This window comes from Chionomys nivalis, chromosome 8, assembly GCF_950005125.1.
Source record: "Chionomys nivalis chromosome 8, mChiNiv1.1, whole genome shotgun sequence".
NCBI lineage: Eukaryota > Metazoa > Chordata > Mammalia > Rodentia > Cricetidae > Chionomys > Chionomys nivalis.
The window spans coordinates 75,084,523-75,228,701 of NC_080093.1; the positions used below are offsets into that span (position 1 = coordinate 75,084,523).

General features: G+C 42.9%; 2 protein-coding genes across 2 annotated transcripts; both read left to right on the forward strand.

The window, feature by feature from the left end:
- The first annotated feature begins 20,171 nt into the window (after positions 1-20,171).
- Positions 20,172-85,076, forward strand: Usp31 (ubiquitin specific peptidase 31). Its single transcript, XM_057777338.1, has 16 exons — positions 20,172-20,946; positions 47,162-47,299; positions 48,206-48,294; positions 48,390-48,482; positions 49,216-49,351; positions 51,863-52,007; positions 54,611-54,788; positions 58,153-58,264; positions 58,724-58,818; positions 60,877-60,954; positions 61,737-61,866; positions 66,185-66,304; positions 68,727-68,952; positions 73,848-74,006; positions 75,295-75,447; positions 77,272-85,076. Exons 1-16 carry the CDS (start codon positions 20,329-20,331, stop codon positions 78,843-78,845), a joined length of 4,044 nt encoding a protein of 1,347 aa, XP_057633321.1. The 5' UTR covers positions 20,172-20,328; the 3' UTR covers positions 78,846-85,076.
- On the forward strand, positions 51,421-51,624 carry LOC130879165 (40S ribosomal protein S27-like). The gene has a single exon (XM_057777340.1). It carries the CDS (start codon positions 51,421-51,423, stop codon positions 51,622-51,624), a length of 204 nt encoding a protein of 67 aa, XP_057633323.1.
- Positions 85,077-144,179: the final 59,103 nt, after the last annotated feature.

The window sequence follows — 144,179 nt, forward strand, 5'->3', positions numbered from 1 at the left end:
GCTGGAAATCAAACCTAGGTCCTCTGCAAGAGTGGTGCATCTGAGCCACCTCTCCAGCTTGGAAGTTTTAAATGTACACTGTTTTAAAATTATTGAGTTGTTTTTTAATGACATTACATGACCTGTTCTCATATTATAGCATTGACATGTTTTTCATCTCTCCATATGTGGCAAGCAGGAACCTTTCCTGGTAACTATACCCTTAAGCTCATCAAGTGATTTTTCTCACTCAGTCTATTGTCCCTAGATATTCACCAACATAAATTATTCTTAGTATACATTTTTTTCTGTGTTAATATACTCAGTGTAGTTCACAGAATGAAAGGGACAGTTAAAGCAATAGAGGTGTAAAATGGTATATAGATCATAGTAACAGTAGATTTGTATACCTATCTTGTAAGTATGTGTTAAAAATTCATGTATTAAGGAGTATACATGTTCAAAAAGAGGTTATTGCTCAATATAGGTTTACAAGTGATTTTTACCCATCTTCATTATTTTGTTTTGTTAAAGTGGATAGCTGTTAGCTAGGCAGAGTGGGTCACAGCTACACAGCATTTAGAAGGCTGAGAGAAGCGAATCGCCATGATTCTAAGGCCACCCTAAACTACACAACAAGTTCCAGGATACAAACACAATAAAGAAATAAATTAACTTAAAAAACTAAAGGATGCAATGAAAAGGTATCCTAGTTACTTTTTAATTTCTATGATAAGACACTATGACCAAGAGAACTTATAGAAAAAAAAAAGAGCTTATTGGGACTACAGTTTCAGAGCTGAGTCCGTGACCATCATAGTGGGGAGCAGGAAGCAGGCAGGAAAGCATGGTGCTGGAGCAGTAGCCAAGAACTCACATCTTGAGACAACAACCATCCCGAAATAGCTAACTGGGAATGACACAGGCTTTTGAAACCTCAAAACCCACTCCAGTAACACACCTCCACCAAAAACGCCACACCTCCTAATCCTTCCCAAACAGTTCTACCAACTGGGGACCAAGCATTCTGATATATGAGTCTATGCATTTTTATTTATTTATTAGGTGTGTGTGTGTGTGTGTGTGTGTGTATGTGAATGCAGACAGGCAGGTATATGCTGATTACAGTGCACATGTGAATGTCAGAGAACAGCTTTCAGAAATAGGTTTTCTCCAGAGCTGGAGAGATGGCTCAGCGGTTAAGAGTAGTGACTGCTTTCTTCCAGAGGATCCAGGTTCAATTCCCAGCACCCACATGGCAGCTCACAGCTGTCTGTAACTCAAGTTCCAGTGGATCTGACTCTCTCACAAAGATATGCAGGTCAAAACCAATGCAAATAAAAAATTAAAAATTAAAAAAGAAAAGAAATAGGTTCTCTCTTTTCACCATGTGGATTCTGGTCTTCAGGTTTGGCAGCAAGTGCCTTTCCTTGCTGAGCCATCTCTCTGACTCAGTTTCCCCACTGTTTCCTTCTGCAGTCACAAACATCAACCATCTCATTGAGCTCCTCCATTCCCCTGGCTTTTCTGATCAGATGAGTCACCTGCCCTAAGATCCTAAGATCCACTAGGAACTTCCTCCTTTTGCAATAGTTATAGAGGCTCAGGGTCAGTACAGGAGTTCAGAGGTTTTTTTGTTTGTTTGTTTGTTTGTTTTTCAAGAAATAGCTGGAAGATCTAAAGTTCCCAGAGAATCAAAAGCAGCTTAAAGATATCTAAGGCAGATTAGAAGACACAGACATAGGCACAAGCCTTTATCCTACCCTGTTGGATAAAGAAGCTTGCTCCCAGTCTGGGATCCTCCTTGCTCTAGGACAAATGACCTTTGGTTCTTGAGGATATCATCTTGTGCCCCTGGGATGAGAGCAAGTTTATCTCTTCCAGCTCACTCTTTGATGAAGTCTCTCTTGGAAACTGATTACTGGGGAGTCAGGGCCAGGGTCTTTAATTTTTAAAGTGTTTTATTTATTTATTTATTTAATTTATTTAATGTATATGGATGTTTCTCCTGCATGTATATCTGGACACCACGTACATCAAATGTAAACCTGGTACTTATTGAGACTGGATGAAAAGAACAACAGATCTGTTGTAAGCCTCCACCTGGTTCTGGGACTTGAACCCAGGTCCTCTGGAAGAGCAGCAAGTTCTCTTAATCACTGAGGTGTCTCTCCTGCCCCTTATTTATTTAGTGTGTGGTATACATGCTATGGTATATATGTGGAGGTCAGATGACAATTTTCAGAACTGAATACTTCTTCTGTCATGTGGTCCCCAGGAATCAAACTCAGGTCATCAGGCAGAAGGTGCCTTTTCCTGCTGAGCCATTCCCCAGGCCCGGACTGGGGTCCTTATATTCTCTTGAGTGTGTGAAGCTGCTTCTCTGGCAGGAAGCTGGTTTTAGGCGATCAGCACCGTGGACAGCGACCACTGCCCCGTCTAGATTATCATCAGAACAGGAGGTCTCGAAAGGGTTGCTGGTTACCACAAAACACGATTCAGAATCTGAAGATGGATTCAGTGAGGAGGACGAAGGAGCTAAGGTGACACGCTCCAGCCAGCCTAACAAGTCACTACGGATAAAGCCAGCTACAGTTAAGCTGCCTTTGAAACTAGAAATGGCCATGTTATTTAATGACTTATATAGAGAGTTGCCATACATTGAATTAGCCAATACTGAATTATATCTCCCGGGTGAAGTGTAGAACTTTGTTTCTGAGAGTGCCTGGTGCAACATTCTATAACTAATCCATACATGACCACATACAGTAGATTTGCTTACCTTGAACTCAAGACTAACTAGAGCATAACTCATGCCCGAATAAAGTTTATTTATTTTCTTGTAAAGCAACCTCATTATCTCCTAGATGCACTTCAGTACAGTTTTTCCATGGGGGTAGGCACTGCAAGCTGCAAGTGGTCGTGTACACACATGTGAACATGCCCCCATGGGGAGGTGGACAGAAATCGGAAAACAGTGGCATTAATGAGACTATAAAAAGGAGGATTTGCTTATAGTATGGGAGCTGATGACAAGAATGTCCCCCTATTTGACCTTGATCAGGAAGCTGTATGATATGTGCTATATATATAGCACTCAGATATGTGCTAGTCTGTCCATCTCCCTACAGGTACCTCAGTACTGAGCTTAGAGTTACAAATACATTTCAGAGATTGAAAGAATTTGCAAATACGGGCATTGTAGGGGATAATTAGTATTGATTGTATGATCTGATTTTATTTCAAAACAAGTATTTTGTGTTCATGTGTGTGCTAGTTGTGTACACACCAGCATGATGGTCATATGTGGTGTACATGCATACATGTGGGGGGCACACCACAAAGGGTGTATGTGTGTGTGTTAGAGGACTACTTTGTGGAGTCAATTCTTTCCTTCTATCTTTATGCGGTTCTGGGGACTACAGATCTCAGGCTTGTGCAGCAGAAATTTTTAACCACTAAACAATATTGCTGGCTTCTAGTTAAAAAAAATTGAAATGCACTTGAACTCTTAAAATGTACCCCCAAAATCTACTTTCTTACATTATGTATTTATATTTTATGTATGTGTGTGCTTGTGTGGGTATTTATGCATTTCATGCATGCAGTACCTATAGAAGCCAGAAGAGGGCGTCAGAGCCTCAGGAACTGGAGTTTGTGTGTGTGTGTGTGTGTGTGTGTGTGTGCATATGTGAATGTGGGTACACATGAATATGAATGCACATGCATCTGGAGGCCAGAGATCAGTTTCAGATGTCTTCCTCAGTCACACCTACCTTTGTTTTTGAGATAAAGTCTCTTATTAAGTGGATCTTTGAGCCTCAGGATACATCTCTCTTCCCACCCTCAGTACTGTGGTTACAGATGCCTTGCTATTTTTAACAGTTGTGTACCATTTCCAACACTTCTTTCTTTATAAAAAAAAAATCGAGATGAGTGTGGTGGCACACACCTTTAATACCAGCAATCAGGAGGCAGAGGCAGGCATGTCTCAAAGCTCAACCTGGTTTATAGAGCTAGTTCCAGGACAGTCAGAGCTACTCAGAGAAATCCTGTCTTGAAAATCAAAACACCATAAACAAACAATCAAAACCCAAACCAAACAAACAAAAAGCCACCACCCCAAAACAAAAACAACAAAACAAAACCAGACATTACAAACACACACAGACACACACACACTAAACCTTTTTTTCGGTGATTGTGTCTTCTAGAAACGTTAGAGAAGCCATCTTGAAGTCCCACCAACATGACCACCTAAACATGAACTCAACAACCGCATCATCCATGGACATATGAAGGTGGAAGGGGAAGCCGTGTAGTAAAATATAGAATAATAGAAATGGGTTAATTTAAGATATAAGAGCTAGTTAATAATAAGCCTGAGCTAATAGGCCAAACAGTTTATAATTAATATTAAGCCTCAGAGTGGTTATTCGGGAACTGGCAGGTAGGAGAGCACCCTTCAGTTACGCTCCTGTTTTCTTTGACTCTGGCATTCTTAGCATATGGTCATCATCCTCAGGATGGTATGATGGCTGTTGTACCAGGCCTGAAAAAGGGAAGGAAGAGGAGGAAGAGGAGAAGGAGAAAGGAGAGAAAGAGGAGGAAGAGAACAGGAGGAGAAGAAGGAGAGAAAAGAGGGTAGAGGAAAAGGTAGCATAGTGCATGTACCAAGATCAGAAAAAGAAAGCTCTTAGGTGAGCCTAGTGGCACCTGCCTTCAATCCCAGAATTCAGAGGCAGAGGCAGGTGGATCTCTGTGAGTCTGAGGTCAGCCTGGTCTACATAGAGTTTCAAGGCAACCAGGGCTAAATAAACAAACTCTATTTTAAGGAAAAAAGCTCTCCCAGAACCCCAGAAATTTTTGTGTACTTGTGCTCCCTGTCAGTCCCTAGAACTGGGTCTGGCTATTCCTATAATATGTGGAGAATGTGAAAAAAGGTACATTCTGGGTACAGTGCTCTCTCAAATACAACCAATACTCTACGGGAAACCATGAAGAGAAAGCAGTCATCAGTGAGGCCTGGGCCGCAGGAGGCAGGTGTGGAGAGTGATGTATCTTTTCACAGTGTTATTTAAGGCGGCATCTGACGTAAGTGACCATTTTAACATTCTACCACACCGGTCTGTGCAATGCGCAATAATATTTTTGTCTCTTGTTCAGCTCCTCTCACTTAGTTTTCTGTCGGTGCATTCAATCCTTTCCAATCTATTCAACAGCACTGAAATTTTCTTCTACTTTCTTTCTCGTGTAATTAGAGAAGAGACATTGTTTCTCCCTTTCCCTACTTGAACCATCTTTCTTAGAGTCTTCTGTAATCTTACACAGTCTAAACTGGTGATTCCTTAAACATTCTATGATTTTCTTTGGCCATTCTGTGCTGGAATTTCCATATTCTGGCTCCCTTGTCAGGCTTTAAGACTGAATCTTACAGTCCAGTCAACTATGTCTTCCAATAGATATTTGACCAAGTCAAGTAAACACCGTGTGTGTGTGTTGTACACATGTGTGTGCACATATGTGTATGCTTTTGTGGGGTATCAGAGATAGGTATCACACACCTTCCTTTACACACCATTTTCCGGAACAATATCTCATTGAATCTAGAGCTCACAGTTTTGGTGAGACTGGCTCAGCAGTAAGATCTCAGGACTCACCTGTCCCTGCTCCCCAAAACTTGAATTTCAGATATGTGCAGTAACACCTCATTTTTATGCAGGCCCTGAGGACCCAAGTCCAAGTGCTTACACAAACACTTTTTCCATTTGATCGTCTGGGCAGCCCAGGAACTGCGAGTGACTTTTTTCACTCTTATGCTTAGTTACTAACTTGGAAATCAAATTCTAGCTTGGAAATGGTGTTCTGTATTATTTTGAGGGTGTTGTTTCATTGTGTTTAACCTCTTGTGTTGTTTTGGATGAAATTCTGATTTTTCACTTGATATGTGAGTTATTGGCCTTTTTTTTTTCAATTGTGGTTTTGTTTTTCAAGAAAGAGTTTCTCTGTGTAGTCCTAGTTCTGGCTGTCCTGGAACTCACTCTGTAGACCAGGCTGGCCTCAGACTCATAGAGATCCACCTGCCTCTGCCTCCCAAGTGCTGGAATTAAAGGCGTGCGCCATCACTGCCTGCTGGCTAGCTCTTTTTTATTATAGTCATTTGTGTGTGTGTGTGTCATGTATGTATGAGTGCAAGTAATTTTGCCTCTATTAAAATGTTCTTCGATGCACTCTTGTGTCAGAAGCACTTGCCTAACACTCATGATGCCCTGGGTTGAGCCCCAGTACTGAAAAAAACATAATGTGCCTAAGGAGCTGTTTTGCTAGACCTACCCTTGACCCTGCCAGGACTGTAAAACATACAGACTCCAGGACCTTTGGTGGTTATTTGCACATTCATTGTTACTTTGATGTTCCTGTGGCTGAGCAAGACCCCGCTGCCCCCACTTAAGCTCTTCCTCCCTGAATTCTAGGATGCTGTCTGGTTCTTTTAAACAATTCTCTCAATTCTCTCTCCTCCCCCATCTCTTTCTCCCTCCCCCTCCCTCTTTCACCTTCCTCTCCCCTTTTCCCCCTCCTGGAAATAGTATTCTTTATTTTGAGGGTGTTAGGAATATTTCCTAAAAAATGAGCTCTCTGCTGATGCAAATAATCCCAATAAGACCAAATTAAAAGATATCCAGGTTTAATTGAATGTCTGTGTTCCCGGGTGGCCCGAGGAGGGGAACAGAAAGCCACTGGCATGACCACTGAAGAGGAAGAGGGAAGACCATGTGTTTATTTTCTGGGGTGCAGTTTAAATAGCCTGTGGGAGTGGTCTTGACCTTTTCTGGGGAAGGGGCCAAGGTTTGGCGGCACAGCGGGGGGAGCTGGGATTACAGACGGTGTGATTTCATTGTGTTTAGTCTATTTTGTTTTTTGAATGACTGATAAAATTCTGATTTTTCACTTTGTATGTGAGTCTTTGGCCTCTTTTTTTATTGTAGTGTGTGTGTGCGTGTGTGTGTTCATGTGTGTCCACACCCATGTGTGTATATACCAGTGTGGATGTCCCTGTGTATATGAGCACACAGAGGACGGAGGGCAACTTTGGTGTCATAAATGCCACCCATCTCCTTTGAGACATAGTTATCACTGCTCTGAATCTCAAGAATTAGTCACGGCTGGCTGGCCAGTGCACTCCAGGGACCCACTTGTCTCTACCTCCCTAGCACTGGGACTACATGAGCGTGGTCACCACCCAGCATTTTCTCATGGGTTCTGGATGAGAAACTCATACCTGTGAGGCACGCTCTTCACCAACTAAACCATCTCTCTTGCCTGCTTTCTGCCTCTAATGGACTCTTGTAGAATCTCTCCATCACTGGGCTCTTCTCTTCTCAGCCTTCCATGATGGCTTCATGTCTTCTGTGTACTCTCTCCCTCTCCTTTTGGTAAATGTTGGTGTCGAGGAAAAGAAAGGTTCTATGTCTTTATTGTGTTGCTAGAACATTCTCTATCCTCCAATCTCACTTCTGAATCAGGCAACTCCCCCTGGCTCTTGCTTCATCCCTGAGTGGTGACCGACAGTCCCTTCTGTGTTTCCGCCGGCATTTCAGTGTTCTGTACTTCTTACCAACTTGCTGCATCCGACACCTCAGTCAGCTCCTGCTCCTTGTCTCAGGCTATTTTCTGCTTTGCCCAACTCCCAGCATCCACTCTGATTAGCTGTCTCTTCTGGAAGATGCCAGACTCATTCCCAGCTCGGGCCTCCTCTTGCTTCTGTCTGTAGTGGTCATTCAGATGCCCACAGCAGTTTCCGGTTGGAGTGCGCCGCTCACAGAGATCTTTCCAATGCTTGGTGTTACTATTTATTTTTAGTCTTTGAAAAAATGTACTGGTTTTGCTTAAGACTTATTTATTCGGGCTGGAGAGATGGCTCAGAGGTTAAGAGCACTGACAGCTCTTCCAGAGGTCCTGAGTTCAGTTCCCAGCAACCACATGGTGGCTCACAACCATCTGTAATGAGATCTGGTGCTTTCTTCTGGTCTGCAGCATATATGTAGGGAAAATGCTGTATACATAATTAATAAATAAATCTTTAAAAAAGACTTATTTATTCATTTATGTGTGTGTATGTGTGCGCCCGCGCACGTGCAGGTGCAGGTGCATATGCCTGTGTGCAGGCACAGAAACCAAGAAAGGATATCAGGTATCTTCCTCAATCACTTTCTCACCTATCCTCCCATGTCAGTCTTCCCATGAATGTGGAGCTGAGGTTTTCTGGGCTATACTGGAAGCCAGCAACCCCTAGCGATCCTTTTGTCTCCACTTCCCTCTTGGAGCTGGTGTTACAGAGGTGCTCAGGGTATCTGGCTTGTAATGTGAGCGCTGGAATTTGTACTCCAGTCCTCAGGACCATACAGCAAGCAGTCTCAACTGATGAACCATCTCTCCAGCCCTTGATTTTGTTTTTCCTCAAAGCACTTAGCAGCACCTAAAATAAAAATACATATTTATTTATTTGTTTATTTCTGCTGTTCATCACCAAGATGCGGAATACTTTGTCTTTTCACGGCTACACAGTGGAATCTTGAGCAGGTACCTAGGGAGGCACCCCAGTGATTGTTGAATGTGTACACTTGAACAACTCTTACAGTGATCTTATTTTTGCAGAAAAAAAAAAGCAGAGGTTTTATGTTTTCTCTTCGTATGGAGTTTCAGTGTCTCTCAGGCAGATGGAATTCTGTTGGATCTTTGGAAGACTCTAGAAGGACCAGGTGTGTGTCCTGTTATTCCCAGCTCCTGAGTTGGTCCCAGGAGTGTCAGGAGGAATTTGTCCTCTATGACTTCTTCCCACATCCCCCCTCCGGTGTGGTCTCAGAGACCTGGGCGTCCTCAGACCCAACACGTCACCGACCTTCGCAAGTGTAAAGATGGCATGCAGTTCTCAAGAAATGAGGGCTCCAGGAGCCACCCTCATCATTTGCCTTATTCTGTTAGATAATGTTATTTCAAAATCCACACTTCTTTAAAAAAGTTAAATGTTATCTTTATGCTTTGTTTTACTTACTTTTTGTGTTGTTGTTTAACAGGGCCTCATATAGCCATAACTGAACTCAAATCTGCTGTATAGCAAAGGCCGCCCTAGAATTCCTGATCCCCCTGCTCCTAAGTACTGGGATCACAAGTATGTGCCTCTCTGCCTGGCAGCTAAATGTATCTTTTTTCTAGGCTTGTGTTCTGCCACTAAGTTACATCCTTGGCCCTCTTTTACTTTCAGTTTCGAGTCAAAGTATCAATAAGATGCCCAGGCTGGCGTCAAGTCCGTCTGTAACAGAGTCTGGCCTTGAGTTTGTGATCCTCCTACCTCAACCTCCTGAGGAGTTGAGATTATGGGAAGGCAACACAAGGCCAATTCAAGTGCATCATAATGGATGTATTTTTAAATGTTGGAATCATTTTAGATTTGAAGAATTGTAAGAAAGAATACAGCAAGTTCTTGTCTTATCTTTTCAGCTTCCCCTAATATTAATCTCACATAACTACATGTCCTTATGGGCTTTAGCTGTCGAGCTGACATGGCATAGAAATCATTTGAGAAGACAGCCTCAAATGAGGAATCCTCTAGATCAAAGTGGCATTTGGGCATGTCTGTGGGGAATTGTCTTGTTTGTCCCCATGATGGGCACCATTTTCCTGGGAAGATGGCCCTGGACTCTATAAGAAAGCTAGCTGAACATGAGCCCATGAACTAGGCAGGAAGAAGGGTTCCTGCTTGAGTTCTGGTCCAGACTTTTCTCAGTGATGGAATGAAAAAAGCTCTTTCCTCCATATATTAGTCAGGGTTCTCTAGAGAAATAGACCTTATAGGAAGAGCCTATGCATATATGGAAAGGGGATTTATTAGAATAGTTTACAGGCTGTGGTCCAGATACTCTAACAATGGCTGTCTACCAGTGGAAGGTCCAAGGATCCAGTGGTTGTTCAGTCTACGAGGCTGGATGTCTCATCTGGTCATCAGTGTACACCAGAATCCTGAAGAAGTAGGCTCTAGTGCCAGTGAAGGAATACACTTGCTACTGAGGGCAGGAACAGCAGGCAAAGAGAGAAAGCTTCCTTCATCCATGGCCTTTATAGGCTGCCGGCAGAAGGGATGGCTCATATTAAAGGTGATTCTTCCCACTTTAAAGATCTGGATTAGAAGTGGATCTTCCCATTTCAAATGATTTAATCTAGAAAAAAAAAACCCTCCAGGTGGCCCAGCCTTTTGAATTTTAGTTAATTCCAAACGTAGTCAAGTGGACAACCAAGAATAGCCCCCCCCCCCCCCCGGCAAGTTGCTTTTGGTCGGAGTGTTTCACTGCAGCATCAAGAATGTGACTGGAATTCCGTTGTACCATGAAACACTTGTTAAACTAGTGAAGACGTTCACATCAGTATAACGTTTATTATACTTTATTTTGTGTTGCTACAACAGAACGCATGACGCTGGGCAATGACTGTGCACAGAGAAAAGAGGTTTATTTAGTCCACGGTTCTGGTGCCTTGGCAGTTCTAGCAGTGCAGTGGCAGGTGGCAGACTGTGTCACAACACAGCAGGAAAGCAAGAAGGGACGCATGCTATGCGTGGAACCTGCTCTTAAAGAGACAGTCCTGTCATACAAGATGCAACCCATTCTCTCTAGAGAGGCAGGAATGCATTAAGCCCAGATAACCTCCAAGGACCTTCCACTAGGCTTCTCCTCTTAAAAGTTCTACCACCTCAACACTGTCATACTGGAAACTAAATTTCCCCACACAGGAACCTTTAAGGCAGTGGTTCTCAATCTGTGGGTTGTGACCCTTTGGGGGTCCAATGACCCTTTCACAGGGGTTGCTTAAGACCATCTGGAATCACAGATATTTACGTTATGACTCATGACAGTAGTAAAATTACAGTTATAAAGTAACAATTAAAATAATTTTATGGTTGGGAGTCACCACAACATGAGGAACTGTATTAAAGGGCTGCAGCATGAGGAAGGTTGAAAGCCACTGCTTTAGGGGATAATTCAGATGCAAATCGTCACAATGCAAATAGTCAAAGTCTAGATTTTATTTATATTTTATTCTGGAAAATAGGGTACATCGAGTTCTTCTGTTTCCTGGTCTTCTCTACCTTGTGATGGTTTTTTAGGCTTTCTTTAATTTTCCTAACCTCAGAAGGCATTTTAAAGAGAGTCCCCAGATGTAGATTTTCCTCATATTGACCCTAGCTCATGGTCTGGGGAAGAAAACAGCAATGAGGTGAAATACCATCTCTAATATGTCCTGAAGGGTACCCTTGATAGCACAGTCCCTTTGGCTATCCATGTGAATCTTGCTCTCTTTACTCAGGCAGGGTCTGCCAGGGCTCTATTATCAAACTATTCCGTCTCCCTTTGGCAATGAGTCATAAACTCTAATTCACATCTCAGGAATAACTTATTTTAAAAGGAAACTTCATTAGACTGCAGCAAATAGCAAACTGATCTTGCTATAAATAGAGGACGAAGGTAAAGATGGATACAGGAACACAAAAGAATGCAACTAAAATCTCTTACAGCACTTTCCCGGGTTGCACAAAGTCCTGGGTTCTACCTTTGGCATAGCAAAACGATGACAAAGGGTTGGAGAGATGGCTCAGTAGTTAAGGACGCTCACTGTGGGCTGGTGAGAAGACTCAGGTTCCATGTCCAGTGTCCACGTGGTGGCTCACAAGTGTCCATAAACTCCATTTCCAGGGGATCCAATGCCCTCCACTGACCTCCAAGGGATGTGGTTCACAGACATATAGTCAGGCAAAATAAAATGAAAACCACCATCACTGCCACCACCACTACCAACTATATAGATGCCTGTCCATATTATCTAACCCTAAATCTCAAGTTACTCTCAAACTTAAGAGGCTAAAACAACAGGATCACCTCTATATTCATGAGCCTGCAGTGTAAGAAGTCCTTGGCTAGGACTGTGGCTTTCAGCCCTACTCAACATGTAATGACAGAGCTGAAGGGCCCCCTTCCTGGACTGACTGCCCACGTGGCTGGAGGGGTCAGTGTGGGTTGGCAGCTGGTGCTCAGCCAGAATGTTAGGTTTGGCTCCTTTCCATGTGAGTCTCTCAGTGTAGTCTAGGCTCCCTTACCGTATGGTTACCAGGTCCCAAGGGTGAACTCGCCGAGACCAAGCCATATGGAACATATGCAGATGTCTTTGTGCTCTGGCTTCAGAAGTTACACACTATCTCTTCCATGAACTTATTACTTGGGGCAGCCATAAAAGCTCACCTAGTGTCAAAAAGGAGGGGCTATGGGCTCCAGCTCTTGACAGAGGAGTGTCAAGGGTTCTTGGCGGGCATGTTTATCGGGAAACACAGAGTTTCCCAATACTGTAGCCTGCAGAAGATTCTGAACTTGAGGCTCACTCCGTTTATGTTAAACAAAAAAAGCACAGAAAGGTGTTTGTGAGTGTTGAGAAAGTCTACAAAATCTACAAGCACTGATGAAAGATTTTCTTATCCAAAGGAAATGAAGGGCAAGGGGTGTGGTGCTTGCTCATCTTAGCACTTGGGAGGAAGAGGCAGGAGAAACTGTCAGTAGATTAGCCTGGGTCACACAGTGAGGCACTGCTACTCCATCGCCAAATTAATTAAAAAAAAAGGGATATTCCCATCTCCCCAGCTTAATTCTGGTCTGTGGAACCACCTTAAATTAAATTCCCTTGACACAACAAGCTTTTTGACTGTCCTGCATCATTACACAGTGATGCTGTCCTCCTGTAGACCAGGCCAGTCTCGAACTCACAGAGATCGGCCTGCCTCTGCCTCCCGAGTGCTGAGATTAGAAGCGTGCGCCACCACCGCCCAGCTGATGCTCTCCTCTTGGGGTTCCCTTCATCCCTCCCGTGCTCACCAAGCAGTTTCAGTCTTGTACTCCCAGCTCTGCTCTCCGATGCAAGAACAACATCTTGCTCAGGCTCCACTTCACTCTCTCGCATCGCCACCTTTCTGGGTTGTTTGGCTCCCAGGTTCCTCCTCTACATTGACTCCCAAAGCACATCAGCCACATGTTATTCACAACTGCGAGCTTTTGCCCATTTGGCTTCTGCTTCTCACATTCCATCTGCACACTACCTTTCCAGGCTGACAGACTCCTATACATCCTTCAAAACTCTTCCTACATTGAAATAATATTAAAATTGAACACTACTTTATGGATGAGTGTGGGTTATCTTCCTCATCTTAGTCTGGCTCAGCTGCTATAGACAACGTGAAACAACACACATTTGTTCCTGAGAATCCTGGATTCTGGGAATTCCAAGGTCAGAGCGCTGGTAGACTCTGTACCTGCTAAGGGCCGGTTCTTAGGTTCACAGAGGTTATCTTCCCATGGCAGAAGGAGTGAAGGGTCTCTCCTGGAAATCTCCCATGATCCAATCTTCTCCCAAAGATCCCACCTCCTAATGCCATCACATTGGAAATTATGGTTTCAAATATGGGCTGGCATGATGTCCCAGGTAAAGATGCTCGTCACCAAGCCCGATGACCTGAGTTCAATTCCTCAGACCCACAAGGTACAAGGAAAGAACCTACTTCTACAAGTTGTCCTCTGACTTCCACATGTGTGTTGTGGCGTCATGATAACACCCATAAAGATGTAATAAAAACTACAGATCATGAATTTTGAAGGTGCAAACACATTCAGACCACAGCACCTCCCAAATGAATCATTACTCTCATGTATGCTTCAGGATTTCACTCTTTAATGACTGTGATTGTATCCAGATGCCGCAACATCCTGGTGTAATTTGTTAGCCAGTATGCCCATTTAAAAGGACTAAATTAAATCATCTTTGTCATAGACTTGTTTTCTATAATCAGACATTGAGCTGAGAATTCTTAATGCAAGTGATTAGCTAAGGAAGAGTTCTCAGAGGGTACTACTAAGAGGCCATATTAACTTTCCAGTGCTGTAGTAAATTACCTGAACTAATCAATATAAAAGATGAAAAGTTTATTTGGGCTTACGGTTTATAAGGTTTCAGTCCATGACTGTTGGCCCTTATAGCAAAACACATGAAGACAGAGGGTGCATGGTGTAGCAAAACTGCACTGTTCACCTTGTGGTAACTAGAAGAAGGGATGGGATGTGGAGACTCTGGAATCCTACAAATTCTTTCACTTGGCCCTGACTCTTAAAGGCTCAACCTTTTACCAATAGTGCCAAGTGGAGAGCCAACCCCCAACACATGGTTGGTCCTTCTGTGGAGGTCATTCCAGATCCAAGATCTAACAAGGAGGGAGCAGGAGAAGGTCAAGAAAGAAGTCAAGTGAAGTTGGGTGTGATATTTCGAATGAAAATGACCCCTATAGGCTCATAGAAGGGAGTTGCATTATTGGGAAGTGTGGCTTTGATGGAGTAGATATGGACTTGTTGGAGGAAGTTTGTCACTGGGGGTTGGCTTTGGGGTTTCAGAAGCTCAAGTCAGGCACCATGTCATTCTTTCTTACTGCTGCCTGATGTGGAACTCTCAGCTACCTCTCTAGCACTATGCCTGCCTGCATTCTGCCACACTTCCCACCATGATGATAATGGACTAAACTTCTAGACATTAACCCACCACCCTGTGGTCATGGTGTCTGTTCACAGCCATACAAACCGTAGCTAAGACAGACGGGATTAGAGCGAGGTCCTGGAAAGAGTCCTTCTATCCTAACCATGAAGAGAGCTCTGAAATATGTGCCATCCCTCTGAACTTGTCTCACCTGGAGGTAATGCAGATGACTTCACACCCCTGCACCCAACATTCATTGGCTGGGAATCCCCAGAAGACAAGTATATTTTGGCTCCCTGTGCGTGCCTTCCCTAGCTTGGCAGCAGCCAACAATCAGCACTCAGAAGAGATGGATATGTTTGGCTATCAGAAGGAAGCCAAGCAGGCAGGAGCTGGAGTCCAGAGATGAAGAAAAGTCAGAAGGCTCCCAGAGGATGACAGGAGCAAGAGCCATCTCAGCTGCAATGTGAGGCTTGGGACACGACTTGGAAAGAGAAGCCCATGAACTGAGGACAGCAGGGAGAACTCCAACGGAGGAAGGTGTTCAACTCTGTGCTGGGGACTTGGGTAAGAAGAGGTGGCACAACAACAACATCAATAATAATAATAATAATAATAATAATAATAATAATTCTTTGTAAGATTTCACTAATGAATTGAAAAATCTGGGACATTTTTCTAGAAAAAAAAATGAAAGGACTAAAATTAACCTAAAAGGAGAAGGAAAATTTAGATATAGAGGTATTAATGGCTGAAAATTTAGAAAGCATTTCAAAGAATTGTCAGGTTGATCAAATAAATTGTGCAAATTCTCAGAGTCTTTGAAGACACGTCATTTAAATGATTTAGAGGCAAAGAAAATAGGAATTCTTCACAGTTGGTTAAAAAGAAGTAGCAAATCTGAGTAAAACTTGCCAAGGACAGTAAACAGACAGACAGCCCTCCAAAAATACTCACAGACATGAAAAAAGCACCCCTCACTTATGTGTGTGCACGCACACACACACTTGTATATTTTACCAACCAATCTGTAGAGATATCTCCAGCCTACACTGGCTTTCTTATATGAACTTAAAATTATGATAAAAGATAAAGTAATGCGCCGGGCGGTGGTGGAGCACGCCTTTATTTTTTATTTTTATTATTATTATTATTATTATTTTTTTGGTGGCACACGCCTTTAATCCCAGCACTCGGGAGGCAGAGACAGGCGGATCTCTGTGAGTTCGAGGCCAGCCTGGTCTACAAGAGCTAGTTCCAGGACAGGAACCAAAAAGCTACAGAGAAACCCTGTCTCGAAAAATCCAAAAAAAAAAAAAAAAAAAAGATAAAGTAATGCATTTAATATTATCAATAAGGCACCCTACACGAGATGTAGTAGACGTTTGTCAGTTTTGCTTTTCCATCACTGAGTAGTCTTCCTTTGAGGGGAGCCTCACTGGAGGTGGGAGGCCATTTCTCATTCTAGTGATGGCTGCAGGGAGGCGACGCCCCCTTCTCTAAGTACCAGCTCTAGGGACCAGACCTAAGCGCTGCTGTCCAAACAGATGTCTTCCTTGGGCTATCGTGACGAGGCTGTGGCAGGAAGAGTCCAAAGACAATGACAGGTTATTCAAGGGCATTTATGGTGGCAGCAGAGTCCAGCAGTGTGACTTCACTCTAATGACAGTACTGGTCTTGGGGGAATCAACTTTATTGTCCAACAATGACATCTTAAGCAGCATTTTCTAGATCTGGGTCCTACCTGTGTTTTCTTCTTTGGATGTGCAAACCAATTCTCAAGCCTTTCTGACACTCTTCCAGTGAAATCCCAAGCCCACGTTAGCAAAAGCAACTTAAACTGTTCCTGTGTTAGTTACTTTTCCCATTGCTGGGACGAGGACCAGAGATTGTGGGATACAGTTTGTCATTGCAGGGAAAGCATGGTGCCTGGGCTGCGGCTCCAACTGTTGCATGGGGGATCTTGTGGCTTGGCTTCTTCTTGTTTGGGCAGATCAAAAGCGGAAAATTAGATTAGACATGAGACTGACCTGTAACTGCCATGGTGGGTCCCCAGAGCCCTACTTCACCAGCTAGGCTTCCTGTCCACAGGTTCTGTAACTTACCGAGGCAATGCCACCAGCTGGGGACCAAGTATTAGAAGACACACATGAGCCTGTGGGGGACATCGCATGCTATTGTAGCTGCTGTTTGTGCCCTCTGATGGGTAGATAAGATCTAAGAGGGAAGGAGTGCAAGCTCATTTTTGTAGGCACACAGATGGTGTTTGATGAAGTTCAAGACCATTTCTGATAATGACCCTTTCTGAGTAGGAATAAATGGATACCATTTTAATGCAATGAATAATACATATCTCAAGCCCAAGAACAGCCCGAGCTTAATGGTGAGGTACTGTGAGCATAGCCATTAATGACAGAAACAATGAACGCTTTTCTACTTTTTTTTATTGTTACAATCAGAATTCTGGAAAGACAATTAGACAAGAGGAAGATACAAATGGGATTTAAGAAAAGGCAAGATTATTATCTCATGCATTAGTATGAATTCCTGAAAAACTCAAGAGCCAACTGGAAATTATGAAAAAGAACTCAAGTTCATTGAAGGTGACTGTTTAAATGTTAACAAACAGCACAAAAATGTCCAGTGTATAATAGCAGCAAATAGGAACATATTCACATTGTGTGGAACCTATTAGAAGGCTAGTCTCTGGGAGAAAAACTCCTTTAACAACTTTCTAAAAATTTTTTACTAGTTGTTTTGGAAGTGCTGGGGCTGGCACTCAGGGCTGGGCTGAGGAGATGGCTCAGGAGGTGAAGCACTTGCTGTGCACATTTGAAGATCAGAATTAAGGTTCTCAGAGCCCACATAAATGCCAAGCGGGCATGCCAGCCTATTTCTAAATCTGATGCAAGGAAGGAGAGATGGGGGGGGGTGGTCTCAGGATCAAGTTGATCATTAGACTAGTCATGTCATGTAGAGGTACTACCTCAGTGAACAGTGTGGAGAGTGACCGAAGAGAATATTCAACACCAATCTCCACATGCATGAGCATGTGCAATTGCACACATGTATGGCCAAGTATAAGCAAAAATGAAGTACAGATTACTATTCCTGTGATCTTGGGGCAGGGGAAAGCTGTTTATCTAAGCATGATAAAAAATTATCTTTATAGAAGAGATGGACTCATTTGAATACATAAAATATCAAACTATTATATGTGGTATGGAAACACTACAAACATGGTTGTAAGGTAGCTAAATGATACAACATAGACAAAGAATGAAGCAATTCTAAGCAGGTCACATAGGTCTGTCATTCCAGTACTCAGGTAGTTGAGACAGGAGAATCACCATGAAGTCCTGGCTACCCTAAGCTATAATGTGAGATGCTGTCTCAAAAAACTGAAGTATCGGGGGCTGGAGAGATGGCTCAGCGGTTAAGAGCACTGACTGCTCTTCCAAAGGTCCTGAGTTCAACTCCCAGCAACCACATGGTGGCTCACAACCATCTGTAATGAGGTCTGGTGCCCTCTTCTGGCCTGCAGGCACACACACAGACAGAATATTGTATACATAATAAATAAATAAATATTTTAAAAAAATCCCTGAAGTATCAATAACGACAATTCATACGCAAATTGCTATTGTCAGCCAACACTTACCAAAGGAAAGAAAACCGCGAGTGCGTGTAGGTAATTCACAGCAATATAAATGTAAGAACTGCTAATTAAAAGGCACTGCCGTCATTTTCTTGATTACAGACAAAAGAAACTGACACCAGTCAGTTTCAGCAATAAAGGAATTTATAGGAAGCCTGTCAGGTTAGCTCACAGTGAAAACAGAGCTGGAGAAACAGGCTTGGGCAGAAACTCAGGGAGGCAGACGCCAGTAAGAACTTGTCACTAACGTAGCCAGCAGGACACTGGCTGCAGCAATGCCTGGCCTTATCCCTCACTGAGGCCACCCTGCTGAACACCTACCTGTGGGGTTTAGTGATCTGAAGCATTATCTCCAGCCAACCCTGTTTCTTTTTATACTTTCAGAGTCTAAGCCCAGAGATGCACATCTGGTTGGTCTTTATTAGGTCGCCTTCCTGGTTCTAACTAGTAGGGGAGTTGGGTGGGAAGAAGACAGTCTCCCCAAACCCTTCTCTCTTTTCACAGTGGAAGCTTGAGTTCTCTCCCCTAATTTTGTGTCCCTTCCAAACTGGAAGTCGGTTTGAGTGTTGAAGAGCTAAAAGCACAGCTTGTATCCAGCCTCATTTGTACAAATAAAAGCACATTAACCAAGGACGTCATTATAAGTTATCATACTTACTATTGGGTAGAAAACTAGAAGCCAGAAGTACTTACTTTGAAATGGGTGTAGGGTGGTCTTTCTGTTTTTAAAATGTCATGGGCTTTCTTTCCTAGTATCTCCGTTTTGCAGTAAGCAGGTTACAGGCTAATCTCTCAGCAAAGAGAACATACAAAGAGAAGGTCAGAAGCCAGTGGGTTTTGAGTAAAGGCAGCCTTAATGCACACTGTTCTCCCATGTACTATTTTTTTTTTCTTTTTCAAACTGAACCAACATTTAAAAATAGAATTCCCAGCTCCTCTCTAAAAATCAGATGATCTGGCAACACCGAGCCCTCATTCTCACACGTGAACAACTGACTGGAGGCGAGTGGCCGCCACCCCTTTAGAGGAATGCTAATTAGCAGCTTGTCCACAACCATTCTTGTATTCCCAAGTCACATGAAGCATGACCTGGTCGTCAGGATCTTTGGTCTCTGCAATAGTATAGTGGGTCTGTGGCCCTTGGTTTAGAGGCCAAGGTCAAGGCTTTGAATCAAACTTGGGTAGAAATATCAAAAGCACTGAACCGAAGATTACAGAAGGTATTCCATGATTGACGTATCGTGTAAAAGATAGAGGTTTTTATGAATGAGTGTCCGTCGAGAGTGTAAATTGTAGAAAGGCAAGCAGAAACCCAGTTAGTTTCATTCTTGTAGTATCCGGAACACACACTAAGTGTTCAGTAGCTATTAATGAATGAATGAATGAATGAATGAATGAATGAGTGAATAATGGGAGAGTTCGGTGGATTTAAAAGCTGTTTTGTTTTGTTTTTGTTTTTTTAATAAAACTTTTCAGTAAGGCAAGCCTGACAATACTGGTTTGCTGGAATCCCAATACACATCCTGGAAGAAAAGCCCACCAGAATGCGCCAGGCTCAGTGACCGCGTTCGGGTGGTACGCGGCATTCCCTCGGGAGCCAGGTGTGTTAACTTGCCTAGGACAAGACAAAGTTACGCTCATGAGCTCTTTCACTACCTGGTAAGGAGCAGTTTGATTTCCGTACTTTTCCCTAGATCTCTTCCATTTGATGAGCGAAGACAGAGACCCACCCCTAAAATTCACCACCCAGCGCCTGCCCAGCGTGCAGGACTATGCCCACACTAAACATGGCCAGTCTTGGGCTTCACGCCGCAGTACCACGCCCGGAGCCTAGAGTCTTAGGGTCGGACTGCAGGGACAGTACTATTCCCACAGTCAACATGGCGGCGGCGCAGCTTCAGCGTGGGGCGGGGCGCGAGTCGAGCGGGTCACGTGATCCGCCCCTTGGGCGGCCGCGCGCGCACGCGCGCCCCTCGGCCGCCGCTCTCTCGCTAGCTCTCACTGCTGCGCTCTGAGGTGGTGTGGGGCGCGAAGCCCCCCGGGCCGGGTGAGGCGCGGGCGGCGGGATGCGGCGGCGGCCGTGGCGGGGTCGCGGTCCGGGCGGACAGGCGCGGTGATGAGCTTCGGCAGCTCCCGCCATGTCCAAGGTAACGGCGCCCGGGCCCGGGCCGCCGGTGGCGGCGGGCGGGAAGGAGAAGCGCTCGTTCAGCAAGCGGCTGTTCCGGAGCGGCCGCGCCGGGGGCGGCGGCGGAGCTGGGGGCCCTGGACCGGCCGCGCCCTCGTCGCCGTCGTCGGCGCGCTCGGTGGGCAGCTTCATGAGCCGCGTTCTCAAGACGCTGTCCACGCTTTCGCACCTCAGCTCCGAGGGCGCCGCCCCGGACCGCGGCGGCCTCCGCAGCTGCTTCCCGCCCGGGCCGGCCTCCGCGCCTACGCCGCCGCCGTGCCCGCCGCCGCCCGCCTCGCCCGCTCCGCCCGCCTCTGCTTCCGAGCCGGTGCCCGGCGTGGCGGGGCTCCGCAACCACGGCAACACGTGCTTCATGAACGCCACGCTGCAGTGCCTCAGCAACACCGAGCTCTTCGCCGAGTACCTGGCCCTGGGCCAGTACCGGCTGGGCCGCCCGGAGCCGTCGCCTGAACCAGAGCAGCCGGCGGGTCGCGGCCCGCACGGTCAGGGCGAGGTCACCGAGCAGCTGGCGCACCTGGTGCGGGCGCTCTGGACTCTGGAGTACACCCCGCAGCACAGCCGAGACTTCAAGGTGAGCCCCGGGGGCCCTGGAGCTCGGGCGCTTCTCGGGCTCCTCCTCTTCGGGGCCGGGAGGATTTCTGCGCTGGATGCTCAGAGAGTTCTGGAAGATAACCCAGATGACAAAGGAACGCGTTCCTCTCACCATTCAGCCTGCCTTCTTCGAGCGCCCCAGAACACAGGCGCCAGCTCCATCATCCGCCTGGGGGATGGATGTTGCCAGGAGCAAGACCCTGCCTTCTTGGAAACTGCAGTTTTTGGAGCGGGTGTTGGTGGGAGAGCATCCAGCAGGGTTCGAATCCGGCTGCTTCTGTCCTAGCAAACCGAACCTGTTTGTGCTGCCCGTTTTCCTGGTACCTACCCTCAGCAAGTTGACAGGCTCCATTGGACACTATGAAATTACCCAGTTGGGGCACTTTTAGGGGGTTCAACCTGATACGTAAAGTGCTTCAGCTGTGCCTAGGACCCTACACATACAGTGTTTTGTTTCTTTTTATTCTTAAGTAAAATCAACCAGGTGTTAGCCAGCTAGTACTTTGAAGGAGGCAGAACCTGGTGACGTAACGGATGGGGGAGGTGGTCCTGGCCCTGGTTTGCAGCTGCTGGTGGAGCTGTCCGCATTGGAGAGAGGGTAGGCTTGGAGAGCAGAGTGTGCAAGGTCCGGATGGTGAGGGTCATTTGGGCGGTCTTAAGGAGTTGGGGGTCTTACTGCACGTTGAGCAAGGAGATGACTGGAGACTGTAGAGAGGACACTTCGAGGTGGGCCATGGGTAGGAGAGTTGCTAGAGTAGAACAAGGAAAAAAAATCAGTTTCTTTTCATTCCTTTTCTCATCTCTCGTGCTTGGGAGAACACCTTAGTTTGATATTTAGCCCCTTTTTTTTCCTTCCTATGTCTGGCACCCTCATGCTCTACCAGCCTTCCTTATTCCTTGAGACGGTCTTGCTACTTAGTCCCAAGGCTGACTTTCAGCTCTTCCCGACAGCCTCCTGTGTGCTGGGATCAACCTTTCCACCCCTCTCTTTTTAAGTAAGAAAACAAGTTTCAAGTTGAAAAACTTTGGCGAACAGCATTGTTTACTCAAAAAAAAAAATTTATATATATATATATACACACACACACACACATACTTTGTGTTTCTGAGCCACATTTGTGTGGCAGTCAGAGGACAGTTTGTGGAGTCAGTTTTCCCATCTAGGTGTGGGCTCTGGGACTTGAACTCAGGTTGTCATGTTTCCCTGCCCAGCCATCTTGTCAGCCCAACAGGAGCTAAATTTAATAAGGTTATGCTTTTATTGGATTTTTTTATTTGTGTTCTATTTATGGCAAGTGGTACTGGTTTCCTATTGGCGCTATCAAGTTTCTCTCTGAAATACATTTCTCTAAGTACTGATTGGATCGCAGGCCCTAATGATGGTGTAGCTGAGGAGCCACACTGCTGTTGCATGCCGTTCCTTTTAACCAGTTTTTGCTTAATGTTGCTGTTTGATCTTGAGATTTTGAATGAAAATATTAGTCTGAAATAGGGACTGGAAGAACAAAGATTCATGTAAGAAACTAGGAGAATGCTATTTTTATAGGACTCTTCTCCTTTGCTTAGAGTTACCCGTGAGCAGCCACAACAGTGGGGAGTTTTCAAGGCGGGATCCTAGTGTGAAGTTTGCAGTTTTTTGGTACATCAGCATCTTAGCATGTAAACATTGCAGTTGCTTTTCCATTAAGCTGTGAGCGAGCAGAAATGGGTTAGTAATTCTAGATGTGCAGAACCGATTGATAGGCATACTTTGGCAAAGTTGAGCATATTCTTCGAGGTTGTTCCCATTGCTTTTTATGAGGTTGTGCTCACTTTTACATCCATTAAGCTACCAACAGAAATGGGTCAATACTTCTAGAAGAATAGAGACTTTAGAGGCTTATTTGGCAAAGTTGAACACATTCTTGGAGTCCTCGTTTTTGAAACAGTGTAGACTTCTGAACCTTCAGTAGAGTTTGCTGTGTATCCATTAATTCACCTCCCTAATGAGAGTGCCAGGAAGTAGACATGTTGAACAGGCTGACACAGTAATCTGGTGGTTCTGTGGTGTTCCAGAGGCTTCACTGTTTATATTGCTAACCCAGTGCTAACCCAGGCCATCCTGTTTCCACTCTGTTGTCTTTAGTGTTGCTGGGATTTTAGTCTCGTGTTTGTCACCTCATGGTTGCCTGACAGCGACACCTGCTGTACCTGTGCTCTAGTAGGAAGTCAGGAAGTTATGAGAGAAATAACTGTTCTCTTAGGGGCCCCCATCAGGCTTCTGCTGACACGTCACTGACTACCTGTGTCAGCTGCCACTAATGCTAGAGGCAGGTGTTTGGGTTTCCTGCTTTAATCCAGAAGATGAGTCTCTTAGACAACTCACCCAAGTACCTCATTGACCATGGGTCAGAAACTTGCAGTGAGGGGTTGAATCCAGTGGGACTTAGGTTCACTGGGAGCTCATTGTACTTGAACTTGTACTCGACTAGACTCACATTTACAGCTCACTTGAGGATCTTGTAATAAAGCCAATTCCAATTTGTTGGAGTGGGGCCTCACAGTCTGCTTTTCTGACAAGCTTCCTAGTGCTGGGGCTGCCGCCTATCTAAAGGCTCTTTTTTGAGCAGATGAGGGGACATCACAGAAAAGGAGGCACACTTTCCTGGGCCAGGAAGTGATAAGGGCTAGTGTGAAACTGCAAATACTTTGAGGAAAGAGTGAGACATTAGTAGTTGGTTGCACCATGGCTAGCTGTAGTGGTGCAGGCCACCTTGGAGAAGCATGTTTAAAGAAATCATGAAGGGCTTTGTGGGCTGATTTGGACTTTAGCTTCTGAACATTGGGAACCAGAGCTGATACAGTAGGAGAGTGATAGGATTTCTGTCTCCTTCCCTGTCTCTTTACTCCGTCCTTTCTTTTGCCTCTTTCCTCTTTCCCCCTTTTTCTCTGTTGCTCTCTGTGGACGATTGGTTTCCCCCTTCCTTTTTTTATTGAATATTATTTTGAGTATAAGGAAAGTTGAAGATGGATGTCTGTTTGTGGCCAGCATCGATCATTTGTGTATTTTTCATATTTAAGTAGCTCACTGAATCTCAAGAGTCCTGCTCAGTTCTTGGCTCCAGGCAGCCATCACTTGACTGGAGCCAGCAGTGGTTAGAATCAGTTGGCCTTCTTGATTTTGCCTTAAGGTCTAGAAGGCAAGCATTCACTGTGGAGTTGTGATTTTTATCATGTTAAATCTTCCAGGTTAGTCATGTTTCTCTGTTAGTTTTCAGTTAGAGTTCCTCCTTCTCCCTCCTCCTAACCACATTGATTTGTGCTTAGGGCACTTGCCAGTCAAATGTGTTTGTTTTACTTTGCTTCTGGTTTGGACTATGGTTGTGAAAGTTGTGTTTTCATTTGCTAGAACGACAAATTGACTGGCCCAACTTTGATATACTTCAAGAAATTTCTCTAGATTCAGCCTGCATCTTTTTTTTGGGGGGGGGGTACACATAGCTTTTCATGCTCTTAGAATGTTGGTTTGCAGTCAGAGCATTGTTACCTTTTTCTGTGCCACATGCCTCTAATCCCCTGGGACATTTGTCTGTGTTTGGAGACATACTTGGTTGTTATACCACATGGGGCGAGGGTGCTGTTGGCATCTAGGGGGTAGATTTCGGGAATTCTGTACTGCAGTGTGACCCCACGATTTAGCCCAAGATGTCATTGGTGAGGTGGAGAAGCATTTTGTCTGTTTTCAGCCCAGATTTCCCTAACTTTCCAAGTCTCTAGCCTGTTTACCTTGCAGCTTGGTGTTTGTTTGTGCATGTGTGTGCATGAGTTTGCTCACAAGGGTAAAACTTAGACTCAAACCTTGTGTCAGCAACTTTATAAAACAGAGGAGTAAATAAATGGTTTTAAAATCTGAATACTCATTCTGGTGTTTTTAGGGGAAACCAACATATTGCTTTAATTTTACCAGGAGCATAACTGTTCAGGTTCTTATGAATTGCCTTTTGATTTCTAGTACTCAGTGCTCTTAGTAACAAGTGAAAAAGACAGATGGGCACTTTCAATCAAGATAGATAAGTTTTGTAGCCTCAAGTTTTCAAACCATGCTCTCAAAGGGCAGCTGCAGCAGAGTGATCTACTGATGGAAGTGCTCTGCAGCCTCCTTCCAAGTTTGTAGGAATCAAAACACGAGTCTTTGGCCTGGAGTGGCCTTATCAGCTCAGCCACTGGCATGACAGGTCTCAGCAGAGCACTTGAACAGGCCTGGTGGACATGCTGAGACAAGCAGCATTTTTTCCCTCTGAGACTGGTACAGAATTGCAGAGAAAATAAGGTCATCTGCTTCCAGCTTTGAATGTATGCCATTGCTCCTGAGGCTTAGGTACTTTGAGAGATCTTGCTTAAAAACAACCCTTTCCTACTCTTTAAATGCATGAGCTGGTGTGTGCCATGTCTTACCAGGTGCAGGAAGTGAGAAAGAAATTGTCTAGGAAGGCTACTTGGGGAATAAAATACACAGACAATTGTAGAACTCCATGTTTGCTGATGTTCTGGTTCTTTTTGCTATTGTAATACCACAGACTGGGTGATTTTTAAAGAATTTTATTAAAATTCTGGAGACTGGGAATCGCTGTTGAGAGACCCACACCTGGCAAAGGGCTTCTTCTGTCATCATATGGCAGGGGACTGAGAATTTGTGAGTTTTGGGGTGTTAAGGAAGGAAGGTAAGAATGGGAAGTAACTTGGTCTTTTTAATCATAGACCTACTCCTCTGATAATGATGTTTATCCATTCTTGAGGGCAGGGTCCTCATGCCCAATTGCTTCTTAAAGGTCTCAGTATTTGTAATGGGGATTGCATTTCAAAAACAGGAGCTTTGGGGGTCATGTTTAAAACATGGCATCCGACTTAAACCACACTATGTCTGCTCAATTATTGTGTTTAAAGGAGCTAGTAGCTGAGGTGAGAGGTTGGTAATAGAGGGTTTAATGTAGAGGTTATGGAACAAAGTTCTTGCCCTCAGAGGACTCAACTGTTTATAAAGAAGCGATTTTTGAATTCTAATAAAAGGTTCAGTAGCAGTTCAGAGGATTGTAAACTGCACTGTAAGCAGTTAACACTTCTACAAACTGAAGTTCCTAACACTGTACTAGCTAGGCTTTGGGTATGTAGTGTTTAAATACAGTGATACAGCAGTGGTAAAATAAGGCACAGGCAGCATAGTCCCTTCTCAGAACTTGTCAGAGCGAAGGTGGATATCAGCCAGTGAACACTGACAAATAAGAAATTTTAAATCCTAAGAACTAAGAGAAAGATAAGGTACATGAGTGAGAATAATGAATTTGGCCAGATGGGTTGGGAGCAAAATGGACACATTTAGAGTAAGAAATTTTAAATCCTAAGAACTAAGAGAAAGATAAGATACATGAGTGAGAATAATGAATTTGACCAGATGGGTTGGGAGCAAAATGGACACATTTAGAAGTCTGACAGGCCTTGTTTGTGATGCAGGGAGGAGGCAGGAGAGTGGGGCAGACAAGGCTGTAAAGGGTAGGTCTCACTGGGTCTTGTAGGCCAAGGTGAAATACTTGGTTTCATTCTGAGCGAAGGCTAGCTGCTACTAGTTTCTAAGTATTCTTGCATGAGTGTGTTCAAACATGAAATGCTCATTCGTGGTGCTAAATGGTGAACAGAGTAGAAATTTGAAAACTAGTCACGAGATGGACTGGTGAAAGATGGGGCTGGATTTGAGACACATGTAGAGGTAGATTGTCTTTTCTTCATCATTGTCAAAAAACTGATTATGTATATGTCTAAGCTTGATTTGGTTCTGTTGTCTGATGTTTGTCTTGATGTCAGTGCCACACTGTTTTGATTACTGTAGTTGTAGTAAGCTTGGAAACCTGTTGTGATACTTTCACCTTTATCCTTTGCAAGTTCTTTTGGTTTCCAGAGTCTCTTGATATTCTGTATGAACTCAAGGACTTTATTTATTTATTTATTCATTTTAATTTTATTTATTTATTTGAAACAGGATTTCTCTGTGTAGCACCCTGGCTGTCCTGGAACTTGCTCTGTAGATCAGGCTGACCTCGAACTCACAGAGATCTACTTGCCTCTGCCTCCCAAGTGCTTGGATTAGAGGCGTGTACCACTACCTCCTGGCAAATTTAAGGATTTCTGTTTCTGAAGAAAAAAAAGTTTAGAATTTTGTTAGGGATTGCATTCATCCTGTGGATTGTGTTGGGTAGCAGTATCATTGTAATGATACTGTCAATTTTCCAGTCCACAAAAATGGGAGAATTTTATTTATTTATGTCATGTTTTATTTCTCTCAGCTGTGTTTTATATTTTTAGTGCAGTCTTTTTCTGCTTCCTTGATTAAAACAGTTTCTAGACGTTTTGTTCTAAATGATGCAGTTGTAAGTGGAATAGCTTTGATTTGGGGATGGGATCTGGGATCTTCGACATAAAACAGGTTTTCTGCTGCTGAATTGAGAGCTACACTCTCAGTTGCATAACTAGAAGTGCTAATTTCTTTTTGGATTGTTTATTAATAGTGTATAAAAGAATGTAATTGACCTTGGCATGTTGATTCTGTATCCTACAACCTTGCTAATTAGTTTATTAGTTCCAGTGAATTTTCCTAGTATCTATAGTTTTCTACATAAAAGGGGACATCATTCATGAACAGAGATCGGCTTTTTTCCAATTTTGATATTTTTAGTCCCCCCCCCACTTTAATGTAAAGTAGTATCCTTGTCTTATTTCTTGGTCTTAGAGCAGTTGCTTTCAGGCTCCCGGGATTGAATGCCATTGCCCCTGTCTTGAAGAAATATCCTTTTCTACTGGTTTGTTGACTTATTTTCCTCCTTGAGACTTGTTTGTTTGTTTGTTTTTGTTTTTTGTTTTTTGTTTTTCGAGACAGGGTTTCTCTGTGGCTTTGGAGCCTGTCCTGGAACTAGCTCTTGTAGACCAGGCTGGCCTCGAACTCACAGAGATCCGCCTGCCTCTGCCTCCCGAGTGCTGGGATTAAAGGTGTGTGCCACCATCTCCCGGCTATTTATTGAAAGCCTTAATGTTTCTTTCTGTATCAGTTGGAGATGCTCCTGCCTCCCTTCTCTCTCGTTTTGTAATGTGTGGTATTTCACATTGCTTGTTATTTTAGTATGTGGAACCTTCCTTTCACAGCAGGAATAAATCCTACTTGGTTTTGCTGTCTGCTCAGATTTTGATACTTTTCCCTTTTATGTTTCAAAATAGTTCTTTCTTTAGTAATTTAGTAGTTTGCCCGTGGAAGCCTTGTGTGATGTGGAATTTACACTGTTTGTGTAGTGTGGTAAGTGGTTAAGTGTAGACAGGGAAGTAGTGGCCTGTGTTCTAGTCCCCTCTTCTACTTACATTGAGACCTGGAGGCTTGCATCTCTGGTCTTCACTTCCTCATCTGTAATGTGGAGATGGCAGTATATCTACTTCCTAACCCGTTTTGGAATATATGAGAGAAAAACCTGGCAGGAGGCCTGCATTCAGTGCTCAGCAAGTGCTAACTGATGCTATTGTTCTCATCCAACCTTACTGTCACCCTGCTTCTGGGCAGAAGGCTTCTTTAGCATTTGATGATGCATTTATGAATTTTGCATTGTTTCATTAGTTCTATTGGTATTAAATATTGCTTATTCTCCTTCATGTTCTTCTTTAAAATTCTCATTTTTTCAAGTTAAACAGTTATTTTGTGTGAATTTTAATGTTAAGTATCTATATTAATTTTAGACAGAGAACTATACCTTCTGAATACTTGCTTGCCATTGACAAATGCAGTAGCATTCAATAAAATTGTAAACTAGTAACTATACAATGAGAAAGCTTGCATCAACTAGTAACTAAGAAGAAACTGAGGTAATAAAGAACTGTCTGTTCCCCAAAGGATAACAGGATTAGATACATTTATTCATACATTCTTCTGGGAACCAGATAATCCGTATGTTGTATGAACTTTTGAATAAGAGAAACTCAAGGGGATTTGGATTTGGATTTCTTAACCCATTGTTTTGCCCCCCCCCCCCCAGTTCCTTGTGCAGTGGGCAGTGATTATGTCTTATTCAGCATCAAGTTCCCATTCCTGGTTTTTGGAATGTACACACTGTTGGTTAATCTGCACTGAGTAAGGAAGCCACAGCTAAGGACAGCTTGCATACTAGATTGTTAGCAGTGTGGTTGTGCTGATGATGGCCAAGTCTCAGACCTCACTTGAGGCTTTAAACTTTCAGAGCGCAGGGAAGAAATCAGAAAATGGAGCGGCGGGTCTCAGTACACAGAACTTATGAGCCAATAAAGCCAGAGAATGAGTTGCTGTGCAGAAGAATGCCATTCCTGTCACTGCTCTACTCCCTCCCCTCCCCTTCCCTCCCTCCCCTCCCCTCCCTTCCTCTTCCCTTTTTCCCTTCCCTTCCCCTCCCCTTCTCCCTTCCCCCCTTTTCTCCCGTTTTCTCCTTTCCTCTTCCCCTTTTTTCTCCTAATTTCCTTCTTTCCCCCATTTTCCCCCTTTCCCTTTCCTCTTTCCTGATTTGAACATGTGCAGCATATGCCCTGCAAGGTGAGTTGAGCGTGTTTGGCAGGTTTATATGTGAAGAATGAAGGAGAAAGAGTTGAAAATAATATGGAAGGTTCTTGAGACAAGGTAGCTTGGGGTGGCACTTTTCAAGACTGGTAAACAAAGTGGAAAATGGTTTTGGAGGTGAGAGGTGAGTTTAGTTGTGTTTGAACTTTTAGAAACCTAGACAAACCCATTTTTAATGCTGTATTTGTTGAGTGCTGAGCATTTTCAAGAGGTGTGCAAGAATCAATTTAAGTTGAAAGGAGCTGGCCAGTCGGATCTGCCCATGGAACAAACAGCGTGAACCAAACAGTTGGTGTAACATAGATACTTGTTCCCAGTGTATTGTTTTACATCTTCCTTTGTGTACTTTAGGCTTTTGCTTTGACTCGGTCACTTCTGTTTTGATATAGTATGTGGTTTGATGGATTTTTCCTGTCTCTTTATACCCTTGTCACAATGAGGGGCTACTAAATGGGGCAGTGTTCTCTGGCTGTATAGTCCCCACAGCTGTTTCCTATAGTAAAAACTCTGAAAAACAATGACCTCATAGTTTCCACATACTCAAAACTAAACAAAACAAATCCAAACCCTTTTTCTTGTAGTAGTAGAAGAGAAGTCATTAAAAATTGAGTAACATTTGTCATCTGTTGCCTTTTCCTTCAAAAATACTTGTTTGCTTTGTTATTAATTGTTCATTCAATGTTCTTCAAATAATTTTTTTTCCCTGTATAACAAACATTTTTTTTTTCAGGGAGCACATGGGGTTATCTTGAGTCTTTTGTTGTGTTGTGATTGTTTCTTGTCTGTGTAGAAGCCATTGTTCTGTGCCTGCACTGAGGCAGTGCCTAGAGGAACTGGCCAGTCGCTGAACATCTGTTGCTTCTTCCCTCCAGTTGTTAAGCTCAGATGACAGCAAACAGTACATCCACAAACAAACAATTCATGCTTCAGAAGATTCCAGAGGGCTGGTCAGACAATGACTTTGTTGGTATCTCTCCTACTGAAAGCAATGTTGCAGCTTATCTTCAGATCAGTACATTTTAACTCTTGTATTCTAACCTTTAAGAATAAGGCATAACTTTATTTGGGGGGAGCATGGAACTGAAGATATGGCTCAGGGGCTAAGAACATTGACTGCTCTTCTGTTTCTCTCCTGCCCATCCCCTGGTTTAATTTCTAACATTATTTAATTTGCAACTCCAGTCCTAGGGGATCTGATGCCCTCTCTGGCCTTCTTTGACCTGAAGGCATACATGTATACACACAGGGCAGACACATGTTAAGAATTAAAGAATCATAGTCATGAAAAGACTCTGTGTGTGTATTTTGAGCCATATTAGTTACAAAGTGATTTCACACTCAATTTTTAATCTTCACAACAGCTCTGAGGAAGAGGGCTTATTGTTACTCTTGTCCTAAATTTGTTTTAGATACTGGGATTCTGTGCTAGTGAGCAGCAGAACTGGGCTGCAGTTCTGCACGGTTTTTGTGAGCGTTGAATGAGGAAGTGTGAGGAGGGTATAGTGTGGAACAGCGATTCGCAACCTATGGGTTGCAGTCCCTTTGACAAACCTCTGTCTCCAAAAATGTTTACGTTACAATTCATAACAGTAGCAAAATTACAGTTATGAAGTGATCATAAAAGTAATTTTGTGGTCGGGGTGTCCACACATAAAGAACTGTATTAAAGGGTCACAGCATTAGGAAGGTTGAGAGTCACTGGTGTCGAAACTAGTACTCAGTACATGTCACAGAAATGATGAATGGGGATAATACAGGTCCTTGCTGTCAACTAAGGCCACTTGAATGTCTTCATTTTGACTCAAGTACAGGGATTAAACAGGCCGTTGGAGCCATTCCTTCTACCCTGTGTGGTTTTAAGAGTTCTTGGACATCAGATGTGCTGCTACCCTTCCCTGCTGCACTTGAACACCGAGTTACTCTTTCTAGTCCTGGAGTTCCATGTGACCTAGCAGGTTTCCAGGTGTCATCTTAGTCCTAACATTTTTGTTGGTGGATCAGATAAGGTTCCACTAGGGATGCTGATTCAATTTGTAAAATTATGAAACATATTCCATGTTACATAAGGCATACATAACTATTTTTAAAGTTACAGTAGAAATGGAATAGAATGCTGTATTTTGTGTTTGGTCCTCAGTGAGCTGCCCATGGTTTCATATAGGAAGGGCCCTGGATGTGCATTGGCATGATGCTTATGTCAGTCCAGATACCAGATAGGTGTACAGTGTTTTTCTGTCAAACGAGTCTCATAGTCTGGGCAGGTAATGACTCTGTTCTAGGCAGACTGCACCTAAGGGTTAGTGTTTCATTGTGGGATCCTTGGGGTAGGGCATTGCATAATCTTGACTGACAAACTTCCATTTCTGCGGCTGATGGTGGAGTAGCAGAGAAAAGAGATGTGGCTTGGGAGGCATGCCTTACAGTAAAATAAGGGATTTGTTTTGAGGAAAGGCATTTGGTAGCTCTTCTGCACACAATTCCAGCTCTTAGTTCTGGACACCTTATGTCTTAGTTATATAACTGCAGGAGTCAGTCTACCTTCCTTATTTCTTAACTTCTAATTTCAAGTTTGTAATGCTGCCAGATTAGACTTCTCAGAGTTTGCTTGTAATTACATCTCAGAAATTGTTACTGCCTTTACTGTTACACACAGAATGCAGTGTGCATTCTTAGCATTTAAGTTTCTTCATGACGCAGTCCCTTCTTCTCTGTGTTGGAAAGCAGTGGAGTACAGTTAAGGGCTGAATGAAGTGTATGAAAATTTGGTTCAGATCCTGAGATCTGTGGCAAGGGACTTTCTCCCTCTTAGTTCAGTTTTATTTTATGACACTGACATAATTACAATACGTTCTTGCTTGGCATGGTGGCTTACTCCTGTAATTCCAGCCTTTGAGAGGTTGGGATAGGAAGATCATTAAGTTGAGCCAGAATGATATTTTTTAATTTTACATTCAGTTCATCATTTCCTCTTTTCCTCTTCCCTCCTTTCTTTCCAATCCCTCTCTCCCATTCCACCCCCCCCCCCCCCACGCCCAATACAGTCCTCCATTCAGGAAAGGGAAGGTTTCCCACAAGTATCAACAAAACATGGCATAGCAAGTTGCAGTAAAACTAAGCACCTCCCCATGTATTAAGGCTGGGCAAGGTGACCTAGTATGGGGAGTCAAGTCCCAAAAGCCATTATAAGAGTAAGAGACAGCCCCTGCTCTCACGGTTAGAAATCCCACAAGAGGAACAAGCTTCAGAACTGTAACATATATGCAGAGGACCTAAGTCAGTCTGATGCAGGCTTCCTGGCTGTCGGTTCCGTCTCAGCCCCTGTGAGCCCAGGTTAGTTAATTCTGTGAGTTTTCTTATGGTGTCCTTGAGTCCATTGGCTCCTACACTTTCTCCCCGTCTTCTTCAGGATTCCCCACGCTCCACCTTGGTTGTGGGTCTGTATCTGTTCTTGTTAGTTGCTAGATGAAACCCCTCTGATGACAGCTGGGTGAGGTACCAATCTATGTGTATAGCAGAACATCATTAGACATTGGTACATTGATATTTTTCCCCCTCCAGTCATGTTTGGTTTTATTCTGGGTCTCTGTCATTCAGCCTATGGGTCCCGGTGCTTCAGGCAGTTGTCAGGGTGGGCTTATTCTCCTGGCACGGGTTTTAAACCAGTCATTGTTTGGTTACACCCTCAATTTCTAGGCCACCATTAACCCCCCTCCCCCCAGCACATCATAAGCAGGACAGACTGTGGGTTGAAGGTTATGTGGGGTCCCAATCCCTCTGCTGGAAGTCTTGTCTGGTCACAGGAGATGGCCAGTTCAGGATAAGTATTTGCTATTGCTAGGAGTCTTAGCTGGGGTCATCCTTGTAGATTCCTGGGAGATTCCCTTGCACCAGGTTTTTACCTGACCTGGAAATGTCCCCTCTTCCAGTAGTCTCTTTCAGTACTGTCCCCTACATCATCCTCCATGCAACCCGATCACTCCTCTTCCCATCACCATTCTCTCACAGTCCATTCATGAAATCTATTTCCCCTTCCTAGGGAGATCAGGGCAGTCTCCCATGAACCCTCCTTATTACCCAGTTTCTCTGGGTTAGTGGATTGTAGCCTAGTTATCCTTTATTTTATAGCTAATATCACTTGTGAGTGAGTATATAACATGCTTGTCTTTCTCGGCCTGGGTTACCTCAGGATGATTTTTTCTAGTTCCATCATTTGACTTCAAATTTCCTGGTGTTCTTGTTTTTAACAGCTGAGTAATACTCCATGTGTAAATGTACCACTTTTTCTTTATCCATTCTTTAGTTGAATGATGTCTAGGCTGTTTCCAGGTTCTGGCTATTACAAATAAAGCTGCTATGAACATAGTTGAGCAGGTGTTCATGTGGTATGATTGAGTATATTTTGGATCTATGCCCAAGAGTGGTATATCTGAGTCTTGTAGATTGATTCCCAGTTTTCTAATACTACGCCACATTGATTTCCCAGCTTGTGGATTCTTGTTGCTTCACTACACTGTGCACCCATCTCAGTAATAATCCAGTACTGCTGCTAACAAAGGACATTTGAAACACTTTGCAGTGTCTACACCATAGATGCTTTGAGGGCTGGCTCTGTCGCTGTGTTTGAAAATCACTTGGAGTTTGTTGTCGACTGGATATAAAGTTAAAACCATGTTTTGTTTTGCATTTGATTTTGAGGGACTTTTGTCTAAAGTTTTGTTGCATTATGTGAAAAGTAGAATTTATGACTTGAAGTCAGCTCCACAAAGTGTGATCTGTTTAAAAGTTTTAACTTTTTCTTCAATCCTTACATTCTGTCCTTTCTCTCTAAATTTTATGAATTATTCTTCCATTGTTCAAGTACAAGCAGATGTATGTGGATGGTTTGTATTGATTTTGTCTCTCCAACTTGGGTAAATGGTAGTTGCACATCTGTGTGTTTGTCACATAAGTGCCTGTTGTATGCCCTGCACAGGGAGTTATTTTATATTCTTTACAGTATTGTAAGAGAGATATGCACAGTGTTATTTGCTTTATAAATTATGCAAAGAGCATTTTCTGTACAGACTTCTCATCCCTGAGTCTCCTGCCACATAATAACTAGTCCTGTCCTTTCCCTTTGAGCATCACTGAGACAGACCGTCTTTAATCTGTAGGAAGGACATTGACATTCATCCTTTTTTTTTTTTTTTTGAGAGCTACCATGCTAGTGGGAGAATGTTAATGCTAAGTCTATCTTTCCTGTGTACATTCGTTTTCAGTAGTTATAAAGACACATTAAATTTAGACTATCCTTCAATCCGCCGTAAAGTAAGAGCCCCCTTTTAACAGTTCAGTGATACCTTGGTAAATATCCCTGTGTTAGTCTTTATTTCATGTAAGTTACAATAAACCCCAGTAATTAAAAGACAAACTCCTTTAAAAGCAATTGCTCCTGGGAAATATCTATGAATAAATAATTTGGGGATTTTAACAGTAGGAGAAAGAATGGAAAGAGGCCTCATTTCCTGATGATAGAGAGTACTTTTTGTCTTCATGCAAGAGGAGAGGTCAGTTGCCCTTCCTCTGTTTGATGTTGGGAAGCTGGTTGGGGTGTTGTAGCTTGCTTCTTTCCTGGATACTCCTGGTTATGTAGTCATCATCAGACACCATGTTGGGTTGAGAGTAAGGGAGGCTGTGGTTGGGAGCTACTCCTTTCCTTTGGAAAATCTGTGAACCTATGTGTTTGACTGTCAGAACCCTGGAGCAGCTGAGATCTTAGCAGGCTATTGAGCTCCAGTTTCCTTAGTTTTTCTTTTATTATCATCATATAACTAGATTCAAAGATTGTGGGTCTTGGATAACCCACTGGGTGTAATTCTCAGTGTGATATGTTCTGTGCTATTGAATTATCTATCTATCTATCTATCTATCTATCTATCTATCTATCTATCTATCTATCTATCTATCTAATCAAAATTAGAAAGACTCCTTCAAGTATTATTTAAATACCAACTGTCCTGAAGATTTTTAACTTTTTTATAGGGATGGCTGGATCACATGCTATACATACTTTTTCACACTTTGTGCTCTCTTTGACTAGGGTCCTTTAATACAAACATTAGCTGTTGAGTCCCTCTTCTGTGACCCCGGGCATTCCTTTGGGGCCATACAGGTGAAGGTCCTTTAATACAAACATTAGCTCTTGAGTCCCTCTTCTGTGACCTGGGGCATTCCTTTGGGGCCATACAGGTGAAGGGTTCTAGGTTGCTGTTTTGTTTGGAGTAGTCTCATTTCTGTTTTTTGGTACTTACTCCCACTGCTCTGCACCAGCACCCTTCATTCTCAGCATTCTCTTGCTGTGTCCTCTTCCTGGGAGACACTATGGCTTGCTGCTTTACACCTGTATTTGACAGTTTCTGATCTGCTTCTAGCTAAGTATCTGGGTAAACAGAATTTATAGGAAATACGTAGATCTAGAGCCCAAGAGTATAGCTGAAGACATTTTAGTGTTTTTTCTTTTTGAAGGTAACTTTTAAACTTGTATAGATTATTGTATACAAACAAAAAGTGGACAGGTCATTAGAGTCCAGCTTGATGGTTTGCCCAGGTACAAAATAAAGACGTTACCAGTGCTCTAGAAGCTCCTGCTCTCTCTTAGTGGCTTTTTCCTCCACAAAGGTAGCTTCTCTCCTTGACTAGTTTTGTTTCTTCTTCACCTTTATTTTGAATTAGATACAAAGTATATATATATAAATATGTTTAAAAAGTAATTTTACTAAGGTACAGTACACATACTAAATTATGAATTTTAGGTATACAGACATATAAGCAGGTTTTGGGATTTTTCAGGGGGTTTGCGACTACCACAGTTCCAGAATTCTGCATTCCCTTAGAACCTTGAAAACTCGCAGTCACTCTGTTTCCCCACTTGGCAGCCCTCGGTAAGCCCCTTGTCTGCTTTCTGTCTCCATAGCTGTACTTGTTCTGGATATTTCACATACACTTGTGATATGTGGCCCTTTTTCTATCTTTCTTTTAGCATGTTGCTTTAAAAGGTTACTGTTTTATACCATGTATCTTATTCCTTTGCACAACAAAGATAGTTATATATGAGATTCCACCTTTTTTTTGTGATAGTTTATGTAACCTAATCTGGCCTGGTATCAGGCAACCTAGCCTAGAACTTGCATTCCTGCCTCAGCCTCCCAAATGCTGGTATTTCAGGTGTGCACCTTTTCTTCTCACCTGTATTCAAGTTTTTTTTTTTTTTTTCCTTTTGGTCCTTTGAAAGACATTGGGGGTAATTTCCAGTTTGGGACTTACAAATAGTGCAGCTAGGAACATATTATTAACAGGTTTTTGAGTGGATGTCTGTTTTTATTTCTCCCAGGTATGTACTAGGACTAGAATTGCTAGGTTGTATGGTAACTTTGTATAACTGGCCAAGAAGTGTCAAACTCCTTTCTAACATGTCTATATCATAATTGATACTAATCCTTTATGTATATGTGTTTGTATATATAATTTTGCATTATGCAATTTCTGTTTCATATTGTATTTTGAGTAGTTTTGTCATAAACATTCTTTAGCTCATGAACATAGTAATCTCTGGGGACATTTAAATGACTTATGGTTATGACGAACCTTTTTACATATATCTTTTATTTATTTCTTTAGACTAAGTAGTGATGGTATTCCTGCCAGGAGTTACCTTAAGTCATGTTGTTACCCACTTTTATGGGATTGACTGTTTACTAGCAGTTGGAAAGAATGTCTCTGCTGAAATTTAAAAAGGTTTCTTTTATGTTGCTAAGTGGAAAATTTGAATTTCTCTGGTTAGTTGTGAGGTAGGAGAGTTCCATCCGGCAGAGCGAGTGTCAATGCTAGGACATCATGGTAGGTGGGTGTCCTGCCATCAACCAGGTCTAGAAAGTAGAAGTAAGTGTATCTTTGTGATAGTAATATTTTGATATTAGGGTATTACTCTATTCTGACTCCACAGTCTTCCCTTTGGTGTTCAAATAGCCATATACTCTTCCGTTTAGTGTCCTGATACTTTAGGGAGATGACCAAGACTTATTCAAAATAGGATTGGTTAAAATTGGACCAGACTGGACATAGGTTATAGGAATATTCTAAAGTATTCTTTGATAGGAAAAACTGGGTTGGTTTAATGAGATCACATTGTGAGACTGAATGAGCAGAGCAGAGTGCCTGTGACTGGTTTGGAGACTTTGTTTTCCTGAGCCTGAAGAGTTGGCCTGGTTTTGGGTGTGGAGAGAGATGCGTGACCTGTGACTTAAAAGCATTCTTAGCCTCTTAAGATTTATTGGGTTTACTCTAGATTTATGGCATTATAAATGTATGATGTGTATTGAAACTTTAAAGATCTGCTTAGGAATAACATCTCTTTGTGACTCTTAATAGATGTTTTAGCTCTAAGGATGCAGTAGAAGAGAAAGGATTCAAAGCAAGAGTATCTTTACAATAGTTTGGATTCCTTATTTAAAAAAAGTTATCCAGAAGTACAGGTCAGGTATCAAATAACAGCATCTCCAAAATCAGGAGGATATATGGTGTGTGTGGGGGGGTGGAGGGTTTTCCTTCTCTCTTATATTTTCTTCTTCTTGTTTGTTGAAGAAATTTAGTCTATTTTCTGGTAGCCTATGGGTTTTCCAGGGAGAAGAAAAATGCATCTGTATTCAGTGTGTGTAAGCTTCCCCCGTTAATCGTTCCCCAGACAATACAGTAGTATACCAACTATTTATATAGCCCTTACACTATATTATATCTCATAGTAATCTAGAAATTAATTTTTATATGTCGATGTCCATTGGCTAAATGCAAGTACTAGGCCATTTATTTTATAAGTTATTTGAACATCTGTAGTTTAAGTATCCACAGATACTTAAACCAGTCTCCAGAGGGACAGTTGTACATGCATGTTTGGTCTTACGGATAATTAAGTAAGGTTGGCCTTGCCACCTTTCACTCCTTGCCTTTCCCACTTATTCAACCTCCCAAGAAGAATAGGTTGCTTCTGCTTCAAGAAACACTGACTGGCTTCTCTTCTGGCTTCCCTCTGCCAGATTGGGAAGCTGACCCTGCTGTGCTAAGGACACTTAACTTTATTCCTACCCTCTGTAAGCCAGTGAGTAGATGGCATAGTTCGTTTTTTCTTTCCCTCTCTCAGTTGTTTTATAATGGGAGTGTCATCTTGCCCCCCAGTGATAAGGTCGGGAAGTTGATAGCTTGTAAACCTGTGACAGAAAATTTTAGTTTAAGGCTTTGCAAATCTGTTTTTTTATTAAATACTTTGTTGAGATACCAGTTACTTTAAATTGTGTAAACTTAAGTTGTACATTTTGATGCTTTTAAAATGAAACATTTTTAATGTTCTGTGGTAGCAATATATATTAGTTCCTTAGATATTCAAATAACTTTTCCAGTTTTCTTCTTTGACACTTAATTGTTTATGACTGTTATACTTCCCTTAGGACCTTTTTGTTGTGTCAGGTTTGGGTGTTTGTTTTTAAATTCTAAGCCAAAATTTCCCACCTTTCTTTAAAAAGAGAAAAAGAAAAAAGGCTTTGCTTTTCTGTAGTTGGGAAGAATTATATATTTGGAAATACCAAGAAGGTGAAAAGAAGATACTTTTGAATTACTTTTTGCTTTATTGGATACATAAACGTTCTGTGGTGAACTGAGCTGACTAACCCTGGGAGTCATCTCCCTTCGCCATATGTATGCAGAGGACAGTGAGGATGAATCCACAGAGCAGCTTGAGCAATGTGAGGTGCAGAGCTTGTGCTGGTGAGAGACAGGGGTTTCTTGTTTGCTTTCTCTAGCATCCTAGGCTGGTAGGGCAGAGAAGTCTTCTTGCTGCCACTTGGTCTTCCTAAGTATCCCGAATACCTTTTAGATAACTCCCCAGTTAGATAAACTGCATTTGTGTTCCAGGTTATTATTTGTTTGTTTTGGGTTATATTTTGCTTTTTTATTTTATATGTGTGTATATGTTCCTATGTGCCTAAGTGTCCATTTTGTGGTTCAGTTCTTGCCTTCCACCTTTAGTGGGTTCCAGGGATTGAGCTCAGGTTGTCAGTCTTCCACAAGTGTCTTTACCTGCTGAGCCTTCTCATTGACCCTCAAGACTATACTTACTATAGAAAAAAATGCACCTGAGAATAAAATGGAAACAGATGAGCAAAGATTTATTTAAAATTAACAACTAAACTTCCAGAAGCCTTTGGATGAGAACAGCTGTTATTCAATATCTAAACCTGTTTTTGTCTGCCTGGACAGTTGACGTTCAGTGTGAGAAAACTTAAGCCCTGTGTGAGCCTTAATTGAAACACTGGGTTACAATTTGTTGCAAGGTACTTTGTTTACCAAGGAAGCTTTTCAGTTAGGATAAGCTTGAAGAGTAAATGTTAGCTTTGGACAAGCTACTTCATAGTTTTTTCAAATTTTACTTTTGCTGTTGAGACAGGATCTCTCTACATAGCCCTGGATGTCTTGGAAATCACAATGTAGATCAGAGATCTTCCATCTGCCTCTGCCTCCCAAGTGGTGGTATTAAAGGTGGTGTGCACCATCACACCAAAGGTTTTCATTTGTGACTACTAATATTGAAGCATGGACTTTTCCTCAGGATTAATTCTGTAGGAAATAACCCCTATAGATAATTACCCTGAGCCAGATTCAGTATAGGCACTCAGTAGATCTTGACATTTAATATTGTCTTAAGTGACATCGTGCAGTTATTAAGGGGGTCTCTCAAACTTCTCATAACCTTTGGTGATTAAAAAGTTGAAATCAGCTGGGTGGTGGTGGCGCACACCTTTAATCCCAGCACTTGGGAGGCAGAGGCAGGTGGATCTCTGTGAGTTTGAAACTAGCTTGGTCTACAAGAGCTAGTTCCAGGATAGACTTCAAAGCTATGAAACCCTGTCTCAAAAAACAAAAACAGAAAACAAAACAAATAAACAAATGTTGCAATCAGAGCTTTTCCAGGTTGGTCAGTTTTGATTGCAGTCTGCTTTCACTTTAGAAGTAGAGTCATTAAAAAAAAATTACACTTAAAAAATTACAATTAAGCTTTGTTTGGTTTCCTAGATGACTGATGGGCAGCCGGGGCTGGGAACCTGTGCTTTGGGTCTTCTTTTCATTGTTTACAGGGTTATGTACCATTTCAGGATACGTCTACTCTTCATGGTTTTGAGAACTCACATGATAGAATCTGCATATTTTTTCTCTGCCTTCACCAGAGTCCCTACATGTCCCTACTTCATCCTTCTAAGGAAGGAGAGTAAAGGAGTGGGTAGAGGTCGGGCCGGAGGCATCTCAGTATATAAGCTGGGCATAGCTGTGTGTGTCTGTTTCCTTAATGCTGTGTGGGGTAGACACAGAAGGATATTTGGGGCTTGCTGGCTCCCAGCCTAGTTCTAGACTCAGTGAAAAAACTGAAAAGAACAAGGAAGATGCCAGGTGTGATGGTAATGGTAAATGTCTTTAGCTCCCAGCACTAGAGAACCAGAGGCAGGCAGATCTTTGAGTTTGAGGCCAGAGTAGTCTGCATAGTTAGCTATTTCAAGACCAGGCAAGGGCTACCATGAGACCCTGTCTTGCGGGGGAGGGGGGAATATAGGAAAGAACATTGCAGGACATTTGATATCTTGTGGCCTTTATACCTGTACAGGCGTGCACACTAAATGCATGTATATGTTCATATACACACATACTTTTGGATTTGGGAATATTTTGGACTAGGAATGCTTATCCTGTATATTTGTCCTGATACTTCTGTGATTTTTTTTTTTTAAATTCTATTCACTAATTTTGTGTGTATGTGGATGTCAGAGGACATCTAGTGAGAGTCAGTTCTTTCCTTCCATCACGTGGATTCCAGGGATCAAACTCAGATTTATCAGGCTTTGGTGTCAAGTGCCTTTACCTGCTGAGCCATCTTACTGTGCTAGTACTCAGACCCCTGGGAAATAAATTCTACTCTCCTGGCAAAGAAAGTAGATAGTGATTGGTTTGATGAATCTTATAAACCACTTTGTCTCTAGAAGAGTAGCCTAACTTCTGATCAGGCAGTCATATCAGACCAATATTGTGATACCTGTTTCCCATGAGAGGAAATCAATATCATTACTGTGTTGTCTTTGTCTTGGGGTCAGGTAAAGAATATTTATGACCAGTTCCTGGGGCATGAGATATTGCTTGTTCGTAGGGCTCTATGAAGCTGTCTCATAGAATCTCATGTCTGCAGGTTATAGCTCCAGTGTAGACTGTTTTTCTTCTCTGAGCTATGTTTTTGTTTCAAAGGGGAAACGATGCTCCTTTAAAAAAATGTTATCATGAAGCTTAGAGGCTTGCATGTGTTTTGACTTATTTGGTAAGTGTCTGCAAGGATCATCAGTTGAGGAGACAGTTGGTCTAATTATGGGTAGGATATATAGGTCTTAAGCCGATGGCTTAGTATAATATTTTCCAAACAGAAATATCCAGATTCTATAAAACAGATGCAAATATATAAAGTTGAATTTAAGAAGGCCCATGTTTTATTTTTCACAGAATCAATATATTGCATAATTTTAATGCTTTAATATATGCTATTATTCAGCAGATGATAGTGATAATCAACTATTTAAAACTGTGCTGGGCGGTGGTGGTGCACACCTTTAATCCCAGCACTCGGGAGGCAGAGGCAGACGGATCTCTGTGAGTTCGAGGCCAGCTTGGTCTAAAAGAGTTAGTTCCAGGACAGGCACCAAAGCTACAGAAAAACCCTGTCTTAAAAAAGAAGAAACAACAACAAAAAAAACTTTAAAAATATAGTGACTAAGTTTAGTACATCAAATACATTAAGGTTTAATAGTGAAAAAGAATCTTAAAAGGAGAATCGAGGTAGGACCAGATATGACTCAGAACGTGATGAAATTGTTTGCCAGGGCTGTAGGCTTGAGCCAATTAAAGATTTTGACCATCCGGGTCTTTTCTACTCACTCATTCAGTGAATCACATCTGTGGTGGCTGGTGGCACTTAGGAGTCCTGACTTCTACTTGTGTTTTTCTGAGGCACATACTAAAGAATTGGCTGTTATTCTGTATATCTTTTTGTCTGGGGAAAGAGGTAAGATACGTAGACCATGTGTGACCATGTGTGTCCTTGGTGAGATATCACCCTGCTGAGGTGCTAAAAGTGGCAGGAAGGGGAACTTTTGTGTTTGTTCAGTGGGATTTTCTTTTCCTTCAGTTCTTCAGATTGTGATATGGTTATTGAGAGTGGGGTTGATCCAGTATGGGTTCAGTTGCCTGTTTAGTCTTGTTTGACAACTATCTTACTAAGTAATATATTACAGTATCTTGGTACATAATGATTGGTGGGTGAGTCTAGATGAGTTGAAGATCTGAGTGGTAAGAAGAATAAACAAATAAAAAAATTAATAATAAAAGAAACATAAGCAAACAATGCAATTCTTGATAAAGAATTAAAAGTTGACCCGACTCTGAAACTTCTTCCTTCCTTCCTTCCTTCCTTCCTTCCTTCCTTCCTTCCTTCCTTCCTTCCTTCCTTCCTTCCTTCCTTCCTTCCTTTCTTCTTTTCTTGGTTTTGTTTTGTTTTGTTTTGAGACCAGGTTTCTCTGTGGTTTTGGAGTCTGTCCTGGAACTAGCTCTTGTAGACCAGGCTGGCCTTCAACTCACTGAGATGTTCCTGCCTCTGCCTCCTGAGTGCTGGGATTAAAGGCGTGTGCCACTATTGCCCAGCTTGACCCTGAAATTTCAATGACTGCTGTGTGTAAAGTTTCATTGATTATAATGAAGATTGTAATTTTAGTTAATTTGTTTCTGGGATACACAAGCTGAAGAAAATAAGAATGTGATCTGAACAGAAACTCTTTGTGCTTCTGGCAGTTGCTGTGGCCTAGCTACATGCTTTAGACTTGTTATTTCTCCCAAGATATGTAAGAGCTCTTAGCAGTGTTTTCTGTTTCTTCCATGAAGTAAAACATGCAAAGCAAATGGGTGGGAAAGGTTTCTTGTACTGTCTATAGTTCACCTGTCGGTGTCTAGGACTTCCATTGCTTACTTGCTTCTGTTGGCCGACTCCCCCACCTCCCAACACCTGTTTAAGGTGGATTCCTCTCTTTTTAATCCTTCCTGTTTGAACTGAAGAATTGTCTTCAGATCTCTCCTTTCCATTAGCTGTTTCTGGATAGTCAGTTTCTTTCCTTGCTTACACAAATCAAGTCAGTGTCTGGGATATGAAAAATGGTCTGTGGAAACTTCAGTTTGCTTACTTTTCTTCTGCTGTGATAGATATTTGCTTCACTGAGATCAAATGGGCAAGTGACCCTTTTGTTTGCCATCCCAGAGGATGAACATTCCAATGTCTGTTACTTGACTTTTCTGTAATATTTTGCATTGTTGCTTGTATCTCCTTGAACTTCTGTTTTGGTTCAACTTGTGTGAACTTCTTTGACCAATCTTACTTCCTTTTCTTATGCTTATGTTCATCAAGATTCTGGCCTGGTGGTTGACTGCTCTTCTCACTAGATACCCCGTGGGCTGTTCTCTGCTCATTTGATAGTCATATGCCTTTCTGATTTATTTCACCCACCTAGATATCTTTCCTCAGCACTATGAACAACTTCATTTGGGGTGATGTAGGCCTCAAACTTGGGCTGAAGAGATGGCTCAGCAATTCCCAGCAACCACATGGTAGCTCACAACCATCTGTAATGAGATCTTGTACCCTCTTGAAGAAGAGACCTGGTCAGGCATCCTCATCAACGTAGACCGTGAAACTCAGTATGGACAAGTTCAACAGACCCGCCATGTATGGGCTGCCCATGCATACTTCAGTATTGCCAGGGCATAAATTTTATTTTCAAATTTCAGGCCTTAAACTCAGCTTGTTTAGAACTCTATGGTTCCTCATTTTCAGGTTTATTCCTGATCATTACCCAAGTCAGAAATAGAAAACCTTGATAATATTTCTGTTTTTTTTTCTTTAGCTCCACTGACCTCGTAACACCAGCTACCTATTTCTCTTTCATACTTAGTCAGCAGCTGGTCAACTCTGTGGTCCCTCATTTTCAGGTTTATTCCTGATCATTACCCAAGTCAGAAATAAAAAACCTTGATGATATTCCTATTTTGTTCTTTAGCTCCACTGACCTCATAACACCAGCTACTTATTTCTCTTCCACACTCAGTCAGCAGCTGGTCTACAAAAGATGTCCTAGTTTTTTTTTTTTTTTTTTTTTTGTGTGTGTGTGTGTGTGTTTATCCTATCTCATTTTTCTACTGTACATACCAAAAGCTTTCTTTTGATGTAAGTGAAGGAACAGACTAAAAGCCAATACCTTTCACAGTAGAGATGTCCAGAGGCACTGAAGAAGCAAAAATTTAGAGAGCTGAATCCTAACCACTACACTACCAGGGAAGAAGTAGAAATAAAGACCAAGGAAAAAGTTTGGCCTCTGATGGGAGAAGTTGGGTATTGTAGTGAAGGCAGTTCTGTACCTGTCCCACCGTGCATATTGTTTCTGGATGACATCCACATTGTATTTCTCTAGCTGTGTTTGTTATCAGGTCCTCCCTCTACTACTTTTTGAGACAGGTCAGTCTCTGTATCCAGGCTGTCCTTGAACTCATACAGTAATCCTCTTGTCCCAGACTCTTAAGTGCGTGCATGTTAGATGTGAGCCACTTACTTGTTTGCCGGTGTCACATGTATTATTTCTAATGTCTCTTTGACTCTTCATCCCAAACAGAATCTTAAGATGTTTTATAAATCAATTTTTTGCTTGTTATTTACATGTAATTAGTCATTAAGCTGTGACAGTTCTTCACAATCAAATTACAATCTCTTTCTTTCTTTCTTTCTTGGTCTTTTATTATTTTTCTTAATTGGAACTATAGCAGGCAGTTTGTGATTCTCTCTGTGTGTATGTGCACCTGCATGACGTGTGTGGGGATGTACACACATCCTGACACCTGTGTGAAAGTCAGAGGACAGCTCTGTTTCTATAAACCTTTTCATGGGTTTTGGAGCTCAAGCTCAGGTTGCCAGGCTTCCATGACAAATGACTGACTGCTAAACTGTCTCTCTGGCCCCATTTGTAGTTGGTTGGTTTGCTTTGTCATTCTCTACCTTTTATAATACTGGTAGATCATTTCCTTCATGAAACTCTTCATTTGGTTCTTTGAGCTCTGTGCTGTTGGCCACAGCTCTCGCGCTCTCTCTCTCTCTCTCTCTCTCTCTCTCTCTCTCTCTCTCTCTCTCTCTCTCTCTCTCTCTCTCATTCATCTCCTTTGATGTCTTCCCAAGCCTAAATGTGTCTTTTGGGTTTTCACCTCTGGCTTAATGTCTTGTGATATCACTGGGCAACCTCAGTGGTATATGTGATTATAGTCACTCATCTGTTGACTTCTGCATCTCTGTCTTTATTGTAAACTCTGTACTGAGCCTAGAAGTGTATTTTCTCAGTTGTCTGCCCTGTTCTCCTCTTAGAGTCTCTACGGAGTGTCAGCCATAGTGGATTTCAAAGAGAGCTCATCACTCTTTCTCTTTTCGCGTTTTATCTTGATGTAGTCAAAAGCTACCATCAGAGAAGACATGGGTGAGATAGAGGTTTAATACCTAAATTGGATCACAAATTCTATTGATTCTGCCACATTTCTAAATCTCTTGCAAATTTGCTGTCTGTGTGTCTTCAGTGTTGCCTTAGACCTTTGTTGTTTCTTCCCTCATTTTGTTTCATAACTGCTTTGTCACTGTGCACTCCCCCTGCTCTAAATGAAATACTCATAGCCAAAGTTAGAGTGCTTATTTGTTTCACTTATATGTAAAATGTTTTGTACGCATTCTTTTCTAACAATCTAATAGCAGGTCATTATACTTCCTTTTACTTTGGAATAGTTGTATCCAGCTTCTCTTCTCAGCACATGGTCCTAGCCAGTTCACTTTAGAACCATTTCCTGGTTTCCTGTGCCGTCTTAGGTTTGCTTTTAAAATCCTTCCTGAGATAATCTTGTCTTTACTCATTCCTCTTGATCTGTCTTGCAGACTTGCTCTTTCAGGTCTATTGAATTTCTTGGTCTTTTTTGAAGGTGTCATACTTTCTTATCATTTTTTTGTGGTTAAACATGTTGCTGCCTCCACTTTGATCCCTGCCTCTGCCCCTTCAGGACTTAAGTGACATCTCCAGAGAAGTCATCACTGTCCATCAACTCTTTCACTATCTTGTGTTCTACTCCCATGACATGCTGTTTATACACTTGCTTTATTAATAAAAAATACATTCCTAAACTTAATTCTTGGGGTAATTTTAGAATTATAGAAACAACAACAGAAGTAGCAGGAGTCCTTTCAAAGTCTACACTAGTTTCCTTATCATTAGCATGCCAGGTTAATGTCATAAGTGAGAAGTTAACATTAGTACCTTGCTGTTGACTGAATTTCATGCATCAGGATATTTCTCTGGTTTTGTTTGTTTTTCTCTGGTCTTTTTGAGACACGCTTAAGAGTGCATATCCCTATTTATGATAGTTTGTCTTCAGAGCCAGGAACTCAGAACTGCTTGTGCTGATTTATTTCCTTGCATAGAGTATCGTATCAAAGAATGCTCTGCAGTATCGAGGAAATTCCCAGCATGATGCCCAGGAGTTTCTGCTATGGCTTTTGGATCGAGTTCATGAAGACCTCAATCATGCTGTAAAGCAGAGTGGCCAGCCTCCTCTGAAGGTGAGTGCATGTACACTCACTCCTCGTACAGTCTGGGAGTGGGGAAAAGGCTAAGGAGAGGGAAGTCTTCTCGCAAACTTCTGTTAAGGGCTTGTTGCATTAAGTAGAGTGTAAAACTAAGTGGGCATTTCATGGATATTTTACCTGCTTATTGTGCTGCCAGTGTAAAGTAAAAGACAACTGTACCTAAGGACTTTATAGTCTGATGAAGAGGACCAGATGCTTTCTATTCTAGTAAGACACATACTGTATAGATCAATAGAATAAGTACACAGTCAAAAAGGAAATGTATGAATACCTCTGCATAGGAACTGAGTCCGGAAGGGTTTTACTGAAAAACATAGCAGTTCACATATATAGCTTTTCCACGTGCAGCCTTAATATTATAGGTAAAGTGGTACATAGAGTAGGAAGAGTACTTCTGTGGAGCTTTTGAAGTGTGTGACAAGTCTGTTCTGTATTTCAAAATTTCTGGTTTTAGAAAGTTAGTGGATTATTCTGACTTAAGGTCCTTTTGTTCCTGAACACTGTACTTTCATAACTGTGTCTACATGGTTGACTCTGTTACCATATTAAGGCATCCTAAAGGCCAGACACTGTTTTACTTGCCCTAATATCCTGTATAAAGTTCTCTAACCGTGGTAGCAGATGCTTTGTACCAAGGTCATGAAAAGGTTAAATAAAACGTGACGCAGACTGTGATAAAGCATCAAGATGAAGATTGGAACTTTTAGGGAGGAGAGCTGGCCAGTCTTCCAGCAGGCTAGAGAAATGCAGTTGTCTGTGTGAGGGAATGAGTGCATGTGACCTGCAGGCTGTGTGCTGTGTACAGAAGCGTCTGGGGTCCATGTACAGCTTATAAAGGAAGTTGAGTATATGTGTTTTTTCTTTTCTTTTTTTTTTTAGCCACCATCAGAGACTGATATGATGCCTGAGGGACCATCTTTTCCTGTGTGTAGCACTTTTGTACAAGAACTTTTTCAAGCCCAGTACAGGTAGGAGCAAATATATGTTTGTTACCTCTTGTTTTGTCTGCTTGATGCAGTTCTGTGTGGCCTTATGTGAATGTTTTACATTTTTGTTTTAAAAGATCTTCTTTGACGTGTCCTCATTGTCAGAAACAGAGCAACACTTTTGACCCTTTCCTGTGCATTTCTTTGCCAATTCCACTACCCCACACAAGGTAAGAATGTATGTATAAAATTAACAGTCTGTTGTGATGGGGCACTTCTCTGTAGACTCCTGTGAAGGCCTTTTACTTAATTTAAGTAATAGCCTTAATGGTAATGAACACAAGCCTTGTTACATTCTTGAAACTAAGTGCCTGTCTGAGTGTACAGGCTGAGCAGGCACATGATACAGGCAAGCCCATTTTTTCCCCCACTAGTTCTAGATTCTCTGGAGATCCTTCTTGTACTTATTTCAGACTTTCAGAGTTTCCAGAAATTAGGCTGTTTTGAAGAAAAAGAGAGAACCAATTATGAATATGTTTCTTGAAAAATATTTTTATGAAGATTGCTTTTTCAAAGATCTTTTGACTTGTTTGGTAGTTTCTAGTTAGGTCTAATGAAACTTTTCCCATTTAGCTTCTAAATAAAGGGGGCGTTAGCTCAGTTTCTTTTGTTTTTAGATAGAGGCTCATGTATCACAGGCTGGCCTCAGACTTGTGTAGCTGAGAATGGCCTTAAACTCCCACTCTCTTGTCTTTAGGTTCTAAGTGCTGCAGTGGCAGGCATATGTCCCTATTTCTGGTTTACGTCATACTGGGGGGATGCAGGCTATGCATGCTAGGCACCTGAGCTGTCTCATGCCTCATTTTAGTTTTCGTGTTGATTTCAGGTTAGGTTTCTTTCACTTTTTCTGTATTTTAGCTAAAATAAGTGACTAATGAGAAGCTCTGACTTTGATCTGCACAGGCCTCTCTATGTCACTGTAGTGTATCAAGGGAAATGTTCTCACTGCATGAGGATTGGTGTGGCTGTGCCTCTGTCTGGGACTGTTGCCAGACTTCGGGAAGCTGTGTCTATGGAGACAAAGATCCCCACTGATCAGGTAATAATCTGCTAAGACCAACTGTACACGAGACACTATACTGTTGGTTTCTGCTTATTTGGATTTTTTTTCCATTTTCAAATTTCTGCCAAACATGTTAGAAATTTAATATTGTGGGGAGGATGACTGGATGGGGGGAAATCCAGACTCAAAGAATACAGTGTATAGAAAACCTTCGCCTGCTTCAATTAATCGTATATATGAAAGGAAAACTTTTGTGCAAGACCTTGTGGCTTTCTTTGTAAAGTGTAATTACTTAACCTTTCACACTACTATGGGATTTGACAGAGAGGCTTCTCTGTCATGGTGGTGAGAATGGGCATCCTGCTAGTATGATGTTCTGTATATAGTGTATGTTCATTGTGCTGCTTTCCAGCCCCTGTTGTGGCACTGGGGTTTGAACCCAGGGCCTTACTACCGCTAGGACGTGCTCTATATCTGAGTCGTACCTGCCACTCTGTTTTGTTTCCTTACAAAGTCTTTTGTTTACATAGGGAAAAGTTAGGTTTCCCCTTTTGGGGGATGGGGAAGGGGAACACATCTTTGATAAGTAGTTACGTTTAAATTAAACAAGAAAATTATTTTGGCTTGTTGGGGACTTAACATATTTTACACACAGTTTATATTGGAAAAACATTATGGGGAAACATTCTTTAGGATTTATAAGGAAGGATGACTTACTGGTGAAACAGCTTTTCTTTGGATAGCTTTTGCAAGCCTCTATATAATCACTTGGATAATAATAAAGGTATTTTGTTCTTTGGCCTCATTTGGCCCCATTTGGACAAACTCACTTAAAGCAGTGTTGCCTTAATGTAGCATTTCTTTTCTATTTTCATAGGCTGAGTGCTGGCACGATGATGAAATGTTGGCATTTTCTTTACTTTAAATTGCTGCTTGATCCTTTTTCCTCTTCAGGGAGGGGAAGGCAGAAAGAAGAGAGGTCTTGGTATCTAAGGCAAATGCGGCTGTGTCTGTAGAGCCTCAGTGCTGTGTCACTCTTCACATGTGGTGTAAATTGGTGATATAATTACGAGTTTAGCCCTCAGCTTTCTGGAGAGGCGGATTATACTTCCATTCTCACCAGGAGAAAAGCGGCATAGACACAACATTCCTTAGAAGGAAATGTGCAAAGAGAATTTTTCTTTTTCTTTTTTTTTCTGGGTCATTTGTGAAACAGACCTCCAGCCTTTTCACCTCAGATCTGTTGAATGCCAGGACTCTTGAGGTGGTGATGGGGAGGGGCACTGGCAGTTGGTGCCCAGTGGTGCCTCTTCATTCTGTTGAAGAAGGCCCTGTTCAAGAACACAAAGCTGGTTGATTCCAGACTGTACCTCGAACCTTCTCTTGCTCTGCCCAGTCTAGTACTTTTGCATTGGCCAGTACTGCTGAACATGCAGCATAAGCTTTAAATGTAGCCGTTGTTTTCATCCATGTCTTTTGTTTTTCTATTTTTTTGTTAAAATATAACTTAGAAATTAAAAGTATCTTAAGTATCAGTGCTAAGAAGGTCACTAGCTTTAGTGCTGTGTTATATAGTATTTTTTAGATTTTTTTCTGGAATTTTTCTATAATCTTTTCTAAAATAGAGTTATTAGCTTTTTTTTTTTTTGGCTTCATGATGCAGATATATGCAGGTCATCTTTTCTAGTAGCTTTCTTAGTCAGCAGGGCTACATTTAACTAGTTACTATCATTGGGCATTCGAGTTGATTTTATGTGTTACAATATAGATAGCCATGATCATTTGACTTTTTTTTAATCGGAAAAGAGGAGAATTTAATGATATGAAAAAATGTCTTAGATTCAGATGTAATCTGTCTTCTCCATGAGACTGAAAACATGCAAAACCTTAGGCAGGTCTCTATTTCCTTTTTCCTCCTGTGAAACAGAGGAATGAGTGTAATCTGTTTCCAAACTTGGAGGAACTTTGGATTGATGCCACAGAATTCTGGATTCAGAGTGTATTGCTACACAGTCATAGAGGCCATTATACTTCTGAGAGTCTCTCATTGCCAGCAAATAATGTGGTCTTAGCCTTTCCGGTGGTGACGACCTCCCTATGAGAACATGCCTCTCGCAAAGGATCTCCTTCATCCCTCTCCAGAGGAGGAAAAGAGGAAATACAAGAAAAAGCACCTGGTGCAGAGCCCCAATTCCTACTTTATGGATGTGAAGTGCCCAGGATGCTATAGAATCACCACGGTAGTCTTGTGTATCGACTGCTCCACTGTCCTCTGTCAGCCTACAGGCAGAAAAGCCTGTCAAGACTGACAGAAGGATGCTCCTTCAGGAGGAAGCAGCACTGAAAAGCACAGGATTCGAGATGAGTGGGAACCACCCCAATAAACATATTTTGGATAAAAAAAAAAATGTGGTCTTAGAAGACATCCAGTAACCCCCACTGAGCATTACCAACCTGATGGTCTTATGAAGGTCAGGGTAGGATTGGAAGATCATTTTGTATTGAATTTCTAGTTACCCAACTGTTCACATTTTCCCTATCTTTTAGATTGTGCTAACCGAAATGTACTATGATGGATTCCATCGTTCCTTCAGTGACACAGATGACCTGGAGACGGTTCATGAAAGTGATTGCATTTTTGCCTTTGAGACTCCAGAAATATTTAGACCTGAAGGAATTCTCAGTCAAAGAGGTAAATGATCATGTCTCTATAACACACTTGAGTTTGCAGATTTGACCATTGTGGACATTGAAGTACTGTATGATAGTATACAATTTTAAAAATTGTGACTAAGTGTACATACTGTTGTGTTTTTAGATTTTTATTCTCTTTTTTGTTTGTTTTTCTTGGTTTTAATAAAATCTCTATTTCTTTTATTACTAGTAGTGATCCTTTTGAACCCCACATGTGATTCCTGTGTATTGAACATCTGCCCCTTCACGTGCCTATTATTTCTTACGTGCTTTTACATTACCTGGAGGTCCACCTCACCAGTTTTTCTCCGTTTTCTACAAATTTGCTTTAAGTTACTTGAGTTCTCTAGTTTTGTATGTGTGTGTTTAATCTCTGTCCTGTTTCTTTTTCTTTACTCTTGAAAATTTTTAAGCACACTATAAAGACATCCTTCCCCAAGTTACTCAGAGCAAGGCTGATTTCTTTTTCTTTTTTTTAAATGTTAGCAACAACTTTTTATTTGGGTTCTTCTATTTCTAACGTGAATTTTTCACTTGATCCTTCAATGCCCTTCCTCCCATTCAATCAGGTAGATTTTTTTCTTTTTACACTGTTACCTCTAGTAAATCACTGTTCCTGTATTTTATTCCCCTTTTGTTATTTTTCTGTATCTATCTCATTGCAACAGGAATTTTTGTTTCTGTGCTCAATGATAAATAAAAATACAAATTTAAGACAAAGACAGTAGAAGAGAGAAATCTCAAAACTAATCCTTTAAAAGAAAAAAAAGGTATAACTGAAAGAATCCCTACTTCTTTTGTAACTAAATAAAAAATACATTTGTACAGAGTCAGATACCAACAAGATAAACAGACAAATAACTGAGTCCGAGTGTCCCCAGTGACTGCTTCCTCTAGTGAAGCCCTATTTCCTTGGGTTTGCACTGTTTCTTATAGCGTTTTTAGCTGGGAACCAAGACTTGAAATGGGCCTGCAAAGGACATGTTGGCTAACTCTCTGGATTACAGCGCTCCAGTTATTGCGTCTGCTCATCTGGCATGTGTATATGGAAACGATCTGTTTCCTCTGTCTCTCACTATACTGGCATTCTTTGGAGTGCTGGCCATGTGATGGTTTATCTTTTTATACCTAGCAGTTTCTAATATGCAGCTAGTGATTTTAACTGGAACATCCCCCAATTCAGTCCCTGTTCCTTGATTGCTTTCGGTTTATGTTATCATATTGAGTTCCTGTACATTAATGAATCTCATACTCTGTCTAGAACATGCCTCTGTTGAAGGGTGCACCACTTTCAAGCATTTGTTAGACTATGATGTAAAGACATTATGAGTGCTCAGTAGCAACATGTGAGAATGTCCCTCACTCTGGGAGTGACAGCTGTGAATTAGAGAGGTTAAATCACTGGCCCCAGGGCCCATCTGTTAGGAAACACAGGGCTGTGATTTGAAGAGCGGATCTTCGCAGCAGTTGAACAGCGTCCTTTTATCTCACTAGAAATCCTGATCATTTCATACATTTACCTTTGCCGGGAATGAGGTAATTTGTTGTTTCAGATTTGGTTTCTGTTATCTTTATTTTTCCACATCACAGTTTAAAATGATTATAAATTGATATCTACTCTTGTTTCTTTGGGATTTCTTTATGGTATTTATGCCTAAAATGTGTTCTTTCTTCTAGTAGCTTGATTAAAGTTCAGGTTTTTAATTTCTAGTGATTTTTTACATATTTAATTATCTGGAGTTTATTTTGATATTACCTATATACTTGTCATTCAAATTATTATAATGCTGCTGCATCTTAACAGCAGCTATTGGATTGCTGGCTACTTAGCATACTGCCGGAACTGTACTGTGAATGCTTTTCTATAAGCTTTTCTATTTTCTTCTTCTAGTGTTATTATTGTTGGTAGTGTTGGCAGAAAGGTCTGTTCCTCTTATGAGTGTACATTTCACTAAGTGACATCCTTTTGAAAGAGTAAAGGGATTAACAGATATTGACATTAATTAGCTACAGAGTCTTGTGATAGGTCTTGAATAGCTGGATGGATGGCCCTGAATAACAGGAAGCTCTGCTGTAGAACACTGAAGATTTGTGCTGTCTGTCAGGCATTTGTGTTCTTGCTAGTATGGGTTGATCTGTTCTAGTTATGTTCTCACAACAGTTCTGGATTAGTAAATGCAGTTTTATCTCTTGTTGTGATAATCAGGGACAAGAAACTGCTAGTGAAACCTTGTAGATGATTCTAAATGTTGTCTACATTGCTTTTGGAATGCATTTGACTGGTTACCGGACCTAACTTCGAGTTATATTTGTGGGTTATTCCAGTAAACTTGCGCTTCAGAACTTTCTGACTTTGACTTGTGGAAAATTCCAATTTCCAATTTTAAAGGTAGGGAAGCCTACTTTAAAGGGAACGATGAATGCCGACACCTAGCCTGATGGCTAGATGAGCAATGTCATAGTAGAGTGTTTGTCCCTATTTTTGATTGTGGTTTAAATTATAAAATAACAGTTTCTTATTTCTATTTCTATTTTTTCTTGTAATGAATAAATGAAAAGAATCTTGAAGAGATAAGTTGAACTGTTTTTATTCTGTTTCAGGCATTCACTTAAATAACAATTTAAACCACTTGAAATTTGGCTTGGATCATCACAGACTATCTTCCCCACCATCAACAGCAGCAAAACAAGGGAAAGTGGACTTGCCCACCAGAGTGGCAAATGACAAGATTGTTCTGCTTGTGTGTAACCGGGCCTGTACGGGGCAGCAAGGGAAAAGGTAAAAACCAGATTATTTTGAGGCTATATGCTTTAAATCTTTTGAAAGGAGGGATGAAAAAAAATCTACTTTTAGTGGGAGTTTTGTTTTGGTTTTGAGATAGGGACTCGTTGTGTGTCCCCGGCTACCCGTGAACTCCTGATGCTCTAGCAGCTCCCAAGTGCCATTATGCCTAGCTGCAGTTAATTTTCTATTCTGTTATTCAGAAGGAATCTTTGTATAAGTTGGTTTAGTGTGTTGTATTAGGAAGGGAAAAGATATAAAATTAGTGTGTTAGTATTTGAAAGGTGCTTATTTTAAAGCTTAATTAATCTGGGCTGTGGTGGCCCAGCACTCGGGAGGCAGAGGCAGGCGGATCTCTGTGAATTTGAGGTCAGCCTGGTCTACAGACTGAGCTCCAGTACATCTAGGGCTACACAAAGGAACCCTATCTTGGGGGAAAAAACAGAAAGGAAGGAAGGAAGGAAGGAAGGAAGGAAGGAAGGAAGGAAGGAAGGAAGGAAAAGAAAAAAGTTTGCTTAGATTTTGAGAGCTTATGTCCTGTGTGTATTAGGCTTTTCTTAGAATTCTGAACCTGTATCTTAAAACTTAAAAAAGTCTTAACATATCTCTTTGGATGATACATGTTCCCTAAACTTATGTCCCAAATTGAACTCATTATCTTTCTCTTCCAATATTTCCTGTTTTGGCAGATGGCACCATTATTCATTCAGCATTCTAAGTCAGAAATACAGGAGTCAAAAATCTCTCAAATTTCTCTGATGCCCTCTTTAAGAATTTATGGGAACCATAGAATATCTTCAAAGTAGCTTTATCACAGAAGTATCTCCTGAATGGGAACAGCAGATGAATATGTTTCAGAAGGACTCAAAGGGTTTTTTGTTTTGTTTGTCTGTTTTTACTAGTCAGGATAGCCATTATTTGAGCCTTTTAAAATTTTACTTTGAAATAAGTTCCTTGGGTGGTAACATAAACATAAAAATCTCACATGTATTAATGATATTAACAAGAATGTTGATACTTACAGTGTTCAGGCATTGTTCTAAACCCTGGGAATGTAGAGGTTCCCTTTTCTCATGAAGCTGACATCCGAGATAGGCCAACCAAAACCCAGTAAACACATTTAACCTCAGGTAGTTGTCACCATGTTGAAGACACTGACACAGGCTAAAATGGTAGTGTGTGTGAAGGAGAGGCTCTGGGTCTACATTAGAACCAGAGCACAGGAAGGCGTCTCACTGGAAGGAATGTGTCCCAAGGAGAAGGAGTGAGCTGTGAGAACATCTGGGGCCCCAATGCAGACTAGGAGTGTGACATGTTTAAAATAATAAATGGAAAGGAGCTTGTAGTATTTTTATGGAATTGAGACCTATAAAATCCCCTTTGTGGTACCAGGCTCTTAGAGTGGAATCATTGTCTTGTGATAGGAAGCTGTTTCATCCATGGAGACTTTCAGGCAAATAACTTCAGTGTTACTGTTGTGAATAAGTCACTAGATGGCCTTTACGAATGATTTTCTTTTACCACTCGGCATCCACCCAAGTCTTCACAGAGTTCATCTTTTAGTTAGATTTGTCATTCATGCTGTGACTGATTCATCCAGCAGCTTCTGTTTTATGTGCATTGGTTGTTTAGGCTGCCAAGGTAAGTACATTTCTCTCTAGCCGTCAGTCTGTTAGTAAAGTGTCTAAATAGCGGTTTCTATTGCTGTGGTAAAACACCAGGACCATGAACAACTTGGTGAGGAAAGGGTCTATTTTATCATACAGCTCCAAGGTTACACTTGGCTATCTATGCGGGAAGTCAGGGCAAGAACCTGGAGACAGGATCTGGAACAGAAATTGTGAAGGAATGCTGCTTACTGACTTGTTCACCATAGTTTTCTAAGCCTGCTTTCTTATGGCATTTATCTAGGACCACCAGGTCAAGACCATAGTGATCTGGGTCCTCCTACATCACTCATTAATCAAGAAAATGCTTCACAGACCAATATGATGGGGCATTTTCTCAGTTGGCATTCCTTCTTCCAAAAAGAATCTAGCTTGTATCAAGTTGATGTAAACCTAGCCAGGCATGAGGATGGAAAGTCAGGCAGTGTTTATAACCCAGTGGCTAGTGCTGTGGTTTGTGGGGAATGAGGGTATCATACAGATGGGCAGCAGAGAACATAGGAGCGTGGAGAGGGTATTCTGTGCTGACGGAGTGTGGTCTGCATCTGGGTGTATAGAGAAGGAGACATTCAGGGATCAAAACATAGACTTGAACAACTAGGGCATGAATTGAAGCTGAGGCCAGAACAATGGTCCTCAACTTTAACTGTGTATTGGAACTACCTGAGGTATATTCAGAAAAGCCTCAGTGCTAGATAACATTCCAGACTGACTTCATTAGAATCTCTGGAGCTGGTTTGAGCAACAGAGATTTTTTTTTATTGTTTATTTATTTATTAAAGATTTCTGCCTTCTCCCCGCCACCACCTCCCATTTCCCTCCCCCTCCCCCATTAAGTCCCCCTCCCTCATCATCCCTACGAGTAATCCGGGTTCCCTGCCCTGTGGGAAGTCTAAGGACCACCCACCTCCATCCAGGTCTAGTAAGGTGAGCATCCAAACTGCCTAGGCTCCCACAAAGCCAGTACGTGCAGTAGGATCAAAAACCCATTGCCATTGTTCTTGAGTTCTCAGTAGTCCTCATTGTCCATTATGTTCAGCAAGTCCGGTTTTATCCCATGCTTTTTCAGACCCAGGCCAGCTGGCCTTGGTGAGTTCCTGATAGAACATCCCCATTGTCTCAAGTGTGTGGGTGCACGGTCCTAAGTTCCTTGCTCGTGCTTTGTCTCCTGCTCATGATTTGGACCTTGAGATTTCAGTCCGGTGCTCCAATGTGGGCCAAACAGAGATTTTTGATGTTCCTTTGGTGACTTCAGATGTAGCTAAGACTGAGAACTATAGTATTGTCTCTTATTTTATGTGGTATAGGAACCTGGCAGAGCCCAGCGGACTTCTGCCCTAGTTAGGAAGTGACTTTAGGTGTCGTTTGATAGTGCCTATCTTGTCAGTACCAGGATGTGGCTACCTGCTTCTTAGACCTTCTAGCCTTACATGTTCCTGACACTTTTTTGATGTACAGGTTGGTCATTTTCACTGTCTCTGCCCCCTTACTGCTTAACTGTGCTTCACAGAGGCCATTTCTTCACCTGAGAGATCTAAGCAGTTCTTCTGACCTTGTCTTCTGTGAGAGTACCATTATTAGTTTTTGTTTTGTTTGAGAACTGTCCTAAAACCAGTTAGACTGTGATCCGATTTAAAAAGACCAAGAATAAGGGATTGCTGTATTTTAAGGTGACCCTGTTGTTTGTGTGGTAGATTTGGACTGCCTTTTGTCCTGCACCTAGAGAAGACAGTAGCATGGGACCTTCTGCAGAAGGAGATCTTAGAGAAGATGAAGTATTTCTTGAGGCCTACTGTCAGCATCCAGGTTTGTAAGCATTTTGCTATTCCAGTAGAGCATGCGTTTTTACTCAGAAGCAGCAGTCAGTACAGAGAAAATGGTTTTGTTGGGACTTACTGCCAGTTTCTGAAAGAAGTTGCTATTGCAGAAGGCCCCTTGAACTGCTGTGTATATTATATCCTGTCATGGTGCCTGTCTAGTACAGCTGGCATATGGTCAGCACGAGATGGTATAGAACTTCTATCTGTAAACTTTAAAAATTACTGTGCTAAGGTATCCATAAAAGACCATTAAATTAGTGTTCAGTGAAAGCAATGTAATATTTAAATACTTGATAAATAAGTTGCATTTGAGTGCCTTGTACTTAAAGTGGAGGATTATTTTGTAAGGTGAGCTGTTTGCTGTATCTGATGTATTTTGGAAATGCCACTGTGAAACATGCTCTTGCCTAAGTCCAGCCTAATTCTCATCTGTCACTTGATATAGGTGTGTCCATTCAGTTTGCGTGTGGTCAGTGTTGTGGGGATAACTTACTTGTTGCCTCAGGAAGAGCAGCCCTTGTGCCACCCGACAGTGGAAAGGTAAAAGACAAACACAAAACCATTTTCAAGAATCTCACATGTGCTCCTGTAACATTTGATGTAATATCTGATGTCTGGTATAATTTCCATATAAGTGTCTTAAGTTCTTTGAGGCCATTTAGAAGTGAAGTACTTGGCAACTTGATTTGCCGTGCATTGCTGATACCCATGGGGGCCTGCCCTTTCTGAACAGAAACAGAGGAGGGGTGGATAAGGGGGCAGAGGGAACGATTAGGAGGAGATGAGGGGGGACTGTGTGGTCAGGATGTAAAACAAACAAACAATTAAAAACTAAAAAAAAAAAAAAGAAATTAAGTTCTTGTTTTACTTTTGGCTCATACTAGGTACAGTGTTGTCCTAGTCAGGGTTACTATTGCTGTGATGAAACACCATGACCAAAAGCAAGTCTGGCGAAGCTTACATTTCCACATTACTGGTTAGTATTGATGAAAGTCAGGACAGGAACTCAAGCAGGACAGGAAGCTGGAGGCAGGAGCTGATGCAGAGGCTATGGAGGAGTGCTACTTACTTGTTTGCTCTTCATAGTTTACTCAGCCTACTTTCTTAAAGAAGCCAGGACCACCTACCCAGGGTGGCCCTACCCACAATGGACTGGGCCCTCTCACATCAATCATTAGTTTAAGAAAATACACTACAGGCTTGCCCACAACCCAGTCTTATAGAAGCATTTTCTCGGTTGAGTCTTCCTTTTCTCTAATGACTCTAACTTGTGTCAAGTTGTCATAAAACTAGCCAGCACAGAAGTATTCTATGAGCTTTCTTAAAATTAAAGTAACTCATGTTAGGAAGATTAAAAAGAAAATATACATTCATGCACACATGCTCACAAACACACGTGTATGCATGCATGCATGCATGAATGAATAAACAAGTAAATGATAAATAAATTATACTCTCATTCACAAAGATTGAAGTGTTCCAGGCTAATGTTCTGGTCGTGCCCTGGTCATTGCCCTTACCTGGTAACTTGTGATCTAGAAGGTAAAGCCTATATTCCATAGTTTGAACTCTCTACTTCTCTTTGGTCAGGTCTTTTTGCTATCCCTCTCCCAACTACCCCAAACCTGCCTTTGTCTTCATTGTACTGATGATTATTTGAACATATGAACTGTCCATAATTCCTTTACTGTGAAAACATGTATTGTTCCTCCTCCTCTGATAGGATTAGTTGTTCTACTTTTCTACTCCTGTGATTTAATACATGCTGTTCTATTATCTGCTGTACTAGGAGGTATATGTATATAGACTGTCCACATGTGTCTACATAAATATGAAAAGTTGCATTATTTTTATTGTAATGATTTTTTTCAACACATACTTTTTGAAAAAACACAAGCTAGTCATGGTAGTGCATACCTATAATTCCAGTACAGGAAGATCAGGATTTGAAGGCTGTCCTTGGCTATATGGCAAATTTGAGACATGGGGTATATGAGACAATGTCTCACTTCCCCCACCACCATTTTTTAGACAACATTGTCTTGTTTGAAATGTCAGTATTTGATTGACATGAAAGTAACTAAATAATCTAAAAATATTGCACAGCATATAAAAGATAAAAGTTTAGTAATATTAACCATTAGTGTCTCAAAAAATGGTGATGACCAGTGAATTGGCTAGTTTGTATTTATGGAGGAGGAAGGTACCGGGGAGTTGACAAGGACATAGGTAGGCATAGCGGAGTGGACTTGGGCAAGTGGGAGAGCAGACTGTTGCCAGGAAACTGAGTCTAGTCTCTGTGTGGGTGAGACAATGGGCAAAAGTTGGAAAGATAATAAATAATATCTAAGAGTGTGCAAGCAAACTTATGGGATGATGCTAAATTTCTTCCACTCTTATTTCTATATTGAATGTTTTAATTTAAGAATTTTCCATTCTGCTTGTAAACTAGTTACAAAATCAGAGGCTACATTGGTCTCATTTTCTGATAAAGAACTATTAAGATTTTCTATAATTACTATATTCTAGATAGAATATAATGACATTTAAGTGAAATCTTTCTTTTAGAAAATATGTGGCTCTACTCTGATTCTTTAGGGCATTAAAGTCCTGTGGACCAGGTGGCACCGCTCATGTGAAACTGGTGGTAGAATGGGACAAGGAGACAAAAGATTTGTGAGTCTTTTTTTTTTTTAATTACCATTTTGGCAGCACACAGATTTTTCAGTTTAGCTGTAACATGCAAGTCTTAGCATTAAATGAGTATTTTATGTGTGTTTTAACCCTTTATTAAAGCACTTTTTTTCTTTTCCTGACTTCTTTCCAAGGCTCAAAATTGTAGAAAATTTACTTGCTGCTGAGGGAAAAGCCATATGTTCATTAATTGCTGTGTGTTGATTTACTATGATTTTTTTTTTTTTTAACAGGATCATTAGCTCTTGTAGGCTTATAGCAGACAGGATCAGATGTGTTTAGGATTGTACAGCTGTAGACTAGTAAGCTTGTGTCAAATGCATGTCCTTAGATACCTTAGACAAGAATGAATGGTTTAAGCAGCATGGACAGAGAGAGCGAGCAAGCTCTGGTTAAGAGCACATACTGCTCTTGCAGAAGAATTAAGTTCAATTCTTACACCTGTGTCAGGAGGCTAACTTCAGGAGAACTGACACCTCTGGCCCCCGTGGGCCCCTACACTCAGGTGTGCATACCCACATAGATACACATACATACACATAATTAAGAACAATATGCACAATCATGGACAGTTTGAGAAAAGCTAACTCCAAGTTAACTCTTGAAATAACTTTGCAGATGGAGTAATTTCCAAAAATATTTTGGAATGTAGAAGAGTTGAATTGCTATATTCTTATGCATTGATCTTATGGGTTATGAGTTCATAGCTATTTTGAAAAGCTCTTGTGTCTGTTTTATAAGACTGCCTATCCCCTGAATTGCAGCTTGTTTGTAAACACTGAAGATGAATATATCCCTGATGCAGAGAGTGTCCGTCTGCAGAAGGAGCATCATCATCAGCCACAAACCTGCACTTTATCCCAGTGTTTTCAACTCTACACCAAAGAAGAACGGGTAAGATGCAGGTCTTCAAGATGACAGTGAGATTAGTCCTGCCCAGGAAAACATATCCCATGCCCCAGGAGTTTGCATTCCCATAGGCTCTACACATTAAGTGGGCATACATATTTAGTGTTAGTCATTTTAGGGCTTTAATATGGAGTGACTTAAATTTTTGAGTATTTGGAGTGCTGTAGAAATGAGCCTTTGTAATTGTTTTATTTTTAATGATCAATATATATTTTTTGTTCATTTCAGTTTGGAAGTCTTAAGTTATTTTCCTTAGTAATGAACACTTTTCTCAACATTTTTTGTTTTATTTTTGTTTTGTTTGATGTTTTGTTTTTGGTACAAACTTTCATAATGTAGTCCTAGATGGTCTAAAAATTGCTGTGTAGAGCAGGATGGTTTCAAAGGCAGGCCTCTACCTCTCCCTCTTGAGTGCTGAGGTTACAACTGTGGACACCAACACAACCCGACTTTTCTCAATTTAGTGCACATGTCCTCTAAACAATAGGTGTCAGAACCTTTTCAAGTTTAAATCAAGTAAAATCAGATAAAATGAAAAATTAGGTTCCTTATTTGTGTAAATTCCATCTCAAGTACTCAGTAACAGTGGCTCCAGTACAGAGCAGTGCACGTATCATGTTATGTTGGATCATAGTGTGCTGGACCACTTAGCACAGTGGTTTACACATAGTGGGGATTCAGTAAATATTTAATTGTTGAATGGACAGATAGATGGATGGATAAGTCTACGTGGTGCCCAGGCCTATGGGAAATCTTGACCAGAGTGTGTAGAATTCATCTAATCTTGCTTTTCATGATCTGTGTTAGTCTAACTTTGTGTGGCTGTGACAGAACACCTGATATACTCAAGATAATCAGCACGAGAGGGGAAGATCTGCTTTAGCTCATGGTTTCAGGCCATGGTCCTTTGCTTCGTTTATTCCTGGTCTGTTAGGAGACAGAGTATCCTGGAGACGGGAGTGTGTGGAGGAGAAGGCTGCTGGACTCATGGTTGGCAGGGACAAGGAGAGAGACGGAAGGGCCCAGGGGAAGGTACCCCAGAGATCTACTTTGGGTGACCTTCCTCCTCCAGCCAGATCCTTCCCAAGGTTCCAGTATCTACAAAAATAATCTAATCAGGCAGGGACCAAACATTCAGTACATGTACCTTTGGGGAATACTTTATTAAACCATAACAGGATAATTTTGTTTATTAGTTCACCTTTTGCTCCTGAACATATGGAATTAGGTACCTCAGGACCAGAAGGGACTTTAAAACTCCTTTATTCTATTTTACCTCATTTAAAGTGAATGAGTGCCTTCTGTTATGAGGAGTTTGCTACTTAAAACCTGGTGCCCAGTACCTTTCTTGATAGGTCTAATAGGGACTGAAATTAGCCTGAAATAGGCCCCCTGGTCATACTGTAACAAATAGAAATTTTCTTCAAATAGTTCAGAATAATTTTCAGAATCTCATTGAGTTCTCTCCTTCAACCTGTCTGTAGCAAGTTCCTTCAAAAATAGTTTATCAAAGGACAAGTGCTTATCAATTTTTAGCTTAATTACAAAATAACCAGTTGGCTTTGAAGCTGGTTGATTGAAGACTCTTGGTTCACTGTCTTCTTCGCTGGGTGTTGTTAAAAGTTGACTTGAGATGTTTTTTTAAAAACAGGACAAAGCTTAAGGGTTAGCAGTTGAACTGATGGTTGCATTTGATCTACAAAACAGCTCACTGTTTTGGATTGGAGAGTTTGTACAGGCAAGGCATGTTGCTCTAGAGTCTAGAGGCTCATTCATTTACAGGCTTATCAAGAACCTATAGTTTATTGGGTCCCAAACAAAACACTTGGATACTCAGTGACCAAGGCAATGGTTCTGCCTTCATTTTGTTCATACCCTAGAGCAGGAAAACAACCATATAAGGGAATTAAAGGTCTTAGGGTAGAAAGGAGCTTGACATAGTTGAAAACAGAAATGTAGTCAGTGTGGCAGGAGCACAAGAACTAAGGGAGAGCTGGACAGTGGTGGCACACACCTTTAATCCCAGCACTTGGGAGGCAGAGACTGGCTGATCTCTGTGAGTTTGAGGCCAGCCTGGTTACAGAGTAACTTCCAGGACAGGCTCCAAATCTACAGAGAGACTGTCTTGAATCCCCCCCTGCCCCCCCCCCCCACACACAAAGAACTAAGAGAGAGAGTTAGGGTAGTGTGAGCTCTAGTGAGAGCCTTGAGTCTGTCTCTTACTAAATATCTTTGCATCTAAGAGAGGTGCTTGACACATAAGAAGTGCTTGGTAAGTATGTATTGGAATATGTACGTGGTGGGAAGTTTAATATGGGGTTAAAAATAACAGTATAGATATAGAGGAAGACTTTAGCAATCAGTTGTGTGACAATAGTTTGGGGTCCAGCCATCTTTAGGCTCAGTACTGATGATCAGTACTATGTGGGTGTGGGCTGTTGTGCTGTACACGGAGGCTTTAAAAACAGTGCCCAAAACTGTGGTGATGCTGTTGCTGCTCTTCTCATCTCTTCAAATGTGTACTGTTGATGAGGACGGCACACTGGGACAAAGGTGGAAGAGAGGGTGGCGATGATACATCTGGAGTCGTGATATAGCCAAGAATAGTTTGATGTAGGGGGGATCTGATAGTTATTTGGGGGCACTTGGACTGTCCTATGAATGAGGTATTGGGCTTAATTTTATGTAAAGAACAAAATCTAAAGGTTGGGAATGCTGAAGAGAGTGATCTTGTCCTGCCATGAGGAAGTCTGTATGTCTGCAGCGCGAACTCCTTCATTATCAGAAAGACTTGATAGGCTAGGAATACTCAAGAGTGCAGTTGCCTGACCTGGGAGCTTTCCAGCAGTTCATAGTCAGTACAGAAACCAGAGAAATGTTTTAGAAACTATCAGAGTGATTAGATGCTATGACATAAATACTATATTTCATTAAAGTATCTGTTTATAATATGTTGGGATTTAAACAGACAGAAACTTAACTTTTGACAAAAGTGTGAAGACTACACAGCCAATAAGGGGAGTATTAATATGCTACTTGAGATCTGGGCTTACTAGATGATAGTCTGGGCCCCTTTCATCTGGCTTTCTGATCATTCCTATTTACCCAGACTTCTGCCCTCCTGTCTGCCAGTCTTTTCTGTGAATGTTATTGAATTGCATCATCATGAAAACTGAGCTTTTCAGTTGTGCTTCCCTTTTAAGTTACTGGACTGGTTTCTCCTCTGTTCTACCCAGATTTTCTGTTGGTAGCCTTCTTGTCCCCCCAAAGCCTCTTCCTGTTTCTCTGATTTGAATTAGGAATACTGGTCTCTGAGGTTCTCAGTGGCCTCTGCTCAGGCGTCATTTGATCACCTCATGGTACATGGCACTAATGAGCAGATGTTCTTACCACTCCTTCTTGCCTTACCTAAAGGGAATGCGTCTAGGCTCCATATTTTGTTGTTATTGTTGGGGGGGGGGGGCTGCATCCTGGTAGCTTCTGAGGTTGGTTATTTCTCTTAAAACATTTCCCCAATTTTCTAACTTTGGCTCTTTCTCTTACATTATGGTGGGGATTATCTTCTGTTCCCAGAGCTTTCCTTATCTCATTTCATGTGTGGACCTAGGTTGGATGTTGCCTCTCTAGCTAGATTTTTCATGCATTTGGTATTTGTAATTTACATGTCCCCACTCGCCCATTTAGAGATGCTGTATTTGGATATAGAGTATTGGACTGATGTTTGGAAAAGCTCATTGAGAGTATATGGGGAGGATTGTTTGGAACAGTTCGGTGCTGCTGGAGGAGAGAATGATTAGGACATGAGGTGTTGGTAAGAGTGAGTAGGAACTTGGAATGGTGTGTTTATGCAAGTTAGTGTAGAGAAGAGTCAGGCTCAGAAATGGAGGGACACCCAGTGGGGTAAAAGGAAGAAGGAAATGGGAAGTGCTCGGGGCTTGGGATAGCCCGCTATGTTCCACCTTGGTTGGCAGTAGTAGAATATGCTCAGGTATGATGTTCTAGACCAAGAAAGTCCATATTGATCTAAAGGTGATAAGTTGCATTTGGAGGCACGCTGGACTTGCAGTGCTTCTATAACAAGAGCATTTAGCCATTCTTTGAGGGAGAGAGGTTTAGCACTCATCTGGATTTGTCCACACTGGCCAGGTGCTACTTGTGATTGTGTTATCCCATTGGCTGTCCTGTGCAGCTTACAGAGAGATGCAGAGTGATACCAGGCCCTGGGCAAGAAAGTAGTTCAGCTGTCTGCCATGACAAAGACTGATTATGTGGTGCCTAATGGAAGTCCGCTCCTTGTTTCCAGCTTGCTCCAGATGACGCATGGCGATGCCCACACTGCAAGCAGCTGCAACAGGGGAGCATCACATTAAGCCTGTGGACTCTGCCTGATGTGCTTATTATACACCTCAAGAGATTCCGCCAGGTGAGAAAATCCTGTCACTGGGGAAAGCTAGCATGACCTTGTTTCTCTTGACTCCTGTTGGTGGTTTTTGTGGGTTCTTTGGTGACTCTGTTAGATTACCCCACTGATGTTGTCTGAATGTCTCCACATGTTTGACTGACCCTATCTATAGTCATATTTTCTAAAGCAAAATTTGGCTATCCTGTGATCCTTTAATCCTGAATATTTTGTTCACGTAGTTTATGTACGTGTTTTACTTTATTCTTGAGGGTTTGCTTTAGACTTGTAAATGTTTTTCTTAAATTTTAGTGTGTTTACTTTATGATTGAGAAGAGATCCTTTGTGAGAGAGGTAGAATTCCTATTTCTACCTAAAGTAATAAACAGTATTGCCCTGCTTCATGAAGCTGTTATATAGTTGGGGGGGAGTGAGTAATAGATACAAATATCTGCTTTTTGTTGTACTACTTTGTGAGTCACTTTCCCCAAAAAAGTCTGTCTACCTTTTGAGGTGAAGAATGTCGTAGACAACCCCATTGTAAGAGAATTTGATGAGATGTGAACTGTAGTGAGCCTTTGTGGCCTGAATTCAAGAGAGTTTGTGCCTGAAAAGTGAGCAACTGTTTGCTAGATGAGAAGGAGAAACAGGACTGCACCTTCATGTGACAGAATGAGCAGTTTATGCTGAACCTGGGGCCTGACGAGGCTGAAGACAAGGCAGTGGGGTGACACACTCCAGAAGATGGATGATGGGAGCTAAGATGGAAGAGAAAGGCAGATAGAGAGCAGTTGTTCAAGCATATCCTTGTAAGCAGTCAGATTTTAGTGAAGAGCTTTGAACAGAAGCAGCAAATGCCAAATGTGTGTTTTGAAGTGATCCTTTCACTGTTGGGTGGGCAGCAGATGAAAAGTTGCAAGTATTGCAGGCATCATGAAGGCTGCTGCTGACTTCAGATAGAGTTTTGCAATAGGGATGAAGAAGTACGCAGACTTAAGATGGAGCAAGGCTGACACACCTAGTTCCCAGTCCTGGGTGTTTCCAAGCACCAAGGTGGAACTTAGGGGACTACTCCAGATTCCCAAAACTTTCTAAATTTCAGAGCTGGGCGTCTGTGATAATGAAGCATGGCACTTGCCTTGGGCATCCCGCTTGGGCTCTGTAGATGGGAAATTGATTGAAACTTCTAGTCCAGCCTTCTCTGTCTTCTTCCCCTAATGCTAACGAATTTCCTTCATTTTCCTTCCAGAATCCCAGACTCAGAATGGCAGTGTCTTTGACTTCTTATCATCTAATCTAGGCAGCCACTTGTGCAGATTGACTTGGCTTTTCCATGGATTCCTTGTGTATCTACTCCTGTTTGCTGTCGCCTTCCCACTAAATGACTTTCTGTTATTGCTCAGGAGGTTGCGGTTGCAGTTGCAGTCTTTTTTTTTTTTTTAGTTTTTCGAGACAGGATTTCTCTGTGGTTTTGGAACCTGTCCTGGAACTAGCTCTTGTAGACCAGGCTGGTCTGGAACTCACAGAGATCCACCTGCCTCTGCCTCCCAAGTGCTGGGATTAAAGGCGTGTGCCACCACCGCCCGGCTGCAGTTGCAGTCTTTTAATTGATTTCTTAACCTCTGTAACTGCCCTTCCTAACATGTTGTACACACTGCTCACAGTTCTTCACTCTCAGTTCTGGTGACATCGCTTCCTTCTGGCAAGCCTCAGTGCTGCCCTCGTCACTACAGTAAGGCCCCGTGCTTCATCCTGGCCCCCATTCAGGAGCTTTTCTCCTGTGAGTGTGTATTTTTCTTTAATAGAGCCATCATAAATCCTTGAAATGTTCACATCCATGTCTAATTAGTTTGTTAAATGTTCTCTTGGACATAGAAAACATACAATAATATTCATTCAACAGATTTTTTTAGGTTTCAAGGATATTCCACAGGGTTTAATGGAAAATACAGATTCTTCAAAATTGTTGGTTAAATAGCTAAGTTCAGCCAAGTAAATGTGCTTGTTGGAGAAGTAGGGAGGAACAGATCACTGCTTATTGAATACCTCTTCTCTGCTGGGTGTTGGGTTTGCCCATTACGTAGTTATACTCTATTTATCTTCTGGCATCTGACAGAAGTGTCAGGGTGAATCACCTGAAATTGTCACTTCTCTCCTAAGCTTGCCTCTCCCCCACTCCCAAAAGCTTTGACAGATAAAGCAATGAGAATCCAGAGGTTCATTTTCCCCAACATGCTGATCCTCATTGGTTCTACTTTAAGTGGTACTAAAGCTTGTTCCCGTACACAGTTAACACTGGCAGTCTGTTTCCCTACTATGTGTCTTGGGGAAATCAAATAGGTGATTCAAAAAGATTTAACTGACAGGGCCCACATTTCATGCTAAACTGAGCTTCCATCTGCTTGCATTAAAATGTCATCAGAACTTGTTTTTCTTCTTGCAACAGGAAGGAGACAGGCGCATGAAACTTCAGAACATGGTCAAGTTCCCCTTGACTGGCCTGGACATGACACCTCATGTGGTTAAGAGAAGTCAGAGCAGCTGGAGCTTGCCATCTCATTGGTCCCCATGGAGACGGCCCTATGGACTCGGGAGGGACCCTGAGGACTACATCTATGACCTGTATGCTGTGTGCAATCATCATGGCACCATGCAAGGGGGGCACTACACAGGTCTGCAGTGCGAGAGGCTGCGTGTCTGTGCTGACGCTTCCTTCAGGCTGTTTGCTTGTAGCTTTGAACCTCCCTTTCTCTTTCAATGTGCCTTTTGCCAGCTCTGAGCAGACCTGATGGGAGAATGTTTGCACGAGACAGCTGAGGAGCCACTCTTGTTTACCCAGCGTGCCTCCATATTATAGCTATGTGATGCTTTTGAGACTCTAGCATCTCCCTAACTTAGAATGGTCATGAGCCACTTTCATGATGTCTTTATTCTTTTAAGGGTAAATTTACTTTTGCATTATAAAAGCAACTCTGTTCAGCATAAGAAGTCTATAGAGAGAGGTGAAAAGAATGTTATTGTGAAATGGGCTTGTCAGGCATAGCGAGATAAAAGGCTATTAACCTTTAAAAAATCATGGTTAAAATATACATAATTAAACTTAGCATTTTAGTCATTGTTAAGTGTCCAGTTTGGTGGCATTGAGAACACATTGTTGTATAGCCACATCACTATCCATTTCCAGAACTTTTTCATCTTCTCAAACAGAAACTCATTAAACAGTAATTTCCATGCTCTCCCTCCTCCAACCTCTACAGCCCCATACTCTGACTTGATGAACTTATTACTTTAGGTGCCTCTTGTACATAAGACCACACAGTATTATTAGTTCTTTGTAACTGCTTTATTTTATTATTTAAGGTTCATCAGTAGTAATTCTTCGATACATTTACTATTTTATACTGATGTGACTATATATTGGTCTGTTTCACTCATAAATATTAAACACTTTGTAATTAGCTTGTAATAGACTCTTATCACATCACAGGTGACTAAATCCCACTGTGTATCTTTTAGGAGTAGAAACAAGTAGGCAGAGATGCAGATAAAAATCAAATTTAAGGATACTGCCATGTGTGTAGTAAGTGGTAGTGGAGGTAAACCCAGGAGAGGGGAGGAGAAGCTGTCTGAGATTGGTAACCTGTTTGTGCAACACTACTGTATGGGCTCAGGATGAGAGCCACATCTTTACAGTGGTCCTGTAAAGATGATATTGTTTAATGATATGGTAGCATCTTAGCTTTTGTAGTTGTATTAGTGTCTGATGACAGCTGTCTAACATTGAGCTTCTCAGAATGTAGTTCTAGTAAGTGACTTGACTAGCAACCATTTCCATTACTAAACATGTATTATTTTCTTTTTAAAATGTTTAATGTTGATGACTCTCCTTGTAGATTCTTCTCATAGCAGTTAGCCACCAGTTCCCTGTGTATTGGCACGGTGATAGTGTTGTTTAGCCTTTCCAACTTTGCATGCTCTCTTTCAGTTCAGGATGATAGGAGGATGACTAGCTATAATCGCTCATTCTTGAAACCCTTTTAGTTTAACTCTGCCAACAGCAGCTGATTTTGAGAGGAACGACCCAGCCTTCTGGGTGTGTTCACAAGAACAATTTGGCTTCTGCTCGTCTGGGAAGTATTGGCAAGGAGAAAAAGGGCTCCCAAGGTGCTCTCACTTCATAGAAGACATTAGTAGCTTAAATATGTTTTACCTTGCACTCTTCAAAAACACTATTTAGATGGCAATGCAGTGTTTGTTGTTTTGTATATTTTTATAGCGGCCACTGTGTGATGATTGCATTTCTAGTTGGATGTTTGCTTTTCTGACATTACTAGTAATGTCTGTGTTCTTGGGTGCTGAGTCATGAGATTGAATATTTTTTACTCTTAGAGTGGAAAGGGTCATAGAAGTAATTGAAATCTACTAACTACTCACTATATTAACCTCTTTGCCCACATTTCTGATTAATATTTACACTTCAGTAGGAAGTCATTTTGCAAAATATATACTATCTAGGCAAGGAATTGTTAGAGAAAATAGGACAGTGCTAGATTTCAGAATATTATGTTGTTCTTTATTTAGGACAGACTTTGGAAACGATTTGAAAACCCTTAGAAGCAGTGTGACTTAGTAAAAGGAGCTTGGATGAGATCGTTGACCCATCTTAGAACTTGGCCAGATCACTTTATCTGGGCCCATGAAGCACAGCGATGAGCAGAAGTGGGTTTGTCTGCTCATTGCCCCTTACCTAGGAGGTACTCACATACTTTAATCAGTGCTTCTCAACCTTCCTAATACTGCAACTCTTTAACACGGTTCCTCATTATTTTTGTTGCTACTTCATAACTGTAATTTTGTTACTGTTGTGAATTGTAATGTAAATATCTGTGCTTTCTGATGGTCTTAAGTGACCCCTGTGAAAAAGTCATTTGACATGCAGAGGGATTCTGACCCACAGGTTGAGAGCCACTATATTTTCCCTCTTTTCTGTTCTATGTGTGTATTTGGGTTTGCGTTTGACGGCCAGAGGACAGCCTTGGGTATTGTTCCTCAGTCTTTGTCTATCTTGTTTTGAGACAGTCCCTTACTGACCTGGGCTGTCCATTGATCCCCAGGTACCTGCCTGACTCTGCCTTCCTAGCAGTAGGTTCCCACCATGTGCCATGAGAAGTCATCTCTCTTCCTTTCCTGTTCTTAAGGCAAACCCTTGCTTGTCTTATCTCTAAATGTTGACAGTTACAGTTTAGAGAAACATCCCTCGGTTTTACGTATTTTTTTTAAATTACATTTATTTGCTTATTTGTGGTGGGCTCTGGTAGTACAGCAGATGTCAGAGGATACATGTGTGAGTGAGTTGGTTCTATCTTTCCATCATATGGGCCTAGCAGATTTTTTTTAAGCTGGCGATATTCTAAGTTTTCACTAGAATGCCTTTGACGATTCTTGCTGTAATTGCATGTTGTGTATATAGCTAACTTGTGCAACAATTCTAGAACAGAGCCTCTCAAACCATCTGTGATAAAGGCCTTGATATTTTCTATTTTAGCATTTCCAACCCTTTATAAGTCAGTTTTGTAAAAATGCAAATGTTAACAGCAGTATCATATTGCTAGATGTTTTTGAATGCTTATCTTTGTTTTGGTGCCTCCTTTTGTGGACAAATGCCATGCTGTGCCACAGCTTGAGTAGCACTTTGGAAGGCAGTGCTAGGGAGAAACGCAAATAGATTTATAAATAAATACTTTGCTTCTTAGTAAGTTACTATTTGGCCTTTCCATGCCACAGCCGAAAACAACCCATTCTGAGAGCAAACAAACTGCACTAGAGCAAGGTTATTTTTTCTCTTGGTGGGTGTGGCTCCTGTGCAGTTCAGCTCCCACTCACCTCTCCAGAATAGCAGCCTCCTCTCCAGATGGGCCATGTATGCCTTAGTCTGGCCTGACACCATTAGCCCAGCCCGTGCTGTTGCTATGACTCCATTTGTTTTGAGTGTCTCTATTTCACTCTGATTTGGAACTGATCTCTCCCTCCCACACTTTGAGGCTTTGTTTCTCTTTTAGGACCTGTCTCGTTAGGAACAATTCCTCACCTGGGTCCCTTTCATCTCTATGGTTCCATACTTGCAAAAGTGAACTGGCCTAATCACTTGTGGTGCCTACCAGGATTGTATATGCCCTGACCTTGAAGGCCATCCTAAGTCGGTGTCAGCATTTACTGAATATTCTAGCATTCATCCGTGTTTAGTATTTTGAGAAATGTGATAATAATTTGCTTTTCTGGACCAAGCTTTATAAGATCCCTTGATTCAGCCTAATAGTATGACTTTGACTTCATGACCTCAAGGTTTTGGCATAGGTTTGGTGCTTGTGATTGAACCCAGGTTCTTGGGTACACTAAGCACATATCTAATACTGAACTACACTCCCAGTCCTAGACTCTTAGGTTTTTATTGGCTCTTGCTGGTTCCTATTTTTTTTTTCTTGATGGTACTTAAATGTTCTTTATTTCTATCTTAGAGTTGAAACTGGGGAGAAGGCTCCATGTATGTATTCTTGAGTTCTGTGTTCTCAGGTTTGCCAAGGAATATCTATAGATCATTTAGGCTTCCCCTGAAGGAAAAGGGTAGGGTACAGTAGGACTTTAAGCACAAGCCAAAGGATTATTTAAACCCAAATGCCATATCTACCAACTGCACAACTATGTGGTAGGCGGTCTTTGTGTGTAGGATAATATGGTTGTATTTGTGGAGTGTGTGTGGAGGCCAGGGGTACCAGTAGGTGCATCTACTTTGTATTTGTTTGTTTTTTGTTGCTGTTTTCTGTTTGCTTGGTTTTAAAGACAGGGTTTCTGGAGCTTAGGACTTGATATGACTTGACTGGGTGGTGGAACTTGAACTCAGGCTCTTATTCTTGCCTGGTAAGCACTTTACCAGCTGAGCTATGTCCCCAGCTCTCTAAGTAGTCTTTCTGAGGCTGTGTAAATTTGTAGTAATGATAAATCTCAGAATTAAATGAGATGTTTAGATTATGATAAGTCTTAAATATTAGTTGGTGGCTGTTCATATTACTTTATGTCATTACTAAGCACTAAAGTGATACAACAACAAAAACCAAAGTTCTTTACCCTGTGAGACTGAGTGAATATTCTGTGTTGCAGAATGCTTCCTATGCATTGTGGACATGCCCAGCCTCTATCCACTAGATACTTGTTGACCCCAACCTCCTAACTCACCCAGTTGTGACAGTCAAAGTGTTCTAGTCATTGCTAAGTGGCTCTAGTAGGAAAATTGTCCCTGGTTGAGACCTACTTAGAAGTATAACGAGTTTTCTGAGATGAAATAGTTATGAAATTGGAATACTTAGGAATTTTTTTGAACATTCTGCCTAGGTGTGATATGAAATTTGGATTTATGTTTTTGTTAATCTCTTTCTGTTACTTTGGGCAGTTTAAAATGCTATTGAATTAATTATGTAAGTGAAATATAAAGGACATAAGTAAATGTAAAGTATGTGGGTAGAGTGTGTAGTGTGTGGCCTTGCTGGTGCTGACAGTGGGCTCTCTTTGGCAGCGTACTGTAAGAACTCCGTGGATGGTCTCTGGTATTGCTTCGATGACAGCGATGTGCAGCAGCTGTCAGAAGATGAGGTGTGCACACAGACAGCTTACATACTTTTCTACCAGAGGCGGACAGCCATCCCATCATGGTCAGCTAATAGCTCGGTGGCAGGTAACCTGGTTTTTTGTTGTTGGTGGTTTTTTTTCCCCCAGAGCAGGAATTTGTAATTCTTGGGCCAAAGGATGTCTCAGAAGGCTTCATTATTGAAAGCTTGATGAGATTAATTTTCACATTTCCACTTAATCTGGGAACTAATATGATTTCAACCAAGGAAGTTGGGGTGGATGCTGAACTATCATGGACCAGCAGAGTTCACATAGAGGTGAGACAGAGCCTAGACAAACTACTTATAACTTACTTGTTGGTTAAGTGCCTGGAGGTTTAGGTTATCTTGGAACATGTCCCATCTGCTAACACCTGCCCAATGGGGTTACTGGTTGCTTACCATTGGTTAAGGTATGTGAAAGTATTCTATAAACTGTAAAGACCATTAGAAAGAAAGAGTTCTTTTTCTTCCATAAAATTAATCCGTTAGGGGGAAGATTGACTGCTGTTAACTGATTGAGGGCTTGGTTTTGCTGATGAGATGCAGCCTATTATGTTAGTAAATGTTGAAATGAGTCCCACACACAATATGAATGTAGCCATAGATAATCAGATGAGAGGAAGGTGCATGCTTCTTGCTGCAGGCTGTGGCTTTAAGAAAATAGCTTGAAACGTGGTAATACATCAATAGGAGGAGAGGCAGGGAATGGTGATCAGTGTCCCTTTATGCTCAAAGCAAGGAGGCGAGGCCTTCTCAGTGGGTAGGCTGCTCACTTGACTCTTGGGCCATTCCAGAATCTGAGATGTGCTAAGAAACAATAGTCACTTTAGGTCTGTTTAAGACAGTACTGCTTCATGTAGTCAATAAGCACACTATTACCCTAACATCTATTTAAAGGTAACCCCCGGAATTGATAGTACTGATGAACATACAGCAGATTCATACCCCCTACTGTGTGGGTGCGTGCTGGTGCATGCATGTGCATGTATCATTAGTATTATAAAATGGCTTTAAAATGTCCAAAAGACATTGAAGCTAAGAAAAACAGTGTCTGTATTACTGCTCTTCCTCTGGGTGGTTCAGTATCACTGCCAGTCTCTGTTTCACTATTTATTCCCTTGCCAGGATTAGGTGTTGCTTTTGAAAACATTTATTCTATATTTGCAGTTTGTTTCTGCAACCCTCCTATGTAGGAATTGCCTGGAGTTTCTTCATTTTTGCTAGGGATACTTAGTTCTGGGAGTTTTTCTTTGGAACGAGAACACAAATCTCTGGCTTGACTGACAGCAGCTTGACAGGATGTGTGCAGTGCAGGACCCTGGCTGACCTTAGGACCCATCTCCTTTTTTACAGGTTCTACAAGTTCTTCTCTGTGTGAGCACTGGGTGAGCCGGCTCCCAGGGAGCAAGCAAGCCAGCGTGACCTCTGCAGCCTCCTCCAGACGCACCTCCTTGGCTTCACTCTCTGAGTCTGTGGAGATGACTGGGGAAAGGAGTGAAGACGATGGTGGGTGTGGTTCTTGGTGTCAGATTTCCAAAATGGCAACTCATAAACAAAGCACAGTTTCTGCAGGCTTAGGAACAGTCTTTTTACAAGCAGACTGTAGAACTCAAAAGAGTAGGGGTATATAACTGAGTGTGGCTTCTCTATGACTCAAGGATTTCTCCTTCATTATTTTCCACTTCTGTATTCCAGTGTACAGATAAACACTTTTTTGTTAAAATTTGCAGGATGGCTATTAGGTCTCAGAGATGTTCTACCTTGCCTGGGACTACCTCATGTAGAGCTGTGTTCTTAGCTAATGAGGACACCATTGGGTCAGCTTGACCTCTACTCTAAACATAGTCACAATATCAATACTGGAGAAAATCTGATTAAATATTGAAATGCATTTTGTGTATTTGGTTTTTTCTTGGTTCCTTTCACTTATGCTTGAGTATTGACAGGATAGCCCTTAGTACTATCAGCAACCCCAGGTGGTACGGTATGGACTGGGCAGCCAACGTACTAAGAGCTGAAAGTGGGAGAGAGTGAGCTCAGCATCCATAATGAAGACAGTGACTCATCTTCCAAAGAGACTCACTTGCTGCCAGTATTTCAGTTGCTTTAATCTGCTTCTAGGGGCGATGGGTAATTCTGAGAAAAGGAAATGAAGCCAAAATGTGAGGTAGTTGGAAAGAAATCAAACTAGGAGAGCCGCAGCCTGGCTCTGGCTCTACCCGCTTTGGCATTTTACTTCTTTTCTGTGTGAGCTGGAATATATTGGACTATTGTTGCCAAGCCCTTTCTCTTTCCTAATATTTTAGGAAAAGCTGACTAGTGAACCTATACCTATTTAGGTGGACATTATTTTCACCACAGTCCTGTAAATTTGGAATTTGCTGTTGTTTTAACAATAAACCCAGAAGTAGCTTACCTCCATCTATTTTTAAATAGTCTGGTTGGTGAAATCAATATCTTCTTAAGCATCATCATCATTTAGTCATGCTCAGGGGTCACATAGAACAGAACCTGACTCTTAGTAGTCACGAAGGCCACAGCTGCAGTAACAGAGGCATGCAGAATTCAGCTTCGTCTTGGAAAGGTTTAAGCTGTTGGAAATATTAGTCTACCAGTCATCGAAGGTAGTATGTGTCATGTCCAAGGCTCTAGTTCTTCCCACTGGTGCCCTTTCATTGTTGCCTGTTCCAGACTTATTTCCACAGGGCATGCAATGGGGTTATGGGTTCGTGTGTCATTTTGGTCAAGGAATTCATTCTGTGATTTCCAGGCATCCTTCAGGAAGATGAAGGAGCTGGGTTAGAAGCTCATGTTTAGTGAAGATCTGGGAGTGTCCGGATCCTTGCTGGACACAGACTTCTTAGATTTTATTTAATTCTTTAATTAGACCAACAGTCATCAAATTATAGCCAGAGGCCTCGTGTGGATGGCTGCTTTTTCCATAGTTTTTGGAACATAATCATCCATGCCTGATTGTGTGCCACCTGTGGCTGATTTTATGGTAAGGTCACAGAGCTGAGCAGTTGCCTGAACAGCCTAATAGACTGACGGGGTCTTTCCAGAAAGCGTACTGACCCTGATGTAGGATGATGTAGATGGAGAGCATTTTGCCGACTTGAGAGTTAGCAATGACCCTATTTTGCAGATAAGGAAACTGGTCTTTGAAGGGTTGAAAGCACACAGTTATCCTTGACTCTAGCAGACAGGCCGGCATTGAAGGTCATGGTCCTGTCATTCCCCCAGGCTTGCCCTTGCTCTGTCTTCAGTGTCTTAAGTTGTTACTAAGAATTTTTGATGATTTAGTCTGACAGAATTTTCTCTGCTATGCAGGAGGCTTTTCTACTCGACCATTTGTGAGAAGTGTGCAGCGCCAAAGCCTGTCATCCAGATCTTCTGTCACCAGCCCCTTGGCCGTCAATGAAAATTGCATGCGGCCTTCTTGGTCCCTGTCTGCCAAGCTACAGATGCGCTCCAGTTCTCCTTCCCGCTTCTCAGGGGACTCCCCGATCCATGGGTCTGCCTCCACCCTTGAAAGGATTGGGGAGGCAGGTGATGACAAAGTGTCCATATCTTGCTTTGGTAGTCTACGGAACCTTTCTGGTAGTCACCAGGAACCAAGTGACAGTCACAATAGACGAGAGCACAAGGCTGTGGGCCGGGCCCCATTGGCTGTCATGGAAGGTGTGTTCAAAGATGAGTCAGACTCTCGAAAGTTGAACTCCGGTGTTGTAGACACACCAAACAAAAATCTAGCACAAGGGGATTGCTTGCCCCCCATTTCTGATCCTTTTGATAATAATAACCAGATTGCGTATGTGGATCAGAGTGATTCTGTTGACAGCTCTCCAGTCAAAGAGGTGAAACCTCCAAGCCACCTAGACTCCCTCACAAAGAAGCCAGAGAGCACAACCAAGAAATCCCCTAGTTCCAAAGGCACTTCTGAGCCAGAGAAGAGCATGCGGAAGGGGAGGCCAGCCTTGGCCAGCCAGGAATCTTCTCTTTCAAGTCCATCCCCTTCTTCACCTGTTCCTGTGAAGGTTTCCTTGAAACCTGCCCGCTGTCGGAGCAAAGCAGATTCTTCCAGGGCCAGTGGAAGGCATTCATCCCCTGCCTCTACCCAACCCAAAAAAGAATCATCCCCCAGGTCCCAGGAATCCATGTCATCTCCTTCACCACAGAAGCAAAAGTCTGCTTCTGCCTTCACTTACTCTTCTTCTTCCATATCTGCCAAAAAAGCCCCAGGCTCTGCCACCAGGGGCTCCTTACCTTCTGGGAAGAGTAGGACTTCTGACCGGAGCTTGAGTAGAGAGGGTTCCAGACAAAGCTTAGGTTCTGACAGAGCCAGTGTCACCTCCACCTCCACCTCCAAACCTAGCTCCCCTCGGGTGAATCAGGCCAGATCAGGAGACAACAGAGTTGATGGCAAACACGTTCGGAGCTCTTCCATGGCCAGCCTGCGCTCACCTAGCACAAGTGTGCGCTCTGGGTTGAAGAGGGACAGCAAGTCTGAGGACAAAGGACTGTCCTTCTTTAAGTCAGCCTTGAGACAGAAAGAAACCCGGCGGTCTACTGATCTTGGCAAGACAACCTTGCTGTCCAAAAAGGCTGGTGGGAGCTCTGTCAAGTCCGTCAGTAAGAACACCACAGATGACAAGGCAGAGAAAGGCCATCAGTCCCCAGGCTCACAGCAGCCAAATACAAATGCAGTTGGAAAAGAACAGCTTGTCTCAAAGGACCCTGCTTCTGCTAAACATTCCTTGCTATCTGCTCGAAGATCCAAGTCTTCCCAGCTAGATTCCGGAGTTCCTTTGTCTCCCAGTAGCAGGCTGGCCACCGAGAAAGGCTCCAAAAAGCTGTCTTCTAGCATGCCAACCTCTGCACGGCCTTCTCAAAAACCCCAGTGATCTTCTGCAATCCGGGTGTTTTATCTGTACAGATGTTTATTTATTTAGAACTCCCTTCCCACCAAAGCCCTCTATGCTTTTCTTTTGTATTTTTTTTTTGGGGGGGTTATATGCCTGACTATGTGAGAGAATATGAGTGTGTGTGTGTGTGTGTGTGTGTGTGTGTGTGTGTGGAATTCAAATTGTTAAAAGCGTCGCCTTATTCTGCCATTGAACCAAATAGCAGCCATAGGCAAAGCATTGATACCAAGCTAACTGGAATAACTGTAGAAAATAATCTGGATAGTCCCTTTAGCAATTGTACCTATTTTTTTCTAGAGAACTCTAATGACTTTGGTTGGACACTAGGGTTTGGAAACCTGTGAACCAATTAAGCTATCAGTGTGTAAACAGATGAATTGTTTGACTTGGGTTTTCATCTGAGTAGAATTTATCTTCATGTAGATTGTTGAGTGCCATCAGGAGCTTAGAAAACAAACAAAACAAAAACTGTGACGCTAACAACAACATAAACTGAGGGAAAACTTGCTTTCTGCACTTTGGCCCCATCTACCAGTCTTTGTAAGGGCAATATCTTAACACTAATGTTTCTCAGGTATATATACTCAGCTAGGCTAGGATGGATGTACATTACTAATAAATGGGTTCAAGAGGAAGATGACATGGGGGGGGTGACTATCCTTTCTCCTACTGCCATGGGTAAAGGTTTCAGAGGTAGACAGAAAATCTATTGCTACCTTCATATCTGCATTTATATGCATACCCTAGTCTGTCTTGACTCCTTGGATATGTTCTAAGATTTGGCAATTTTTGGATAGTCAGAAAGCTAGTCACTAATATTTTTTTCATTCTAAATTTTCTGGCTAAGGCCATTGGAATTTTGAACTGTTTATTCCAAGCTGGAAGCCTGAGTTTATCATTTTCTTCCCCTGATGTTGCTTTTTTCTGTTAGAAGTTTGAGGATCTCCTACTCCCCTTGTGTGCATGCTTACTGCCTTGTCTTGCTGCTTGGAAAAGAAAGAAGTTGCCTCCTACCAAGAGCCACTGGTGGTGTGGTGATGTGTTGTGAGACAAAGCATTGCACATGCACTTTGGATTGTACCTGTCAGTCTTCCTTGTGACTGCTTTTCTATAGCTCTTTTATGTCTGCTCTGTCCTGAAGAGTTAACCTCAGACCCAGAACTCAAGCAGAGTCTGGCATATGTTCCCTCTGACATGTAGTTGCCAATCGCATTACTATAGATGAAAAGGGGGACCTCAAACCTCTCTGGATTCTCACAGGTAAAACATAGTTTTCCAAGCCTTGTGGAAATCACTTGGAAATACTTTCCAGTCCAGTTTTTTGGTGTCCTCTTTTCTCCTCCTCTTCTTCTTCTTGTTCTTCTTCTTGTTCTTCTTCTTCTTGTTCTTCTTCTTCTTGTTCTTCTTGTTCTTGTTCTTCTTCTTCTTTTTCTTCTTCTTCTTCTTCTTCTTCTTCTTCTTCTTCTTCTTCTTCTTCTTCTTCTTCTTCTTCTTCTTCTTCTTCCTCCTCCTCCTCCTCCTCCTCCTCCTCCTCCTCCTCCTCCTTCTCTTCCTCCTCTTCCTCCTCCTCTTCTTCTTTTTTAATATCAAGAGAATTGTGGTCTTGATTCTCAGAGTAGCATTTGTCACTTTGTCATTAAATATAGCATGTTGAGTTTATGTATTATTACATACTAAAGCTCATGGTTCCCAGGTCCACATGAACTCCCTCTTCAGTATTTCTGTGACGTGGCCGCGGTGCATATGTGCGTGCGGTGTGATTTCTGCACTGTCCTTTTGTTCTTTATGTTAAGAATACCTCCTGGGAAGTACTTTCCACTAGTTAAGTTTATTTTGCTGCTAATATGGACATTAGCTGGTAGCTTGCAGGTTCAGGGTGACTGGGATTTTCAGCCCTTGTGGTATTTGAGGCTTAGGTGTTCAGCTTTGTGCACGTTACCACAGTGCTCCACACAATCCAGTGTGTGTGTGTGTGCAGTGCCCACTGCACTCAGTCCTATACTGTCTGCTTCTGTTCCTCCTCCCCCGCCCCTTGTGGCTTCCCAAAGCCTCCAGGCTCTCTGCCCTTTGTGTGACTGAGGTGACAGCTGCCTTTTCATGTCGTCATTGTTCAGTGGCACACGGTCAACCCCAGCAGTGTTTGGCCACCTATCTTGTTGTCTTTTATTTTCTAAAAAAGCATCAAATGTGAGGCCATCAGTATCAGGAATTGAGCATTTGTGTGATTTGAGCCTCTGAAATGGTCTTAGAATTAGAGTGTGATAAGACAAAGGATTTTAATAACAAGCTGTTTTGCCATAATTAAGATGACTAGAAGCTAGTTTAATTTTCACAGTACTACATAGTTTATTCTTGAATGCAGTAGGAATGGATTCTCCCTCCCACATGTATCATGCTTTCTTAAACAAAACAGAAAAATCCTCAAGTGTCTACTTTTCCATGGGATCAAGAAAGACAGTTTCTATAATTAATAAAATTGAAAAGATGCATGTATATGGAATTTAGTTCTTATTTCATATTTAATTTAATAGAAAAAAATCATCATTTTCTAGGCTATGAAGCTGCCATGCTTGTGAGGTTGGGAAACAATACAATCTAATTCCTTACTGCTGGGGTGTGTTTAAGACCCAGAAAAGGCTGCTCTGACAGTGTTGTCTGAAGTGAAAGAGCTTATGAGAGCATTGCTGCTTGGTTCATTCAGTTCTCTGGCAGGGTTAAGTTACTGCAGTCTTTCCCCAGTGATTTGGATATAGTGAACATACTGAGCCTGGTTAGGGCAGTCATTCCCCGTGGGCACACAGCACCAACCAACAGAATGATGCATTGGTAATTTTTGGGGGGATGTTAAATAAGCCCCCCTTTATCCTTGCTCTTTTCCTGTAGAACACCCTGCGCATGAGGCTACACCATCCCTTAAGCCAGCCTTCCTCCTTGCCTTCATGATGATGCTTACTCATGTCCCTTACAACCCTCGCCAACCTCATTTATCTCTTCTTATGCCTGAGAGTGAGTAGTGCCATGTCCAATCAATAGAGCAGTGTGGTATATCTGTGCTGTGCCACATTTAATTCATTTGGGCCTGCTTTGCAAAGCCAAACAGAAAGCTTCAGCAGTCTGCTGTAGTTGAGGAGTCCTGGGAGACACCAAAACAAACAGGGCCTGCCATGAAGTGGTGGTCTTCATTAAAAACACCCAAACAGATTATGGTTGGGTAAGACATGAGGTTCCTTGAGTTTTTGTCTCGAAATCAAAAGTGCCCTTGTTTATCTCTGGAGACATTATGGTCTTCTGGCCACTGGATCAGACTGAGCTGTCTGTCCTGTATAGTGGTTAAAATCTAGTATCTGGTCACTTTACATTAGAGTCAACCCTCTGTGTTTCTATGAGACGGCTATGGAGATTGTTGAGGGTGGGATGCACTGTCACCCGTCTAACTAATAAGTAGGAGTGGTGTGTTAAGGGAGCAGTCGTGGCAGCTTAAGGGATATGGATTAAAGAGTTGTAAAGAAAGCTCATTTGAGATAAACCCTCTTTAAGTTTTGATAGATTACTAATAGCAGAAGTTACAGTTTCCTGTGTACATTGTCATTGAATACAAAGGTAATTAGTGTTCTGGTTTGGACTTTTGAGCTAGGATGCAAATCATAAGCACAGCTTCAATAAAACATGGTTTGGAGGTGCATTGATACTTAGATTTTGGAGTTGAGAAGGGAAAAATTTTCTGGCAAACCAGTGCCTACCATAAAGACAACTTAGCTGCTAGTATGCAGGCTGCTCTTGCTTGAGTTTTATAAAGAGCTCATTGCTATTCAGCTGACTGCACCTTCAGTTGGGACATCATGCTTTTGTTTCAGTCAGTGCTCGGGGTCCCGTGCTGCCTTGTGATCAGACCCCAAATTGTTCTTCCTAGCTGCCTTTTGAGCATGACCGATCATTTTTACCCCGCAGTTTTGCATGCTCTCCTTCTAACCCAGAAAGCATGCTCATACTACCTATGCAAGCAACCGATTGAAAAGCATACAGAGAAACTACACCAAACATTGAGTTTTAAAAAAGAAAAAAGACAACTCAGATCCTGGAGCCCTATTTTTGAATTTGTAATTTTTAAAGCGTGGCTTCATCATCAGTGTAGGTGAACCTGAGTGTGAATTTTAGGTTGCTTGGCGTCTCTTTCTCTGCCAGTCTTTTTTTTTTTTTTAATTATCATTGGTGAGATTGTGTGTAAAATAGTATTTTGCAAGCAGGAGTGGATTGGATATGTTGAACATACACTGGTGTATATATTGTATTTAGCCTGAAGACTTTCCTAAAGTATTTTGTTCTAAGAAATAACCTGCCATTTTCTATAGATTTTAATTTTTTATATCTTCTGGTGTCGTTCATCACAAGGAGAGATGTGGCTTCATATAGTGCTAACAATTTTTAAATGCTTTTGTAGAGACTCGGAGGTGTTTAGGAAGACTCTGGGACTTCCCACTCACTGATCTCAGTAAGATTAAGGATGTGGAATGTATGGTAGTGTTAAACAATGTATTCAGGTCTAGATCCGACTCACATTCATTTAAAACCATTGTTTTCCATGGGGCAGGGATGGGGCAGAGGCTCATAGCATAGGTGAAAGATGTCTTTGAATCTCATACATATACTGTCCTGAGGCCTCTTCTGAATGAGTCACCCAAGGTCACTAGGATCATCAAGGGACTTGGAAGGCCTGGGCCTCTCCCAGGCTTTTGATGCTGGGTGACTTTCTCTCCTTATTCCAGTCAGAATCGAGAAGGATGTGGTACACCATCTCTTTGCCAACAATTTATGGCAAGAATCATCACTGCCATACAAAGTACTCAGGAGGAATTCCAGTTGCATTGGACAAGAAAATTAAAAGAAGTTGTCAATCCCCTGCTCGAATTCAGGGGACAAGAGCTTTCTGACTTCAAGGCCTGATTTGGACCTGTGAAGCATTTTATGGGTGGTATGTTACTTGCCAGTCTGGGATTGTTCTTCCTGGTGGCAAGCAGAGTGCCCCAAGGGGTCCAAATTCATTCCCAGAGCCTCTGTTCAGATTCTGTTGTCGGGCTGAGACCCATGCAGGAAGGGAAGTCACTCCATGTTAGAAAATGTGGCAGAAGACAGTAGAAAGCTAGCTGTCTGGCCATGCAGACCCTGCTCTGCTTTTGACAGCACGGTTACAAACCACAGGCTACACGGGCCCCCTGCTCTGATTGCACTCCACTCTAGGTCTTTCCTACTCAGAATGTAGCTCTAGGAGTCCTTTTAAATTTAAAAACAAATGTGAAACGTTCTATTGAAATTATTTTGACGCTCTCATTGCTATTTTTTCATGTAATTAAATCAGTACCTATCCAGGAATTTGGCAGTATATGTTACCTACAGAGGCACAAAAAGTTTGGTTTTAATCTGTGGTGAGCCAGGTGCACTATACCATCTTCAAAATAATCTACTGTGCTGTGTGGCCTCATCCCATTGAACATCAGGCTGCCTACAAAAAGGAGAAAAACAGTTTATCTGACATGGCTCATATTTTAAGGAGTAAGGGTATCAGGAAAAATCAGAGCTGGAACAGCTTTGGCACACGGCCTCCCAGAGTCGAGCTCTCTGCTGCTGTGAACACGCAGCATGAACTTTCCTAGGTGCTATTCCAGACTGGGGGACTGTGTTTCTGCACTTGCGGTTCTGTCGGTCTTTCCTGTAGGCATTTGTGTTCTGTGTAGGTCTGCTCACCGACTGTGCCTCTCACCACTGGTTAAAATTGAATTTGGGCCTCATTACCAAAATGGTTTCTTGATTCTCTTGTGTATTTACAGCGGCGTTTATTTCTCTAGTTGTCTTAAAAGTTGCATGTCATATCACTGTACACAAAATGCTTTGGTGTCATTCATGAGCCATAGTGAGCTCTGTATAAATTCTTCAGTAAAAGGATGGCAGAGTGTCTTTCCTGCAGGCTGGAAGAAAGTGTATCCTACATTTTAAATTATTTTAGGCCAAGTGCATGAGGTATGTCACTGCCTTCTGTTATTTATTTGTATATTTTATTATTCAAGGTGTATGCACTTTTAAGAAGCAGAATTTATATTTTTATGTTTAAAACATTTTATTTCCGAGACAGCAGTTGGTTATATAGTATACAGTTGGAATTAAGAGAAAACTGGAAATGTAACAAAACATAATAAATTTACTACATGCCTTCTTCAAGACATACTCCTTTTTTCTCCCCCTTGCCGAACCAGTTTTTTTTTTTTTAAATGTTGACTACTATTTGTACTGCATTGATTTTGTATAACAAAATGCTTTAAAGTTGCAGCATTTCAGGTAAAAACATCAAGTTACAGGACACTACCACACAGACTGGCCAACTCCCCATACAATTGTGGTGTAAAAAGATCACATCCATACTTGTTCCCAGTCAACAATTATATGAGTGATATAATGAGAGATATGAAAGACTAGATGTCCTTAGCTACATAGAAAGAGCTCACATTCTGCCTCACTTCCAACAGATTTTCTTCATTGCTCCTCTTTGGTGATAAGAGGAAATTGTAACATTAAAAAGTACTCTTTCCTTAGCCTTTTCTCACCTCTTAAACACATAGTATCTGCTTTATTTTTTATTTTATGCGTATGAGTGCTTTGCTTGTATTTGTCTAAGTGCACCATTTGTGCCTGAGCCTAGTGCCCAGGGGGAGGCTAGAAATGACTCTTGGATCCCCTGGAGTTTAGAGTTTCTAATGACTGATCTATTGTCTGGCTGCTGGGAACTGAACCCACGTCCTATGGAAGAGTAGCCAATGCTCTTAATCACTGAGCCATCTCTTCAGCCTCCCAGAACCTGGCTTTTAACCATCTTCTTCTGAGTTTTTTGTTTTGTTTATTTTCTAGCTATCTTGCCTACAAAGACAATTCTCTATTGTGTGGTGTTGTATCACTTATGACCACTTGGGGGCAACAGAGCTCACTATTCTCCAGTGTATTTTAAAAGTCCAGCTTACCAGTTTTTAATGTCTTATCTGAGGGTGGGAATGCCTGAGCTAAGCTGAGAATAGCATCTCTGAGCTGGCCTTGCTCATTGGGTAAATACTCCAGCCAGCCATTTCTCCAGAGAAGTGAGTACCATGGGAGCACAGCATCATCGTGGCAGAGTTGGGTAGACCGCTCTGGATCATCCAAAACAGCACTTCCTCCTCTAAGTTGGAGTGGTAAGGTTTTCCTTTAGCTTAGTACAGCACACCGTTTACTAAAGAGGTTTGATTATGCATGCACATGTTCACGTATCATAAAATATATAAATTCAATATTTACAGAAATATCTAAAGGCCACTTTGTTGCCAGTGAATTTGGAGGATTATTTTCAAATACTTGAATGCTCAGTGTCTGCAAACACATTTTAGCTCTGAAATTTTCATGGAGAAAGCAATAGTGTGGCAAAGCCCCTTGACCTATTCCATGTCTCCTTTGTATTAAAGCCCCCATGAGAGACTTGAGGCCTAAGCCAGCAGAAAGTGGTTGAAAACATGTCACCCCAAGCCAGTGCCCCTTCCCCAGGTGGGCTCCAGACTGCAGCAGATGTTGGGTTTGGCTCTTCCTCCTTTTTAGGCATCTCCATGTGGGTTGTCCAGGACTTGATCTGGTGGATAGGGTCTACCTTATGCAAAGCCTTTGGGAGTCTCTTGAGATCTTGGCTCACCATCACATTTTTCCTCTCCTTGTCCACATTCACTACACAGGGAGAACAGGGACCTCCTCTCTGACAGATTCTGCATGTGTAGTCCAGTGGATATCACCCTGTATGGTTATCAGGGCTATATTAACTTGGCTTGCTCTTCTGGTTTAAACAGCTCCACTTTTCTTTTTTGAATTTGAATTTACTGTTTTGTGTGTATGAATGTTTTCCTACATGTATGTTTGTGCATGCCTGGTGCCCACCCAGATAGGAAGATTCTTCCTGGAACTGGAGTGACAGATGGTTGTGAGCCACCATGTGGGTGCTGGAAATTGAACTCACCCTCTGTAAGAGCAACTGAGTTGCTGGTAATACAAGACTTCAATATGTAATTAAGACCATGTAGCAGCAGGCTGCTTGGCTGCTTGTTCATTTCCCTGTCACCCAATCCCCCAAAATAATCACACAGAAACTGTATGATTAAATCACTGCTTGGCCCATTAGCTCTAGCTTCTTATTGGCTAACTCCTACATATTAATTTAACCCATTTCTGTTCATCTGTGTATTGCCACATGGCTGTGGCTTACTGGCTAAAGTTCTGTCTGGCTCCAGCAGGGCTGCATGGCTTCTCTCTAACTCATCCTTCCTTCTCCCAACATTCAGTTTTGTTTTCCCTGCCTACCTCTGTTCCCTGCTCAGGCCCAAGACAGTTTCTTTATTAACCAATGGTATTCACAGCATACAGAGGGGAATCCCACGTCAAGACCAGGCATGTGGTATTTCCTAGGTCTCTCCTTTGTTTATGAAAAACCGATGGAGACTCAGATCCAATTTCCAGTTCCAAGGACTCGGTCTGTCTCCTAGAGTAGACCTCAAGACATTATACCAAATGCAGATGGGCTTTGCCAGCCTCTGGTTCATACAAGGTCCAATAAAGAAGAATGACACTTATATCATTCCAAGGCAGAGACCAACTCCCTTCTTGTAGCACTGATTCTGTAGTCCGACACTATCCTAGTCACAGGCCAAGGTAGTGAATGTGGCATTTCAGCAGTCCCTCCTTGCTCTTCCTCAAGGCATTCTGCCTGCTAGCTTTGAGGCATGCAGAAGGTCCATTTCCTTTCCCTTAAATCATCTCTCTAATATGAGCTTGCTTCAGAGCTCTCCTGCACCACCCTCTCCAAGCTTGCAGTCCGTGCTACAGTCTACCTCCTCCCTACCTTATGTTCTGCATGCATTCAGTCAGCTAGTGCTATGCCTGTTTGAAGGAGATCAGAGAGGTAGCCTTTTCCATGTGCTCTCTCTTTTTCCTCTTAAAGGAGGGCACATGGTGGTGTTTCCCTGAACTACTGGGCTAACTGATTTGTCTGAGTCAACTTTCTTGTCTAGGGGTGGAGTTAAAGGGGAATGATGCTTTTTAAGCCTGCCCGGCTGTACTGGACATAGAGAAATGATTCAGTGAGTGGTTGCCATCGTGACTGAGGAGGGGCTAACCCTGGAGGCCTTGCAGGATAGCCTCATTCCACCTAAGGGAAACCACTTTCTTGAAGCCCCAGGAGGCCCTTCCTGGCATGTAGGACGAGAAGCGGTGAAAGAAGGGAGGAGTGACCATCTAAAGGAACCTCATACGACCTACATTTGTACACCAAAGTAAGTAACAGTCAGGAACAGTTTAATTTGGGGAAAGAGATGAGACCCAGTTTGTGCCTTTGCACAATCACCATGACAACAATGGTACCTGAGAAGTAAGGAGCTTCCTGCAGGAATCTGGGTGACCTAGAGTGGTGGAGGTGCAGGAGGGTAGGGAGGTTCTGTACAGGGAAGGTTGGCTGCTGGGCTTAGTCCCTGTGACTGTGACTTAAGGGTTGGACAGTCAGGACAAGTTACTCAACTTCTCTGTTCCTGGGAGTCTTCCCCTGTGGAATGTAGATTGTAGTGTCTACATAAGGAGGTATTTAGTTAATGGGGTGTTCTATAAGTATTTGGTTTTATCTATTATCTTACTATTTCTTTGATATTTGTATCACCCGCTTTTTTAGCTGTTTAGTTTTTATGTGACTTGATCGCCTTCTACCTTCCTTCTATACCACCTGCTTTCTATCTGTCTCTCCTTCCTTACTCTTTTCAAACACCAAGCCTTTGTGTGTGTATAAGGTATGTGTGTATAAGGTGTGTGTGTGTGAGAGAGAGAGTGTATGTGCATGTGGATGGATGTGTGTGCTTGTATGAGGGGGACCAGAGGTTGATTGACATTGGGTTTCCTTCTCAGTTGCTCTCCACTGATTTTTTTTGAGACTGTCTCTTACTGGTTTGGCTAGGCTAGCTGGCCACCAAGCTCTAGGGATCTTTCCATCTCTGGCTTTTCAATGCTGGGGTTCCAGATATGTCCCACCCTGCATGGGTTTTCACTTGGATGTTATGGGTACGAACTCATGTCCTGTGGTTTGTGCTGCAGATGGTTCACTTGACCTTGTTCTTACTCTGCCCCAAACTGGCCTCATACTCAAAACCTATCTCCTCGTTTGACTTCAGCTGCCATTTCCTTAAAGATAGGCTCTCACCATGTACTTCATGCTGACTTCCTGCTCGCCACTGCAATCCTGAGTGCTGTAGCACGATTAATAAAGACCCAGAGACAGAAATTGGGGTTCAACCTGAAGGTCAGAAAAGTAAAACAGCCAGACACTGGCTTTTATCTCTACCTCAGTCCGAAATGGTGATCCTGCCTCCAGGAATCCTCAGAATGAGGCTGTGTGAGAGCTGTCTCCTCCCATTTTATATTCCTCTCTAGTGCTTGGATTAAAGGCGTTGCACCACTACTGCCTGGTTTCTATGGCAAACAGGTGTGGCTACTGGGATTAAAGGAGTGTGTCACCACTGCCTGGTTTGTAAGGCTGATCAGTGTGGCTGTTTTACTCTCTGATCTTCAGACAAGCTATATTTATTAAAATACAAATGAAATATCACCACAGGTAGCAGGTGTGTGCTGGCTTTCAGCATTGTCGTCTGGATTTATGAGAGCCTGAGAAACGTCACATTAGTGCTCAGGGCTTCAGAGCACTTTCATCCTCTTGCCCTTCCTGACCCTTTGCTGTTTTCATGCATTCTAATTCTGTGTGTGTCTAACAGTGTTAACATTACATAGTCACTGTTCGCTTAGATTCACCAGGATACTTACTTTCATTGCTCTTCCAACCTTTCTATGGTTCACACTGTAATTGGTTTCCCTTTGCCTGAAGAATCCCTGCTAGTGTTTTAAGTTTGTGTTAATGGTGCATTCTCTCAGTTCTTATTTGATTAGAAATGTCTTTATATTTTTAAGGAAGAAATCATTTGTGTTTATTGATCCATGTATGTTTTTTCATTAAAAGACTGTTAACCTTTTGACTGAGGGGTATCTGTGTTAGGCATGACGAAGGATCAAACAGCAGCAATAGTCTTCTATTTTCTAATTGAAAACGTTTCTCTATAGTTAAAAAAAGAAGAAGAAAGAAAGAGAAACAAACTAGAGATAAAATTTTTATTTTGGGAAGTAAATACTTAAGTCTGGAGATTAGGGATATAGCTCAATGGAAGAGTGTGTGACTAGCATGCTCAAGGCCCTAGGCTCTACCCCCAGCACCAATAAAATAAAATCAAAAGAAGGAAAAAGTTTAGTTGGTACTTCTCCTGATTACTGGCATGTTCTGGCTAAATTTTATGTCAACTTAATACAGGTTTCATTTTGGAAGAGAAAATCTTGATTGAGAAAATACTTCCGAGGCTAGAGAGATGGCTCAGTGGTTAAGAGCACTGGTTACTCTTCCAGAGGTTCTGAGTTCAATTCCCAGCAACCATATGGTGGCTCACAACCATCTGTAATGAGATCTGGTACCCTCTTCTGACTTGCAGGTAGACATATGGGCAGAACACTGTATACATAATAAATAAATCTTTTAAAAAAGAAAGAAAATAGTTCTACCATATTGACCTGTAGGTATAAGTCTGCAGAGCATTTTGTTAATAATTGATTCCCTAGGGTCAAGTCCATTGTGGGTGGTGCCATCCCTGGGCTGATGATGGTCCTGGGTTCTATAAGAAAGCAGGATGAGCAAGCATGGGGAGCAAGCCAGTAAGTAACACCCCTACACGGTCTCTACATCAGCTTTTGCCTCCAGGTTCCTGCTTTGAGTTTCTGCGATGATTTCCCTAGACTGTAAAATGAAACTCTTAACTCCCCAAGTTGCTTTGGTCATGATGTTTTATCACGGCAATAGGCACACTAAGACAACATATAAACCAATTCTGCTACAGTCCTGTTTGTCCTCAACAGAACCATCTCTGCTTACCCCAGCCCTCTCCTTAGTGCCCCACAGGGCACTGTCTGAGCTGGATCTCACCTCTCCTCTCCCATCCCGGCCATCCTCTCCAGAGTACGACTTACCTTCCTCTCTTTCCAGCACACCAGACGTGGCCACTTTTCTGCATGCTATCTACTGTCCTCTTTCTCCCTCTGCCTGGTTTATCAGCAATCTGGACTGTGTATTGTTTGGGTTCCAGCCTCCTCCCCATGTGTAGGGGGTGGGACTTCCAACTTTTCAGGTGTGAGACAAACACCACAACTAAGCTATATCCACACCTGCCTTTGGTTTTGAAGAGGGTTGTCATTGAGAATGGGACTCTGGGTTGGAGATTAAGTTCTTTGATATCCATTCCATGGGCTTCTTTCATTGGTGAGTCTGTGAGCAGTCTTACTGCTTGGACAATATGGGGCAGGGTACTTCTTCCTGGATTCTTTGAAAGGGTTCATTTTCCACCAGCTTCCTTCTGATGGACAAAGGTGTGGGTTCCTTGTCTTTTATTCCCCATAACAAGAATCTGATTTGTTTTCTTCTTGGGAATTTTTTCATTCTTTTTAAATCTTCATTTTTTTTTTTATTCTGGACATTTCCAGCAAAATGAGTCTTCTTCAGCTGGGTTTGATTTTTCCAGGTAAAAGAAGGAGCATCCCCTTAAAAGGAGTTTCACATACACACTGGATACATCTTAGGATGTCTCAAGTTTTGAATGGGGCATATTTATACCCAGCTTCTCTTGTTTTTCTGAAACTAAAGTTGAACCGAGCATCCTCTATTTCATTTTGCAAAACCTGTCAACTTCTAGCTATGTCCGATTTGCTGTTAAACATATCTCATTATGTTTTTCAATTTAATTTAGGTGATTGCTTTTTTTTCAGTTCTAGAATTTCCATGGGTTATTTATGGAGGCTAGGTGTCTGGTGCTGTTCCCCACTCGGCTGTCGGTTTTCATAGGCGACATAGTTATGAAAGCCTATGTCTGTGGCATTAGCATCCAGTCACATGTGCATTTCCTTCTGTTATAACCTTCCTTCCACTTCTCGGCATCCTTTAATGTTTTTCTTATATTACATCATATTTATTTTGTGGCGGCAGGGACATGATCCTACATTTTTGAGGTCAGGACAGGTTTCAGCTGTGTGTTCTTGCAGGTCCTCAGGCTTGGTGGCCAGAACTTTACTCACTGAGACATTTTTTAATATGATGCTAAGCAGTGTGTAAGAGAATACCACAGATGCTCTGGCCAGTGTTGATGTTTCCCTACAGGGAAAACTTACGCCGTTCCTGGGCTGGAAAACGGGAGCTAAACTGACTTTTAAAAGACTCCATTTACTTCCCGGCTGTTCTCCATAGACTGAATTTTCTTTCTTTTTTTTTTTTAATATTTATTTATTTATTTGTTATGTATACAATAGTCTATCTGTGTGTATGCCTGCAGGCCAGAAGAGGGTACCAGACCTTATTACAGATGGTTGTGAGCCACCATGTGGCTGCTGGGAATTGAACTCAGGACCTTTGGAAGAGCAGGCAATGCTCTTAACCAATGAGCCATCTCTCCAGCCCCATAGACTGAATTTTCATTCCACTGGTCATTCAGCAAGAACACACCGAGTACTGCTGAGTGTATCCGTGAGCAAGCCAGAAACCTCACCACGAAATAAGCCTTTCCTTAGTGGAGTTTAACGTCTAGTCATCTCTCTAGGAGACATAGAAAATGCCAATAGTTATTTTACTTGGGACCAGCTTCCTGAGGAAATGAGAGTCCAGGTAAGTTATTTTAAAAGTGTGGCTGTCTATACCAAAATGCCACACACACTACTAGACCCCAACCTTTCTGCCTCCATAAATAACATTCCCCATCCTGACAATCCTTGATGCTGCCCTTTCTAGAAATCTATTCCTTACAGCTAAGCTCTGTGTGGACTCCATCCAGCTCCTCTTCCTAAGTGTGTGCTAAGCCTATCCTCTGTCTCCACCGATGAACCTGTATTCCAGTTGTCATGGTCTCTAGCCCACATTCTTGTGCCTCCCACTCCATCTACTCACTCAGCCCCATCTGGCTCAGTCCATCCCTGATGCTATAACAAAATGCTTTAAGTTGAGTAATTTATAAACACTGGAAATGTTTCACTTCTAGTTCTGGATGTTGGGAAGATCAAGATCTCAGCAGATGCAGTGGTAGGAACCTGTTTGTAGGTTGTTGTGTGATGCTGCTTTTTCATTTCCCAGATGCCCAGAGCCAGGAAATAATCCCACAGAAATTATATTATTTAAATAACTGCTTGGTCAATCACTTAAGCATATTGCTAACTAGCTCTTTTATCTGGTTAACCCATTTCTATTTTTTTATATTTTACCATGAGGTTCGTGGCCTACTGGCAAGATTCCAACTGAAGGCTTGCATCTTTCTCCTCTGGCAGCTCCATGGAGTCTCCCTGACTCCGCCTTCTTTTTGCCAGCATTCAGTTTAGTTTTCCCACCAAACTCTTTTTCTGCTGAGCCACTAGCCCAAACAGATTTATCCATTGACCAATAAAAACAACATAGACAGAAGGACTTCCCACACCTGTAGGTAATACCTGTCACCTGTCCTCTTGTGGTGGAAAGGGCAAAGAAGCTATGTCACTTTTCCTTTTTTCTCTTTTCTCTCTTTTTCTTTCTTTTTTTCTTTTCTTTTCTTTTCTTTTTTTTTTTTTTTTTGAGACAGGCTTTCTCCATGTAGCCCTCTGTCCTAAAACTTGGTCTGTAGATCAGGCTGTCCTTAGACCCAAAGAAACCCACCTGTCTCTGCCCCCTGAGTGCTGTGATTAAAGGCATGCGCCACCACTGGCCAGCTAAGCTAGTCAGTTTTTCTAAGGACAATTTTCTTAAATACATTAGTTACAAAATAATCTAACAACACTAGATCTCATTAATAAGGACCCTCCCTTCATGGAATGGTTACACCCTGAAGGCCCCACCCCTTAATACCACTGCATGTAGAACTAGATTTTACTCTGAGGGGGTGGGGCAGATAGGGGAGCACCAAGATTCAGATGCTAGAATCACCTTTTGTCAGTCCTGATAGAATTTGCTTTTTTGCTTCTGGAGCTCAGGTCTTGATGCTTTCTCTGCTAGGAAATTTCTTTGTCTGATGTTTATAGGGCAAGTTCTTCCTCATCTCAATAGGAATCTCTAAGTCCTTGGGCCACCAAACCTCTAATCTGCAGGGTTTTTCAGCTCATCACTGCATTTTATTTTAGAGGACTTTGTGGGCTTGGAAATTGTGGATTTGACCACTGACTTTAAGAGTGGGATGTAGTTACCACAGAGAGTGGATCTTTTGTTTGTCCCCTGCTAAGTGCCATTGCAGAGGTTTTAAACAGCACATAACTGACTGTCTAACCAAAGTAGGTACCACTATTTTAATTTTCTGCAGAGGCCCAGAGAGAGTAAATAATGGTAACTCACAGTGACATGGCAGATCTTGGATAGGAACCAAATTTGAATTGTTTTATTTCAGAGTTGGTGGTTTTACTCATCTAACACACCAGCACTTGACAAATAAGATGTACGTGATGTTATGTGAAGGGGATTCCTTCAAGACTCCAGACAGTCCTCTTCTGTGTAAGCCTTGAGGAATTTCTACTACAGCAAATCCAGAAGTTGATAAAATTTGTACAATTTGGTAGCAGAATTTAGAGGGTGTTCTTGAATACTTTTTTTAAACAGTAAAGAAACATTCAGATTTACACAAAAGTTGTAAAGATTATTCCATGATTTCTCATAGCCTTTGCTATGCTTCTCCTGGGGGCAGCCTACAAAACCACAGTACAAAGGTCAAAGCCAGACATTAACGTTGTCATAATACAGACTCCAGGTGGATTTCACCTGCCTACCAAGCCTTTTCTTTTGGGTCACCAACCAGCTCCCAAATCATGACATGGGTACTTATTAGTTTTGAATGCTCAGCCTTGGCTTGCACTTGTTTCTTGCTTGCTCTTATAACTTAATCTATTTACCCTCATCTACATTTTGCCTCAGGGCTTTTTACCTGTGTTTTCTTCTGTTCATCTTACTTCCACTGCTTCTCCATAGCTGACTGGTGACTGCCTGACTTCTGACCCTGGTGTGTTCCTCTCTTTCTCCGTGTCTTCTTGCTTAAGAGCCTAGATTTCAACTCCTACTTATTCTCTCTGCCTGCTAGCTCCACCTATCCGTCTCCTGCCTAGCTATTGGCCATTTGGGCTTTTTATTAGACCAATCAGGTGCCTTAGGCAGGCAAAGTGAAACAGCAACACATCTTTTTTTTTTTAATTTTTTTATGTTTTGCTTTTTTTTAAGATTTTTTTTAAAGATTTATTTATTATGTATACAGTGTTCTGTCTGTAAACCTGCAGACCAGAAGAGGGCACCAGATCTCATTACAGATGGCAGTGAGCCATCATGTGGTTGCTGGGAATTGAACTCAGGACCTCTAGAAGAATAGCCAGTGCTCTTAACCTCTGAGCTGTCTTTCCAGCCCACAGCAACACATCTTTACATAATTAAACACACACCCTTACATTGTTAAACAAATGTAGCATATCTTTACACCATTAACAAAGTCAGCAGGAATAAATCTAACACATTTTTACACAGTTAAAGCAATATTCTGCAGCATAAACAAATGTACCACATCTTTGCCCAGCTACAGTAATATTCCACAACATATCTGCATGTTTGCTTCTTCTTTTTTTTTTCTATCTAGGAACATATCTCTGATACCATGTGATATCTAGTTGTCTTGTGGTTCCTCAGCCTTTCATGACCTTGACATTTGAAGTGTTTGAGCCACTTGTACAGGGTCTCCTTCAAACTAGGGTTTGTCTCCTATCCTCTCATGAGCTGATTAAGGTTCTGCATTTTGCGGGGAGAATCCCATTGAAACAGAGTGCTTTGCTTGGTGCTTCTGAAGTCGTAACATGGCATTTATCATGACCATGACCACTTAGCCACCATTATGAAATGGTCAACCACTCTTTCATCAGCATGTTGGCCATGCAAACATCCCATTTCTCCTCAGATCTTGGACCCACCATCCATCATGTGTGTCTTGCCTATGAAGCTTTTATATTACCATGGCATTCCAAAGGGTAAGGGCAAGCTTAAAAACCTCTCTTCAAACACTTAGCCCTAAAGGGACGTCTCCATCAAATACCTTCCCTCAGGGCGCAGGGAACTCCACAGAAGAGGAGGTGGGAAGAGCCAGAGGGAATGGAGGATACCAATGAATCAAGGCCCTCTAGACACAATGGGGCTGGTACACACACACACACACACACACGAACTCACAGACTGAGGCAGCATGCACGGGTTTGCACAGGTCTGCACCAGATGGGGTCCTAGAGATGAAGGAGAAGTGGACACACGTTCCCACCCCTAACCAGGAAACTATCTCCAATTAATAACCACTCACAAATAAAAACTTAGGGTTTTTTTTTTCTTTTTCCAGCCAGGCAGTGGTGGCATGCACCTTTAATCCAGGCACTCAGAAGACAGAGTTGGGCATATCTCTGAGTTCAAGGCCAGCTTACTCTACAGAGTGAATTCCAGGACAGCCAGAGCTACACAGAGAAACCTTGTCTTGAAAAAACAAAAATAAAATAATAAGAAAGAAAAGAAAAAGAAAAATTAGTTTTCTCCAAAGGAGTCTGGTCTCACTGAAGAAACACACCTCTCTTAAGGGTAGACTCCGTGCCCAGTAGTAGATGGCCAACACAAAGTGAACTCAACAGCATCTTTGGAGGTTCTTTGTTTCATAATGTTAAACTAAGGATTTTTTTCACACCTTTCAGTTCCTTTGCAAATTTTTTATGGCTTCATGTTTTACGTTTTTAAGGGATTCCTGTTGGTGCAAGCATGTGTATTTCTTCATCTTTATGTGTTTCTTGTGCTTTTTCTTTGGGTCTTTTTTTTCTTGTTTGGTTGTTTTGTCCTATTCTGATTTGTCTTTTTTAAAATGTATTTTATTGTATCTTATTATTCTTTCTTTTTTTTAGGAGAGACAGAAAGGGTGTGGCCCTGGATGGGAGGGGAGGGAAGGAAGAACTGGGAGGAGTTAACGGTGGGGAAAATAGTGTATAAAAATGTGTTTTCAATAAAAGAAACAAAACAAAATCTCTCTTCATTCAAAGTCCAGAGGCATGGTGGGTACCAGGAAACATCCTCCCTCACCTGTGTCATCAAGAACGGAGGGATTTATTTTTCTCTCTGCTCTTCCTAGTGGCTTTGTTTTCAAATTTGTCCTTAGTGACTGCCATAGTTCTGAGAATGTGACAACACCCAGGTGAGAAAAGTAGGGCCTTTTTTCAGCCAGGTTTCTCACTGTTCTTTTTCTCTTGGATAAAAAGACCTGTTTTTTTCACACAATATATACTGATCACAGCTTTCCCTCCCCAACTCCTTCCAGAGCCTCCACACCTCCCCACCCGCAAGGAAGTAAAATGTTTCTCAGAAAGGCACTGCTTCCTAAGAACCCTTCCTCCCTTCCCACCGAACAGATCTGGGTCTAGCTCATTGGTTCTCCACTTTCCTAATGCAACAGCACTTTAATACCATTCCTCAGGTTGTGGTGACCCCCAACCATAAAATCATCTTTGTTGCTATTTCATAACTGTAATTTTAATATTGTTATGAATTGTAATGTAGACATTTGATATGCAGGATGGTCTTACATGGCCCTGTGAGAGGTTATTTGACCATTGCTGGAACCTTTGGGTCTAGCACCTAGAACAGAATAGCAAGCAAGATGGAGGAAGCATCTGGCATTCCCCCTGAGAGCATGGGATTTGTCACGAAATGCACCTGGAGGGGGTACTTTTCTTTGGAGGCAGCCACATCATGTCCTTCCAGTTCCTGCTCCTGTCAGACTCAGGAGAGCCTTGCGGAATGCCTGAGGCTCTTCGCTGTCTTCGGACTTCTCTTCTTCCACAGCCAGGAAGGCTCATACAGCTCTTGTCTTGACTGTGCTGTCATGCGGAGGAGTGATTGAAGGGGACCAGTAAGGTCAGTGTGGCAGTCACAGCAGCCAGGTGGGTCCCTGGTAGGAACAACCCTGACTCAATGCTCTCTCCTTAGTTTAGTAGTGCTGTGGTCTCCAGTGGGGGGGGGGGCAACCTGCACCCTGCAGCCACCTGTCAAAATCCTTAGAGATTCCTCAGGACACATACCAAGAGAAAGGCCGAGACACCTACCTGCTGGGCCCAACCACCCTAGCCCTGAAGCTTCTTCAGAGGAGGGCCCTTCTCTATACTCCCGAGTTTTTCTCTGGGGGGCTCTGACACAGCCGGGTAGCTTGTTTGGTAAATAATGACATTGTTATAAATATTTAACAAGTCAAGGGACTGCAGTGCATGAAAAATTGATGAGGTCCCTGGGTGGGAAAAGCAGGCTTCCTTTCCTCTGCTCGGGGGAGGTGGTTAAAGTCTGACGTCGGCTCAGGCTGACACCTGTGTTTGTGGTGGGGTTGATGAATGGCCGGAGAAATAGTCTCCATGTTTGGGAAGCATCAATCCATCATGCTGGAGCTTAGGCCGAGGGAGGACTTCACAGCCATCAATATTGCCCATGTTTATTAAGCCCCACGTGCAGCAGGAGACAGCCAGTCCCATGTTGGTCCTGGGAGCAGTGCCTCTGGAAAGGGCACGGTGGCTCCTTGATGAATGACTTTAATAAGCAGCAGCTTGGAAGTCCCTCCAAGTAAGAAACTAATAACAATAATTAGATGTTTCTTAATCATTTATTTATTTTATAATGTATGCCCTGCCTGCTTCCGGAAAAAGAATGGAAATGGCTTGCAATTAAAACACATCTACCCAGGATGGTTCAAATGAAGATAAACAGGAGATCAGCAACCAGATAGAGGGAGTGAATTTTTCTTAATCAACTTTCCTGTTACCGGCGGAGAATATTGTATTCCCTCTCCTCAGCAGTCACCTCTGGCTCTGTGGAGCCACAGGACTGCATGTAAAGCAGCAGCCAGCCGTGTCATGTGTACAAGAGGCTGAGGTGGAGCGTGATGTGACCCGGAGCCCGGCATCTCCGGACTTCCAATTGCATCCTAATTTCCTTCATCATAGCCCAGTCTAATCGTTGTGTCTGTAGTAGGACAGCATAAAAAATTAATGCCCCTGTGTCAGACAAAGCCTGTCAGAGTGGCAATGCCGACAGGGAACAACAAAAGGGTGAAGCCCACAGCGCTTCCTACTTAACAGCTACCCTTGTGTCCCCTAAACAGACCTCCCTGGGCCCTTGCATCCGGGTTAATGGGCCTCTGGCAGCTAACCTCGCCCTTTGGGCTGAGGGCAGAGTCTCCGCCTATGTACCAGGACCTCTCTGACTGCCGGCCAGGTGAGAGCCAAAACCTTTGTGGTCACAGATAGGTGGCTCGTGTTTGCCGAGCTGTCTGGGTACAGAGAAGGAGGAAGGAAGCCCCTTCTCAGACATCACCTAGCACAGAGGTGTTTTGGAGTGTCCAGAGTAGACTCACCTGGGGAAACAGGTAGAACTGGGTGGAGCTAAGCTCAGACCTTGGGATGTCAAATCCAAACTTGTCAGCGTCTTTAGAGTCCCCACAAACCATTGTCCCAAATAACGCAGTTTTGTACCCTCCTCTTCTTCGAAATTCATAGAATTTGAAGGAACCACCCCATTCTTGCCTCAGGAATGTTCTGGCTCGGGAGGCAGGAGTCATGGAGCCTGAAGCCTGGCGTTCTGTGTTCAAACCCCAGCAATATCATTTTGTGACCTGGAACAATTTTTTTTATCAGTTTTGTGGCTCTGTTTCCTTACGTAGAACACCAAGACAAATGTATTCATTGGATTAGCTACTACCATTGGTTTTTATCTAAGAGGAAAGGCCAAAGAAGGGACATAAAACACAGAAACTTAGCTTACTGCTGTTTTGAAAAGTCCTAAGGCTGAAGCTTTGAGAAGAGAATTAGGGTTTTGTTGACTTGGGAAAGGTTTGGGAAATCTACGCCATCTGGCTAAGAAGATGGATCAGGTAGCAAAGTTTTGCCCTGTGAGCATGAGGACACCACACTCACATATAAACAAAAGCACAGTATGGAGCACAGTATGAATATAGGCATGTGCCTGCAATCACGGCGCTGGGAGACACGACAGGTGCTTAACTGGCAAGCCGGTCTAGCTGAACAGAGGAGTTTCAGGTTCAGTGAGGGACCTGTCTTGGAAAATAAGGTGGAGATAGATTGAAGATACCTTACAACTGGATTTTACACACACACACACACACACACACACCCCTCTTCCAAAGACATACCCAGAAACACAAAGCCTTCCCAACCCCTCCCTTATCAAGTACGAACATAGTACATACGATACAAAGTTTATAAGATGATCAGCTCTCGTTCCACCACTGAGAAGCAAGGCACTCCCTCATGAAGTGGAAAGGACCAACTCTTTTATGTCCTTGGTGAAATTTAGTTGTATTTTTTTAAACATGAATTCCCCAGGTCTCTTTCCTCTGACACATTAGATTTCCCTCTTGGGAACACAAACTGACAGACCCTTGGGGCTGGAGAAAGAAGGTCCACAGTTTTGAGCACTTGCTGCGCTTGCAGAAGACCCAGCCACCACGTCAGTGTCTCACAGTCCTGTAAGTCCAGTCCACGGGGATCCAATGCCCTCTTCTGGCTTCCAAGGGCTCCTGCATGTGTGTGGTGCACATATAGATAAGCAGGCGCACACATACACAAATAAAAATAAATACAAATTTTAAATCACAGAACTTAATTTGGAGACTCTAATCAAATTGGCCTTAAGTGAAGCCTGGATGATGCTGTGGTTCCAGTGAGCAGGTTAGGCTGAAAATCCCTGCTCTCTCTTGTGGAAGCCGTCTTTAACTTTGGAATACAGTCCCATTAAGTACATGAGGAGGTGATGATTGAGTCAGGTACTCACAGAAGGCATGGAGGGCAGTAATGTAGGATCCAGAGGGTCTGTGCAGAAGGGCAGGGTGGGCCATCCTGCTTCTTCCTCTGGCCTATGGAAGTGTGAAAGAGGCATTAGGGAGCACATTGATTTCTCTGGTTTAATGACCTCATCTTCCACCTTTCATTTTTCTTTACCCAACCAAAGCCCCAGTTCCTTGTCTCAGGTCAGTAGGGTCACCAGTGTGATGTAAGAGGAAGTTCTCTGTGCAACTTCCAAATTGCATCGTTAAGAGGGAAGCAGTTTACCCTCCACCTCCTCTCTTCTCCAATTCTTGATTCCTGGGGAAACTGCCTAGGGCAGCAATGGAAGGCGCCTGTCAGGGGTAGGTGGGCAGTGCAGCCCTGCTGCTCTGCACAGGGGAGGAAAACTAAAAGCTAATTATTTAAGTTACCATGTCACTGGCTGTTTTGTAGTACAGCCTGTGCCCTGTCTCATCTATGCTTCATTTGGAACTGATTTCCTTACCTTCCAGAATTATAGGAAGAAGAGGGAAAGGAGGTGGGGCTGGCAGAGGGACGGGGAGGAATGGATAGGAGAAATGTTGCTACCCATTGGATCTTAGGTTCTGTTAAGGTGTTTTCTAATTCTGTAACCAGGTCAGCCCTCGTGCCCTTTCACCTCCACTGTCCAATATCTCTTAAGTCCTGCGTTAGTCACTTTTACTCCACTGTGACCAAATCACCAGATAGAGATGGCGGAAAGGAAGAACAGTTTGTTTTGGCTCATGGTTTCAGAGGAGTATCTGCCCATAATGAGGGGAGCACGGAGGAGCTCACAGTGTAGGGAGCATGTGGTGAAAGGTAACTCATGCAGAATAGGAGCCAGGGGTTGATAGAACTATGACAGGTCTTCTCATGGTGACCTATTTCCCCCACCTCCTAAAAGCCACACATGGTCCTGCTGGCTGGGGTGTTCAACTTGTTGACATTGTAATGGGGTGCTGTCGTCTCTGAAGTTCACGCTCAAGAACCGTGCTATTGAATTACAAATAAAATAAAGCAAATCACAGACAAATCTTCACGATTGATAATTTCGTGTTGGGCTGTATTCATTGCTATCCCGGGCTGCATGTGGTCTCAGGGACAGAGGCTGGACACCTTTCCCTGTGAATCAAGCATTTAAATGAGGGCTGTGGAGACATTTTGTGGGGAGCCGCCCCTGCATACTCCATTACAAGATGGCGCCTGCATTCGGCAGCACCAACTGAAATTTCCATCCCTTGTTCTCTGCCTCTCCTGTGGCGTCATATGGGCTGACGAGCTGCAACCAGTCAGAGCGTGACACGTCGGAGGCGAGGACTATTAACCTATAAAAGGATTGGGCTTTGGTCCTCTGGGGTCTCCGCTCTGTAAGCTTATGCTCTCCCTCTCAAGATGCATTAAAGCTTTCTGCAGAAGGATCCTGTGTGTGCCGCGTCGTTCTTGCTGGCGAGACGGTTGCGCGGGACAACTGGTGCCGAAATCCCGGGAACCTCAACATCGTCAGCACCATCGGAGATCCCTTGGATTCAAGGAGGATTCAGAACTGCAGGTGGATACGCTCAGAGAGGTATGTCCTTTCTGGATTTTGGCTTGGACCTCTCGCTGCCTTAGGAAGATAGTGTTGAAGCCATAGTGATTGTCCTGGGAGTGCTACTATGCTCTGCTTTCACCGTTATGATTGTTAGGTGCGTTAAGTCCGACGTAGATAAGCGGCAGCACTCTGTTGCGTGCCTCAGTCTCTTGTAGATAAAAGAGCCGTACGCGGAGTTTACTTTCATTTTCTTCGCACTTGTAAGACGGACGTAGATAAGCCGCGGGTGTCTGCTCGTTATCATGGGCTCCTCTCAGTCTATCGTTACAGCGCTAGAAACGGTGTTAAAGCAACGAGACATAAAAGTTGCCAATCGGACACTTAAAAATTTTGTCAAAGAAATTGATCAGGTGGCTCCCTGGTATGTTTGCTCCGGGTCCTTGACTCTTGCCTCATGGAATAAATTAGGTAAAGATCTTGATAAAAAACTGGCAGAAGGGGAATTGAGACAGGGGACAAGGGCCATTTGGAAACTTATTAAGAACTGTTTAGAGGATGAAGCCTGTCGGGCTGTTGTAGCGAAGGGACGAAATGTCCTTGAAGAAGTCCAGGATAGCATGTCAGAAACTGAGCGTAGTGAGAGGTTGGGCGCGCGCAAGAAAAAACCAGTCCCAATTAAGGAAAATGCCCCCCCCCCCGGTGCGTCTAATGACAAGGGGGTGTATGCATCGGACCCTAGAGGTCCCTCGCCTGTTGTAAGAAAGAAAGGGGGTACTAGTCTATACCCTTTACAAGAGCTTGAAGCTTTAATTGCCGATAGCTCCGATGATTCTAAAAGTTCAGAAGAAGAAGACTTAGACCCTGAGGAAGAAGCTGAACTAGAGGAGGAAGAAGCCAGATATGAGGAGGAGAGGTATCATCCTGATGATCACTTGCGGAGTAAGAGAGAGCCCCAAAAGCGGCAGCCTTATGCAGCCTCCCCGCAGGTAGTCCCTTCAGCGCCCCCTCCTTATGAAATGCGCCGGAAGTCCTTCTCCTTCCTCCCGGAGAAAGTAAAAAGAAAACTACGCCTTGCTTATCCTGTTTTTGAAGGCGCAGAGGGAGGACGGGTGCATGCACCCATAGAGTATAATCAACTTAAAGAATTGGCAGAGTCGGTCAGAAAATATGGAGTAACAGCCAACTTTACTCTAGCACAATTGGACAGGCTGGCCATGGCCGCCATGACCCCAGCTGACTGGCAGACGGTGGCAAAAGCATCGCTTGTCAGCATGGGCCAATATTTGGAATGGAAAGCTCTCTGGCATGAAGCTGCACAGGAGCAAGCCAGGGCCAATGCTATGGCTCTGACTCCGGAACAGCAACAATGGACGTTCGACCTCCTGACAGGTCAAGGGCGTTTTGCAGCTAATCAAACAGATTATCACTGGGGTGCATATCGGCAAATCGCTGATATGGCCATTAGGGCCTGGAAGGCACTCTCCAAAAAGGGGGAAGTGAATAATCAGCTCACTAAGATTATTCAAGGGACCCAGGAGCCTTTTTCAGATTTTGTGGCATGAATGACAGAGGCAGCAGGGCGCATCTTTGGTGATCCTGAAATAGCCGCGCCTCTTACTGAACAGCTTATCTTTGAGAACGCCACTCAGGAATGTCGCGCGGCCATAGCCCCAAGAAAGAATAAAGGATTACAAGATTGGCTCAGGATTTGTAGAGAACTTGGTGGTCCCCTTACTAATGTAGGATTGGCTGCTGCCATTTTACAGTCTCAAAAGCGCCCCCTTAAAGGGCCTGACAAAAGAGTTTGCTTTAAATGTGGAAAGCCGGGGCATTTTAAAAAAGACTGTAGAGCATCAGAAAGAGAAAGGGCTCCACCTACCCTCTGTACCCTCTGTGGTAAGGGCTACCACAAAGCTGAGCTATGTCGCTCAGTAAGGGATATAAAGGGCAGAGTTCTCCCTCCTATGGAGACATTTGTGAATAAGAATCCAAAAAACGGGGCAGTGGGCCCTCGATCCCAGGGCCCACAAAAATATGGGAACAGGTTTATCAAGGCAACAGACGAGGCTCCCCCGGAAACGGAACAAGAGTGGACTTGTGCGCCTCCTCTGACTTCTTACTAATGCCCCAGATGGGGGTGCAGCCTGTCCCTGTTCAGGTGCCTACACCGTTGCCACAAGGGAGCGTAGGTCTTCTTTTAGGCCGAGGATCGCTCACCCTGCAGGGACTAATTGTCCATCCTGGTATAATTGATAATCAACATGTCCCTGAGATTCAAGTATTATGTTCCAGTCCTAATGGGGTTTTTTCTATTAGTAAAGGAGATAGAATAGCTCAGCTGCTGCTCCTCCCAGGTGATGCTCATCAGAAAACAGAAGACAGACAGATGGGATCCTCAGGCCAGGATTCAGCTTACTTAGTTGTTAGCCTCCAGGATAGGCCAAAGTTGTCCCTCTGGGTTAATGGTAAGCGTTTTGAAGGCATTTTGGACACCGGAGCGGACAAAAGCATAATTTCCTCCCATTGGTGGCCCAAATCTTGGCCAACTACTGAAGCGTCACATTCTTTACAAGGACTGGGATATAATGCTCACCCAACTATCAGTTCCTTGGTCCTTATTTGGAGGACCATGGAAGGACAGGAGGGACGGTTCACCCCATATGTACTAGCCTTGCCTGTTAACTTATGGGGACGGGATGTTATGCAAGCCATGGGACTTACTTTATCTAATGAATATTCACCACAAGCAATCAATATTATGAGAAAGATAGGGTACAAGGTGGGAAAAGGACTAGGGCGCCTAGGACAAGGGCGGACAGAACCTGTGGCGCCTGACCCCAACCAAGGAAGACAGGGCCTGGGTTTTTCCTAGGCGCCACTGGGGCAGCACGACCCATACCATGGAAAACAGAGACCCCGGTGTGGGTTCCCCAGTGGCCACTGACCTCTGAAAAATTGAAGGCGGTAACCAGCCTTATTTCTGAACAGCTAGCCTTGGGACACATTGAACCATCAACCTCCCCTTGGAATACCCCGATTTTTGTCATCAAAAAGAAGTCAGGAAAATGGCGCTTGCTACATGATCTAAGAGCCATTAATGAACAAATGCACCCCCTAGGGGCTGTGCAGCGGGGGCTCCCGGTGCTTTACACCTTGCCCAAAGATTGGAACTTAATTATATTAGACATCAAAGATTGTTTTTTCTCCATCCCTTTGTATCCTCCTGATAGACCACGTTTTGCATTTACTGTCCCCTCCATTAATCATATGGAACCTGATAAGAGATTCCAATGGAAGATATTGCCCCAGGGCATGGCAAATAGTCCGACTATGTGTCAATTGTATGTACAAGAGGCCCTAAGGCCAATAAGAGAACAATTTCCAATGCTAATAGTTATTCACTATATGGATGATGTGCTTATATGTCATAAAGATCAAAAACTTCTTCAAGAAGCCTATCCTTTATTACTTAAGACCTTACAGTTTTGGGGCCTCCAAATTGCTACCGAAAAGGTCCAAGTTGCTAATTCTGGGCATTTTTTAGGTTCCTTAATTTTTCCAGATAAGATTCTTCCACAAAAACTTAAAATTTACAGAAATGATTTATGTACTTTAAATGATTTTCAAAGGCTGTTAGGAGATATTAATTGGCTTTGCCCATTTTTAAAGATTCCCTCTGCTGACCTAAAGCCCTTATTTGATATTTTAGAGGGAGATGCCCACATTACCTCCCCCAGATCTTTAACCCCTGCAGCCGAAGCTGCCCTCCTTTTAGTGGAAAGGGCCATTGAAGGGGCACAATTATGCCGTATAGATTCATCCCAACCCTTTTCCCTATGCGTGTTCAAAACAAGGAAGTTGCCCACTGCAGTGCTTTGGCAAAATGGGCCGCTTTTATGGGTCCATCCACATGCTTCCCCTCAAAAAATAATTGATTGGTACCCTGCAGCCATAGCTCAAATTGCCCTTAAAGGCTTGAAGGCAGTTGTTGGCCATTTTGGCAAGCACCCCATTTCCATTATAGTTCCTTATAACTCCCACCAAGTACAAACATTGGCTGCCACTTCTGATGATTGGGCCATTTTGGTCACCACCTTTTTAGGAAAGATTGATAATCATTATCCTAAACATCCTTTGATACGATTTGCTGCGGAACACCCTATAGTTTTTCCCCGAGTGACTTCACCCACCCCATTGAAGGATGGGCTGGTGGTGTATACAGATGGTTCAAAGGGCGGTCTTGGAGCCTACGTTGTAGGCTCCAGGGTGTTTTCACGATCCTATACAGAGACCTCCCCTCAGACAGTGGAGTGCCTGGTAGTGTTGGAAGTTTTTCAAAAATTTTTGGGCCCTCTCAATATTGTTTCTGATTCCTTTTATGTAGTCAATGCTGTTAACTTGCTTGAAACTGCCGGGATTATAAAATCCACAAGCAAAGTGGCACTTCTTTTTCAAAAATTACAGGATTGTCTACTGCATAGGAAAGCTCCTTTTTTCATCACTCACATTAGGGCCCATTCGGGCCTCCCTGGACCAATGAGCCTTGGCAATGATTTGGCAGACAAAGCCACGCGACTGGCTGCAGCCGCATTTGCTTCACCCTTACAAGCTGCCAAGGCTTTTCATAATAACTTCCACGTCACCTCTGAGACTTTACGCAGGCGCTTCTCTTTAACCAGAAAAGAAGCCCGTGATATTGTTACCCAATGTCACAATTGCTGTCAGTTTCTTCCTATTCGTCATACAGGTATCAACCCCAGAGGAATTTTACCGCTACAGGTGTGGCAAATGGATGTTACTCATGTCCCCTCATTTGGAAAGTTACAATACGTTCATGTGTCAATAGACACCTGTTCTGGTGTTCTCCATGCAACGCCACTTACAGGGGAAAAAACTTGCCATGTTATTCAACATTGCCTCGAGGCATGGAGTGCCTGGGGAAAGCCCAGGTGCCTCAAGACTGATAATGGACCTGCTTATACTTCTCAAAAATTTAAACAATTTTGTGCACAGATGCAAGTCACACATGTTACAGGCTTGCCTTACAACCCTCAGGGACAAGGTATTATTGAGCGCGCACATCGTACGCTTAAATCTTATCTCATAAAACAAAAAGGGGGAATTGTACAGGACTTACCCCCAATACCGAGGGTTGCTATTGCTGTAGCACTTTTTACTGTGAATTTTTTAAATTCGGATGAAAATGATCAAACCGCAGCACAGAGACATTGCTCGGACCCACAGCGGCCTAAGGAATTAGTAAAATGGAAAGATGTGCTGACTAATGAATGGAAAGGCCCGGATCCTATTCTAATAAGATCCAGGGGAGCTGTTTGTGTTTTTCCACAGGATGAAGAAAATCCCTTTTGAGTCCCTGAGAGACTCACCAGAACTGTCTTAGAGCAGGAAAATGATACCGACCAGCAACATAAAGAAAAAGAACAGGGCGCTTCTTGTGATGCTGTTGATGATTAAGATTCTGGTAATTCAAGGGGAGCCATGTTGGGGAATAATGTCGACATTCCCATTGCCAATGCCGGTAATGTATAATGCACAAGTTTTCCCCCGATTTTTTGCCACTAATAAAGAACTGGGACTTGCCTTTCTGCCCAAAGATGAACAAATTCAAGAACTTAAAGAAAACAGGACTATCTCCCTTAAAGGGAGCCTTTGCTTCCTGGTGAAAGAACAAAATAATAGTGATTCCTGTAACCAATCCTCAGCCTGGCTAAAAGAGGCTAGATGGGGATCTAACAGTAATATTGTAATCAATGCTACAGTCATCTATGGCAGATGGCACAATAGGGCTGAGAGCAAAAGCTCCCTGGCCTATGTGTTACTTCCATTCAGTATGAAAATTTTACCAGAGCAGCTAATTTGTCTATAAGTCTTTTGCAGTTCATTTTGCAGAACTGGACCGTTGAATTTGAACAGACGCTTCGCGAGTTGAGAGCCGCCATTGTCTAGATCAACTCTACCCGCCTTGATCTGTCCTTCATGGAGGGGCTGTCTTCCTAGATTTCCTCGACTGTTTCTTATTTCAAAGGATGGGTGGGGGTGGGGTTGTTTGGTGTGATCGTTTGCTGCAGAATGGTGTTTCTCCTCTGGCTGGTTTGCAGGCTCAGAACCCAAAACAAAAGAGACAAGGTGGTGATTGCACAGGCTCTTGTCGCCCTAGAACAGGGGGCTCCCACTAACATCTGGCTAAATATGCTCAAGCAATAGGCTATTCGCTGGACAGCCCTTGCACACCCGGAACTTAGGTTCATTGCACAGGGTAGGGTGTCTGGCCTTTCATCCCAAGAGGGGTGTTGAGCGAAGCGCATCGCACAGAGAGTTGCTGCTATAACACCCTCTCTGAGAGACATGTTGTACTGCATAAGGGTTGCCTGCCTTAATCTCCCTTTCCCAGAAAAACGGCAGAGGACAGGTCGAGAGCATCTCGGGTCTCGATAAACCTAGGGATGACTTTCGTACAAGTCCTGTATGTTTGCTTGTGGGAAGTATGACCACTGTCTCTACCCTCAATAATCTGGGAAGCCTATTTGCCTTAATATATTAGAAAGGGGGAGATGTGGGGAGCCGCCCCTGCATACTCCATTACAAGATGGCGCCTGCATTCAGCAGCACCAACTGAAATTTCCATCCCTTGTTCTCTGCCTCTCCCGTGGCGTCATATGGGCTGACGAGCTGCAACCAGTCAGAGCGTGACACGTCGGAGGCGAGGACTATTAACCTATAAAAGGATTGGGCTTTGGTCTTCTGGGGTCTCCGCTCTGTAAGCTTATGCTCTCCCTCTCAAGATGCATTAAAGCTTTCTGCAGAAGGATCCTGTGTGTGCCGCGTCGTTCTTGCTGGCGAGACGGTTGCGCGGGACAACATTTCAGATCCAAACCGTAAGTCTTAGGCACCTCTGACTTAAGGCATTTCCTATAGCCATGGCTTTGCATAGTCTGTTGACTCGAGGGTACCCGTGAGTTTTTTTCCCTGCTGGCTCCAGCTTTCAGTGTGTCACCAGGATGGAGACACAGAAGGTGAGTCCTTGGCTCCTTCGCTTTCCGTGTTAGGAGTTAATGATCTGCAGCCCTGCCAGGCAAAGCTCTTGTGGACAGAATGCAGAACTACAGTGCCAGTAAACCCTTCATTTTGTTGCAGATGCCACCTGGCAACCAGTATTTTCCAGAGTTTCTCATTCATTCCACGGGTATTTATGGACTACCCGCTGTATGCTGGACACCGAGGCTATGGTAAAGTATATGAGGACATGGCAGAGCAGGTGCGTTCTTTGCCTTTATGGAGCTGTTCTAGTTTCCTTTCTGTTGATGTGATAAAGCACTTGGACCAAAAGCAGGAAGAGGGAAAAGTTTATTTGGCTTCAACTTGATCCAGTTCGTAGTGCCTCACTGAGGGAAGTTGGGGTAGAAACTTGAAGTAGAAACCACGGAGGAATGCTGCTTGGTGGCTTGCTTCTTCTCAGCTAGTTTTCTTTACAGCCCATGACTACCAGCCCAGGGAATGGTGCTGCCCATGGTGGGCTAGGCCCCCTACATCAACTAGCAATCAGGACATGCTCATAAATCAGCCTAATCTGGGCAATCCCTCAGTTGAGACTCCTTTCTCAGGTGACTGTAGGTTGCGTCAAGTCGACAGTCAGAACTAACTAGGGTTGTAGCTTACAGTCAAGTGAAGAGAAAGAAACTAATCGAGTAACCACCTTGATCCACATGATTAGCAGAGAAATAGTTGTATTTTTCTACCTTGTTTAGGTTTATTTGAGAGAGAGAGAGAGAGAGAGAGAGAGAGAGAGAGAGAGAGAGAGAACCAGCTCTCAGTATCTGTTCTCCGTGTAATGGGGAAAATCTCTAACATCATTTTTATTCTTATTTTTGACTTTTTGTCCTGATGGAACTGCAACAAAGTGACTTGAGGAAAGGTCTCAGAGGCCACATGATGGCTTTTGTCCACATGTCTAATGTTTCCCCTCCAGTAGCTCACTGAACTGTTATAATGAAAGGGAAAGCTCTAAGCAAGAGACACAACCACACTCAAACTTCCTAGGCATCAACTGGAAGAGAATTCGTTGTTAGGGAGCCAGCAGCCCACTGAGACAGAGCCTTGAGAGGATACTGGCCAAAGGTTTAGTGAAAGGAGTCCCCCAACAAAACACGTCTTAGGGTTTCTATTGCTGTGAAGAGACACCATGACCACAACATGACCGCTTTCTTATAAAGGAAAGCCTTTAATTGTTGCTGGCTTATAATCCAGCACCGTCATGGCGGGGAGCATGGCTGCATGCAGGCCGATGTGGTGCTGGAGAAGGAGCTGAGAGTTCTACATTCAAATCCAAAGGCAGCAGGAAGAGAGATACCCACTGAGCCTGGGTTGGACATGTGAAACCCCAAAGCCCTCCCCCAGTGACACACTTCTTCCAACAAGGCTACACCTACTCCTTGTTAAACCTGTGAAGGGCAGCGCAGCCAGAGGGACGTGCCCTGAACTTTCAAGCATGGACGGATATTCTAGAGAGCTGTAGAGAATGTCCACCTGTCCTTCCAGGTAGCTAACTGGACAGGGCATTATGAATAGAGCAAGAGAGGCTTTTTTCAGAGACTGACCGGGAGAATAGGCTGCAGTCCAAGGGACATATGTCCCTCATTTTTCTGGGACTGAAGTCAGTTAAACAAACAGTTCCATGGTCCGACACACGGCATCTGTTCTCTTTTGGACTCATAGTCCATCGGCGTGAGGGACAGCTAATAAAGCCCTTTTTTTTTTTTTTTTTTGGTGGTTGGCATTGACCTCTCTTGACTTTATTTTTGTGAAAACCTTCAGTTCTGTGCGGACATCCTGTGTAGAATGTTGTAAGTTCTAAATACACCATTAAACCAGATGGGCATTAGAGTTAGGTAAGTACAGTTAGTGTTAAGTCAACGATGGTTGATATAAATGTTTAGGTGGCCAAGCAGAGCACGGCCTGTGATCCCAGTGTGTTGATGGTGGGAACAGGAGCATCTCAGGCTTGAGGCCAGCGTGAGGTACACACCAAGACCCTGTATCGAAAGTTAAAGGGGCTAGGGATGTGGCATAGTTGGAGCGTACGTGATGCCCGGGATCTGGTCCCCAGAACTGCAGAACACAGATGATTTATACATGTGCCTGCAACTCCAGGACTTGGGAGGGACAGTAGGGGAACAGAAAATCGAGGTCATCTTCAACTACACAGCAAATGTGAGGCCAGCCTGGGCTACATGAGACTGCCTCAAAAATTAAGCCAGGGCAAACCAAAGTCGATTAGGTGAGATGTGGCAGAACAAGTGATGGCGTGGTGCCGTGTTGCTCCCAGCAGGGCCGACTACCGAAAGGCTCTGGGTTTCGAGGAGGAGAATAATGACCCGAGGGTGTATAGCTTTCAAACTGCATGTTTTGCATGAAGATGAAAGATAAATGCTCTCAGACCTTCAAGAGCAAATGGCACCTACATCTAAGTAGCTTCTTTGAGGCAACTTTTCCAGGAAAATGAAACAAAACAAGGAAGTTAGCATTCCATTAAGGAATCTGTGGCTTTAGCTGTGTCCATAAATGTTAGGGGATTAGACAATCCAAGAGGAGCAAAACGACCCAGATTGTAAGGCTGGGCTGAGAAACATGTGGCACTCTATGCTGACAGGAGGTGCTTTGGACTCCAAGATGGATGTGAGGTGGATGTCATCGCTATAGACTTTCAGACAAAAAGCAGAGTCGGGAGAGGACTGACCCAGCTGGAAGGTGTGCCAGTCCTGTAGTCATCTGTCCAGAGAGATAGACTTGGACCTGAATGAGAGTGAAATAGGTCATCTAACAGAAACGATTTGGGGACTTCAGTACCCTGTGTTTTAAAAAGTTTTATTTTGATTGACAAGAGTTGTGCTTTTTCCCCTGGGGTCCAGTGTGACATTTCAATATAGGTCGGTAGGCATTGTGTCCTGCCAAAATCAGGGTAATAAGGACACCATCAATACCCTACTTTCTGGATGAATGGAACAACTAGATAGAAGATCGATATGGAAACTGAAGCCTGAGAATGCTGTTGATCTAGATCGTTAGATTTAGAGCAAGTCTCCTGGAGCTGGTCTCTACTAGTTGTGAAACACCCCATCCAGCAATAGCAGGGCACACACTCTCCTATTCACACGGGGAGACCACACAGCACCCTGTACAGCGAACCTTAATGTGTTTAACGGTGTTGGACTCAGGATATATTCTCATTAGAGTGGAGTGAATGAATTGGTGACAGCAGGGTGAGTGGAACACAGCTGTCATCCCTGTGCCCCGTGAGAACAAGACAGGAAGAACTTCAAGGAGAGCAAGAGTTAGTGAGGCCCTGGCCAAAAATACAAATAAACAAACAAAAATAAAACAAAAAAGCCAAAAACCTCATCTAGGGGCTGGTTCTGGAGCTAAAAAGCTTTTGCTTTGAAGGCTTACAGTCTGAGTTCAATCTTGGAGACCCATATGGTGGAAGCAGAGAACTGACCCCTGAAAGTCGTCTTCTGACCTCCACAGTCATGGCCAGTGTACCCTGACTTCCCATATAATTTAAAAAAAATTAAATCTATAACAGAAATTTTAAGAATTTACAAATATGTGGGAATTACATGGCACACTCCTTCTCAACGATGAATGAACCAATCACAAGACCACAGGAAGTTGCTTCAAGACCAGTGAAACGCTGGGGCAACATACAGAATATATGAAGTGGAGCTAAAACAGAAACTTTGCCCACGGACACCTGTGTTTTAAGAAGAAAGCTGCATGTGGTGACTCACACCTTCATCCCAGCACTTAGGAGACTGAGGCATGAGGATTGCCGTGGGTCAGATGAGATCCTGTCTCAAATTAGCATCAGCAACAACAAAAGAAGTAAAACAATAACTAAATACGAATGTAAGTTATAAACCAGAAAGAACCTCATGTCAAAATCACGATCTCTCATCCAGGATGTGGAAACAGCACACTAAGTCGAAAGCAAGCAGAGGCAAACAGCAGACGTTAGAAATTAGTGAAGCCGAGAATGGGAGACAGGTGGAAAGGTCAACCATCTGGAAAGATGGGGAAAGCCTGACAAACTGGCGAGTTGGAAGTCAGGCAGACCCAGAGACAAGGCATCGGTGGTCACAGAGGGCTGTGGTGGGGCAAGGGTGTGTTTCTAGGGGATGCAGATAGTTTCCTAAATAGGTTCCACTCATTGATTTTTAGTTTGGCATGTTCATGTGCACACGCTGGTGTGTGAGTGTAGGAGTCTGAGGAGGCCAGAAGAGGAGTCAGATCCCCTGGAACTGGAGTGTGGATGGTTGTGAGCTGCCATGTGGGTGCTGGGACCTGACTTCAGGGCCTCTGCAAGAGCAGTATGGGTTCTTAGACACTGAGCTGTCTCTCCGGCCCCAACACACAGGGTTTCTTGTAACCTCGGGGCCAACTCTCCCACCTGACTTAGGCATTGATGGCTGGGGGTGGAGAGGTAGGGTATTTCTTCCCTTCCCTTTCCTATGCCACCACAAGACAGTGAGTAATGGGAACAGCTCTTCCATGCTCACCACTTTGGGGTTGGTTCACCCACACTTCTGTCAACAGAGTCAGCTCTGCTGTGATGCCCAGGTGAGGCCCAAGGTCCACTTTCCCGAGTGCTGCATCTGGTAAGGGGGAAGGCCAGTCCCCTTGCCCACCATAGGTGGAAGGGGCAAAGAGGGTGGGCATCTTTCCCTCACCCTCACCACCACATGGCACATGAGGGGGTGTGGCAGCTATTCCACTCTCACGCAACCAGGGCTATCACACCTGTGGCTCTGCCAATGCGGTCAGCTCTGCTGTGCTACCTAGCAAGGAACAGAATAGGGCATTTTCTTAATTAATGACTTATGGGGGAGGGTCCAGCCCAGGAAGGGTGGTGCCATCGCTGGGCTGGTATCTTGAGATCTATAAGAAAGCTGGCATGAAGAACAAGCCAGTCAGCAGCATCCTCCATGGCCTCTGCATCAGCTCCTGCTTCCAGGTTCCTGCCCTGCTTGAGCTCTGGTTCTGACTTCCTTTGATGGTGAACTGCAATGCTGAAACATAAGGGGCATAAACTTTTCCTCTCTGAGTTGCTTTGGTTATGGTGTTTCCTCACAGCAATAGGAACCCTGCCTAAAACAATTTGGTTCTAGTGTAGTGGAAGTATTGCTGTGACAGACCCGATCATGTTTTAGGGAGGATTGGGGAAGGACTTTGGGACTTCGGGCTAGAAAAGCCATTGAGTATTGAGAGCTCAGTAGAATGTTCTGTAGGTGCTTGGAAGATAAGCAGTGCAGAAGATGGAAGCTTGGTTTGTGAAGTTTCAGAGGGAAATTTCAAGGCTCTGTCATAGCTGTTTGCTGTTTTGAGTGTAGATTAGACAGAATGACAATCCTGGCCAGCTGGGGCTGAAGAGTCAGCAGCGATGAACAAGAGACTGGCGCCATTGAAATGAAGCCTTTGAGTTACTGTGACAATTGATGATGGTTAGCTGGAACCAAGAAATTAGCAGAGATTACAAGACCAGCATCACTGAGGTGAAATCTTCTGGGAAGTGTTTCCTGAGAGCCAGCATACAGAAATTGTGTCCCAGAGGCAACCAAGGTTGAATCTTGAGTTGGCAACCAAACTTGGTAGTGTCTGAGCCACTCAGGTGGTATTAGTTTTGAAGGCATGGTGGGGTCGGGAAGAGCAGCTGAGGCTTGGCACTATGAGAGGCCAGGAAAGTCTAGTCATGAAGTGCAGCCTCAGAGGCAGTTGACGATCCAGGATCAAAGGGGTCATGTAGAGAAGTTGAGGCTTGGCACCATGAAGAGAGCGTAGGAGACTGTTGGTGAAAGGGTAGCCCAGCTACGGCAGAAGACCCTAGTGTTTCGGAGATGCCAATGTTGTGGGATGACCACCAAGAACAGCAGCAGCAGTGGAGTGGAGCCAGTGGAGTCCAGAAGACAAACTGTGTGTGTGTGTCTGTGTGTGTGTGTGTGTGTGCTACAGAGGGCGGAGCCAGATAAGTGACCCACGCCCCCTGGGAGGAGCCCAGAAGATGGTGAGTGGATCCCGGGTATTGGACGTTGGGTTATTTACACTGTTGGAGTTCGGGTTTGCTTTGTTCAGATTGTGACTCTGCTCTGATTCTTCCCTCTTAAAGTAAGGATTTAATTAATTAATTTATTTTTTTTATTTTACAGAATCCCACAGTTGAGAGACTGAATTTTAAAAGAGAGTTTAGGTTTTAAAAGAGACTTTGAATTTTAAAAGGACTGAATTTTAAAGTGTTTGAATGTGTAAAGACTGTAGGTCTTTTTAAGTTTGTAAAATGTAATACTGATATTGCTGTGTCATCTTGGGGATGAACAAAAAAGGAAGGGTTGTGACTTAATAGTGATGTGTTTGTGTGTCAAGTTGACGAGGGATCAGTTTTATGTCAGCTTGACACAAGCTAGAGTCATCAGAGAGGAGGGAGCCTCAACTGAGAAAATGATTCTATAAGATAGGGCTGTAGGCAAGCCTGTAGGGCATTTTCTCAATTAGTGATCAACGAGGATAAGTCCAGCCTTTGGTGGGTGGTGCCATCCCTGAGATGGTGGTCCTGAGTTCCATAAGAAAGCAAGCTGAGCAAGCCATGAGGAGCAAGCCATGGCCTCTGCATCAGCTCCTGCCTGCAGGTTCCTGCCCTGTTTGAGTTCCTGTCCTGACATCCTTAGGGGCTGAACAGCAATGTGGAAGTGTGAGCGGAATAAACCCTCTCCTCCCTACATTGCTTTGGTCATGGTGCTTCATCACAGTGATAGAAACCGTGCCTAAGACAAGAGGCATCTTCACGACCTTTTGACTACACCAGAAACCGTAACAAACTGTACGCTTTAAATGGGTGAATTATAGACCTCAATTGTTAAAAGGTGTTTTAAAAAACAGTAATGAACCAATAGTAACGCAGAAAGGTGGCTAAAATAGTGTTGGTATGGATACAGCTTTGATAAAATGTTTACTGGAAAACTGTTTTTGTAAAGAGAATGAATGATGTACTTTATAGAAAATTTCATATATAAATAGAAAGTGCAGTGGATTATTATTTACCAGTCACTTAGTTCAACAACTGTTACATTTTAGGAACCTTGTTTCATGTTTTTAATACATCAGCGGTAAGCTGGAAACATCGACCGTCTGCTCTGTAGTTTCAGGTGTGTATTTGGTATTCCTTTCAGTCATCCACAAAATACCTTCAAAGCATTGTTATCCACTGAAGATGGGAATTGTATGTCTTGTTTACACACTGAATTCTTTTATCAGGCAGAAATGCTTTCAGATGAAAATGAGAGGCCCAGTCACATTGCTTTGTGCAAACATGAGTTTAGTTTTTCTTCTTACGAGGATCTGGGAGTCAACACTTTTGGTGTTGCTTTAGAAGCTCAACAAGTCAGGGTAAATAGCTGAAAGATTCTTTGTTATTTAAGCCACTGTCATTTTTTAAGTTGGTTGTTGTTTCAGCTTTGCTTCCCTATCCTGACTAATTCAGTGTCTGTACCATTTACACAGAAATCCATAACAATTCTCCCAATGAAGAATTGTTACAAATGCCCACCCAGTTCCAGTGGCTACATCTGCAAAACAACTCCTGCTCCTAAGGCCCAGGGAGCAATGCGGAAGAGGGAGGAGCTGGGAAGATTTTAAGAGATGGCGAATCAGGGAGTTTACTGTGAGACTGTGTCTCCTAGCAATGGCAGAAGCTACACCCATAATGTCTCACCAATGTAACTGCCCAAACATGATCTGACCAAGGACAATAGACGTGCCCAGGGGATGGGGAAAACAGGTCTCAACCCAATATAAAGAACCACCGGAAACTGAGAATGCTGAGAGTGGGGAGGGGCAGTCTTCCTCAGGGAAGAGCACACCAGTTGGTTAATCTGGTGCTAAATGGTCGACCCTGAAAGCATACATATGAGTATCACAGAGACTGAGCAGGTTCTATTTAGGATACATACATATGTATATGATGACAATGAATGAAAAATAGGCCATAAATGTGAAAGAAAGCAAGGAGGGGTTTGTGGGAGGGTTTGGAGGGAGGAAAGCAAAGGGAGAAATGTCATAATTATATTACAATCTCAAAAATAAAAAAAGGTCCAGAAAAAGAATGTATACATGTTACTTCTGATCACATTAAATAGTAAGAGCGGGGCTAAAAACAGATAATAGCTGCTTGGAAATTAAATAACATAAAATATGCTTTTTATTAAAGTGGAAATCAATACTTCTATGGTAGACAATTTAGATATTTAAGACAATGGGACCCTATATAAAACGTGTGGTATTTTAAAATCTATACTATAAAGGTGTTGTTACTAAAATAAACATACTTACTTGTTTAAATGGAAAATAATTGAATTAAGAAGTCAGAATAAGTAGAAAATGAACAGCAAAATAAAAGTACAGAGGGAGGAAGCAATTAATGCAGATAAGAGTTGCACATTAATCATGAAGCAAAAAGCCAGCAGGATTGATTAATCAAATCAAGAAGCAGAACTTTAAATCAATAAAATAAAATAGATGCGTCTCTGGAAAGTTTAACTCCCCTGAAGTGGGGGAGAACACACAGAGATTTAATATAAGGCATGAGAACAGGGTGGGGTAAATTGTCTTCTAGTGGGTGGTTTGACACAACCCTCAAGGCATAAAATATGTGTGCCTCAAAACTGTGGTGAATGCATAAATATTAGAATCAAACGAGGCTCTCCAATGTGAAGGTTAACGAAAAACAATGACTTTTCTGTGAGAAATGTAGACGATGAAACGGGTTCAAGGTGGAAGATCTGCAGGGGGCTTGCTGGAGGGTGCTTCCTGCTCATCTGGCCTGTGGGTGAACCATATGACCTTGCCCAACCCAACTGATGATGCTGTAATCCTTTCTCCCTTCTATTCCCTCTCCTTCTCCCAAGAATATCTCCTGCATTGTTGCCAAATTCACAAAGCCAAAGGCATCCCCAGACTCCTAGAGTATTTTCAAGCTGATTGGGGGCAGTGACACCCTGGTCATTTACTGTTCTCTCTCTCTCTCTCTCTCTCTCTCTCTCTCTCTCTCTCTCTGCTTCTGTCAGAAACAGCACTTGGCTCAGCTTTCTCTTCTGGTGCCCTTTCAGAATGCTGATGTAAATGCCCTCCTCTTTCACGATTTTGGCTTTTAGAGGAACCAGCAGTTAGGAAAGAGCTGAGGCTCATTCTATGTTCTGCTCTTACCAACTCCATCCCCAAAAGAGAAGGTTCTCTTCCTCCTCCCCCTCCTCATCCCTCTCCTTTTCTTCCTCCTATTCTTTCTCCTCTTTCTCCCCTTCTTTCACCCCCTTCCACACATCTTCACAACTTCGTGTCCTCTCTAAAAAACAAAATAACCCACTGAGTCCACTTTGTTCCCTCTGTCCGTATACTCAGGAACATAGGGCCGTCCACTGGAATGTAGAGGCCTTAAACAGGGACGGCTGGGGGAGAAGCGGTCAACAGCCTTACTCAGCTATGAACCCCGTGACTTACAGTAATGACCAGCATGGGGAGATATGTCCACAGGTGCAATAGCAGCACATGTGTTACGGGGATAACCAACTGCTTTCTGATTGGATTTGAGACCCACTGCCCAGGAGGAAATACATGCCTGCTACTATTAATCTGGCCAAGGCAAATGATTGGTGAGCTCACAGGCTAAATGGACATAATGTCAAACCACCTTTGGAATTTATAGCCACAAACGAGTGCAGCTCCCAGACCTCATCAGAGAGGTCTTTTTGTGCCATGGATGACGACTAGTGCAGAAGCTTGTAACTGATGGAAGCGCAGAGAGTAGAGTACCAGCGGAGTGCTCGACTACAAATGTGACATCTAACACACGCACCAAGGTCTAGGGACCATTGCAGAAGGCGAAGTAGGAAGATGGTAGGAACAAGAGGTTGGGAGGACCAGACTGAAACAGTGTCTTCTGGATAGGACCCAGCCACATCATTCTATGTTTGCTTACAGGAGACCCCCAGTGACAGCCACAAAACATCACTGTGTAACCTACTCGATGAAAAGCAGTGTTTAGTGAGAACTGAGAGAGTTAGGGAAGCAAACAGTGAAAGGTTCTATTGTGACTGGATATGCCATGAGCCATTTAAGCTGCAGTCTGGAAACATAAAAGGGTCCAAAAAGATGGGAACATAGGAGTACCCTTTGACCCTGAACTGAAGACGTGGTACCATGATGGTCTAAAGGTTTGACTGCAGTGGATGGAGATTCTCAGTCCCAAGAAGGCTCAGCTCAGCCAGGAGGAAGGAGGCGGGAGGCAGGTGTGTTCATCAGCTAGATGAAGAGAATGAGATGGAGCTCAGACAGGAGCCTATTTGCCAATCTTGTTAGGACAGTAGTGACAGGGAATTGGGGGTGTTATTTATTTATTCTCTGTTTTATCTTTTTATGTCTAAGAGCCACTATGAGAATTCTGCCTTGGAGGGAAAAGCAGCTTAAATGAAACTTCAGAATGTCTTGTGAGATGCTGGATTACAGAGTAAATATGTCTAATAAAATCCCCCTGCTGGCTCAGCTTTGAGGCTTTGCAAATAACTTCAGACTCTTTGGGGGAAGGAATTGCTTTGCTGCAACTGCTTAAATACCTGTTGGGGCGCCGTAGTCACACATGGGACTCAGGGATAAAGATATCATCCGTTGCTAAATTCCTGTAGCCAGGACCCCTGCCCATAGCCCTGGGGATGCACAGGTGCCAACTCGGGTTCCTTTTTCCTTACTTCCTCTTATGTCTTCTCCTCTATTTAAGGAGAGTCCCTCCTGCGACCTGGGCAGTGATGTAGCAATGAGGAGTGGCACATCTGTAATCTCGGCCCCAAGAGGCTGATGTAGGAAGATTGTGGTTTTGAACCTGCCTGGCTATAGCAAGATCCTGCCTTAAAAACAAAACCAGCCAAGCAGACATGGAATGGGAAGTGTCATGGGGGAGAGTCTGGACCGACTTGTACTGTAAGCAGGTCTTTGGAGTTTCAAGGATCAGAGAACCCAACTTAGTCTGGCTTGAGTGAGATGAGAATCATGAGGTTTATGTAATAGAAAAGTCGAGGCTGGATGGATCTACTGCAGGGTGTGGCTAGGTGGAGGAGCTGAAATTCTATGCAGAGGAATTTGTCACCTTCACCTTTGACTTGATTTCCTGTGTTGGCCTCACTCTCAGAGAATTCTCTCTCTGCAGCAGTCCCAGGATCTTAGAGGGCCCCATGCCTCTATGACATCCCGTTCATGGTGGTAGTCAAGAAGTTGCTCCTTTTCCCCGTGACTCTAGGCAGACACAGCAAAGGTAATGTGTGCGTTCTCCTCCCAGTGTTGGTGACTAGCAAGATGGACTGTTTGGAGCGACAGAGCATGATTGTGTGCTGATCCTTGATCCGCAGGTGAGATTAACCCCGACACAGAACACAGGACTATGAGCAGGTGTCTTCTTAAAGGAGGCCCAAGTGCTAAGACTAAAGCGTGGTGCTTTTGGTGACAGCCGTGGTACCCCACTCTTGCTGGCTGATCGTTATGGTCATGGTCAAAGGTTTATAAAGCCCTTTGCATTCAGATGCACAGGCTTGTTGGTACTGGTTCACCATGAAGGCTGTGATCCATGGGTGGAACCATCCTGGACAGAGCCAGGTGACATACTTCCTGGCTCTTCTGGGGTCATTCAGGTGTTAAGATCTTGAGCCTTGTTGGGAACCTGAGTCAGCTGGCTACATCGAGTATAGTCAGGAGCAGGCTTGAGTGCTGATACTCAGCTTTCTTCTTTTGATTCAGTCCAGGCACCCAGCCCCTGGGACAAATGTACCTTCTCATCTTACAAACATGTCCAGATGTTTGTCTCTTAGGCTATCTAAGCCCTGTCGAGTGACAAAGGTAGCAGTTATAACCTCCATATCCTTCACAAGAGCAAGGCGTAATAGTAGGAAGAGGGCGCCTTGCTTTAGAGTAGGGCTTTGGACTGTCTCTAGAATGAGCCTAGAAGTTTAGAGTTGAGGTTGAAGTTCTTTGAGTAGAACGACAGTGGGTTTTGCCTGGAGCATCTTTTCTCTCCCAAGCCTCAGTAACATTAGCAGCTGAGTGTAAAGTCAGAGCTCTGACATTGGTGGAGCTCATCATGGACACCATATCTGGAGTTAATCCAACTCATTTTGTTCTGTTTTGTTTTTCATCAGCAAACGTATCATCATGGGACCTCTCACATGACTTGCTTGATAGCAAGGACAAACTGAGTAAGCAATTGTATTCCTCACTGTCAGTGGCTAGTTCAGAGCCATGACGGAAGCACCAGCTTCAGTTTCATGGGAGTCTGCCTCTAGAAAAGTGAGTCCTTGTTTTAGGTAAGAGTGACATCTCAGCCTGACCCATGGAGTGCTAGACTGAGGCCTTGGGGGTTCCCCACAGACATGCTAACCTATAAAGCACGTTTGAACTCGGGACAACTGCCTTTCTTAGAAAGTTCCCAACCTGTTATCAGGTGGAGCATGTGTACGTATGTGTGCATTCATGTCTGCACACGACTATGTGGGGACATGTTCTTGCATGTGGGAATGAATGTAGAGGGCAGAGGCCAAGCTTGTTATTTTGACACGGGTCCCTCATTGTTTTGGTGCCCACCAAGTAGCTATACTGGCTGGCCAGTGAGCCCCAGGGGTCCTCTTGTCTCTGCCTCCACAGCATGGGAATTATAAGTACACACCACCAGGCCTGTTTTTTTTTTTTAACCATTTTTTTTTTGAGATAGGGTTTATATGTGTAGCCCTGGCTGTCCTGGAACTAGCTATGTAGACCAGGCTGGCCTCAAACTCACAGAGATTTGCTGCCTCTGCCTCCCAAGTGCTGGGATTAAAGGTGTGCGCCATTACCATCAGGTCAACCATGTTGTTTTTAAAATGTTCTATTTAGTTATCTCTTTAATTGGCCTATAGTGATTGTGCATGCTTATTATATAGTGCCATGGGATGTTTTTATACATTGTATAATCTTCAAATTAGAGTAAGTCTATTTACTTAAATATTCATCATTTGGGATAAGAAGAAGAATTTTTACCATTTTGAAATACTACTTAGAATTGTGGAATAGTACTTTAACTAGGCAAAGATGTTTTACATTTGTTTAAGTTGCAGTTGTTTAACTATATAAAGATGTGTTGTCTTGCCTGTCTAAGGCACCTGATTGGTCTACTAAAAAGCTGAGTGGCTAAACCTGAGCCAGAACCTCTGCAGGTCCAGGTATAAGTCTGGGACCTCCGAGGAACCAGGCCTGAGCCAGGAACTTTGCTGGTCCAGGCATAAGTCTGGGACCTCCGAGGGAGTAGACCACAGTCAGAGACCTTTGCAGGACCAATACCAAGCCAGGGACCTCTGTAAGAGTGGATCCAGACCATGGATATTTATGGAGCAGGCCTGAGACAGCAAACTCCATAGGAACAGAGCAAACCCTGGGAGCGCTGAGCAACCTCCAGGAACACAGAGTGACCAACTGGGTGATTGGAACTGTGGCTCTGACTGTACCAGAAGGAGCAACCATCTGAGCCTTGGATCCACTGGCACCTGGAAGATTGGTCGCCAGAGTCATAGACAGCCCCAACTACACCTATCAGAGGAAAAGATGGGTAGACAAGGTAAGATCACAAGCAACACCACAAAAAACAACATGACACCAGTAAAAACTAGTGACCCTACAACAGTAAGACTTGAACAACCAAATATAGACGAAGCAGAAGAAAATGACCTAAAAAAATAACTTTAGGAGAATGTTTGAAGCCCTTAAAGAGGAAATGAAAAATTCCCTCAAAGAAATGGAGGAAAAGACAAACAAAAAATTGGAAGACATCAACAAATTTCTTAAAGAAAACCAAGAAAAAGCAATCAAAGGTATGAAAGAAATAATTAAAGATTTGAAAACTGAAATAGAGGCAATAAAGAAAACACAAGCCGTGGGAATTATAGAAACAGATATCATGAGGAAATGATCAGGAACCACAAATGCAAGCATAAACAGCAGAATACAAGAGATGGAAGAAAGAATCTCAAGCACTGAAGATACAAATAGAGGAAATAAACTCATCAGTCAAAGAAAAAATTAAGTGTAATAAAAGTTTAGTACAAAATATCCAGGAAATATGGGACACCATGAAAAGACCAAAACTGAGAATAATAGGTATCGAAGAAGGAGAAGTTCCACTCAAAAACACAGAAAATATATTGGACAAAATCATAGAAGAAAATTTACCTAACCTAAAAATAGATATGCCTATGAAGATACAAGAAGTTTACAGAACATCAAATAGACTAGATAAAAACATTCTCTCACCACATAATAATCAAAACACTAAGCATACAGAATAAAGAAAGAATATTAAGAGCTGCAAAGGAAAAAGAGCAAGTAACATATAAAGGCAGACCTATCAGAATTACACCTGACTTCTCAATGGAAACAATGAAAGCCAGAAGGTCATGGTCAAGCGTTATGCAGACATTAAGAGACCACAGATGCCAGCCCAGACTACTATACCCAGCAAAACTTTCAATCACCATAGAAGGACAAAACAAGATATTCCATGACAAAACTAGATTAACCAATACCTAGCCACAAACTCAACCCTACACAAAGTATTAGAAGGAAAATTCCAACCCAAGGAAGTTGGCTACATTAACAAAAACACAAAAAATTGATGATCTCACAGCAGCAAATCCCAAAGAAGGGAAAAACACACAAAATAACATCACCAACAATGAAAACTAAATTAATAGGAGATAGCAATCACTGGTCATTAATATCCCTTAATAAAATGGACTCAACTCACCTATAAAAAGACACAGGCTAACAGATGGGAAATGAAAACAGAATCCATCCTTCTGCTGCATACAAGAAACACACATCAACTTCAAAGACAGACATCACCTTAGAGTAAAGGGTTGGCAAAAAATTTTCTAATCCAATGGACCTAAGAAACAAGCTGGTGTACCTATCCTAATATCTAACAAAATAGACTTCAAACTAAAATCAATCAAAAGAGACAAAGAAGGATATTTCATATAAATCACAGGAAAATAAATCCATCAAGAGGAAATTTCAATATTGAACATCTATGCCCTGAATACAAGGGCACCCTTATATGTAAAAGAAACACTTCTAAAGCTTAAATCATACATTAAACCCCACACACTAATAGTGGGAGACTTCAACAGTCCACTCTTACCACTGCACAGGTCAGTCAAACGAAAAATTAACTGAGAAATAAGGGAACTAACAAATGTCATGACTCAAATGGACTTTACAGCCATCTATAGAATATTCCATCCAAACATAAAAGAATATACCTTCTTCTCAGCACCTCATGGAACCTTCTAAAAAATTGACACTAGGTAACAAAACAAACCTCAACAAATATAAAAAAATTGGAATATTCTTATATATTTTATCCGATAACCATGGCTTAAAATTAGAATTCAACAACAATACTAATTCCAGAAAGCCCAAAAACACATGGAAATTAAACAACGTTCACTTGAATTATAAGTGGGTCAAGGAAGAAATAAAGGGAGAAATTAAAGACTTTCTAAAATTCAATGAAAATGACCACATAACATACCCAAATTTATGGGACACAATGAAAGCACTGTTAAGAGAAAAATTCATAACACTAAATACCTATATAAAGAAGCTGGAAAAATCCCACACTAGTGAATTAACAGAATGTTTGAAAATTTTAGAACAAAAAGAAGCAAACTCACCCAAGAGAACTAGACAGCAGGAAATAATCAAATTGAGAACTGAAATCAACAAAATAGAAAATAAGAATACAATACAAAGAATTAATGAGACAAAGAGTTGGTTCTTTGAGAAAATCAACAAAATAGACAAACCTTTATCCAAACTAACCAAAAAGCAGAGAGAGATTATCCAAATTAGCAAAATCAAAAATGAAAAGGAAGACATAACAATAGACACAGAGGAAATACAGAGAATCATCAGGTCATATTTCGAAAACCTGTACTCCACAAAATTGGAAAACTTAAAAGAAACATACAACTTTCTGGATAAATATCACTTATCAAAATTAAATCAAAACCAGATAAGCAAATTAAATAGACTATAACTGCTAAAGAAATAGAAACAGTCATCAAAAGTCTCCCAACCAAAAAAAGCCCAGGACCACATGTTTTCAGCTCAGAATTCTACAAGATTTTCAAAGAAGAACTAATACCAATACTCCTCAAATTATTCCACACAATAGAAACAGAAGGAACATTGCCAAATTCTTTTTATGGTGCTACAATTACCCTGATACCCAAACCACATAAAGACATTACTAAGAAAGAGAATTACAGACCAATTTCACTCATGAACACTGATGCAAAAATACTAAATAAAATACTGGCAAATCGAATCCAAGAACACATCAGAACCATCATCCACCATGATCAAGTCAACTTCATCCCAGAGATGCAGGGATGGTTCAACATATGAAAATCTGTCAACATAATCCATCATATAAACAAACTGAAAAATAAAAACCACATGATCATCTTATTAGATGCTGAAAAAGTTTTTGACAAAGTATAACATCCCTTCATGATAAAAGGTCTTGGAGAGAACAGCGATACAAGGAACATAACTAAACATAATAAAGGCAATATATAACAAGCCAATAGCCAACATCAAACTAAATGGAGAGAAACTCACAGCAATCCCACTGAAATCAAGAACAATACAAGGGCCGGGCGGTGGTGGCGCACGCCTTTAATCCCAGCACTTGGGAGGCAGAGGCAGGTGGATCTCTGTGAGTTCGAGACCAGCCTGGTCTACAAGAGCTAGTTCCAGGACAGGCTCCAAAACCACAGAGAAACCCTGTCTCGAAACCCCCCCCCCCAAAAAAAAGAACAATACAAGGTTGTCCTCTCTCTCCATATCTATTCAATATAGTTCTTGAGGTCATAGCTAAAGCAATAAAACACCAAAAGGAGATCAAGGGGATACAAATCAAGAAAGAAGAAGTCAAACTCTTACTATTTGCTGATGATATGATAGTTTACATAAGGAACTTCTGCCAAGGAACTTCTGCAACTCACAAACACAAGAATAACTAAGAAAAAAATCAGTAGCCCTCCTGTACATAGATGATAAAAGGGCTGAGAACGAAATCAGAAAAATATCACCCTTCACAAAAGCCACAAATAGCATAAAATACCTCAGAGTAACTCTTAACTCTAACCAAACAAGTGGAAGACTTTTATGACAAGAATTTTAAGACAAATCTTTGAAGAAAGAAGTTGAAGAAGACACCAGAAAGTGGAAAGATCTCCTATGCTCTTGGGTAGGTAGAATTAACATAGTAAAAATGGCAATCTTACCAAAAACAATCTACAGAATCAATGCAATGGCCATCAAAATCTCAGCAAATTCTTCACAGACCTTGAAAGAACGGTACTCAACTTCATATGGAAAAGCAAACAACACAGGATAGCCAAAACAATCCTGTACAACAGAAGAACTTCTGAAGGCATCACAATCCCTGACTTCAATACAGAGTTACAGTACTGAAAACAGCATAAAATCAGACAGGAGGACAAATGGAACCAAATCAGAGACCCAGATATTAATCCACATACCTACAGACACCTGATTTTTGACAAAGCAAAAAATATCAAATGGAAAAAGAAAGCATATTTAACAAATGGTGCTGGCATAACTGGATATCAACATGTAGAAGAATAAAAATAGACCCATATCTTTCACCATGCATAAAACTCAAGTCCAAATGGATCAAAGACCTCAACATAAAGCCAGCCACACTGAACCTCATAGAAGAGAAAGTGGGAAGTACACTTGAACGCATTGGCACAGGAGACCACTTCTTAAATATAACCCCAGTTACACAGACACTGAGAGAAACAATAAATGGGACCTCCTGAAAATGAAAATCTTCTATAAAGCAAAGGACATGGTCAACAAGAGAAAACAGCAGCCTACAGAATGGGAAAAGATTTTCACCAACCCCACATCAGACAGAGGACTGATCTCCAAAATATACAAAGAACTTAAGAAATTGGTCATAAAAAGACAAATAATCCAATTTAAAAAAATGGAGTACAGACCTAAACAGAGAACTTTCAACAGAGGAATCTAAAATGGCTGAAAGACACTTAAGGAAATGCTCAACATTTTTAGCCATCAGAGAAATGCAAATCAAAACAACTCTGAGATTCCATCTTATACCTGTAAGAATGGCCAAGATCAAAAACACTGATGACAACTTATGCTGGAGAACTTGTGGGGTAAAGGGAACATTCCTGCATTGCTGGTGGGAATGCAAACTGGTATAGCTCCTTTGGATATCAGTATGGCAATTTCTCAGAAAATTAGGAAACAATCTTCCTCAGGACCCAGCAATACCATTTTGGGTATATACCCAAAGGATGCTCAATCATGCCACCAGGACATGTGCTCAACTATGTTCCTGGCAGCACTGTTGGCAAGTCAGTAAAGCAGTCTTCCTCCATAGTCTCTGCTTCAGCTCCTACCTCCAAGAACCTGCCTTGACTTCCTGCCCTCTATTCATGACTGAATGTAATCAGGACATGTAAGTCAAACCCTTTCCTCCCCACATTACTTTTGATCATGGTGTTTATCACAGTAAGGAAGGCAAATCAAGACAGGGATCATGGGTTGGATGGCTGTGACGTGCCTTGGTCTGAGACAGTTGTCACATATGGAAAAATTCCCATCAGAAACATTGCTGTGGACATAAACCCCACATACCAATTTTTGTACATAATAATAATTCAAAATCAATTCTGAAGTCATTTTAATAGAGTTTATGTGAAAACTTATTTATAGCCCCGCCCCCCATCATGTGTTCCCAGTGAAGGTCAGAGGTTGATATCAGACGTCTTCCCCAGTCTCTCTCTACCTAACTTTTTGACACCAAGTCTTTCATTGGATCTGAAGCACATCTCTTCAGTTAGGCTGATTGGCCAGCGTTCTCCAATGATCTGTTTGCTTTGGTTATGAGTGTGAGCTTCCATGCCTGGATTTTTATGTGGGTGTTGGGGAATCTGAATCAGGCCCCTATTCTTACAGACTCAATGTTACCCCATTTCCCATTTTCTCTTTTCAGCTAGGGCTTCAATATCATCTGTCTCCTTGAAATTCAAGAATTGGGTCTCCATTCACTGGACAACCTCCTCCGCCACCAACAGCCTGTAGATATCTGGAATCTGGCTCTTGTCTCCCTGCCCCTGTTTGTGACCAGCTGCTTCAGGGAACAAAGCAAGTGGGATTTCCAGAGGACAAATACAGGTGGATCATCTCTGGATCACTTGTCCTGGGAGAGATCCCATGTACCAGCTTGCAGAATGGTCAACCTGGAACCCCAGGAGCCCATAAGACCTTTACATTTTGGGGTGGGGTGGGGTGGGGCAGAGCTATATTTTGGCAGTGTGGATGAGGTTAAGGGGCCATACAGGTCTGTCAGGGCTGATACCTTCCTGAGGTGATCAGTCCATATTATGAAAGCTGTGGAATTACTCCACAGTCTCATTGGGCAAGTAGTCACTGATATAGTGGTCTCTCCTTCCCTCTCTCCCTCTCTCCTTCACCCCTCCCCCCTCTCTCCCCAATATGTGTGGAGGTCAGAAAACAACTTGTAGCGGTCAGTTATCTCCTTCCACTGTGTAGGTTCCAAGGATCAAACTAAGGTCATCAGGCTTATTGGTAAGAGCTCACCAACCTATCACGGAGCTCCGTGCCCTCATATTGCAGTTTCATTGCTAGCAGCTCTTCTTTCTCCAGAATCCCTCATTCAGTTCAACACAGAAAACATAAACAAGCAATACAAACAAGAGCATTCCTTCCTCGTCACTTGACCTCGGAGATCTCTCTTCCTCGGGTCCTTGCCTGTTTAATGGCTATCCATCCAGCTGAGTACCTAGAATTCAAGCCCCCTTTGATCTCCTCCCTTTCCTGAACTGTGGATTTATCTTCTTCTACGGAGTCATTCACACCTCTCAATTCTCTCTGCAGCTCAAAAGCTGCAGAAATTTTTTTTTTATTTAAATAGATTTAAATCATCTCAGAATAAATTAGACGGGCTCTCCTTTGGGTTGGATATTTGTAGGGTTGGGAGTAAAGCAGGCACTTGGCAAGCATCTTTTATTCTTCCCAGTTAAGCAGAGGTGAGCCAAGAGAGGATTGGTACCGGGCCTGGGAACCTCCGTGAGCATCCCACAGCTGAGCTCCTGGAGATCTCTAAAGGCAAGAGGCCAAAGCAGGGCAAAGGTGTTCAGTTTGGGGGGCCGAAAGTGGGCTTGTGAATACCCCTATCTGGGTGCTCCTGAATTCACAATGATGGCCAAGCACTTTTAACTGGTAGTCTATCTGCTTTGTCCTGACTCACGGAGAGCTCACACCATCAGGAAGCAACTTTGAATGTTGTGAGGGACTTATGATTCCATAAGGCAAAAGATCTGCTCTTCAGATGCCCTGTTGGAGTAAGCCTGTGAAAAGTCCTTAGTCTCTGTGTCCTAGGGGACAGGAGAGACCAGAAGGGCCACAGTAACACCAGTACAGCCAGCCACTACAGTGTCCTTGTGTGAATTTTCACACTGTAGGTAAACACGGCCATTATCACACAGAGCATGGGATTCTGTCTCAGTACATTCAGCCTTGGGCTAGGGCCAGGGGCTGGTGGGAGGGATCATGTGGTACGTTTTGGCTTCCACTGGATGCCTTGGTGATGGTCCACAGCCTGGAAGTGGATGGAATTCTGTTTCTCATGGCAATTGTGCTGTTCTGTCTAGGTTCTGACTCTTCCCCTCATGAGAGGAAGGGTAATCAGCCCCCTTTGCTGTCCTTTGTCATGTTCTTGACATGTCCCCACTGATCTGCTGTGGTGTTGGCTCCACTTCTGAGAATGGGACTGGGAGGTGGTTCAGTGAGCAAGGGTACTCACTGTGCAACCATGAGCACTGAGCTTAAATCCCCAGAATCTATGTAAAGGAGCCAGGCATGGCTGAAAATGACTATAACCCCAGCAGTCTGCGGTAGAGACAGAGCCTGAATGCTTGCTGGCCAGCCAGTCTAGGCAAACCAGGCAGCTTCCAGTTCAGTGGGAAACCCTGTCTTGAGGGAATAAGAGTGATAGAAGATATCCAACATCCTCCTCTGGCTTTAATATGGTGTGTGTACCTGTATACTCACACTCATATGCGTTTACACACACACACACACACACACACACAAGAATACTGGCCAAAAAGACCTATCTTCCAAGGTAATATGACTCAAAGGTAATGAGACAGAGTTAGTTTAGTCTTCCTGCTCCAAAACCATGGTAGTTGAAAGTAGATTGCCCTAGAAAAGCCATCGTCATGGGAAGAGTGGACACTAGTACATTTAGTCTGAGGCGTGTGACTGTGTGGGTATGTCAGCTTTGTGTGTGGAGGTTTATTATTAGATAAATTTCTATTTCCTGTGAATTAGGACCCTGTAACTGCTGCAGCGTTGGCTCTGTGCCCTCCTCAGCCTTGTGATAACACATTTGGTCCAAATCTAGGTACCACCTCTTCCAGGGTCAATGACAAGACTGTGTGCAGAAGGAGCTTCTTATCTAGCTGGGAGAGACTGAGGCAGCGACTACCCAAACCCAGCATCTCTGTTTTCACAGGACAGGTGCCTGATACAAAGAGAGGAGGCTGGGTTGGGAGTCAGTGGTTTGGGAGCCCCAGCATGAGCAAATCATTCAGTGCAGTGACACCTCACTAGGGGTTGTCTGGGGACTTCTGCAGTTGTAGCAGTCTGTGTCCCCTGTTCTGCAATGCCATTACCCTGTGCAAACCTCTCACCCTACATGTGACACTCAAACCTCTGTGCCCTTAGATAGATTGTATTTCACAGGAGAGAAAGGGCTCAGTGTTTTCTGCCCCTTTTCTCTCTTTTCACAATTACGGAGGAGTCAGGCACCTTGATTGTTGCAAACGGGGATAACCAGAAAGCAGTAGCGCCAAAATAGCTGATATCCATGAGAAAAGGTGCTCAGTGCCCCGCTGAAAGAAATGCAAACCAGCACGCAGCGTCATCTCCATCTTTCAGATTGGAAGAGCAAATGAGAACACTGAGAATTCTTGGTTTATGCTAGAGAGGCTGGCAGGTGGGGCACGGCTCTTCATCTAGGCTGGGAACGCGCCCTTTCAGCAAGTCCATGCTGCATGTGTATTAACATCTCGCTGTGTACATTATCCACTCTAGTGATTCTATTTCTAAGAGCGTGCTCGGGGAAATCCTTGTGTGGGACGATGAAGATGCACGTGAAAGATTGTTCAAATATACATTTTCTGTTGTAGGAAAAATATGGACGTCATCTAGGACCCTGCCTGCTAGAGTGACCAATTGGACAAGTTTCCCGGGCAGTGGTTCTCAACCAACGGGTTGCGACTCTTGGAGGGAGTAGAACCCTTTTACAGGGGTCACCTAAGACCATCTGCATATAAGATATTTGCATTACAATTAATAACAGTAGCAAAATTGCAGTTATGAAGTAGCAATGAAAATAATTTTATGTTTGGGGATCGCCGCAACATGAGGAACTGTCTTAAAGGGTCACAGCATTAGGAAGGTTGCTTTAGAGTGGAGACTACCAGCCAGGGTGGCCAATTGGAAAGGTGGCCTGGCTCTTCTCTTTCCATCACTCCTGTAGAAAGATGTTCTCACGTTGTAGTGTGCTTCCAGACCGCCTGCAGAGGATGTCCTTGTAAGCACAGTGCTTGCTCTGAAGGGAAGAAGAGAGTTTATTTTGAGCCACATTGGATTGGCTGTGGCCCAGGAAATGGATTCACTTTGCCCTCCTGACCTATTCTGCTGTGGGAGATTACATGCAGTTTCCCTAGTCACAGAAGAAAATAAAGTTATACATCAACACATTTACCAGAAGCCCTTGGTCGGGGCATCAGACAGGTAAGTCACAGCCAAGCAGGGAGATTTCTCTATGGGTCTCAGATGCTATCTGAAGACATTCTTACTTTGGCGATGGTGGAAGTTAAAGGTTTGCTAAATGAATATATTGAAAGGTTTTTTTTTTCTTTCTTTTATCTGATAGCCAAAAGGAAAACTAAGCATCAAGAAAACAAAGAACACATTTAAAAACTGGGGCATGGAACTAAACAGGGAGTTCTCCAAAAGTGTAATACGAATGACGAGCAACACTGTTAAAATGATCAAACATCCTTGGCCATCAGGGAAACGCAAATTAAAACTGCTTTGGGATTTCATCTTACCCCACTCAAAATGGCTAAGATAAACAAGAGCAAACCAAAAGACAGCAAATGCTGGTTCTCCCATGGTGGCAAAAGTGGAAGACTTATTAGCTGTTAGTGGGATTGTAGACCGGTGAGGCCACTGTGGACATCAGTGTGCAGGTTCCTCAGAACAGAAAGACCACCATGTGGTCTAGTTACAGCACTCTGGGGCCACACCCAAAGGACTCTATCCTACAACAGAGACGACTCATCCATGCTCACTGCTGCTGTGTTCACAACAGCCAGGAAATGCAAACAGAGGTCAACCAACTGATGAACGGGTGATGATGGTGTGGTGCATTTACACAATGGAGCGTCATTCCGCTGCTTAGAAAGTGAAATTAGGCAATTCACAGGTAAGTAGATGGATCTGGAAACAATTATTCTGAGTGAGGTTACCCAAACCCAGAAAGACGAACATCATATGTTCTCCTCATCTGGAGATGCTAATTTTGAATCTTTAGATATGTGTGTTGTGTGTTTTGTTTGGGATTCCTATGGAGCTCAGGAAATTAGTCAGGGGACAGAGGAGCCAGGGCTTTCAAGAAAGAGGAGATAGAACGCAGTGGTAGGAAGAGGTAAAATGAGGGTTTTGCCCTAGGTGGGGAGATGAAACCATGAGCCTGCTCAGTAATGTAAGAACCAAGCCAGTTGCCCTAGGCAGGGATGATGGGCAGTCAGGTGCCATTGTGGTGAGCAAATGTATGGTGGACATAGGAGAGAGAGGCAGAGAGGTTGGTTTCTCGTGGAGAGAGGCAGATTTGAAGAAGGCAAGGAACGGGCTGATGTGGAAGGCCTGTTTACCAGCTGGGGCCATGGTGATGTCTGGTCCTGAGCTTCTGCCAAGGGCCATGTCTGGGTACATGACCCTGCTGCGGTCATGGTCTGTGTTGATGTCCATAGCTCCTGTTACCAACAAAAGGCAGTAAGGATGCCAGGGTCTGGGCCACCGCATGAGGTCACATTAGTGCCTAAGGGCCATGCCACTGCAAGGGCCATCCCTATCTGAGCAGCCTGAGCTGCCACACCCAGGGTCATGGAGACATCAGGGCCTGAGTTGCAACTGAGAGCCATGTCTAAGGGTTCCTGGCTCTACTGCAACCAAGGTCTGTGTTAATGTCCATGGCTTCTGTTACCACCAAAGCATTGTGGATGCTTGGGGTCTGGGCTGCCACCTGGGGTCATGGTGGTATGTGAGGGCCACCCTGCACCTGGGGTGATGCTGATCTGATTGACTTGTGCTGCCACCCAGAATCATGGTGACATCAGGCCCCAGGCTATTGCCAATGACCACATCTGGGTCTGTGGTCCTGCCACAGCTGGGGTCTGAGTTGATGTTCATTGTCTGTGTTACCACAGGGGCCCATGTAAACCATGTGTTAAACCATGTGTTATAGTATGAGGACCTCATAGAACTGCCTTGTCTCTCCCTGACCTGGGAAGAGCTGCCCCTCCTCATCAGAAAGCTGACCCCACCCCTCATGGTCCCTGGGATAATGGACCCAATGATCTTGGCAGGGGAAAGCTGACCCTAGTAGGAGACCCACGCCACCCCTTGGGAAAGTTGGTCTAACCTCCTACTACAGTTGTGGGAGAGCTAGCTCTACCCCTCACCTAAGAGGGGCGGTCCCAGTGGCCTGGTCAAAACAACCCAGCTACCACCTAGACACATCCAGAACTTGAGTGGGAACTTCCTAACATTTAGCCCATCTGTGACCAGTTTGAATGTGTGAAGGAACTGGCCCGCAGAACTACAGCCACAGGATCTCCATAACTTGGGGCAACTGCAGGATTCTGAGGGAGTTTCCATGAGGGTCCAGTATTTAATGATGTACCAGAAGCCAGAGACCTTGAACCTACCAGACACAGTAAACAATGAACATTTGCAAGTAAAGCTATGTGGACAAAAGGGTCAACTGCAGGATACACAGCAGCTCCCAGTGCCACCAAGATGAATGAAGAGGTGATGGAGAGGTGAGAAAGACAAAGGATCCAAGTGGGGTTTTTGTTTATTTGTTTGCTTTCTTGGTTTTCTGTTTTTAATTGTTTGTTTTTAAATTAATATTCTTATTTGTGGTTTTAATTAATTAATTAACTTTTAATTTTTATCATTTATTTTGTAGTTTTCCTTTGTGGGAGACACTACATGGGTGAAGAGCAGATATGGAGGGACAGAGAAATGAGTGGAATTGGGGTTCATGATATGAAATTCTCAAAGAATCAATAAAATTATATGAATAAAAAAGACATAAAGAGTAAAAATGAAAGAGAAAGGGTTGAGATGGAAGATTAGAGAGCAGGACAGAGGAAGGAATAAAGGGAGGAATAACTAATAATAAATATGAAATATTTGATTATACTCTGTAAAGATATGTCACTGTGATTGGTTTGATAAAAAGCTGAATGGCCAATAGCTAGGCAGGGGTATAGGGAGACTTCTGCACAGAGAGACCTCTGGGAAGAAGAAAGGTGGAGTTGCCAACCAGATGCAGAAGAAGCAGAATGGACAAAATGGAGATGAGGTAATGAGTATGTGGAAAAATATAGATCTACAAATATGGGTTAATTTAAGTTATAGGAGCTAGTTAGAAACCAGCCTAAGCTAAGGCTGGGCTTTCATAATTAATAATAAATCTTCTTGTTGTTTTTTTGGGGATCTGGTAGCCCAAAACAAAAATCTGCCTACACATGGCATCCAATATGGGACTTGAACCCACAACCCTGAGATTAAGAGTTTCATACTCTGCAGACTAGGCTAGTTTTTCTTGTTACCAAATTCAGAAAATAAACTTATGCAAGAGATGTAAAGTTTATAAGGTTGGAAAACATAAAAGCTTAAGTTTATCTGAAAAGATGTTTTAAGATCTCAAAAGATATTTTTAGAATGGTAATACATGCTATGATGTAAATGGTTTAGATACAGAACTTTGGACTGAGGTAGGATAGATAATAAGTTTTCTCTAAATTTGCTATATTATAGATAAAAAGTATTTCTTTAAATTTGCCAAATACAAATGGACTGGACATTGTAAATATAATTCTTACCTGATAATTATTCTTATTGTTTATAGTTTTATTATGTTAGAGTTAAAACCTTTCCTTTTTATTTAGACAAAAAAGGGGAAATGTTGTGGAATATTCTTACACATTGTGTGAAGATGTGTCACTGTGATTGGTTTAATAAGGAGCCAAATGGCCATTAGCTAGGCAGGAAGAGGTTAGGCAGCACTTCTGGGGACAGAGAACCCTGGGAAGAAGAAAAGGGTGTTGCCAGCCACATGCAGAGGAAGCAGGATGGGGAGTACAGAGTAAAGGTAACGGGGCCACATAGAAGAATGTAGACTAAAACATATGGGTTAAGTTATAAGAACTAGTTAGGAACAAGCCTAAGCTGTGGCCAAATTTTCATAATCAATAATAAATCTCCACAATATTTTTGTGTGTGTGTGTATGAGATGGTGGCTCAAAGAAAAATCTTACAAAAAAGATCTTTCAAAAATCTTATGGATATCTACTATTATAGAAGTATATTACCCAGGGTTCTCTAGAGAAACGGAACTTATAGGACGAATCACTTTCTATATAGAAACAGGATTTATTAGAGGGACTTATAAGTCATGGTCCAACTAATCTAACAACAAGACTGGATGTATCTGCTGGTCTCCAGTATATGCTGGAATCCCAAAGAAGTAGACTCTAATACCAGTGAAGAAAACTTGCCCATGAGAGTGAGCGCAAATAGAAAAAGAGCAAGCACTTTCTTCTTCATGTCCTTTATATAAGCTGCCACCAAAAGGTGTCACACCGATTTAAGATGAATCTTCCGTCTCAAATTATTTGATCAAGAAAAATCCCTCACAGGTGTGCCCAGTGCCTTGGGTTTTAGTTAATTCCAGATGTAGTTAATTTGATAACCAAGAGTAGCCATTACAAGAAGCTTCCATATCTATACCTATATTTAAAGTGGAATCATCCTATAGTGTGTATGTATGTGTGTGTGTGTGTGTAGAAGACCCATCCTGAAGGCATTACATACTTGAATGATGGAACATGGAGAAATCAAGTTGGTACCAACCTGGAAGCTTTATTCCTACTCGTCAGCTGTCATAGTGCTGGAAGGGGCTATGCATGCTACTCACGGAGAAATTAATCATTAACCATGCTCAACTGTGAACCCATGAGCAATAGCAATGACTGGTCTGGCAAGACTTGTCCACTGGTGCAATAATGGCACTTATATTATGGGAGTGATCAACCACTTTCTGGTTGGGTTTAAGACTTCCAAGATGGAACTCATGCTTAGAGCTGTTATTAGGGCCAAAACCATGTGGCTAAACATCTCTTAAGTCCTAGGGAAGCTCCTACCACGATTGTTCTACTAAATGGACTATGATGGATAATCTTGGTGGCAAACTTGACCACAGCTGGAATCAACTAAAATCCAAGCTACTGGGAATTCCTGGGAGGCATTTTCTTGGATAGATTATTTGAAGCAGCAAGGCCCACCCTCAGTTTGAACCACACCTTCTGGTGCAGCCTAGATAAGAGGACGTGGAAGAAGGACTCTTTCCTTTGTACCCAGTTGCCCTTACTCCTGCTGGCAAGTTCATCTACCCTATTTCTGCATTTTTCTTCACCAGCTTCCTCAGGATTCCAGCACAGACTGAAGACCAGCAGCTCTTTAAGAATCCTCAAGGCCTCCAGCATCAGATGGGAACTGCTGAGACATTCAGTCTCATAGGCTGAACAGCAACTGGATTCTTGGCTTTTCTAATGTGAGATAACCATTGTTGAACCACATCCTGTAAGCCAATATATAAAAAAATTCATATCTATCTATCTATCTATCTATCTATCTATCTATCTATCTATCTATCTATATCTATTCCTTTAGAGAACCCTGACTAATATATGGACATAGTACTAAACCAAATCCCGACTACTCAGCATTCTGCCCATTTCTAGACCCTCATCAGGAAAGCATCTTTTTACAGTAGAGTGATTAACATAGAGTCACAGCTGGTGAAAGGTACTGAGAATAAGAGACTGTGGAGTGTCCAGCTCTAAATGGGACACTTGTATCTCCACCACCCCCTTCCACTAATGTTTAGGGATCATTCCTGAAGAACGTAAGAGCCGGAAGCTGTGAATGACTATACGGAGAGAAACACTCTTTTCCAGGCACAACAGGGCAGCTGCACATATGAACTCTCAGTGGTTGTGCTTGCATGTGCAAAACTTGAACAAGATCCAGCATAGAGTCCCACCTGAGGATCTGTTGCTTTTTGATAGTTGCTGGGAGGGTGAGAGTCAGTTTTCTTTAATGGCCACTGATAGGTCAACCACATCCCAGTGGTCTGGCAATATGTGGGCAGCACAAATTGGACTTGATGAGTCTTAAAAAAATAAGAAAAAGAGGACATAAAGTTGGGCTGTTGAAGGAGGGGACGAGTGGATTTTGGAGGAGTTGGGGGAGGGGTAACTATGGTCAAAACATTGTCTGAAATTCTCATAACTTTCTGAGAAAATGTGAATAACTGATAAGTGGCATTTCAGAAAATCAAAGATAGCCCAAGATAATTTTGTTTCTTTCTTTTTTTTTTTTTTCCGAGACAGGGTTTTTTTTTTCAAGACAGGGTTTTTCCGTAGCTTTTGGTTCCTGTCCTGGAACTAGCTCTTGTAGACCAGTCTGGCCTCGAACTCACAGAGATCCGCCTGTCTCTGCCTCCTGAGTGCTGGGATTAAAGGCGTGTGCCACCACTGCCCGGCGATAATTTTGTTTCTTGATCTATAGCATCCAGCATCCAGACTTTCCATAATTACTAAGTTAGGAACAAGCCTGTTACTGTGGGGTATGGGCATGGGTGTTACTGTGGGGGTGGGGGTGGATGTCGAGGTAAGCCTTGGTGTCAGTCTTCAGGAGTTGACCACTTTAGTTTATTTATTTAATTTTTTTTTTTTTTGAGATAGGCTCTTATTAGACATTGTGGCTCACCAATTAGATTAGGCTGGTATGACTTCCCAGTCCCTGGATTACAAGTGCATGCCATCACATCTGACTTTTAATGTTGGTTCTGGGTAACGATCTCAGGTCCTCACGCTTGCATGGTAAGTACTTTACTGAGCCAGCTCCCCCAGTCTTTAAACTCACTATGTTCTGATAAGTCGATCAGTCTGGAGATCCTTTCACACATATACGGCTTTTTCCATGGAGCTTCGGTTCACAATGGTTTGCTCAGACTGGCCCTAACACCAGCTCAGTTTTAGTAGGGTGGGGGTGGAACCTAACAGCTGGCATTTCAAGGAAGATCTCAGAGGCTGCTTCTCCCAGGCCGTACTCTGAGAAACAGAGACAGGGGGACAATTATGAAACCTTTTGCAGTATGACTTGGTCTAGATTTAGAAGCAGCAGAGTAAAGAATCAGAGAAATAAGCAGCAATTCCTTCCTCTGGTCTGAAGCCCCAGTCTGATCACTCAGAACACAGGCCACACAGAACCTCAGGTGTGGAGGGAAGGAGAAAGCAGCCTATGCGCTGGCCTGCTCCAGCAAAGGTATCAAGCTGGGAGGGGAAGGGACGATCAGTTGGGACTTCTGCCAGCTGCTTTTGTTGCCGTCTCCTCCCTGGGAAGATGGGATTCTGGTTTCAAGGACAACATCAGATGCACAGGGACCAGAGGAGCAGGTGTTCCTAGGAGTCAAACGTGGCAAACGAATTAGCAGGTGTTGATCGCTGCCAAGCAGAGCTATGCTGTGCCCAGCTATTGCTTTCTGCCTTTTTTTGGATTGAAGGCCAAGACCCGATCTCCCGCCCCCCACCCCAGCTAACACATCTTTTGAGACTCTCCCAGGTACATCCTGTGTCTCATTAGAGATCTCTCCCCTAGGCATATAGTTTCCCAGCCTTTGTTGTAGAGAAGCGGAAGAATGGAGCGAGAGAATGCCCAGAGGCTTTCCCCTCTCTTGGGAACCCCCTGGTGCTCATCACAGCCACCTCTGCTAGAATTCCACTCCCCAGGTCCCAGGCAATATTGATGCAGGGGGGCGGGGGAGAGGTAAACAAATGTTTGCCTTTTTGGAAACACTCCTCCTCACCCACTAACCTGAGCCTTGTTCTATTTCTTACTCCTATTTCCTAGATGAGCGTGCTGGTGGTTTAGCTCAGATCTTTTGAAATGACCTACCTCCTCCTGCATGCCTCTCATCCCAGGGAGGATGAGGATGTGCTGTGTCCCCTCACTGCTGATGGTTTTATTCTTGAACCACACTGATCCCTTGCTACAAGTTGCCTCTTTCTGGTCCTGACTTTCCTGGCCATTGAATGTGCTAGGCATTCTCCCACATGTCTCTTTGCCTCATCCAACATGGCTGCTCTCAGAAATTGTGTTAGTTTTCCATTCATGGCCTCACTCTTTCCTCATCTCACCTACAGACCGAGCAGACCTCAAAGGAGAAGATGAGGAATTGCTTCTGGAGGAAGTCCTGCCTCAAACTGAAGAAATGAAATAATAACTAGGAATTAAAGGACCTCTATGATGGGAGCGAGAGCTATAGGACTGTGGCCTGGCACTAAATCAAATTTACAGCTTGTAGGGTGTCTTTGAACCAGGTGCGGCAGTGGTCAGGGAAGGCACCCATAAGACAGTAATCAGGCCGGCAGGGCCCTTGCTGTCCATGGTACTGAATTCCATTCATTTGCCTTTAGGAGAGGAACACCAGGGAAAGTAAAATTCAACTGTTTTGGAAGCTAAGACCTCTCCAGGAAGGCAGGCACGATTAAGTTGAGTCTATATGAACTAGGTATCTTTAGTCATCTATACAACTGGGGGGTCTCTGTCCAAACACCACTGACCTCCTGGCTGGGTCCCAAGCTTGGCATCTTGACATTATGTATTTCTTCTGTCTGTAGTCAGCACAGGCAGGCTGTTATGCTTGTTGCCTGATGAGGAGGGGAAGGCATGACAAAGTTCCTCACACTTGGTCAAGTCAGGTCCCTCCTGATTGGTGACATGAGGCCTCAGCCATAGGGGTACCTGCTCCCAGAGCTGGAACTGGCATTACTAGATCCACAACCCCCAAAGTATGTGTCGGTGGCTTTTTGTTGACATCTACAAGAGATCTTCTGACACTTGAGCAGGTCATCATCTTGTTTGTTTCCTGGGACATTTCAAATTTCAGAATTTTCAGCTTCTGAAACCATTTTAAAGGTCGGCGTTGTCTTCAAGACTCCCACACCACAGTCACGCCAATGAACAGGACCCATTCACATTTCTGTTTACAGTGAGTATAAAGCAAAACATGCAGATTAAAATGGATGGTCTTATTTAATTGGTCTTTGTTTCTTAACTCACTGTCTCCCTCCCTCCAGGTCCTGGCCTCTTACATCCCTTGCTGTGCTCTGTGATCCATCAGAGCCCTCGGCTCAGCAGCTGTAATTGGTTCGTAACTTCCTGGGATGTCAAAGCCAAGATGGAAATTTTACGTATCACTCTACCAATTCCATCCTGGCTTTAATAATAAGCTGGCAGAAAGGAAGGTAGATTTACAGCAGGAGAGAAATGTAATCAAATTTGGAGGTGAAATGCAATAAGTACAAATGCTGGTTTTCATTTGGAAGCTTCTCAGATAAATGTGATCTCACGCTGCTCCACAGGCAAGCCCTTTGTTTCTTCTCCAGGAACAGTGGGCCACCCCAATGGAACAGTGATTCTCGAAGGAACAGTCCTCCCTGAGGTCCCATGCTCTGTCCCAGCAGAGGTTCTGGTGACTGGAGGGTGATGGCTGGAGAGGCAGAAAATGTCAGCTGGACAAAGTTATAGTTTGGGTGTGAAAATGGCTTGTGTGTTTGAACACTTGCTCCCCAGCTGGTGGTATTCTGGGAGGTTGTGGATGGAACCTTTGGGATGAGAGGCGTGGCTGCCTGATGTGGTGATAGCCTGACCCACTTTTGGTCCGAGGTCACCATTTCTTGATTTGCTACACAGCAAGCTCCTGTCACCGCACACTCAGCCACCCAGCGCCACACCCTTTCTGCCAAGATGGGCCTTATCCCCTGAAGCGTGAGCCAAAGTAAGTGCTTCCTTGCATTAGCTGCTTCTGTCAGGTATTTTGAAAAGTAACTAATACAGAGAACAATGATTACTTGGAGCCTGTGATAGGCTAAATCCCAGGAATAGAGAAATGAGCACACACCAGTGTTAATTCCTCCTAAGTCTCACCTGTCTCGTCCTTGTGGCCACCCTGTAATATTAAGCATGATAGTCTTTCTATAGAGTAGTGAGAACACAGTGAGGTATAGGGAGAGGATTCTCAACAGTAGTGGGGTGGGATTCTGTTAGATTTTTTTCTTACCTTTCTCTACAGAATAAAAATGGTTAATGTTTCTTATAAGGACCCCTCCCCCAAGTTACTCACGATCCTCTTGTTAAGACTGAGATAATAGGTGTGTCCACCATCCCCAAACTAGTTACAGCTTATACCTCTTCACCCGCCTCTGCCTGTCTGTGTAGGTGCATGTGGAGGCCAAGGGTGACGTCAGCATGTCTTTCCTTACTCGGGTCCTTTGGCTCCCTTTGAACCTGAAGCTCAGTTTCTGATTGGCCAACTTGCTCTTGAGCCCCCCAGGATCCTTGTGTCCCTGATCCCCAGCACTGCAATTATCAGCATGCGCAGCTGCACCTGGCTCTTCTGCGGGTTCTGAGGATTTGAATGTAGATCCTTGTGCTTGCATAGCCAGCTCTTTCCCCGCTGAGCATCTCCCCAGCTCCTAGTGTTCGTCTCTAGAACTCACCCAAACACTTCAATACAGTAAATATTATTATAATAAATTATTGTCCTAATTTTTAACCCTCCCCCTATTAGGTGAGAATATGATACCAAGGTTAATTTCCTTGCAAAAGTTTGTGAGAAGATATTCAACATGATCAGCCATTTGGAAGTGCAAATTAACTCTCCATGAGATGACACTACACATCTGTTGTCATGGTCTAAATACAAGACAGAAGAACACTAATGGCTGTTGAGGGTGCAGAGGGCCTAGGAATCTTGGTCATTGCTGGTGGCAAAATAGAATGACATGCTCTCCAAAAGGGGAGGACAATTTCCTACAAAATTACAAGTGTCCCATTTTCCCCAGAGAGGTGGAGACTGATGCGCACACAAAAGCCTCTGCAAGATTGTTCATAGCAGTTTCATTGATAAACACTCCTAATGGGAGACAACCCAGTTGGTCTCCATTGGCAAATAGTTAAACAGACTGTGGCCATCCGTAAGTGTCGTCAGTACTGTGAATTCCCCGTCAGCAATCTAAACGAATAAGGAGCAAAGTGTCAACGTGTTTAACCACTAGGCTGAGTTTCCAGGAAGTCATGCTAAGTGCAAAAAAAAAAAAAACACAAGTCAATTCAGAGAGGCTTCATGGTGTATCATTCTTATTCTATGGTTTTGATATGTCAGGAATGGAGAACAGAGGGATGGTGGCTGCTGAGAGAAGAGCTCAGGAGGAGGCAAGTTTCCATGGATTCAAAAGGCCTCATGGGGCTCTGTGCTGATAGATATCAACTATACTGGTGGTTACACAATGTATGTTGTAGACTTGCGTTTACAGGACACACCAAAACATGTAAACTGTGACACCTCCAAAGAATGGAGAATTGTGCCCATGCCCAGCTCTTGGTTTTCATATTGTAGTGTATTTGTGCAGTGTTATCACGGGGGAAATGGGCTGGGAACTCTGTTACTTCTAAAGCATGTGTGAAAAGGTTCTTTGAGTGTCAGTGGTTGGGGGAGTGGAGGGAGAGGAGGGGAGGAGGCAAGCCTCTTGCCTAAACTCACATATTAATCCATGTTTTCCCTAGCTGAGAGAGAACTCAATGGCCTTGACTTCTGGAGCTTAGGCTGCTTGGATGACTCTAGTGCCATGGTCTAGTGTGTTCCATGGAGGCACCCAACACAAGATTACTAACCCATGCTGCCACTCACAGTCAGGGTGGAGTGCGTGGCCACACGAGTGCACACTAGTTCCACAAGTCTAGGAGATCTGGAAGCCAAGTGGGACCGCATCCGTCTGACTCTGAGGGAGGGCATAGATCAAGTTTATCCAAACAGGACTCGTATGCTTCTGGCCACAATGACTAATTTAGTCACAGACTCTAGACACAAGTCAGTTCCATAAGATTTGATTTGGGACTTTTGAGGGGTTCTTAGTCACTGCCCAGTGGAATACTGTCTGTTGATTGGTCAGGTGTGGGTCATGTGCTCAGTTTTGAGCTAATCATTGTGACAAAAAAGGAGGTTACAGGATAATGTACTGTCTAAGAGTCTTGGGCCTTTAGTCTACTAGTCTGAGTCGGTATTACTGAGTGGAGGGGGTAGAGGGGCAGGGTGTTATCACGGAGCGAAGGAACAGGCAGCATGCTTCATGTAGTGGGGGAGTCCCCCATCTTCTCAT

Bases quoted from the DNA above. Each gene is read 5' to 3' on its own strand.
- Usp31 (XM_057777338.1), top strand. From the start codon at position 20,329: ATGTCCAAGGTAACGGCGCCCGGGCCCGGGCCGCCGGTGGCGGCGGGC. The intron at 58,819-60,876 runs GTAAAAGACAAA...CTGATTCTTTAG, and splicing joins TGCCACCCGACAGTGGAAAG to GGCATTAAAGTCCTGTGGAC. The intron at 66,305-68,726 runs GTGAGAAAATCC...TTCTTGCAACAG, and splicing joins ACCTCAAGAGATTCCGCCAG to GAAGGAGACAGGCGCATGAA.
- LOC130879165 (XM_057777340.1), top strand. From the start codon at position 51,421: ATGCCTCTCGCAAAGGATCTCCTTCATCCCTCTCCAGAGGAGGAAAAG.